General features: G+C 34.3%; 12 protein-coding genes, 2 long non-coding RNA genes and 3 pseudogenes across 35 annotated transcripts; 8 read left to right on the forward strand and 9 right to left on the reverse strand.

Annotated features, from left to right (window-relative positions):
• The first annotated feature begins 9,261 nt into the window (after positions 1-9,261).
• BT1 (BTB and TAZ domain protein 1) lies at positions 9,262-11,891 on the forward strand. Its single transcript, XM_048124167.2, has 5 exons — positions 9,262-9,472; positions 9,678-9,811; positions 10,140-10,443; positions 10,536-10,852; positions 11,293-11,891. Exons 1-5 carry the CDS (start codon positions 9,329-9,331, stop codon positions 11,471-11,473), a joined length of 1,080 nt encoding a protein of 359 aa, XP_047980124.2. The 5' UTR covers positions 9,262-9,328; the 3' UTR covers positions 11,474-11,891.
• Positions 11,892-15,378: 3,487 nt separating this feature from the next.
• Positions 15,379-18,062, reverse strand: LOC125202301 (transcription factor MYB52-like). The gene is made up of 3 exons (XM_048100680.2): positions 17,650-18,062; positions 16,234-16,659; positions 15,379-15,835 (listed from the first exon to the last, which is right to left on the reverse strand). Exons 1-3 carry the CDS (start codon positions 17,762-17,764, stop codon positions 15,615-15,617), a joined length of 762 nt encoding a protein of 253 aa, XP_047956637.2. The 5' UTR covers positions 17,765-18,062; the 3' UTR covers positions 15,379-15,614.
• A 6,287-nt stretch (positions 18,063-24,349) lies between these two features.
• LOC125215821 (DNA polymerase epsilon subunit B-like) lies at positions 24,350-27,981 on the reverse strand (annotated as a pseudogene). Its single transcript, XR_016135779.1, has 12 exons — positions 27,714-27,981; positions 27,421-27,605; positions 26,931-27,084; positions 26,704-26,836; positions 26,416-26,492; positions 26,132-26,236; positions 25,719-26,040; positions 25,548-25,633; positions 25,373-25,472; positions 25,025-25,076; positions 24,820-24,930; positions 24,350-24,719 (listed from the first exon to the last, which is right to left on the reverse strand). The product of XR_016135779.1 is annotated as a DNA polymerase epsilon subunit B-like (transcript).
• Positions 27,982-27,996: 15 nt separating this feature from the next.
• LOC125215737 (D-cysteine desulfhydrase 1, mitochondrial) lies at positions 27,997-31,934 on the reverse strand. 2 transcript variants are annotated; one of them, XM_089065617.1, is made up of 11 exons: positions 31,576-31,934; positions 31,442-31,507; positions 30,362-30,556; positions 30,163-30,273; positions 29,977-30,068; positions 29,731-29,823; positions 29,585-29,642; positions 29,295-29,408; positions 29,116-29,213; positions 28,672-28,861; positions 27,997-28,110 (listed from the first exon to the last, which is right to left on the reverse strand). In XM_089065617.1, exons 1-10 carry the CDS (start codon positions 31,681-31,683, stop codon positions 28,678-28,680), a joined length of 1,119 nt encoding a protein of 372 aa, XP_088921743.1. In that variant the 5' UTR covers positions 31,684-31,934; the 3' UTR covers positions 27,997-28,110; positions 28,672-28,677. The 2 variants fall into 2 exon arrangements, with proteins under 2 accessions (XP_088921743.1, XP_047973263.1); XM_048117306.2 differs by lacking the exon at positions 27,997-28,110 and having other exon boundaries at positions 28,453-28,861; positions 31,576-31,933.
• An 8,901-nt stretch (positions 31,935-40,835) lies between these two features.
• Positions 40,836-42,546, reverse strand: LOC125212996 (mitochondrial import inner membrane translocase subunit TIM14-2-like). Its single transcript, XM_048113325.2, has 4 exons — positions 42,391-42,546; positions 42,261-42,306; positions 41,394-41,563; positions 40,836-41,290 (listed from the first exon to the last, which is right to left on the reverse strand). Exons 2-4 carry the CDS (start codon positions 42,261-42,263, stop codon positions 41,134-41,136), a joined length of 330 nt encoding a protein of 109 aa, XP_047969282.1. The 5' UTR covers positions 42,264-42,306; positions 42,391-42,546; the 3' UTR covers positions 40,836-41,133.
• An 863-nt stretch (positions 42,547-43,409) lies between these two features.
• Positions 43,410-50,582, forward strand: LOC125200726 (receptor-like protein kinase FERONIA). Of its 4 annotated transcripts, none has more exons than XM_048098470.2 (13): positions 43,411-45,921; positions 46,015-46,265; positions 46,351-46,468; positions 46,641-46,884; positions 47,009-47,141; positions 47,249-47,335; positions 47,440-47,567; positions 47,767-47,835; positions 48,146-48,275; positions 48,649-48,757; positions 48,829-48,985; positions 49,087-49,182; positions 50,200-50,582. In XM_048098470.2, the coding sequence occupies exons 1-12, from the start codon at positions 43,452-43,454 to the stop codon at positions 49,178-49,180; spliced, it is 3,990 nt and encodes a 1,329-aa protein (XP_047954427.2). In that variant the 5' UTR covers positions 43,411-43,451; the 3' UTR covers positions 49,181-49,182; positions 50,200-50,582. The 4 variants fall into 4 exon arrangements, with proteins under 4 accessions (XP_047954428.2, XP_047954427.2, XP_047954425.2 ...); XM_048098468.2 differs by having other exon boundaries at positions 48,508-48,757; positions 50,200-50,578; XM_048098469.2 differs by lacking the exon at positions 50,200-50,582 and having other exon boundaries at positions 48,508-48,757; positions 49,087-49,384.
• A 3,451-nt stretch (positions 50,583-54,033) lies between these two features.
• Positions 54,034-58,205, forward strand: LOC125200728 (homeobox-leucine zipper protein HDG11-like). 3 transcript variants are annotated; one of them, XR_016134980.1, is made up of 11 exons: positions 54,034-54,488; positions 54,871-54,988; positions 55,090-55,278; positions 55,363-55,833; positions 55,920-56,021; positions 56,093-56,308; positions 56,389-56,566; positions 56,822-57,084; positions 57,232-57,321; positions 57,469-58,041; positions 58,074-58,205. XR_016134980.1 is itself a non-coding variant. In XM_048098474.2 (11 exons), the coding sequence occupies exons 2-11, from the start codon at positions 54,370-54,372 to the stop codon at positions 57,880-57,882; spliced, it is 2,160 nt and encodes a 719-aa protein (XP_047954431.1). In that variant the 5' UTR covers positions 54,034-54,228; positions 54,328-54,369; the 3' UTR covers positions 57,883-58,205. The 3 variants fall into 3 exon arrangements, 2 of the variants coding, with proteins under 2 accessions (XP_047954431.1, XP_047954429.1); XM_048098474.2 differs by having other exon boundaries at positions 54,034-54,228; positions 54,328-54,488; positions 57,469-58,205; XM_048098472.2 differs by having other exon boundaries at positions 57,469-58,205.
• Positions 58,206-62,645: 4,440 nt separating this feature from the next.
• LOC148932198 (uncharacterized) lies at positions 62,646-63,298 on the forward strand. Its single transcript, XR_016135090.1, has 2 exons — positions 62,646-62,773; positions 62,869-63,298. It is a non-coding gene; the product is annotated as an uncharacterized LOC148932198 (long non-coding RNA).
• A 3,561-nt stretch (positions 63,299-66,859) lies between these two features.
• Positions 66,860-69,919, forward strand: NAC057 (NAC domain containing protein 57). 2 transcript variants are annotated; one of them, XM_048100422.2, is made up of 3 exons: positions 66,860-67,093; positions 67,384-67,664; positions 69,326-69,919. In XM_048100422.2, exons 1-3 carry the CDS (start codon positions 66,937-66,939, stop codon positions 69,626-69,628), a joined length of 741 nt encoding a protein of 246 aa, XP_047956379.1. In that variant the 5' UTR covers positions 66,860-66,936; the 3' UTR covers positions 69,629-69,919. The 2 variants fall into 2 exon arrangements, with proteins under 2 accessions (XP_047956379.1, XP_047956380.1); XM_048100423.2 differs by having other exon boundaries at positions 67,384-67,661.
• LOC125202095 (uncharacterized) lies at positions 69,356-74,597 on the reverse strand. Of its 12 annotated transcripts, XR_007173035.2 has the most exons (8): positions 74,185-74,590; positions 73,234-73,536; positions 72,531-72,615; positions 72,161-72,233; positions 71,829-71,911; positions 70,307-70,348; positions 70,117-70,208; positions 69,356-69,492 (listed from the first exon to the last, which is right to left on the reverse strand). It is a non-coding gene; the product is annotated as an uncharacterized LOC125202095 (long non-coding RNA). The 12 variants fall into 12 exon arrangements; XR_016135826.1 differs by having other exon boundaries at positions 71,829-72,233; positions 74,185-74,597; XR_016135827.1 differs by having other exon boundaries at positions 71,829-72,236; positions 74,185-74,597.
• A 13,555-nt stretch (positions 74,598-88,152) lies between these two features.
• Positions 88,153-89,314, reverse strand: LOC148932199 (uncharacterized). The gene has a single exon (XM_089065903.1). It carries the CDS (start codon positions 89,312-89,314, stop codon positions 88,295-88,297), a length of 1,020 nt encoding a protein of 339 aa, XP_088922029.1. The 3' UTR covers positions 88,153-88,294.
• A 759-nt stretch (positions 89,315-90,073) lies between these two features.
• Positions 90,074-96,937, forward strand: LOC125219538 (protein argonaute 1). Its single transcript, XM_048121549.2, has 22 exons — positions 90,074-90,226; positions 91,140-91,855; positions 91,952-92,160; positions 92,273-92,422; positions 92,512-92,645; positions 92,765-92,874; positions 93,058-93,164; positions 93,343-93,481; positions 93,558-93,674; positions 93,877-93,984; positions 94,075-94,146; positions 94,464-94,586; positions 94,660-94,828; positions 94,968-95,227; positions 95,316-95,458; positions 95,573-95,635; positions 95,724-95,787; positions 95,879-96,014; positions 96,102-96,175; positions 96,263-96,357; positions 96,438-96,469; positions 96,559-96,937. Exons 2-22 carry the CDS (start codon positions 91,151-91,153, stop codon positions 96,771-96,773), a joined length of 3,225 nt encoding a protein of 1,074 aa, XP_047977506.1. The 5' UTR covers positions 90,074-90,226; positions 91,140-91,150; the 3' UTR covers positions 96,774-96,937.
• Positions 96,938-99,243: 2,306 nt separating this feature from the next.
• LOC125201755 (putative WD repeat-containing protein C17D11.16) lies at positions 99,244-103,473 on the reverse strand. Its single transcript, XM_048099993.2, has 16 exons — positions 103,264-103,473; positions 102,876-103,060; positions 102,669-102,739; positions 102,485-102,580; positions 102,263-102,386; positions 101,959-102,017; positions 101,817-101,882; positions 101,394-101,464; positions 101,206-101,302; positions 100,928-101,002; positions 100,715-100,813; positions 100,446-100,589; positions 100,326-100,355; positions 100,170-100,229; positions 99,930-100,007; positions 99,244-99,752 (listed from the first exon to the last, which is right to left on the reverse strand). The coding sequence occupies exons 1-16, from the start codon at positions 103,380-103,382 to the stop codon at positions 99,666-99,668; spliced, it is 1,461 nt and encodes a 486-aa protein (XP_047955950.1). The 5' UTR covers positions 103,383-103,473; the 3' UTR covers positions 99,244-99,665.
• A 3,509-nt stretch (positions 103,474-106,982) lies between these two features.
• LOC125205197 (pectin acetylesterase 8-like) lies at positions 106,983-110,175 on the forward strand (annotated as a pseudogene). The gene is made up of 14 exons (XR_016135446.1): positions 106,983-107,188; positions 107,292-107,369; positions 107,647-107,791; positions 107,881-107,963; positions 108,114-108,246; positions 108,392-108,471; positions 108,559-108,648; positions 108,743-108,867; positions 108,956-109,019; positions 109,136-109,189; positions 109,283-109,360; positions 109,470-109,581; positions 109,706-109,842; positions 109,959-110,175. The product of XR_016135446.1 is annotated as a pectin acetylesterase 8-like (transcript).
• Positions 110,176-116,584: 6,409 nt separating this feature from the next.
• On the forward strand, positions 116,585-117,531 carry LOC125201054 (NDR1/HIN1-like protein 6 pseudogene; annotated as a pseudogene).
• Positions 117,532-117,575: 44 nt separating this feature from the next.
• On the reverse strand, positions 117,576-120,326 carry LOC125201053 (uncharacterized). The gene is made up of 4 exons (XM_048098941.2): positions 120,077-120,326; positions 119,175-120,000; positions 118,561-118,727; positions 117,576-118,296 (listed from the first exon to the last, which is right to left on the reverse strand). The coding sequence occupies exons 1-4, from the start codon at positions 120,286-120,288 to the stop codon at positions 118,089-118,091; spliced, it is 1,413 nt and encodes a 470-aa protein (XP_047954898.1). The 5' UTR covers positions 120,289-120,326; the 3' UTR covers positions 117,576-118,088.
• Positions 120,327-121,188: 862 nt separating this feature from the next.
• Positions 121,189-124,729, reverse strand: LOC125202470 (Endosomal targeting BRO1-like domain-containing protein). Of its 2 annotated transcripts, none has more exons than XM_048100870.2 (13): positions 124,708-124,729; positions 124,022-124,067; positions 123,607-123,909; positions 123,459-123,533; positions 123,327-123,385; positions 123,104-123,239; positions 122,749-122,845; positions 122,595-122,661; positions 122,136-122,234; positions 121,962-122,051; positions 121,738-121,892; positions 121,552-121,653; positions 121,189-121,475 (listed from the first exon to the last, which is right to left on the reverse strand). In XM_048100870.2, the coding sequence occupies exons 3-13, from the start codon at positions 123,857-123,859 to the stop codon at positions 121,361-121,363; spliced, it is 1,248 nt and encodes a 415-aa protein (XP_047956827.1). In that variant the 5' UTR covers positions 123,860-123,909; positions 124,022-124,067; positions 124,708-124,729; the 3' UTR covers positions 121,189-121,360. The 2 variants fall into 2 exon arrangements, with proteins under 2 accessions (XP_047956827.1, XP_047956826.1); XM_048100869.1 differs by lacking the exon at positions 124,708-124,729 and adding an exon at positions 124,432-124,701.
• Between the last annotated feature and the right edge of the window lie 6,820 nt (positions 124,730-131,549).

A 131,549-nucleotide genomic window follows, 5' to 3' on the forward strand; every position in this document is an offset into this window, starting at 1 on the left:
TTCCAAGAAAAAGTGTAATATAAATTCATTTGAATACATCAAGCCGAGGAACAAGGGACTCCACAGTTGGCGAGAAGCTGCTTGGCATTGTTGGGATCTTTAACATAGGGCTTCAATGCTGGATTGTTCCACAGAAGCATGATCCTTGCTTTCTTAGCTTACTACAACATTCCGTTGTCGGTTTTACTTTTCCCCGCTACTAAATGACGGGAAACAGGATTGCATCTCGTTGACGTCACAAGCCGCCGCTGTTTCGTCAACCTGCGCCGCCACCATAATCACCACCACGCACAATGCAGCTAACAAACCCTTCATTACTAGAACAAATATGCTTTTAATTTTATCAACTTTAATTTGTGTGTTTGAGTTAAGAACAAATACTACTCTATTTATAATAGTTTTTCAAGTTTATTTTAGAAGATAATTCTCTATAATAACTGAAAATCAATTTTTAACATTTTATAGTACGTGTTTATTAGAATTAAAATCATTTATTATACCTAATTTCAACTTTGCCTTGTGTAATCAAAATTTTAAAAGTGCAATCATTTTGTGACAAAATATCCCTATATTATAATGTTCTTATGTTTTATTCTATAATTATATTTTATATTTTTAACTAATATAGTAACATTAATTTAAGTAGGTTTATGACAACCATTTCGTATCATATTCAAATCTTGATACATATAAATACACTTTTTAAAATACTTACCAAGATTTACATATTTATCAATTTAATTGGAGAATTCTACTTGTTTTTTAGAAGATGATGCCGCACAACAGAGTTCACTACATATCAACAATATATGTCGTAGTCGTTAATTCACTCCGTTTGAATGAGTTATTAAGATTAAAAGAAAATTTCGAATCACATAATTTTTAGTTAATGAACTATGCACCACATGTGAGAAGGTCGCATGTGAATTTTGAGATATTTATATATGTTAGAACACAAACGTAATCTTTTGAAATTAATAATAGGAACTTTTTCCAATCATACTTATATTGGAACGACATGTTTTCGATGGCAAATAAGCATGAATGCTTTTACTCACCACCAAGATAAGCCAATGACAATAATGTTATCCTGTATCAACCTCGCAAATTTTCAAAAATCATTATTAAATTTTTAATAAAATAAGAGTGAACTACAAAAATGGTTCCTGGACTATGGGTTTATCTCGCACATAGTCCCTGGACTTTAAAAATATCGCCAGTAGTCCCTGGACTAAGGGTTTATCTCGAAATTGGTCCTTTTGGTTTTTTTTTGTACGAAAATACCCTTTGATATTATTTTGGAGGGTTTGGGCAATTTGGTCTTTTTCACTTTTAACATTTTAAATCTGATATTATTTTAGTTATGTACTAACTTTGATATTATTTCAAATTTATCATCATTTTCCCTTTTGTCATCCTTCACTTTGTTTCTTTATTTCAATATTAGATTTAATTTTACAAAATTTTAAATTTTAATTTTTAAATATCAATAAATTTTTTTAATTATAAAAATTATTAAATAGCAAAAATTAATAGTTATAATCAATATTTGATAGTGTATAGTACTATGTAATCAATAAGGTATGACAACGCCTTAGTTTTAATCAATATTTAATAGTAGCTTTAATCATAAATAGATTATATAACACAATTTATTCTGAAATAAATATGCATCTAATGTAAGACTAATATAATTTTCGTTTATTAATTTGAAAAAAATCAAAATTTACTATAAAATTTCAACAAAAATACTCCTATATAAAAATTTAAGTAGGATCAAATTTTTAGTCAACTTCATAATATTTAATTACAAGCAATTATAACAACCGAACAGAGGTTAAATAGAATAACTCTTATTTTTCCATCATGATTAATATTATTTTTCTGTACTTCTTCAATTCAATTGAATATTATATTAAATAATAAAAATTAATAATTTTAATCAATATTTATAGTGTCCATAAATTAATAGTTTTCATTAAAAAAATTTATTGATATTTAAAAATCTAAATATTAAATTTAATTTTATAAAATTAAATCTAATATTGAAATAAAAAGAAAACAAATTCAGTGAAGGATAACAAAATGGAAGAAGAATGATAATTTTGAAATAATATCAAAATTAGTACATAACTAAAATAATATCAGATTTAAAATGTTAAAAGTGTAAAAAGACCAAATTGCCCAAACCCCCCAAAATAATATCAAAGGGTATTTTCGTACCAAAAAAAGCCAAAAGGACCAATTTTGAGATAAACCCTTAGTCCAGGGACTACTGGCGATATTTTTAAAGTCCAGGGACTATGGGCGAGATAAACCCATAGTCCAGGGACCATTTTTGTAGTTCACTCATAAAATAAAAATATGGTTTTTTATAAATAAAACTCCACTTAATTAAATCGCTTTCAATTATAATTACTCAAAGGTGACATGTCAAGAAATTGTGTGCCACACAACGTAAATGTGAAAATGATATCGATAAAAAGCACAAAAACTGATAAGATGTCACTTTTTTAGATTTTAAAGCTCACAAAAAGAGAGAAATGAAATGGAAAGGCTTAAAAATATCTTAGCCATGGTTAATTGATGAGCATTGATAAGTATATGACAGATAAACAAATCGACAAAATTGTTAAATTATTAACATGTTAGCAATTCTGTTTTTGATATTTGTGGTTGGCCCAATCCAAAGTGTTATTGACACGTTTCCATAATTTATTTCATCTGTATATGATATTTAATGTCTTGACTTATATGAAAATCAATAAACTCAGTGCGAAATTGTGGATTTTTTGCATCACAAGTGTAAAAATCTTTTTCGACATATTTATGAGTAATTTAAATTTGGATGCATTCGTGTTATTTCAACGAGTCATTAATCATTAATGAAAATGATTATCGTCTAACTAATTAAAACTCATAGAAATATCTTGTACAGTGCATTGCTTAGAAGCTATAAGATCTTTTTTATTAATTTCTGATAATTACTTTCTTTGGAAGGGACTAGGGAGATACATTTAATTCTTTTTAGGGAGGGATACCAAATCACCAACTATTCTAATTAATAAGCATATATACTACCAGTTAATTGTTTTTATTGTAGGAGTAATAATTTATTAATTGTAAAAAATTTAAAATTTGATATCACATTCGAAAATTTTAAATAGTAGTATTGGGAGTCATATTAATGTTATTTAGTAGTATCACTCAAAAAAATAGTATATTTTAATTATTACGTATAATAATTAATGAAAATGATTTCGTCTAACTAATTAAAACTCATAGAAATATCTTGTACAGTGCATTGCTTAGAAGCTATAAGATCTTTTTATTAATTTCTGAGAATTATATTGAAAATATAATTTTACTTTCTTTGGAAGGGAGATACATTTTTAATCCTTTTTAGGGAGGGATACCAAATTACCAACTATTGTAATTACTAAGCATATAGGAGTAATAATTTATCAATAGCAAAAAAATTTAATTTGATATCACATAATCGAAAATTTTAAATAGTAGTATTGGGAGTCATATATTAATGTTATTTAGTTATCATTCAATAAAAATATATTTTAATTATTACGTATAATAACAAAGTCGTTTTGGTTATGATTAATGCCCAAATCTCCACCAATAAAATTCAGGTCCTATATTATGTATTTAATTATTTCGATTGAGATACATATAATAATTAATTAATCTACATATATAATTTATTCTTCACTCAAATACATCATAAATTGAAAGCATGATAGCAAATTTCAAAACTTTTTGCTGCAACTGATATTGATTTGTTTTCCTTCCCATTAATCTAATTCTTTGCATGTGGGTATGTATGATTTTACAGAGAGATACTCAGTGATTTAATTGACTTTAATTAAAATGTCAATCCACTATAAGTCTATAATAATGAACAGTATTCCTTAATTATTTGCTATGAGGGGATCTGTGATTAAAATATATACCGTTTCCTTTACTAATTTTTTTATTCTTAATTCAACCCTAATTTTCCGTGATCTCAATTCTCAAACATGAAATTTCTAATTTCAGATTCGTGCAATATATGGTCTGAAATCTGGAACAAGATACACCACTAATTTAATTTAATAAACTAATCTTATATTCTATAGTATAATGTTTCAGTATAAATTAAATAAAATCGATGCCACCTAACTGCATGTAACACGATTTTTGATTATATTGCTCAATTGAAGAGCTTCATCAATTAATATAACCTATCACCATCGATCAAATTGAAAGTCCAAAGAAACGTTATTCATGGACCAATTTTATACAATTTTTTAACTTTATCTACGAATGTCAAATATTATCACACACACTTGTAAATATGTAAACCAATCAGGTGTCTATAAAAAAAAAAAAAAAAATGAAAATGTTGTTCCAAACAAATAGAAGCTTCGCGGCGAACCACCGTAGGCAATTACGTCAGCATGCTGCTAAATTTTAAAAATGGCAAATAATGTTTAATACTATTAAGATTAAAATTATTTAAATTTTAATGGTATGGAGCAATCCAAAGTCGGTTTTGTGGTATGATCTATCTTTATAGTATTCGAATTGAAATTCATAGTCGGTTATGAATTTAAATTTAATCCATACTTTCGGTTATATTTTAAGTTGAATATGACGATTGACCAATTAGCTAGTTAATCAATCCAAGAAATCCTTGACCGTGCATTCATTTTAATATTTTAATTTTCCAAATTTTGATAAATCCATAGAAGTCTCATATAGTTATGTTATGTGTGGTGATTGTTTGCTTAGTAGGATACATGCACGCACGAATAGTCCAATACTATTCGATGACTCTTCTTTTATTATTTGTCATATTTCAATAAAATTCACATACACATATATGCATGTAAATTATAATAATATGTACTGTATTCAAATTAAGAAAAAAAAAATACAAATTGTTATAGTAATGTGAATTCATAGTATGAAATAGGATGTAAATTATAATAATATGTAGTACTATATTCAAAGTAAAAAAAATATAAATTGTTATAGTAATGTGAATTCATAGTATAAAATACTCCCCCCGTCCCAGAAAGATTGTCCCATTTCCTTTTTCACACTCGTTTTGCAAAAATAATAATAAATAATTAAAGTAGAGAGAAATTAAAGTAAAAGAGAAAATAATGTCGAGAATAGTCTTACATACATTATTCTTTCTTTTATTTTACTCTCTTTCAACTTTACCTATTTATTATTATTTTTACAAAACGAGTGCAGAAAATAAACTGGGACAATCTTTCTGGGACGGAGGGAGTAGGTATTATTTTAAATATGACATGCTAACGGGGTATATCTCATAGTTTAAGATCGAAAATTCTTTTTTTTTAGTTCAATTCAAACTAATTTTTAATTACAACATTTTAATACGTATTGTGGCCAATTTCGTGGAAGCTATACAATTTTCATTGTTGAGATATAATAATTGCACGTGACTATTTTCTTTCGAGAATATCGACATAAATAACAATATATTCCACACGACACATTAATTCTGAATGTGGAATTAACTGTATATCTTTATATTAAAAAATTCGAACCAAAAAGTAAAAGCAATACTTTGTGGTGAAGCATAGGCTTGATTAGTGAAAGTTCTTATCTAGCTAGTAGTAGTACTAAAAGTGAATTAGTCAAAATTTGACAACAAGATTTTCAAGGTCTCCACTTAAATTGAGACCCACGTTTCGTTCTCTACCTATATACCAATATCACTAATACATGTATCAAAAATACTGAAATGTAAAATGCATATCACGTGAAAAAATTCAGAAAGGTTTATTTTATTTTTAAATTTACTATGAAGTAAACCATATCACACACATCTTCCAAAATTAAAATGGGTTAATAATATAAGTATTAGTATAAATTAAGGATTCCATCTATGTACTAGAACGTGGATGGCTTGGGAGGCTTAATTAAATAAACCTACCTATATATTATAAGGTCGAAATTGTAATCGAGAATAATATTCTGTTAGAAGCCAAAAACTTTAGATTTTAATGCTGTGATTAATTTGTAACTAACTAATTAATTTATTCGGTCAATGCATATGATTTGTTCAGGTGTTAAATGTGGAAGTCTTTATTGTCGGCTTAATTACAATCACAAAATGATGGCCAAATTAGAATTGCACTCATACATACAACGAACAATTAGACTTCTGCACGTAAAATATATTCAAGATTTCACCAAATACTGTCTATTGTATTTGATCAATTGATATATCCCATAAACGTAAGTATTCGACATGCTATGTCTAGCATATTCAAACTTGCATATTAAACTATTGATTTGTTCTAAATTTCGCAAACAATTAACATGCGAACGCTGACACAGTTTAATAACTTACTTACATTGTAGTATTAGACGTCAATCAAAACAACGTACTGTATTATTTTATTATGTTGAATTAGATATTATAGTAAGAAAAAATGAGATGTGATGGAGAAAAAGAGGAACGAGAATTAAGCGAGAAATAAGATGCAAGAGACTACAACAAAATAAAATTATTTTATTTAATTTTTTATATAATACGACATTGTTTCACTGCCTATAATGTAATGTCATTGTTGTTGACGTTCGCTAGTAACGCGTAAGTTTATTCTTAATTCATGTTAGCACTTAAATTTTGATTGGTCGTAAAATCAAAACAAATCAAAAAATTAGTACTAATTTACATGCAAAATTTAAAGCCCGTTTACAAAATAAAAAATGACCGAATATTTAGCAATTTATAGAGAATACCTATATCTATATGAACTCATGTGTCTATTCTTTCATCATATAAAATATTCTAGATTTATCTACTTTTTAACCATAAAAAATATATTCGAGTGCGATGTGTAGTTTAACGTTACTCTATAGTACATTGAAGATGACTAATAATAAACCAATCAAACTCTTTGTCTACACACAATGTTATGATACGTTCTTGGGGACCAATCAATCACTCACCACTTGAAAACATAGACTTAACAATACATGTATCCCTTAATCCACACCAATCTACAAATCAAAACCACACCCCCTACATAGAGTTGAGTAATTAAAAGAGCCATATATATATATATATATATATATATATATGAGTATAAATTAGATTTTATTTTGAACAATGAAGATTTACTGATTTTACTTTTGTGACTTGATTATGTTGTGTTGTTGTCCTTTTCCCGTGATTGTTTTTGGTTGACGTGGGGTTCTGGGAAGTCCTTCTGCTGTTATTTGGTGTTTTCTTCTTCTTTTGCATAGATAGTTAAAATATTCTATGTTGTTGTAGCTTGTCTAGTTTGTTATTGTTATACTGTTGCACCATTGATTCGCCATAAACATATAACTTATATCATTTTTTTACATCCCTCTACATTACTTCAACAACAATGACATAAATTTTCTAGTAGAATCTATATTTACAAATTTTAATTACGAAAATTTTAAAATAGAGCATTTTTACATGATCTTGATCCGACATTAGACATATTTGCACACCAAACCCTCTCTCAAAGTAACAAAACATGAACCAAACACCCCATCACTACTAATCAAGTGTACTTGACTTCTCAAACACCTCATAATAACATTCATAACCTATGGTAACCATTAACAAAACATTCCAATTAGTAATGACCCAAATTCAATTTACTACTCCCCACTTGACCCCAATCGTCCACGGCAACAATTTTGGGACTTTTCACAAGTGGGAAATGGCCTTTTTCTGCCACGTGGCCCTAGAGCTCCAACATGTACTAAATATTTTGATTTTTATGCTAAAAGTAATGAGACAGGTTGGAAAAGTGAGCTGTTGAAAGGGATTACATTGACACGTGTATTTAAATATGGGTCAAGGCCAATTTATATTAGGCGCTTCTCAACTCAAAAGGCCGTTTATTCATATTTGACCCCTTCCCCATTTCCACTCTTATCCACAATCCAATTTTTTGGCTTATAAAAAAATCTACTATGGTTTAATTAGTTCAATTTGGAACTTCTCAAGGGTGCTTTTGGCATTTCAAGTCAAAATTTTGGAACCCACTATGACTTATATTAGCATTATGTTAATAATACATCCTAATCCTATCTTGTAGTTAGAGATCTAGCAAAGTTGATTAGGTTTGTTTTATAGCTAATCAAGATTTTTAATAGAGTTATTGATGTTTCTAAAGGGACATTCAAGAGATGCCTACTTTTGTGGAGTATGTTATATAAAAAATAATTTTGATATTTATGACTTTAAAAGAAGAAAATTAGTATATGGTACTCCATTATTTGTGATTGACTTTTGGTCTATCTCACATCTTTCAAATTCTGCAAATTAATTATTAATTTTACTATAATTACGCAAGAGAAAATCCAAATCATGAATGCCCAAATTTGTGAATACTCGAATGCGGTTTGGTATTTTGAATCTAAATCTTGCTTATACACATCGGTAAATTGTGAAGCGTGATATGAGTCGAAGTTGCAAATTGAGAAAAACTCCTAAAATTGGTTTAAATGATTGAAATGCTATCATTTCAGCTCTATTGGATGATAATATTTTAAAGAATTGATGTTTTGTCCACGTCAGAATATTCCGCTTCCACACCAATTTCACCAAAAAATGTCTCATACAACACAACAGTGACTTGTAATAGTAGTAACTTTTGGTCGTAGTAGTAGCTCATTTGGTATACTCTGGTAACTTTTTTGAGGTGTAATATGGTAGCTTTGATTGGGATATAATATGTTAAAGTAGCCAATGAATAAATGTTTGAAATCAAATTAACGAGCGTGACTAATGTTTGACTTGAATAAGCTTGCCATGGCAATTAATTAATCAAACAAAATCAAAACGATTTCGAAATTCGAGGAAGCATCAAGAATTACCATTTCAAGTGGTAAACAATAACCAATTATAAGTTCTAACAAACATTTCACACTTTCATAGCCTCACAATTTGGCTTAAAAATTAGTAGTATTGTATAAGAATTTTAAAGCCAATTATTCCAAGATAGTAGTAGCAAACCAGTATCCAATCAAACAATAAATAAGTTAATTTTATTTAATTAAATGTGATCTAAAAGCATTGAAATAGTCTTTGACCAAATAACCTACCAACACGAAAGTCGCCCGACCCGACAAACATTTTCCATTTTACCCATTTAGGCGTAACCGGGTCCGGGTTACCGGGTCAAGCTTTGGAGTCGCCTATAAATAGGATTCTCCCATTTCTCCTCCTCACAAATCACAATCTCTCCCAATATTTTTCATTTCACACACGCAAAAAGCGACCTCAAAAACCATTTAATTAATCATGGTGCAGCTGAAGAAGAAACTTTCCGGCAAAATGAGACTCAAATACACTCCTCCCTACGCCGGCGCCGGCGACATGCCTGAACCGGATATGTTCGTCCTCACCTCCGCCGGTCAGCGAATTCCGGCGCACTCTAAGATTTTGGTAAATTCACTCTCTGATCTTCAATTTTATTTCGATTCATCAGCTTAATTCATTTCTATTTATTTGTTTTGTGTGTTTTGACTGTTTTCCACTTCACCTGAATTCGATTTGAATTCCAGAGCTTTCAATTTTAACACAAATCTCTGTTTTTTGATCGGAATTGTTAAATTGTGGCATTTTTTTTAATAATTGGGATAATTTGCAGGCATCGGCATCGGCAGTGCTGGAGAGCATAATCGAGAGGCCGGAGAAGCACCGGAGCAGTGAACGGAAAATCACGATCTCCGGCGTACCGTATGACGCCGTCCATGTCTTCCTCCAGTTTCTCTATTTCAATAAGTAAGTTTGTTGTTCTAATCAACAAATGTATTTTTTCCAGTTTTTTATTCAAAAAGCTATTCCAGCTCTCAAGCAATAAAATTTTTTAAATTGGACCAATTAAAGTAGCACAAAAAATAACTTTCACATCCGCCGTCCATTTCACAACCTACTCGACACGTGGCTTATTTTCCGCGTTCTCAGTTGGTGGATCGTAGATATTTTATTGATTCGAGTTACTGTTTTGGTAGGCGCGGCGAATTACAGAGTTTTCCAACATCACAGGAACTTGTAATTCTGTCAAAACTGTATTTACTAAATTGCCCTTCCGGTTTGGTGTTTTTTTCAGGTGCAGCGATGAGCATATGGAGAGCTACGGAATCCACCTCTTAGCCTTGTCGCATGTCTACTCTGTGCAGCAGCTGAAGCAGATATGCACAAGAGGTTTAGCTAAGCGATTGAGCGTGGAAAACGTGGTTGATGTGCTTCAGCTTGCAAGATTGTGCAACGCGCCGGATCTCTACCTCAAGTGTATGAGATTGGTGTCTGATAAATATAAAGCTGTCGAGGAGACCGAGGCGTGGAGGTTCTTGCAAGAGCATGATCCCTATCTCGAGCTCGAGATTTTACAATTCATCGATGAAACTGAATCGGTATACACCTTAACTTAAACCTTGAGCTTCTTTTATGTTGTGTGTTTTGGATTCTTGATTTGATATTGATGGAATATTGTTGATTGGTGTAGAGGAAGAAGAAAACGAGGAGGCATAGGGAGGAGCAGAGCTTGTATATGCAACTGAGCGAAGCAATGGACTGTCTCGAGCATATATGTTCGGAGGGATGCACGAGCGTTGGCCCGTGTGACATGGACCCGAATGAGCATAAGGGCCCGTGCAGCAAGTTCTCGACCTGCCAAGGGATTCAGCTTCTGATCAAGCATTTTGGTGCTTGCAAGAAGAGGGTTAATGGAGGGTGTTCGCGTTGTTCCAGGATGTGGCAGCTATTCAAGCTGCACTCTTCGATTTGTGATCAGCCGGATGAATGCAGAGTCCCCCTCTGCAGGTAATGAGAAGCATTTCTTGGTCTTTCAATCTTTACTTAATTGCTTGATTTAGCTAAGCGCCTAAGCATTGGGGAATTCACTTGGATTAGCCAGATAGAAAGAGTCTAGTTTTTTAGCATATATAGATTACTTTATTTGGTGAGATATGCTAATTTGCTCTACATTCTCTATGAAAAGGGAAATGAATCAAGCTGTCATTGTTGGGTTATATACCTTTTTTTGATGAATCTGCCAGATATGTTCACTGATTTTGGACCATGAATATGCCTTGCTAGATCTGATTTTGTTATTGGTTGTCAAATATATGATACTACTATAATTTAGGTGTAGGCTATGATAACTTTAGTGGGGTTGGGATGAAATATAAGTAGGAACAAACACTTCAATTTAAATACAGCTGGTCCTACAATCAACTAAAGTTTGGTATGCTCTGTCACAGACATTTCAAGTTAAAGATTCAACAAGACAGACGAGGGAACGACCCCCGGTGGAGGCTGCTTGTGAAGAAGGTGATCTCAGCCCGAACCATCTCTTCTCTGTCCCTACCAAAGAGGAAAAGAGAGGACGAGCCCCGGATCGTGTTGCAGCCTCACGGGTCGAGGAGGAGCATCAGAGTGTAAATCAAAATCTCAGATCACAGCAACCATGAAACATGTGTGTGTTTCTTGGTTTATACTTTGCCATGTAAATTTGTGGTTGAAGTTGAGTTTGTAAAAATATGGTGGTGATGGTTGTGTGTTGTCACATACTAGCATCCTTTTGTTAGGCTTAGGGAAGGGGGATCGTCGAGTTTCGATCCGTAGACTTCTCCGTTAAAAGATAGGAGGTCGCATCCCTGAATGTATGTCACGCGATAGAAATCTCGTTCCCCCCCTTTTTTTTTGTGTTGGTTGGTAGCAAATAAGTAGGAAAGGCCAACTAGTAGTAGTCTTGTTTTTTGGTAGTGGATGGATTGGTTTGTCAATATATCTTTGTTAAGTTATGAATTTTGTATTTGCAATTGGCTTTGATTCTTTAGTTTTGGATTGGATTATTTTATTTGATGCTTATCCACATTATTAGTACTTACTATATAATATTACTCTCAATTTAGTTCTTTAGATAATTGTTGATCGTTGAAATTAGTTGGATTGCTTTAAGATTTGAGATGAAGTTTTGGTGTGGATGACTGAAAAATTGGTTTTGGAATCGGAATTATTCCTGAAATAAATATTCGATGGTTTGAGTTCACGTTACAAACGTTACGCTCATTGAAATTTGAATATGCAAAATATTAGTAGTACTTGAGAAGGACTTGAGGAATAAAATAATTGGGAGAAGGTAGAAAGTACATATTTTGAATAGGGTACCTGAAATTTCAATGCTGACCTAGTTCAATTCACGAGTAAATATTTGTATTAACATTTATTTTTGCAGAGTATTCATAACTGATAATGCGGATTTCTGATTTATCTATTAAAAATAGGGGAAGTAAATGGTGTGACCAATTAATCTTGAAGATAATGGAATAAGTCATATTTAAATCAATAAATTTCAACACATGATTTTCCAAATGGCGAAGCACGATCGCCCCCAAGAAAGTCGAAACGTTATCCCAAACTGAAATAAAAGTATATTTATAATCCGAAATTCAATATTTTTTATATCAAAAGTCTATTATTCCACAACCCATCATCCAATATCCATTGAATTGAAGTATAGGGAGGAAAGGAAGGAAAAGACAATAACGACAACATTGATGCAGACACAATGCTGATTGCTACGACGTTTATGAATTATTTGCTGCACTATTTTATAGTACCATATAATTTTCAAAAACTATAGTTCTATTACTCTATTAGATTGAGCAATTCTTTTGGTAGCAAAAAAGAAGTCTAATGAATATAAAAAATATCTAATTTAACAAGCCAAAATAGTAGTATATGATGTAACTGAGTGATTTGCTAACGGTGGAGAATTATTTCTTGAAAAATTGACCTGATAGCCATGTCTACTTTTTCCCTTGACTAATTAGTGGGGTTGTATTAGACTCTAGAGACTTCTAAAAGCTATATATGATTCAATCCAAAATATTTATGGGGCGCTATTAGTTAAATGTATGTATTTTATTTAAGTACTATATAATAAAAATATTAAACGCTTAAGCGCAAGATTATTCATATATATATGGAGCATCATTATCATCTAATTTGAGACTTGATTTATTCAGCAATTTAATAAAGCCTAATTTATAATTATTTTATTTAAGAATAGTAATTAGATTTCAAATATCATATCAATATTAATTGATTTGATTTAAGCTTCACGATGACTTGACACCATTAATTATGTTTGTTCCCGAATAAAATAATATCTTATAATATCATCATTACAATTAGAATTAGTTCCATTTTCCAGATTTTATGGGGGGTAGGACTGCCTCACAAATTTGATATTTTTAATTTAATTTTTTGATATTTTTATGTTCATCAAAATACTAATCTAATACTCCTTGAATTTATTTACTTTACACACTCGTTACTCTTTAATACTACTATGTGTCCATGATCCTAACGAAGCTATTTAATTAAAAGGTGCCGACTAAATTTATTAAATTGAATTATTTAATTACGAGATTACTCCCTCCATCAATTAGACTATTCTAAAAGGATGATTTATCGTCGTGATAAATGATGGGATCTTGTTTCAACTCAACTCGACAATTTAAGTTTTTTTCCCTGCTAATTGTCTTCACAATATATAGAAAAAAAATATGTGGTTTTCCACTACTAAAAGGCATGACAATTTTGATTTCGAACATTAAAAGTGTCGAAAATCTTTCAACTTTGGTCCCCGATTTGCAATATTTCTCTTTTTAATTAGTTTGAATAGAATCTTGATCACTAGAAATTGGAGGTGGATGTCACAATTCTTGGTTCGTTTCATTATTTGATTCATTTGGACAAGAATCGTGTTGAGATCAAGCACGTTGTTTGTCCATATAAAATGGGAGCATTTATTTGGACTAAAGGAATCTTGCTTTCCTCTATTGCTAGACATAATTTATTTTCTTTGCCTCCTCTAAAATTTCAACTTTGTCACGTTTTTTTAATTTAGGGCACAAAAAGTGCATATAGTGGCATGCCAAGAGGGACATACCAACATGAGCATGGGGTTAATAATTATGGACTATGTGTGTGTGTGTTATTTTGTATATTTATTTATTTATTGTGAGTGTGAATGACAAATATGACATATATATTGAACATGAAATCATTATTATGGTCAAGCATATCTAAGCTTCAAATAAGAAAGGGCACACTTTATAATTATGGGTACAATATAACCCACTTTTTTGCTTTACTTACCTAAGATTTTGATCCATTTAATAATCAATAAATTTCGTTAGTGCAGTTGCTATTGAATTGGGTGGGATCGCTGTCTCACAATTATAGGCTGCAAATTGAATACTTCTATAATTTTTTCTATTTTCTAATCTTCTAAAGCACAATTATCAATGGTAAAATCTGTAAGTAAAATCAATTTAAATTTATCCGCCGGAGAACTGTACCATATTAGAAATGAGTTACTCACCTCTTAAAAAGCCTTTTTTAGAAAGATGTTGTGCTAATTCACATCGCGCGATCTTATTTTGTTAACTTTCATGAACAAAATCATATTGTAAGTATAAAATAGGAATATATAATTATAAAAAAACATTATGATAAATTATGAAAAAGATAATCATATGCTTAAAAATATTTTTTATTGAGCATCATATATATGTATGTCTTCACTCGAATTAAATTGTATATTCTCTTCCCTACCACGGTATACACTTTCGGCGTTCGTGCACAATATTTGTTGTATGTGTGGTAAGGGAATTTGATGTACACTTTATTTTCACTTTAGATTTGCTCTTTTCATCATCATCAATCTTCCTTTTCCTATGCATATAATGATGTTTGGAATATATAATAAAATATTGGTAGTTACATCAAATACTTTTAGGAGATGCTACTTTTTAAATTAATTTTATTTATTTATTATATTATCTCAATATTTTTATATCTCTCGATCTTATAATAAAGATGTGAATAATACACGCCTATTGTACTAAAACTATCAATTGCTCCATAAATTAAAAGAAAACCTAATCAACCAATTTCCTCACACGGGCCGGGCTCAGAAAGATTTTCCTCTAGAAAATTATATATGGGCCTGCATAAATGTGGATTTTAAGGCCCATTAACCCTAATTAAGAAAATAATACAGTAAAATGAAAAGGAGTTTATTTCAATACTATTTGTTACTCCTTATACTGAATACTCCAAAATCATATTAAAAGTGGATTATGTAAATAATAAAGTACCACAATTGGATCAAGTTTAGAGGCTTTTTAAATAAAATATAGTAGTACAATTTTCTCTCTATATGCATTAAAGAAGAGTGTGTTTGCTTACAAGGATGTAAACGAAAACAATAACAATTATGTAAACGACATTGTTCAGACATTACAATATTGAGTTTTAGTTTAAGAAATTAATACTACATGTGTATACTTTGCCTTTCTCATTAACACAATAAATCATGCAAATTACATACTGAATTTTTCATTCACATGCATTAAAAACACTTCAATTTGTTAATGCACACATACATCCAAAGATTCTATTTTGATATATGGATCATAGAAATTAAGCTACTTTTGCAAAGTATGATCCACCTAATTAAACCCCTTATATAGAAAGTTCATGTTCTTAAGCTGCTTCTCTCTACGAATCAAGAAGAGTTTCCCACCGATAAGAAATCAATAAATGGTGGAGAAGAAGAGGCTTCGTTTTGTTGGAACGAAGCCTCTCTCTGATCAACTTCTTCTTCTTCTTCTTCTTTGTCATTGTCGTCGTCTTGCTTCTCTTTCCTTGCATAGTCTATAACCTCACTTCTATTTGAGTCTGTATTGATTTGGAGAAAGTTGTAGAACTCCACTCCTTTGCTTCTTTCTGCTTTGATCAAGAACTGGATGAATTAGTGACTATGATATTAAAACACATGCAATTGTAATTAATTAATTAGTAAAGGATACCATTTAATGAAGTTAGAAAATAAATGGAAGATTCATATTCAATTTCATGCTTATGCAAATGTAAATAGAAAAAATTGTTCAAAGAATTTATTAATTACTGTATATATGTACTACATCATACACAGATTTCAATGTACCTACAACGAATATTAGAATAAATTTTAGAAATGGGTGTCTAATTTCTTAATTTTGGGACGAATTGAACAACAATAACTATTTTGCATGAGTATATATGATGTAGTAATTAAAAATGGTCAACTTATATTTCTTTAAAAAAAAGTCTAAGAATATGTTGTAATTGAGTAAATAAATTACCTTCATCACTCTTCATTCTAGTAATTGGTGTGTCACAAAATTGAGGTTGATTCCACCCTACAATCTGCATATTATATCTCTCTTGAAAATTCTCCATTAGAGGGCTAAAGCTCAAATTTTTGCCTCTGCAAATTGATAAAATGTTGCCATTATCAATCTTTGATGTAGACAACGATTCTCGCTCGCTTCTCAAAGCTCGCTTCTCGTAGATTTTCGATCTCTCCCTGCATTTTCTAGCCATGATTACATGCCAGTGATTTTTCACGGCGTTATCAGTGCGCCCTGGGAAAACCCGGGCTATTATGGCCCACCGGTTTCCGTGAATCCGGTGGCAGGCGAGGAGGCGCTCCTCCTCCTCCTCCGTGAAGGGGCTGCGGTTGATTCTTGGATCCAATTGATTGAACCATCTCAGCCTACAACTCTTCCCTGATATAGATGTATCACCAAAATATTTAGTGTATGTTGTGTTAGTAATATTTAAGAATTTAATTTGCATGCTATATTGAAGATTATGTAACATATCTCGACATGAAAATTATGAATTTAATTTGCATGGTGTATTAAAGACTATATATGTAACATGTATGGTGTTATTTAGGATGTAATTTTAGAGAAAAAATGTTCAATAAGAACTGTTTCAAATAAGCAGGTGAGAAACGTTTATGTTAAATGTGTAAAATATACGTTAAATGCAATATTTTTACATTCTCATGATCATAATCCATGCAATTATATGTGTAGAAATATAAATGTGGGTGAGTTTGAATTTTTAATTGAACCATAACATAGTTAGAAGTTTGGAGATCCATGTACGGGTTAATCATCGAATCTATCTTGGACTGGTATTTGTTTTATCAATTTTATCACAATCTTTTAATTTTATAAAAGTATCTGTAATATGTAATAACTATATCAATAATATCTGATAAATTTTCTACTTTATTATCATATATAACTCACTTTTAAAAACTCGAATCAATTTCTAATGTCTGAATTTTGATCCAATGGTGGAATAAATTGTAGTATACGATAATATTAATATTTTATTTTATTTTTATAAAAAATACTTTAAAACTAATTGATAAGATGTAAATAGAAATGTTAATTTGAAAAATATAGGATAAAATTAATACAATTACTAAAATTGGTGGGATAAAATTGATAAAATTATTAAAAATCAGTATAGATTAGATTACTAACCCTCCAATGTATTGATTTGTATTTACGTTTATGGAGTATACAGGTTTGAATCTGTAATTAGATTTACATACTAAGAGTAATCTTATAAGTAATTTTTTTGTACGGAAGCTCAATTAGGGAGAATAACATAACTAGAAAAAAAAAAATTTATTTTTTTTTCATCAATATTATCAAACCCTAGCTAGAACTGTGCATGAGAGAGAGAGAGAGATGTACCTGATCTACCATGGAGCTTCTCAGCTATGGCGTTCCAATTATGAGGTCCATATCTTTCAACTAATTCCCGCAGCTTCTCGTCCTCTGCCGGCCTCCAATGGCCTCTACTGCACATCTCTCTTTGATGACGAAAAACAACAGATATATACACACACGCACGAGGAAGAAAAACTCTTTTTGAAGCCCTAACTGAATATTCTCTTCCCCTTCCTTTGCAAACTCAACAATCAAAACTCAAAAAAGAGGGTTTTGAAAGAAAATGAAGAACATGTATATAAGTAGGGTTTGTGTGGAGAGAAAAGATGATGATGATTGATGAACAGGAAAGATGATAAATGGGAATGAAAAGAGAATATATAGATAGAGAAGTAATGGAAAGGGGGTTAGATAAACAAGTGTTTTCCGTTAGAGAGTGGGAGGGATTTGGACAGACCAGCACCACCAGTTGATGCAACATCTAGGCTAACAAACCCACTTAATTACACAAACAATATTCTTGAGAGAGAGAGAGAGAATCATGATTTACTATACGATATTTATTATGTATCGGTCAAATTCTCGTCTGTCTCGCAACTTTCAAATTCAGTTTGAATTTGTTCGTGTTTATCCTATGACGATTTTTTTATGAAATTGTATCTGATATGACAGCTGAAAAATCCTACTTACGTGGACGTCGCTACCGATGAGTTAAACGATGCACTTAGTTTATTTTTATAGAAAATAGTGTCGTTAGGTGAAAACCACTAAAAATATATTACATGTAGTTTGGATTTGTTCGCATTTATCCCATGATGGTTTTTTTTTTTCTTTTTGTGAAATTGCATTTGATATGGACGTCTATGTTGCCGAGTTAAACAATAGTGTAAATCTAAAGAAAACAATGTCGTTAGATTGAAAACCACTAGCAATATATTACATGTAGGTGATCACTATGTTCTTTTGCGATTGATGATTGCAAATAAATCCAAACTTCATAGTTTTCCAACTTATTTAGAAAGTTACAGGACAAACCAGAATTTCACCAAATTTCATGATTTTTTAAGCCCCTTTGCACAATAAATAAATACTCGTATAAATATATGGGTGTATTCTCTCTCTAAATATGTACTATCTGATGAGAGAGAAAGGAAGGGAATGGGGTTGCTTGGTGGGGTAAATGTCGCTCTCCTTTCAACATCCATCTTTTCTAAAAATTCTAACCTACATGTACCCACCAAAGCAGTTTGTCTTTCCCTTCTAACTGTGCATGCAACACTATTCAAGTATAATATATTATATACATATTATTTAAGAAATAAACACTATAAGATGTTACACACTTGTCAAATTTTATTTGATCATAGATTTCAAACCTATACGAAAAAAGGCACGCTTGTACCTAAATAAGGGAGTGGAAGTTTGTGTTAATGAATTTAATTTGATGATATCAATATTGACTAGCAATGAAATGTTTGGTATTGTTGTTAGAGCTTAATTAGTGAAGACGTATGTATAAGGTTTTAGGTCTTGACCAGCTTTCCTAAACCTAACTAAAAGTTTGCCCAAATTAATTGGTTCTGCAATTGTAATCTCGTGATGAATTTGTTTGTAACTTCTAATGTATAACATGCATTTAATTAAACGAAATAAATTTAGTTAATTTAATTATGTAATTGAACTACTAATATATAACATGCAATTAATTAAACACTCTTCTTATTGCGTTCATGCATCGTAATATTTCCAATTTATATTTAATCTGTTTATTGGTAATTTGAAATTTCAATTATGCATATTTATATTATAATTGCTTCAATAATAGATAAACTTCTATTAAGTAATCAATATTCAGGTCACCAGTCCATTCAGTTATTTTTAAGGGCAGTATGTGTTACATCCCTTGAAATATATATTGTATATTAATTAATTTTAATTATGTTTATATATGTAGCCACACGTTTGTTATGTGTAAAATGATTTAATAAAATTCAAATTAATTGATGTTTGTCTGATCTTCATTTCAATACCCAACTATTGAATTGGACATGCTTTCATATACCTAATTTATATCAACATGAATGATTTATCCATTATATAGCTTAATAGTAGCTAGTGTGTCTCGTAGTGTTTAAAAATATGTATATATAGGGTTTGCATATATAAATAAAATATCAGATAAATATATTTTGATGAGATGAGTCCCCACATTAATTTCATACATATATATGTTCCTTTCTTATTTTAACTTTGGCCAAATTTCGTTACTACCTTTTGGATTTAATCATTGGGCATATGATATCGGAGGATAAGGAAATTGTCGCATGTTTTCTTTCATTTTACGTTTTAAATTTAACAAATTGACTAATAACTACTTAATAATTTTAGAAATTAGTTATAAAGTAATGCACATATGCCAAACCAAATTCCCAACAAAATAACAATAATCAACAAGTTCGTCCAATGAAATCTCGTCCACCCTAACTGATTGAATTAGACACAATTTACAATCCTACATATAGAAAGAACATCTATACAAAATAAATATACAACATTAATTATCTAACAACCATTTTGTGTTTTGTATGATACTTATATATAATTGCAAAAGAACTACTTTTAATATTTGTATTTTTCAGAGCCTCCAATTAATCATACATATGGTTAACATACTATTCAGTTGATATCTCCACATCATAGATAACAATGTTAGGGCAGTAGTAGTATATTGGAATCAAACCTTTAGTTCAAATTAACTTTCAAACTAAGGTAAACTTGTTATTTATTTTCTATATTTTCACTTAAGCTACATACACATTGCACCTATAAAAAAAACTTACAATGCAATAAACAATTAGGGCTTGCTTTCCTTACTACAAAAAGACAAGTTGATAATTATTTAGGGTTGATAGGTAGCATTTTATGTCCCAAACTTTTTGTCAAACTTAAGTTTTCTAATTAACAATGTTTTTATTAATTTAAATGAAAGTATTTTTTTCCTTTTCTATTTTCTTAATCTAATCAAACAACATCGTTTTGAGAATCACCTTTTACGTACGAAACAAAATTCATGATTTAATATTTCAAACCCTGTGAAATTTTTCTGAATTTGACTAAATTTCATGATTTAAATGACTATTATATTTATACCTAGTTGAATGTGTAGCAAATGTCATTTAATTAAAAAGATTAAATTATAGATATAAAGATTATTTTTTAATGAGTGTGTGGGTGTGTGATAACTAATTTTCCTCTGTAGTTGAATTGTCATACCAATACATAACTGTAAGGGAAACTAAACTTAGTTCTCAACATCCTAAAACTGCCGAAATAGAAACGTTTTCCTGTGGGAAAGTAAGACTTGTTTTTGACTGTTGGCCTACCTTTCTTCTTCCCCCTATTATCATATTTTATTCTTATTTGATTTATCCTTAATTAAGAAATTAATGGATTTTTCTTGTTAAAGTATTCAACTGTAAACGGATCACGAGCCCACCATTTGTACAATCAGATCTCACTATTTCTATTATTTATATATCATCTAAAAATGGGCTGACTTTGAATATATATACATACACATACATCATGTGAACACAATTCATTTATGAACACTATCCTTGTTTAACTAATTTTATATGTATAATTAATTTTAATACCTACAAAATTTTAATACCTTCAACATTGTTATTAACCTTATTAATTTTACAAACTACATAAAATTAAAATCTCAGTTGTTATTTTATCTATTTAATTGAAACTATTAAAAAAATAAACAAATCCGCTTTGATTTATAAATAATTTGTAAATTTAATGACATTAAAATAAATTTATGAACTGAAAAAATAGCACTTGCATAAACTAAGATACCTAAGATAACATTTATTATGTGTATATTCACCAATTGATGAGAAACACATTATGTCTAAGAAAATGTCTTTACCTATTCACAATACTATCAAAAGAAATTTATCACAAGCCTCATCATACAAGTTTCAAGGAGAGCATCTTAGATCATTAATATTCACACAATATATAATGTATATGCAATCTACATATAAATTTACACATTGATGACATCATGCAATATGGTTTAATTTGGAGAAATACCTAAAAGTCAAGCAATATAATAAATTCCTTATGAATTTATGCAAGAAATGCTACAAAATTTTCAGCAATCACTTGAATAACTAAAACATTCATTCCACACAGATTATTGGTATGACTAAATTGAAACCATTTCTTAAGTGAAAGACTCAGTAGATAGTTTACCAGCTTTACCTACTACATTTCAGCAGATAAGTAAATTATTATAATGCCAAGCAGTAAATAATAGTCACACAAACAATCCACCTCTCAAAAATTAACTTCCTAAATGATCCAGATTTTCAAAGTCTAGAGGTTCAGCCAAATTGACAATGAATCAAACCAAAACTCTTATCCATGTAAAACACTTCAGTTCGAATCATATAAGGTTTCGTATTAGTCTACATCCTGGATGGAATACTGTCTGCTTCTTTGCTAGACTTAACCTCTAAATCTCACCTGATTTGACTCATTAGTGCCCAAAGTTGGCAATAAGTGGTTCCTGAGTAAAGAAGTTATCAGAACTTCCCAACTGCAGCACCACATGAAAGCTAACATACGAATGTTCCAACGAGAACTCAAAATCTAGGTTTTCCTAATTAACAGTTGAGGAGCTCAGCTACCTGTCCAATGGCATATTACTGCAGTTACTAACAGCAGATTATAAGTTCCCTATTTCGGTCAAGCTTGTTCTGGTAATAATATCACCTTAATTATAGTCTAAACATACTTACAAATCAGTGAACTAATTAATTAAGATGTAATCTGGAGGTGTCTTTTGAGTGCAACTTACTTTTTGGAACTAATTGATAGTAGGTGAAGACAAGGATGTAAGATGTCCTTGTTGACATATTGATACTTTCCATTAATAATCTAGCCTTGATGGAATATAATACCTTTGCACTAGTACTCGAACACAATTCAAATGTTTCTGAATTTGGTTGAGAACATGATATTTTCTCTGAATCCCTAACTACTCTTTTTCTAGTAATTATACCAAAGAAAAACTCTAATGCATTTTAAACTGTTCTTTATTGACTAGCAACTTTTAATTAATAAGGGTATGTATAAATCACTGAGAACTGAACTGCAGGTGAGAAGTGTCAAATGGAAAAGCAAGACCGCAGACATAAATGATGTGTTTTTGATTCGACTGTTATTCAGACAAACATTGCCGTGTGCAAAACGTCTTTGACATACTACACATAAGACATACGACAATGAGTTGGAGGAATGCATAGAAAGCCACAACTTTCGGCTCAAGTGTTGAATATCTCTACTACCATATAACTCCATGATGATTGATACAGTTTGTCGCATATAAAATGACTTTATTATATTGATCACCACAACAACTTTAGCAGATTGGAAAAACAGGTAGAAACACATGAATCTTCAATATCACTCAAAGAAAAGAAGGCCACTAACAGAAAGAAAGGTCTGTTTTCCAATCAAAAGGCTCCATACCAGGGTTTGAAGCGGCACGATTCATGACACGTACGATTCCACCAACATACCAGAAAGTCCAGTGCTCAGCAAATCCTGATCTCAGCTTTCATCACAGTCAATAATCAAATGATGGCACAAGCAGAACATATACGAAATGATGCGACTACTCCACTTATATATACTTTTCAAGAGCACGAGGTAAATAAAAGTATTCTGTAGTACAAATAGCTTGAAAAAATGCAACTAATTAGTTGAAATATCAACATGCAGCAATCCACTTTCATCTTTTCGATTTCAAGTACACACCTTATGTGGCCTTCCCCATATAAGCATCATAGAAAAATTCAAAATTCTCAACTTTGAACCCCTTTTGGATCTTGGTTCTGTTTAAATCAGAAAAATTCAACTACCAACCAGACACTATGCAGTCATACTTTATATCAAACTTTTGGATGTTCATGTTCAAAAATGTGGCAGTATTATCCTCATTGTTGATATTAATGACATAGAGTCACTTGTTGGTTCCTTCAAATTCAGAAAATATAGGAATAAACTTAGTCCAGTGGGGGATCTGAATCTGAAGTTCTTGTGAAAATATTACAATATTTGTAGCATAATTTATTCAGTTATGTCAGCTTTAGAGTGTACACTGCACTGACTACTATGCAAGTGTTTTTTTTTATCATATAGCACAATCATCTCCGTATGATGCCGATTCTAATCCTTTTCAGCTCTGGTGCCATAAGCAAGACTCTTGTCTTATGTTAATGTAACCCACATGGGATATTTGTATTCAAATGTATAAGTAAGATAATAGAGTATGAAAGTGAATTTTCAGTAGACAAACTGAGAGTGTGAGATTAAAATTTTCTTTAGTATTACTAGTAATATCTATTCCAAAAATTAGCTTATAAGAGACAGAAGTTAAAAATTTGAACATATTTAGAGATAAATCCAGTAATCTCGTGCCATAAGCATAAGGGCCTTTTTTAATGTACAAAACCGGTGCCAAGGTTCAACATCATCTATCTAATATGATACTATGAAAAAAATTCAGTAATCTACCATGATACTATATTGGAAGTTATAGGAAGAAGTCCACCCCCAATACATTACCTATAAATCTGGTTTCAGAACTCTGGCAATCAGATATTTGAAAATCACTAGCTAATAGTTATGAGGTTATTCAAAGTTGGGTAAAAACCATTCATATTGAATCATATACTAAAAGTTACAGAAAATCATATAAATGAGGTTGCTAACTTATAATGACAATACCATATCTGCAGCAAGTTTTAAGGAAAAGACTGATTTTGTAGCTGCATATACATACACTCAACCCTTACAAATGTGATAATTAAATTTCCAAAGAGCCATGTCCCAGTTAAATAGGAACATTAAGTTCTCAGAACAATTTGTGCATTTGACTCTGGAATACATACGTACACAGCTGATAGTTCAACCTGAGAGCAAGGTCGATATGCCACGAAAGTTAAGTCATTTGAGAATGAACCAGGGTTAAAGCATGTAATTCCAGTGTACTTGAATCCTTCTGCTCACTTCTGTCCCCCAAGACAATATGCATTAATTGAAAAATTGAAAGCTTTGTACCAATTTATATGAACTTGACCTCAGAAGTTAATAAATAAAGAAGGAGATTACTGTTTGTGGAGTTGGATACAAATGAAGACTGTGATCAAAGGTCCAACTGATGGGCTGTATGCTCAAGGGCAGAGGGCAAAGATGGCTTTGATGCACTATGGTAGCAACAAGCTGCAGAAAAGAATTGTGTCCAAGTTGCTTTAAAGGTGATTCTTATCGACAAACACAGGAAATGTTGTGTACTTGTGTAGAATACTAGACTCACGTGCTCAAATGGGTCACTTGTTTCTTCAGTTAATGGAGGCATCAAACATGATCTGCACATTTTGTAAAGAATATCTTCACATAGAAATACAATTTCTAGTGTGTAAAATTTGATTCTGCTTTCAACCAAAAGGAAGAGAAATTTTTCTCAGTTCCCAGCAAAAAATTAACACCAGTGATCAAAGAGATATGAAACTACAGCCATTAATAGAAGTCATAATGCAAGCAGCTCAACCTTACTAAAATGTGTAAATGCGGTGATCATAGGAAAAACAGCTACCAGAGTTCAGATAGAATGTATTCAAGCATAGTCAAGCAGGAAACAGTTTCAGCAAGTATTAAGAAATACCTGCAAGGATTACTCATAAATACAGCATTTGGAATGTGATTTTGAAACTCCTCGATTATGTATTATGGCAATGAGCATCTGGGCAGAGCATTTGAAGGTCCTAAAAAACAACAGTATTTTATCATTTATGCATGTTACATATGCATCTGGCGAATTTGAAAAGTTATAGTATTACCTATATCAGGAATGAAAAGAAATCTGCTATGTTCTTTTAAACGTTGATGGTCTGCAATCATTTTTCCTAGCCTCCCAAAGTTTGATCTGCAGGGAAAATCTTGTCCACTATCACACTGCTTCTGTTAACCATGATTGATAACGAGAATAAATACAATACAGGTGTTCTCACCTGATGCTCGAGTAAGAATTAAAAGACAGGTTACATGGATGAGAGGAGAAGTTTCCCATGAAAACGAACAGAGATGGAACCACATTCTCATTCACATAACCACTGAGAATGATCTCAAGTTTTTCCATAGTCTTCTCTAAGTATGGAAGATGAGCAATTAGTAAATCACATTGACAAGTTAAAACAAAATTGGATTTAACTTATCACTTAGCAAGGAAGATGAGGTTAGAAGGATGATTGCCTCCTCATGGTCTACCCAAATATCAGAGAGTGTCACAAACATATCATTAACTGCCCCTCTTTAAACTTCGGCAAGTCTAACCTGAGGCAAATGTCAGGGAAACACAACCAATTAATATTTTCTAAACTGGGGAAGTATCTAATTTGTCACTGTCAGCGGTGATTTTCAATACCGTTTCCTCTTTTGCAAGTGATCCACCACCAAAAAAATCAATTCCTGCTAGCATTGCAAGCAACTTTTCTCGGTCCTCTAATGGAGGAAATCCAAAGGTTTTCACCTGCAAGTCATTTACGCCAAACTGTTCACTTGTTCAAACTAAAAGTGATATATAAGGGTTGCTGATGCATATATTGGCAGTCCAAGGATCAGCTTAGAAAGCACAGTTGATGCATTCCATAATAAGCATTACTTGTTCAATCAAAGGTCTTCGCACCATCAAATATTATGAACACGAACCTGAAAGATACCATCCAAGAGCATCTTGCCTTCTGCTAAGACAATCGTGTTCTCAACGAAAAAACCTGTAGTGATTCTGTAATTTCATGTTAAAGAAACTGCATATAGAGCTTTGTAATGTTTAAGAGACAACCCAATCATATCACATGTCATGATAAGACTTCTAAACGGCAACACTTTAGTGAACAGTATTTTCTCATTAACATTGACTACACTGAGATGGTTTCAGAATTAGGCTATTCGCGAACATATTAGCAAAAGGCACTGAGAGGACCATATAAAAGGATATTGCGTTAGACATATCAACATCCACAGCGGTAGTTAAGCCTTCCAAGTAGAAATGGCCATCCTCCAACTGAGATATAAGTCACATGACCCATCTCTTTCCAGTCTGACCAACCAGAGATTGAATTGGAGATATCTGAAATGAATAATAAGTGTCAACAGAATTACAGAAAAATCATCCCAGATTCTGAAATTATGTTTCACGAAGGGCTGTGTAACAAAAGGGTTACCTGGCAGCTGCTGTAATCAGACATATCGCTATCAAATACAGGTCTAACAAAATGAGGATCACGGGAGAGCCTTTGAGACAACAAGAGAAACCTATCTCTGTACAACATGACCTTTGCAGAAGCATCACCATATATAGGGAGCTTCCCTGAGAACCTACACAAGTAATAAATTTACGATTAAAATATGTTCACACATTTACACAAACTCCTTCATTTGAAAGTCGACCAGTTCTATCTTTAGCATGAAACAGTTAACACTTTACAAGAAACTTCATGAACCAAATATCACCAGTATACATCTCTCCCATATTACTAAGCTTCTACGTAATCTGTGCAAATTTAACACAAAAGCAGCACTCGACCATAAATTACGCATTAAATTTGAACATTAAAGATGATTTTAATTCACTCCGTCGGCAAAATACATTAGAAATTCAAAATTAAAACTAATGCAATAAAAATAGGTTGATCAAAACACATAGTAACATACTTGTGAAACAAATTCTTAATCGCATCGTATCGAAAGGGGAGATCAAACGCCATCAATTATTCTCAAAGCAGACGCAGCCGATCCATGCCCGCTAGTCGTCGTACACTCCTCAAGCGCAGCCTCAGCTTCGAGCAAAAGAGACACCACTCTCTGCACCGGCTCCTTATCAAGTATCGAGGATTTCACTGTAACAGAAGAAACAACACATTCAATTAAATCAAATCTCGACGCTTATAACCAAAAATCAACACCAAAAAGGAAATGCTCGAGATAGAAATTCAGCCGGCCATTACAGGTGACGTGATGCAGCTCGTCTAGGAGGAGATCGAGCGCTTCGTCTTCGGTTTCGGGAAATTGGCTGATGAATCCAAGGATTTCCGTTAGGGCTTCGATTTTGAGTTTGTAGCCCCTCATACTTAACCTTCTTCTTCACTTTATTTCTCATCTTAGAGCTCGTTGTTGGCTCTCCTGCGCCGGTGCTTCGGCTCTCTGTGATGCAGATATGAATTGTGAGTGTGTGTGTGAGAGAGAGAGAGGTTTTCGCGGCAGAGGAAAAATGAAGGAGATTATGTTTACCGTTTATGGCTGTAATGGCGGGAAGTGGAGTTGTGGCCCGGCCCGCTCAGTTGTTGGGCTTTTGATCCGGTTTGTAAATGACCCGGCCCAAATTGATATTTACATCATTATCAGCTAATTTTTAATGTAAAAAAGAGATCGTTAAGACTCATTCGTATTTACATATATAAAAAGTATTTTCCTCCCCAAGAAGAAGAATATATATGAGATACTTAATTTCTTATATTTTCTTCTTGTCAACTAATTGTGATGAGGAATTCATTTCTTATCATCTAATAATCGGACTATTCTGGTAATGGTGATTAACTTTTTCCAAATTAGTAGCATAACAATAGTCTATAATTGCATATTCCTAATTATATTGTCTTTGTACTAAATATACTAAAAATCGTTAATTTCTCTCAATTTGAAAGGTGGATTAAATCATCGATGATTTAAATTTGTAAATATGATGCCTTTTCAAAAAAAAAAGTGTGCATTATAAATTTTTTCCATTACTATTACAATTAGGCATCACGAGATCGTCAAAGTTTATTGTTTATCACTGGAACAGATGCAATCAGACAAATTACTACAGCAGAAGAGGTAAGAACTAAGAATCATGACTCCACCTATTCTTGAGTTGAAGTTTACATGTTCACATAGGCCTAAAGAAGTACTATCTAGACACCTTACCGGTGCCTACTTGGTGAGGGATGGACGCCAGATGTCCATCCTACGCCAGTTTCCTACCAGTGGCACTATCTGCTCGGTCTTCTCGTATAGTCCCAAGAGACCTCCGGTGTGTACGAAGAGGACCTTTCTTCCTTCCCACTTCCTGGGATTCTCGGCCATGTCTCTCATCATCCCGTATGCAGCTTTTCCGCTGCATATATCACAAGACACATGATGTTACCGGGGAATATTAGCGGGAAGTTTACGTCTCTCGAGGAATTTAATCAAAAGGAGTGGTTCAAATGAGTCCTAAAGAATATGAACCATTTTCAACCATTCGAAGATTTATCACTCTGCTGAATGAATTCTTGGTCTAGGAGTGTGTGTATTTACAGTATTTTATACGATACATCCGTTTTGTCATATGATCGAAAAGGAGGAGACAGGTGACAAACATGGTCGTACCTGTAGACAGAGTCGAGAACAACACCGGTGGCTTTGGCAATTTCTTTCATGAAAGTTAGCTCTTCTGCAGTATTAATGGCATAGCCAAGTCCTTTAGCCTGTGGAAAGTTCAATTAAGTACTAGCAGAAATTAGAGTTTTGAACAAAAATGGCAATCCAAGTGTTGAGGAAGAAGTCACATTTTGTATGTTGACAATGTCACGTGAGCTAACAACAGCTTGAAGTCCTTTGGTTAGGCCTTCAACATGGTCATAGAAGTAGTCGGGATCATCGCTTACACAATAGGCATGTACCTGCATTTTACGTATTCTATAATAGATGGTCATTTTCAAAAATAAAAGAGAATAGGACATCACAACACAACACCAAATTTTCGGTCACAACTCCAAAGTTTTCATCAATCAAGTAAGCATTTCAAATTTCAGTCAAAACTCCACCTTTTAAATTTAGGGTGAACAAGATTACGTACTTTAGTGGCCGAGCCACTCAGCCATGTCCCGAGTGCTAAGCCAGCAATCGTGCCTCCACTGTAAATCAATGACACATGTGCAGGTCTCAGTAGTTACTTTCATACGATTAGAAAACAACTAGAGATGTCATAACTCGGGTTTAGACCTTCCACATGCTACGACTATGTCATCAAATGTTATTCCACCGCTCCCTTTTCCAAGCTGTTGTTGGATCTCTCTAACTGCTTCGACATAGCCCCTGCAAAGGAAACTGTTATGTTAATTGCTTGCAACATTATCACTATCACAAATTCTCGTACGTCGTTGCTCTAGACCAATATAAATGAAAAGAAACAATAGGGAAATCAAGTAAAGGTAAAAATAAAAGAGTTTGCTTCCTGCAATATTTTACCAAGTTCCCAAGGAATTTGAACCACCCGCGGGAATTACATAAGGCTTTCTGCCTTCGCTCAACAGCTTTTCTTTCAGTATGTTGGTGAGAGCCTGATGGCAGCAACGAAAGAAAGAAACGTAAGACTTGAAGAAAATCCTTATGTCAAGAAAACAAAACAAACAATGAAGAATGTGATAGACATACTACACCCCCAATGCTAGCATACTCTTCCTTCGAAATAAGATCTACATGTGCTCCAACCAAACGTTCGACTAAGAGATTCCCAGTCAATCCAGGATCTTTGTCAACAAGCTTCTGCACAAAAAGTAACGGGGAAGAGAATCAACGTTGAAGACACACATTGCTCTCAGTAGCTGAAAAAGTGTGAACGTGTGATCAATACCTCAGAAGTGAACAGTATAAGATAACAGTCGAGATTCAAATACTTGGCAGCCACGGCAGTGGCTCGGCAGTGATTGCTCTGTATCCCTCCAATAGTAATAATGCAATCAGCACCCTGCGCCACCGCCTCAGCCAGCAAGAATTCGAGTTTCCTGACTTTGTTACCACTCAACTGCATTCCTGAAAGATCATCGCGCTATAAAAGAACAGCAATTTGCAAACATCAGAAAACAGATTATTAAATAATCCAATCTGGAATACTAGAAGTTTTAAAAAAAACAATCAACTAGGATAACAAGAATCGCAAACCACATCCGTCGCAGGGTCGACTACTTGTATAACATGCAAATCATATTAATTTAGTGATTAAGTTTGAAACTAATACATGTGTTTTCTCCCATTTTCATAAATTTAGCAGCAAGTGAACTATCGAAACTATGCTCCCCAATCTAGCAAAGTCAAGAGTTCCATAAAAAATTAAGTAGATATTCCAACAAACCACCAGAAACGGAAGCCGGGAAAGACAGCTGAAGCACAGTAAAATTAATTCTAATAGTTTAGAAGATCTTGCAATTTCCATGCTATCATCCCTCAAGATGCTAGAGCAAAATCCAATTCTCCAAAGGCGTAAACGACTATCATTCCCGCCCCCTTCAAACAGTGAAGGTTTAGCGGTGAAGTTGATCGGGTTTTTTAAACTAGTAGTATGTTTCTTTTAGTGAGTATAAGAGTATGTCTTCATTTCTTCTCTCGCTCGAGTTAGAAGTTCTTTCAGAAGGTCCACACTGATCAAATTGTTCGAAAATCACTACATATCTCTCTTCAGCCAGCAAAATCTAGACTTCACAAGCCTCCATTCTTTCTCTAGTGCTATCCCCTCATTGGGTGGCAGCTCAACTATAACCTTTCCTTCACAAAGTCACATTCTACTAAGGTAGAGCCACAGCATAAAGTGATCAAATCATTTAAAACCGTTAAATCCCTCAACACAGAATAACATTTCATCACTCCAACACACAATCAAACTACAATAACACAATAATTGACTCAATTATCATCAATACTCAAGAAATACGGTTACCTTGATATAAACCTCGGTGCCCTTGGGCAAATTAGGAAGGTTCCAGTGGTGAATTGGAGTGGGGAACTATGAAATCAATTACACATTCAATTGAGGCAACTAATTAAAATCAAATGCAGCAAAATCGAACTTACATGGCCGAGGGAGAAGATGTGGGAAGGAATTGGATTGAGGTGGGCAGCCCAAAAAGGCGACATGTATGGCTTCCTTGAAAGAAACTCGAAAGGGGGCTTGTCATCCATTGAAACCTCCGATTTGATCGATTGAATCGGATATAGCGATTTGGTGGGGAAGAGGGCTCCATTTTAAGGAGGTGAATTTGGTCTTGTTGTTGAGTGTTGACGGAGATGATAGATGATGATGGATGGACCACAGACAGCGGCGCTGCATTGATCATGCTTGGACTTTGGTTTAGTAGCTTTGTAGCTTCCTATCATCCTATGTGTGTGCGCAATTTCTTGTTGGCGTGTGTGAGAGAAGCTTTTCTTCTGCAAGCTCTCTCCCTGCGACTGTATGTGCATGCAATTTAATAAGCAAATTTGGAGAAAAGTATTAAAAAGAGAATAAAGTTGAAGAAAAAATAAAAGGATAAACAGTACTTTTTAATTTTAAGATATAATAATAAATTTTTGTTTTAACAAATCAAAAAGAATAATGGATCGTCTCCGTTCAGATAAAATATGCCATATCAGGTATAAGGGTCCTATTCTGATGCTTATAGCATCCTAATTCAAGGTATAAGAAGGTTCCTATTCTAATGCTTATAGCACCCTAATTCAAAATCAAGACTAAATCTCCATCATTGGATTTAAAAATAAGTGGATGAGATTAAAGCTCACAAATCTCAATAAATAGTAGACAAAATATCAATAAAATGGTAATATCATCATTATGTTATCATATGATTATTTTCGTGGGTGTTTTTTTATATCAACATTGTGTATTACAAATATCAACAATATGACATTAGAATATCAATACAAGGACAAGAAAATATAACACATTTTTATTGAGATTGGACATGCATAATATTGAGATTTTGCCTACAATATATGGAGATTTTTTGTTGCATTTGTTGATAAAAGTTGCTTATCAACATGTATGAAAATTGAAATATAATTTATCAAATTTCATCACCCGAACATCGTCGGAACATATGCAATTGAGATCTCGTTGGAATCCTTATTAAATTATCTTTAATTTGATATATTTTTTGCAAAAAAATAATTTAAATTAAGAGAGTTACGTAAATTTAAAGATTTGAGATAATTTTGAGGAGAGAGAAAGTAGTTAGTTATAATTACTAGATATTAGGATTTGACATTAATACCTTTTTTATTTAATTAATAATTAGTTAAATTTAAAATATATTACACTTGGCATTATATTAACCACACAATCTTCTAATTTAATGGTTGAAAATTGGTCTGGAATTGATAATTAATTAGCAATTGATTACATCCCTCATCCCTTAGGTATAATATGTAGAATTTATTTATAGTAACAATATTGTGTAAATTTATTTGTCGTATATTTTATTCATTTTTGGTAATTGTTGCACAAATTTTTTTTAATTTTATAATTGTAATAGTGAAACGTTTTGAAATTCATGTTAAAATTAGAACGATCGAAATTCATACTTATATTACTGTCTTTTATATATTGTCAATTGGCTCAGTTTTTTAAATTATCAAGTGGTGCAGTATACAAAATTTCGTTTATTTTATGATTATAAAATAGTGAAACGTTTTGAAATTCATGCTTAAATTAGAAGATGACACTGTTTTTTTTATGTATGTATCACCTTGTGTCAAGAGGCTCAGTGTTTAAATTGTCAATTAATTATAAAATAAAATTCGGTTTTAATTTTGCAACAAATTGACAAAAAAACACTCGCCAGTTTGCCACATTTTGAAATTCATGTTAAAATGGAATGAGTGGAAGTGTTTGCATATTACTTCCTCCGTCCCGCTTTAGTTGTCTCATTGACTTTTCTGCTCTCTTTCTGGAAAAATGATAAAAAAAATAGTTAAAGAGGAGAAATGGTAAATTAAGTGAAAGAATAACATAGAGAAGAGTCTTATCTATGTTATTGTTTCTCTTATTTTACCATTTCTACACTTTAACTATTTTTTATCATTTTTACAAAAAGAGTGTAGAAAAGTTAATGAGACCACTAAAGAAGGTATAATCAAATGCAAACTCTAAATATTGTACAAACTCCAAACTATGATCTGGACAGTTAGAAAATATCAACAGATAGACAAAATAGTAGCAACAAAAAATGTCAACACAATGTCAACGATTAATGTTGTGTTAATATTGTATTGACACTGTATTGACATTTTCTGGTGCTACTATTTTGTAGTCTGTTGATATTTTTTAACTGTCCAGATCATAATTTGGAGTTTATACAATATATGAATTTGCATTTTATCAATATCCTTTAATATTTATATTGATATATTTTTTGTCACGCCCGTATTTTCTAAGGATAGAAAACACGGTTGATGGCGACTAGGGGATGATTAAAGAAGCGGGGAAGAAAGGGGGAAACACACATCTTTGACCAAAATAATTTAAATAATTGAAATAACTTAGAAAACAACATAGTATCAATTCAACAAAGTACCAATTCTAAGAAATAAAGACTAGAAAGTAGACAATTTTGAAAAGAGTTAGGTTCTCAATACTAAAACAATTTTAAAGAAAAGACACCTAGCGGAAGCGTTCAAGACACGGAAAATGCCGAGTATGAAGACATGACACGTCCAACAATATTAAGCCAAACATAAATAATCCATGAATTCTGCTCAACATCCTCCACGCCTGTCGTCGCTCAATCTGCACATTAAGAAAACAAATATGCAGGGCTGAGTACTTGATGCACTCAGTGGACACATGCCAAATCAGTTTGTCAAGCCATAACGAGTGATCTTGGGGGTTTTAATTGAAAAGAACCCAAGTCACTAAAATCATCTTTACATAAATTTCGGTTGCAACCATTTTCCATCCACATCACCATCACCATATCTGAACATACATGACAAGGAACGTGGCCACGAACCAAGTCACTAGACCGGCCAACTCCAAAGAGATAGCGCACGATCTACTGGGTGTACACTAGTCCGAGCAGGGTTTGCGGCCCTACTGGGACCCGAATTCGATTAAACATACATGGCATAGCCACTTCAGATAGGTTCATTCAAACACAGAACATGGCAAGACAAACAATTTTCACCTCCTTTCACATAAAAATAGTATTTAGGACATAGTCCTTATTTAAAACGAAAGCTCACTTCACAAGCTTACTCCTCAATCACCTCTTATTCCAACCGCAACCAACGTGCACAAGCTCACCCTTTTTGAAATAACAAGATATGCAAAATTCAGACTTTGCAAAATAAATTAATTTAACAATACATGCATCCTAAGTGTGTGTGGTCAAATTATTCATTCATCCTCTCCATCAAGAACTTTCATATAATCAATCAAACAAAACAACATCACTAAAATTATACTCTCATCCGTCGGCTTTAATCTCATGTACAAGGGACACTCACGAATTTAAATCACATAGCCCAAAATTAAACTCTTTCCTTAGGTAAAATCGTCGAGAACTAATCTGCCTAGAACAAAATCCATCTACTGCTTCAAGCATATAACTAAACTAAAGTAGTCCACTTAAACTTTAGTATTTAATTTAACAATAAAGTAGCAAATTAACTAAGGTAAAATAATATTTACATACTCCCTCATCCTTACACGTATATGCTTCCCATTCCACCACATTGCAAAACAAAGTAAAGGAAATAAAATAGGTATTGTATGTATACTGCCCAGCCACCACGTATATATACAACAAGAAAGAACAATTTAAAATAATATACCAAAGTATACTCCCACCCTCACGTCAACTCTTTATTACAAAATAACAAGAAATCTTATTATATAAAAGAATTTAATAAAGTATACTCCCTAATCCAATACACGTGTATATATATATATATATAGAGTAGTGATATAGGGCAAGTGCCCATTAAGCACGTAACTAGAGAACAAATCACAACCATAAGATCAAGAAAATCAAGGGCTAGTATTTACACGTGTGATTTTCAAATTTGAAGTTCACTCTATCACAGATTTACTTCACTATAACAAGGCGGGGGTATAATGGTCATTTCGCAGACAAAATTAGGGTTAAACTCTAATTAGTCTCTCATTTGTGAAAATCATCTCTCCCGCTCGATTCTCTCTTCTGTTCTCTTCACTTCTTTTCATTCTCTCATGGTCGATTCATTCTCACTCAACGTCAACGTCGTTGCCGTTGCCTCATTCCGTTATCGTCAACATTCCTACCGATTTAGAACTCAATGTTCCGCCGTTTCAACATCGAACAAATGTAATCAAAACATAAAGATTTCTCGAAATGTAAGATATCATTCCTACAGATTTAGAACTCATTTTACATTAATATTTCTTCATCTGATTTAGATTTAATTTTATTTTGTAGCTTTAAGCATCAAAACATGAATACAATTGGAGAATCCAGCTGTATACTCAAAATCGCCGATCGTGATTCATTCCTATTTATTGCTTTGATTTTCTTCATTTCAGTGTAGTTTATTCTGCTTAAAGTGAAGTATATGATACATGCCCTATAGTGTTTTGGTTTTTGTGATTTCAGTGAAATGTATAGAGTTTAAAGTGAACTGTTAAATGATAAAAGTGAACTGATATATTGCTCTGTTTTTTCAGTTCAGTGAAGTTAAATGTGCTTAAAGTGAAGTATTCCATGGTTAGAGTGAAGTGTTTATGATCCATGCTTATATTGCTCTGTTTTTTCATTTCACTGAAGTAAAACATGCTTAGAGTGAAGTATTCCATGGTTAGAGTGAAGTGTTTGTGATCCATGCTTATATTGCTCTGTTTTTTTTCATTTCAGTGAAGTAAAACATGCTTAGAGTGAAGTATTCCATGGTTAGAGTGAAGTGTTTGTGATCCATGCTTATAGTGCACTATTTTTTCATTTCAGTGAAGTTAAATGTGCTTAGAGTGAAGTATTTCATGGTTAGAGTGAAGTGTTTGTGATCCATGCTTATATTGCTCTGTTTTTTTTTTTCATTTCAGCGAAGTAAAACATGCTTAGAGTGAAGTATTCCATGGTTAGAGTGAAGTGTTTGTGATCCATGCTTATAGTGCGCTATTTTTTCATTTCAGTGAAGTTAAATGTGCTTAGAGTGAAGTATTCCATGGTTAGAGTGAAGTGTTTGTGATCCATGCTTATATTGCTCTGTTTTTCCATTTCAGTGAAGTAAAACATGCTTAGAGTGAAGTATTCCATGGTTAGAGTGAAGTGTTTGTGATCCATGCTTATAGTGCGCTATTTTTTCATTTCAGTGAAGTTAAATGTGCTTAGAGTGAAGTATTCCATGGTTAGAGTGAAGTGTTTGTGATCCATGCTTATATTGCTCTGTTTTTCCATTTCAGTGAAGTAAAACATGCTTAGAGTGAAGTATTCCATGGTTAGAGTGAAGTGTTTGTGATCCATGCTTATAGTGCACTATATTTTCATTTCAATGAAGTTAAATGTGCTTAGAGTGAAGTATTCCATAGTTAGAGTGAAATGTTTGTGATCCATGCTTGTATTGCTCTGTTTTTTTCATTTCAGTGAAGTAAAACATGCTTAGAGTGAAGTATTCCATGGTTAGAATGAAGTGTTTGTGATCCATGCTTATATTACTCGATTTTTTCATTTTAGTGAAGTAAAATGTGCTTAGAGTGAAGTGTTTGTGATACATGTTTATAGTGCACTAAATTTTCATTTTAGTGAAGTAAAATGTGCTTAGAGTGAAGTATTTCATTGTTAGAGTGAAGTATTTGTGATCCATGCTTATATTTTCTATAAATGACAGGACAACTATTAATCTTTTGAAAGCTGTTGATATACTTAAAGGAAGACGAAGAGAAAGATCTAGAGCAACGAAAGTAGAGGCCAAGATGATGATTGGAAGCTTGGCGTCTATGAAGGCGAAGATGTACCAATTTGATATATTCATAACATGTTTCATTTAGTTCACTGCGAACCGTATTCAGTTCATTTAAATTCAATATTATGTTTAGAGTGAACAGATTATGCTTAGAGTGAAGTAACAACTTGGAGATAGATGTGGAAAAATTATTGTAAACTTCAAGCGTTCATGCCCATTTGTATGAAAATGATATAGTTCATAATATTTGTCATTATGTTCAATATAAAGCTCATCCGTTTCAATTAAATTAAATATTATGTTGACTATTTACTTCACTGTAGAGCATATTTGTTTCACTATAAAGCATATTTGCTTCACTGTAATTCACTGTAAGGTTATTATACTTCACTATAAACATATAATAGTTCACTATATGCACAATATACTTCATTGTAGTGAAAAAATAGTAAACTATAAGGCATGTTCAATTTACATCACTATAAGCACAATACATTCCACTGAAAATGAATAAAATAGTAGAATATAAGACATGCACAATATACTTCACTTTATGCTAAATATACTTCACTGTATGAAAAAAAAACAGTACATCATTAGAACATTACACTTTATGCATAATATACTTCACTTTATGCTCAATATACTTCACTTTATGCAATATTAAAAATCATATTTATTTCACCAGAATGAAAAGACAGTACACCATAAGGTATGCTCAATACTTGACTATAAGCATTTAATAGTTTGCTCAATATACTTCACTTTATGGGCAATATACTTCACTCTATGAAAAAACAGTATACTATAACCAATATTCTTCACTCAAATATTAAAAATCATTCAAAAGTTAACTAAACATTCTACAAAGTGAACTATTTCTGCCAGATTCTCACTGCCTCTGTTTTATCTTCTCTTTCATCTTTTTGCAGTACCTCGAAGGATTCACGATGAAGGACGATCGATCAGGAACCGAATCTGGAAATAATGCTTGACGATCGATTAGAAATCGGGAAATCACGAACAGGATGAATAAATCTGGAATTGTGATGAATCTGAAATCTGGAATTGAATCATGTGAATTCACGACGAAGGACGATCGATAAGGAATCGAATCTGGAAGTCATGCTTGACGAACGATTAGAAATCTGGAAATCACGAACGAGATGAACAAATATGAAATCGTGATGAATCTGAAATCTGGAATCGAATCATGTGAATTCACGACGAAGGACGATCGATCAGGAATCGAACATGGAAATCATGCTTGACGAACAATTAGAAATCTGGAAATCACGAACGAGATGAACAAATCTGGAATCGTGATGAATCTGAAATCTGGAATCGAATCATGATGAACAAATCCAGAGGATTAACGATCAGGAATCGTGAATTTTGGAAGAAATCGTGAATCGCGAAGAGCTAAGAAAATCACGGAAATATGGTGATGGTGAAGAAATCGTAAGTTTGATTTAGTAATATTGAATTCCAAAAATGCCATTGGCTATATTTAAGCAATAGGATAACTTAAGCCATAGGATTAATTTGAAGTATTAAAATGTGTGGCTGGGATTTATTCTCTAGTTATGGTCTTAAAATTAGTTAAACATTGATCACTTCTCTCTCTCTCTCTCTATATATATATATATATATATATGTATATGTATATATATATACCCCTCAATACCACTTTGATTTAAAAATCACATATCCTCCCTCAAACAACTATATTCAATAAGAACAAAATTTAATACAGTACTATATTACTCCCTGCCACCAACACGTATCATATCTCTCAACTCTATCGCTGTTTCAGCAAAAACGCAGATTCTCTCTGTAACTCACCACTCACAACAAGCTCATTCTCATATTCTCGTTCAAGCAGAACCTAAATCCTGATTCCTATCTCCAATTTTAAGTATCAAAACAAAGCTACAGATCCCAAAGCAATGCACAATCTCATCCCCCTCTCTCACTAATCACTATTGTCGTTTCCGTTTGTCACTCCCGCCGCTGCCGTCCAACCTCTCCGTCGCCGAGCAGCGCCAGATAAGTCCCATCCCTTTTTCTCATTCTAAACTTTTACATTAATTTTTCTCATTTGTTCAATTCAAAAATTATTGGGCAGGCAAGAAATTTTCAGAATTTGACATCGAAGAGAAACAAAAGGCAGCTTCTAAAGCTTTAAAGATCGAACCTTTCACAAGGAGTATCATTCAACAAGTTGCAGACATTTTCAAAATAAATTATTCCAGATTCGGCCAGTGAACTAAAGTGTATGTATGAAAGTATGTCTTGGAATTGAATGCAGAGACTTTCAAAAATTATGGATATACCTTCCCGAAGAAGCAAAATTTGCAGAAGAGAAGGTATTGAAGAAAATCACAACTCTCTTGCTTTCTCCTTCAACTTTGAAATGAGGAGAACAAATTGGGATTTGCAGGCTGCTCGATTTTGTTCTTCCTTTCAACTGTGACAAGGCATAAATGGTGCTATGGATTTAATATCCAGAAAGTTGTAAACACTGGATTGAAGGGAAAGCTTATACCTTTGGAAAGAAGCAGAACTTGTAGCAATCAGGAGGAATTGAGATCACAGCACTCTCGATTTCAAGCTTTTTGATGGGAGGAAGAATATAACGGCAGATACAAAATGAAGCTGCGTTGTGGAGAAATGGAGAAGAATGGATTTTGGTTGGAGATTTTCAAGGGAGGTGGAGATATGGAAGAAACTGTTGGGTGATGGAATTGGGAGAAATATTTTGACCAAAAATTTGACTGCGGAGTAGAATAGTTAATTAATATTCTACTACTACGGAGTAGAATAAAATGCTAGAATAAGAGAGATAAAAGTGATATGCCCAAATATTTGATTTAGAGAATATTACTCCCTCCGTCCCGGCTAAGATGACACATTGCTTAGCCGGCACAAGATTTTAGGAGTTATTAGTTAAAGTGTTTAATTGGAGAGAGAGAAGGTGGGTGAAAGTATTAAAGTAGAGAGATAAAGAAAGATGAATATTTTAATAAGAGTGAGAAAAAATGGTTGAGTGTATTAATTGGAGAGAGAAAGTTACCAAAAAAGGAAATGTGTCATCTTAGTTGGGACAGACTAAAAAGGAAAACTTGTCATCTTAAGCGGGACGGAGGGAGTAATTAAATTGTGGTGTTTTCTTTTAAGTACTTTAGTGTTATTCCAAGTACATAGACGGACACAATTTTCCACCGATGACTCTCACGTCAAACTCATCGTTTATTTTCACCACATAATTAATCAATGACCAAAACAAGCATCCACTATTTCCATTCGCAACTAGTCAAAACAAAGACAGTATTTTAATCAAGGTCTATCACTCGCTCGTTCTCAAAACAAAATTCAACGTGAAAAGGTACTAAAAAGACGGGTGTTACAATTTTGGCAATTAAATTAAATTTCTTGCCACCACACACAAATTTCATCATGACGATCACTTTTCAATAAGTAATCACAGAAATATAGATCAAACAGCAAACAGAAAATACAACTTTCTTAGCTGCACAAATAACTCCTACACATTCTATCAATACAAACAAAAAAATAATATTTCGCATTAACATATTCTACTCCTCAGAAACATGTCCACATCACAAAATCAATGCCAATTATCAATCAGCACCAAAAAATGGTGTCACAGAGCATTTCTCCATGTTATTGCAGATTCCATCAGAATGCAGAATCAGACGCCTTTGATTTCTTCAACAAGATGTCTTTAGCTTCATTGATCTTTGAAGCAAGGTAATGGCTGCCCCCAGCATCAGGGTGGTTTGCTACCATCACTCTTCTATGAGCCTCTTTGATCTTTTCCAAGGCAACGTGCTCCCTGATCGGATCAAGCCGGATATCAGATATAAAGATCCCATCTTTCATTAAAGTAATGAAAACTCAACATGGCTCGAGCAAGCTAGAGAAGAAACAAATTTTACCTTACTCCAAGAATCAATGCGGCCTCTCGCCTGTTCATGGCTTGTTGAAACCCCCCATGGTAAAAATTACGGGCCCGTGGGTTGGATTTGAATGCTTGCCATGCCCTTAGCAAGTATCTAGCACCTAGAGCACTAGCTCCAACTGCAACCCCTGCTACTGCTACGGATGCCTGCAAACCGGGGGTGAGAGGATGAAAAAGACTTGATTTTGAAAAGTGAGTGTAGAAACGTAGAGAGAGAGAACCTTCTAAATTTGCCTAAATGTTGCAGTGTTTGCATCAAAAAACAAGTGAAGAAGACCAGATAAAGAAGTAAATAATCTGCAAAATTAGCCCAAATGTTGCAATGTTTGCATCGAACAAGAGCAACTTTTGCACTCAACAAGTAAAGAACTTTTTAAATTAGCCTAAATATTCCAATGTTTGCAGCAAAACAAGAGAAATTTCTGCACTAAACAGAACAAATGTGTTCATGATCATTCCTTAAGTTGAGAAATGCAACAACCTAGCTCAGCAAGGTGATTTTTTAAAATTGTTTTTAGTTTATAATTGGATTAAATCGAAACGTGGTCACACAAATGCTTCATTTTCGCTGAATACCAGAAACTTAAAATGCAGAAATCGAGCTCAGAAATGGGAAAATTTAATACAATAAGCATTCACCAATCACCACACCTTAACAAGGTGCATAAAATCTCAAAGAAATAGCCCAAAATCAAAATACGATTATCGAATTTATCAATTTCAAATTTTGAAACCCTAACCCCAATCTCAAACATTTCCTATCTTTACCAAAAATAATAACAAGAGAAACAAAGCAATAAGCTCGAATTCGCGGGAAAATTGCAGAAGATGCGCAGGGAATTACCATAATATAAAGAATGCGAAAATAGCCGCAACGAAACGATCCCGGCCTGAAAATGGAGAAATCAATTCATAAGAATCCATACAAACATTTAACAAAACACATTTGGAGGAATACACCGAAAGAGGCATACCAACGCGATCGAATTTTGAAATGAATGCAAGAGAATTCAATACAAATCCTTGGTTTTTAGGTTGATTTTCCAGCTCCGAGACGGAAAAGTGGAAAACGGAGTTTTATGCTAGGTGCTTTCTTGATGAAGAAGATAGATTCGGACTTGGTGTCGGTTTCGTGTGCCTTCTAGAACAAGTATAGGTTTGTTTTTTAAAATTTTACTAGTTAATTTACAAATATTTGATTTTTCCACTGATTTTTAAAAAAGCAAATATTTTTTGCTAAATTGAAGTAAAGATTGTGCTTGCTTACACATATATATGTAATGATAATATTTTTGTGAACTTGTTATTACTACTATTAGATAAATAGATTTGGGTGTCAAATATGAATTCGCAAGTTAGATATAAGGCGTTATTTAACTTAGTTAAGTGGACATTTTATCTATATTGATATTTTAGACATATGGCACAAATTCAATTTTACCATATAAAACCGGGAAAACATTAAATCTTTTTGTACCAATGCTAGAAATCAGAAATAGTCATGATAAGATTTTGACTTGTGGTACCAAAAGTACCCACTGCAACCCAAGTGCCAGGAGCAGTCATCCAACTACTTAAAAATTTGCAACAGTACAGTTAATACTAGAAACTTTAGAATGTTAAAATTTTAATGGGAATTAATAAAATATTAATGAGAATACGGAGATAGTATTGATGGATAATGCAATCTACATTAATAGGAATATAGTGTATAATAAAAAAATAATTAAAAAAGTAGAAATGGATTCGTTTCAGTTATTAGAAACTACTGTAATGTATTTGTGATCAATAATTATGAATCTGTACATTCACACGACACGATAAATAGTTGTATGTATATTTTAGTCGTTAGTCGCAGTATTAAATTTTAGTAATATGCTGAAAAGTGAAAACGACATTCTTATGAATTATTGAAAAAAGTCGAGTCAACTGCCATTTTCTACTCCACTTTTCTGAGTCGTTTTTTATTTATTTCCGAATTCCAACTACCTTCAATGAGTGAATGAAGCAAAAAATCAAAGAGCAAAGTTGAATCATGAAAAATCTGCATGCTGCTACTTCTACTGCAATTTTCCCGCCGTTTTGCTTCTACTTAGTCTTCTTCCTCCTTCTCAGCTCAGCCTCAGCCTCAGCCGCCATTGATGCTATCTCAGTTAACTGCGGCTCAAAGTCAAGCGGCGGCAATGTATGGCGCGGCGACATGCCGCCGCTGCTGCAATTGCAGGGGGAAAAGACCGTGTTCCTAAGCGCCGGCGCCGGTGATCATCCAATTCCTTACCGGACTGCGCGGCTCTCTCGCTCCAGATTCTCGTATAGGTTCAACGTGACTCAAGGTCAGAAAATTCTTCGGCTTCACTTCAATCCAGCGTTGTATAGGGGATTTAAACGGTTTAATGACTTGTTCGAAGTTGAAGCCGGGGGTTTTACCTTGCTCGGAAATTTCAGTGCTTCTCTCACTGCCGATGCTCTAGGTTTGAGTTATTTTGTGAAGGAATTTTGTGTGAACATTGATGCAGATCAACTGTTTGATGTAGTGTTCTATGCTGTGAATAGTGAATTTGTAGATACTTATGCTTTTATAAATGGCATTGAGATTATCTCGGTGCCTGCTGCCGTTTCTTACTTTGGAGGGAGATATGTAGGAGTTGAATTGGTAGGGAAGTCTGTGATCAATGTTGATAATAGTACTGTGCTTGAAATAGTCAGGAGAGTTAATCTGAAACAGGACTCTGTCTCATCGTCTAATGATGCACATGGCGTGTTTGGGGCGTGGGAGATGGCTTCTCGGAGGAAGGAAGCTAAGGTGAAGAGTGTTGAGTGGCGAACATTGGTGGATGTGGGATTTAGGTATTTGGTTAGGCTCCATTTTTCTGAGCTAGGGCTCGAGATGGCAGAGATGAGAGGTGTTACTTTCAAAATCTACATTAATGGTGTCATTGTAGATGCTGATATTGAGAGAAGTGAAGGGGATTATGATCATGAAGATTCCATCCCTTGGCATAGGGACTACATGGTGATGGTCAAAGGGCTCAAACGTGAGGGTAAGCGTGAGATCGTCATTTGTCTTCAATCCAATGGCAAGCTTATGCATGGACATGGAATCCTTGAAGGGTTTGAAGTTTTGAGGTTGAGTAACCCTGACAATAGTTTGGCCAGTCCAAATCCCTTCCCTTCGTCTTTCAGTTCATCAAATTGGATTATCCAGAGTTTTGATCAAGTTCTTGGTCACAGAAATACGATTTCCACTTTTGTGATTACATTACTGGCTTCTGTGAACACCATTGTACATGTATTGCGTCTAATATGGGAAGTCAGATATAGAGAGGAGAAAAACATGCCATCAGTTAAGGCTGGACGACTTTGTAGGCGGTTTTCACTTGCTGAACTCCAATCAGCCACAAGAAACTTCAGCGATGCACATCTCATTGGAAGGGGAGGATTTGGCAAAGTTTATATAGGCCGCATTGACAATGGGCAAGTGACAGTGGCCATAAAGCGATCAAATTCGAACCAAGGGCAAAGAGAATTTTTGACAGAGATTGAAACACTAACTGAGCTCAGACATGTTAATTTGGTGTCCCTGATTGGCTACTGCTATGACCGTAGAGAAATGATTCTCGTTTATGATTACATGGCCTATGGAACATTGAGTGACCACCTTTACAAACTTTCGAGGAAGGGTGTTGAGTGCTCGTCTCTAACGTGGAAAGAGCGCCTTACTATATGCATAGGAGCTGGTCGAGGACTGGACTATCTTCACACTGGCCACTCACTCATACATCGGGATGTTAAGGCTTCAAATATTCTCCTTGATGAGAAATTTGTAGCCAAGGTGGCAGACTTTGGCTTGGCTAGGCACATGAATATGAGAACATCACATACTCATACTCATGTTAGCACAAAAGTTAAGGGTACATTTGGGTACTTAGACCCAAATTATTACACCACAGGTAAACTAACAATGAAAAGTGACACATTTTCTTTTGGGGTGGTTTTGCTGGAAGTACTTTGTGGAAGACCGGCTGTGGATGCAGGGGTCGGAGAGGATAAATTGCTGCTGACTAAGTGGGCTCGAGAAAATATTAGCAAGGGAAAATCTGACCAAATTGTAGCTCCAGATCTAATGGGTGAAATCTCAGAAGATAGCCTAAAGGCATTTATTGAGGTTGCTGAAAGATGCTTGCATGATGATCCAAGGGAAAGGCCAACAATGGCTCAAGTCGTGCTACAGCTTGAGTATGCTCTTAAGCAGCAGGATACCTCAAAATCCATGCCACAGAATGTTAATGATCCCCACTCATCCAACAAAGAAGCTAACTTGTCAATTAATGCTCAGCAGCTCGAGCAGAATGCACCCAGTCCCAAAGAGCAAACTAACAGAATCGGATTTGTTAATATTAAGCCTCCACCTATATATGAAAGAGAAGATTGGGGAAAATCCACGTCACAGAGACCATCACGACTTAGGCCATGGGATGCATTTTGGAGTAGAGTTAAACCATCTGGTATGCAGTTATGGAGATAGATAAAATGGACTACAACACTTCTTCTTCACATATTATATTAGTTCACAAACTTTACTACTATAACTCTTGTAGGCAATTATGAAGATCGTGCAACGGAAACAATGAAAAACTACAAACATTCTATGGATATGTTGCATAACAATGTTCCTGCCACTATCCCACTAGATGAATTAGCAGAGATTACTGATGATTTTGATGTCAAGTCTCTTATTGGTGAGGGATCGAGTGGAAAGGTATACCATGGAGTACTCAAAAGTGGACTGGCTGCTGCAATAAAAAAGCTCAATTCTAGCAATCAGGGAGACAAAGTACTTTTAGCACAGGTTTGATAGTAAAACTGTACTTATTGATATAGATACATGCATATGAGTTCTCTAAGAGTACATTTTTTAATATATGGTTATGCAGGTTTCCACAGTAAAGCACAAAAATGTGGTTGAGCTGCTTGGTTATTGTGTAGATGGTGGTTTGCGAGCCTTGGCTTATGAGTTTGCTCCAAATGGTTCCTTGCATGATATTCTCCATGGTGAGTTATGTTTGCCATAGTTTATTTGTGACTAATTTGAGAGTATTGAATATCCTCTCATAAGCTTCATTATGTTCACTCACATTAGCTTCTTTTTGCTACCGAATTCACGCATTTACAGAGGTTACACATATTTCTTTTCTTGAGCCCATTTATTTATTTGTCGATACAGGACGAAAAGGTATCAGGGGTTCAGGGCCGGGTCAAGCTCTGCCGTGGCCTCAGAGAGTTAAATTTTCTGTTGGAGCTGCAAAAGGGCTAGAGTACATCCATTTGAAGGGACAGATTCATGGGGATATCAAATCCAGCAGCGTTCTTATTTTCGATGACTATGGAGTTGCTAAGATCTCTGATTGTGATCTTTCAAATCAAGCTCCTGGCACTCGCCTTAATTCCTCTGGTTATCATGCTCCTGAGTAAGCTCTTTTCTTAGTCTTTTTCGTAGATCAAGTTAATTGGCTAGGGGTTTCAAATTCAATGTGTACATTTTTCACCGGGTTAGAGGTTCTTTTTCTTTTTTTCCTTTTATTGTGGTGGTAGATTCATTACTAGTGGCCAGCAAAGCTGGAGGAGTGATGTTTACAGCTTTGGCGTTGTACTTCTAGAACTTCTAACTGGACGTAAACCTGTTGGTAATACACAGACAGGTGGAGAGCCGGATCTTGTGACATGGGTATGCAATTTCATCATGATAATGTTTCCTTTGGTATATTTGTCGAGCAAATCTATTTAGTCTATTTTCCATCCAGCTAGTAGTTGATCCAACAGATTGTGAACCAGGCAATGAAAAATCTTATTGAAGACAAGGTAAAGGACTATGTTGATGTTAGAATGAAAGGAGACTACCCTTTTAAGGCAGTTTCTAAGGTGATTCACTTATATTTTCTACATAAATAGAATTTTATGTTTGTGATGGGTCAAACTGCAGATATGTCGTTGCTCCATAATTCTGATATTTTTCAATAAAACAGATGGCTTCACTTGCTATCTCGTGTGTGCAATATGAAGCCAGTTTCCGTCCAAATATGAGCGTTGTAGTAAAAGCTCTCCAACCTCTGCTGAATAGTGCATCAAATCCTACTGGTCAAGCATCAAATTTGTAAGACGCTTTCCTTAAATCAGATTAAACATCTTGCTATAGTCATCAAGCCCATTTAAATGACCCTGATAATAGAAAAGAGTGTCAAAGATCTTATGTTGTAATAGTATCTTTTAGTTCTTTTTATCTGTTAAACATACATGTTCTCAAGTTGTAAAAACTAACTTTGATTAATGGGTGAATGAAATTCTCTGCTCAGAAAGTTAGAAACGCGTCGTTATGTGGAGCAATGGATGAACCACTGTCGCTTTCCAGATGAACTAAGAAGGTTGTTCTTATCCTCTCGTGTCTTACTATCAACTCAAGTTTCATTTTCACTCGATAGTCGATACATGTTTCTATAAGCATTTATACATCATTGGGGGTGCTATATTTCATAAATGTGGTAGAACTTTTGACAGCATATAAGCTTATTTTTCATTCATCTAAAAGCATAACAACTTTTAGCAAGACTACAAGGATACTTTTCTCGATAGAAAAGCATAACTTGTTTTTGTCAAAGTTTTAATAGCTAAAATCACGAAGTTTGGTCAAATTTTGGTCAGCTCTTAATCCCCTTAGAAGTATGTTCCTTGCAGGCAAGTCCGAGAAGCCGAGCGTCTTAATTGGGCTGCCACCAGTATGTTCAATGAAGATTTGCTGATGGAGAAGTTACCAGAAAACCTTCAAAGGGATATACGTCATCATCTCCACGGATTTGTTAAGAACGTAAGTTCCACTGTTTCAGAATAATAAATTCAATAATCTGGTGATGAACAAGTGAAATTATGCCTCAGAAGAGCTCAATGATTCATTGACCAATATTATGAACTGATTCTGTCTGGTGTAAGAATAAGAATCAAAGTCTGAAGTCTGCACTGTCTTGATTAAGCTTGAGTTTGATTTTCTAGTACAAGGCTATCCTTGACCTATTGTTTCCTATGTATCCTGGTCATGGCAGCTCCACCTTTTACGGTTTTTGGATCAACGAGTAATAGATGCTATATGTGAAAGGCTAAGAACAAAAACATATGTGAGAGGGAACACAATACTTTATCCCGGTAGTCGTGTCAATAAGATTGTTTTCATAATTCAAGGAAAGATGGAGATCAGCTTTGTGGATGAATTTACTACTTGTCTCTTGTCGGAAGGGGATTGTTGTGGAGAAACACTCCTTCCTGGCTGCCTCGAAAACTCTTTAGTGAATACAGGTTCAACCCCTATTTTCATTCATTGATCAAACATTGTGGAGTCTGTCTCTCTATCTCACACACACATACAGGTGGAGGAGGCATGAGTGCTGGACCGACTTTAAGCGACAGTCTAGTTCGATGTTTGACAAATGTAGAAGCATTGGTATTGCAAGATGTGGATCTGGAACAAGTTGTCTGCCTTTTTGCTAGATTCATTGATGCCAGGCGCATCAAATGGGCTGCAAGGTGACCATTCTCTCACATACTTTCTGTTCTTCGCACCAATCGGATAATCAATCACACTATGATACTATGAGTTATGCAATAATGCACGTAACATGGTACAGATATATATCGCCTCACTGGAGAAAGCTCGCAGCTCGACGTATTCAAGCTTCCTGGAGACACGGAAAGAAACTACGAAGTAATCACTCTCCATGATGGTAAATCTTCTAACTCTGCATGCTCTTCTGTGTGCTCGTATATACTCCCTCCATCCGCCAATAAATGTTCCATTTTTCTTTTTTCGTAATGTCCCATTTCACTTTTACTATATTTGGTAAGTGGACATACATTCCACTAACTCATTTCACTCACATCTTGTTATAAAAACAATATATAAAAGTAGGTTCCACATTCTCCTAACTTTTCTACTCACTTTACTACATAAAGTCAAATAATTTCTTAAAACGCGTGCCAATCAAATATGGGACATTTAATCACGGACGGAGAGAGTATATTGTACATTGAAAACTGTCCTATAGGGACAATGAAGTGCAACTTAGTTGATAAGACGTTTTCGTTTCCCACCAACAAGTAGGTGTGGAGTGTGAGATCTTGTTAAATTTTCTTATATTTCTTTTAATATAAAAATTGTGGGGGAATATTTTGTTAGGGGTATCCATAGTACCATAGTGGAGGCTAGAAGCACAAATATATAACTTGAATAATGCTTATGTCTTGATTAAATATATGAAGGCTATGAATAGATATGCCCCTAGTAGATGCTAATGTTGACACACTAGTTATTGGGCTAGAAGAAGGCCCAAATAGAATGAAAGGTGGATCCACTTTGAAAAGGCCCAACTATAAAAATTCATAATAACTGACATTATACTTATTAAAATCATATTGTTATATTTTAAAATAACTACCCTTGATACAGATTTTTTATTGAAAATGGATAATAAGATTTTCGTTTTAGAAAGAATTAATATAATGTTATCTGGTGATCTAAGTTCATATACACACAACTACTACGTCAACGAGCCAGAATTGATCCTGTTTCGTAGAGTATTAGGCCAAGATTAGATTATTAATCTTGACCCAATATTGCTGTTTGGTAGCCTCCTCTTTTTAAACACATTGACCAGCGTTGGCCCGAGTTTCATGTTTGCTGCTACTTTCAATTCATTGCTCCTCTTATGTTTCCTTATCTCTTCATTTTGAGATTTTATCAGTAACTCGCGATAAAGAAGAAAGAGATTGTGATATTCTGATCGGTGATGAAGCGAGACAATATTGGTGGTAGGAGGAGAGCTCGGTGGCCCGTGTACATGGGCGGAACCATGTGGATGGGAGGTGGTGCTAAAACCCTTAATAAAATTATTTTTTAACTTTTTTCTTTTATAAATTTTTAAATTTATCTACATTTAATGTAAATTATTATGTAAAAGTCTTTAAAAATAATCTAAAAAATCCAAAAATATACTTTAACATAAAACTTATAAATTACAGTCTTTAATTATTAATATTTTTTTCTACGTCCGCTCCTGCCTGTATATCCCTTCCTCTCCCTCTCGGCGGCGGAGTGGTCAGGGGAAAATGGCCGTTGGTTTCTGGGCATAATAAACTGGTGGGAATTTGGGAAGGACAAAAATATAATTTTACACTAAATAATCCAGCCTATCAAAACTTTAGTAAAGTCTTGATTTTTATGTCAACTTTACTCTCGATTTATATCTAGATATGCTATCAAAATATTAGACCAATTTCATTTTCGTGTACCAATCTAGATATGTATTAATGCATGAAGTATTTTTCAAAGGGAAAAAGAATTGGGCCTGCCAAATTGCTGACAACTGAAAAATTAATTGATAATTAATTATCTTCTTTAATGCTGTCATATTAGCATATCAACAGTTGATCATTAGGCTTACTGTTCTTATCTTCAACCTTTATTTGTCAAACTATTAATTTTCTTTTCAAGAAAAAGACATTGCATGTCATTCAATTTACATTAATATGTCAATATTAATTAAAATAATTAAGAGTAAACCGATGTTTCAATGAGAATATTAAAGTAAAAATTGTACTAATATCAGTACTTTAATGGATTTAGACATTCAGTTAGTTGAAAAAAAAAGGTGAGAAATATAAATCCTTGATCACATTTCTTAAAATAATATAGGATCAATTAAATCCGTAAGTGATACTTTCAGTTAACAGACTTTCACTATTCGTAACATCCAGACTGCTCCACCTACATCCATAATAATATGTTATCCTCCCCTTTAAGATTATAGTGTTATAAGCCTATGATCGTATCACTACAAAAAAAAACGATTTTACCGATTGAAATTTTCGGTGGTAATTCCTAATTTCTCGTCGGTAGATAGTGTTAGCGACTGGTTACTGACTGAAATTATTTGTAGTAATTTAACATGTCGATTATTTTTTAAGCGACAGACTACGGTTATTCCATCAATAACACTATTTACCGTCGGTAAACCAACCTTTTTTTATATGGTATATTTAAATACAAAATTGAAATATTATGAAGAATTGAAAATAATGTGTGATAATACTGCACAAAACATCTTTTTCATCTTTTAAATGTACAAGGATGTGTGAAATAGCCTATGGTATAAATGGTTATTATGACTAAAACCCTAGCAAGTTTAAAAGCTTATAAAATCAGCAAATTAAATTGCAGTATGATTGTATTTGAAGATTACGTTCATTATGAAGCCAACATATTAACAAAGTGCATTCCTGCCTTTAATTTCATTAAAAAAACAAGGAAAAAATAAATCCGCATGGAGCTATTAATTTGCAATAATTTAATATCCAAATGATTATTTTTATAATTATTGTGTACGTACTTTTTTAAAAACCTATAACTTTAAGGCACCATATAAATTCTATACCTATATCAATATGACCATTTCGTAATGTTCTTTTTTTTTTTTTAATTCTCAAATGCTTCATTTATGTAATTGTTAATTACTAATATCATTATTTCATTAAACGCCACGAGGAGTTGTACGTAGAGCCAACACTGACTAAAGCTTTGACTATTTTCAAGAAATAATTCTTTTCTTATATTAATTGATTTCTAGTCAAATTCGATTATTTCCAATAACTTTTAAAATCAGTTGCATAAATTATGAATATTAACAATTTTCTCAATTTCATGACGAAACGTTTTGATTTCCACTTTGTGACATGTCGTTCATTTAAACGTGTAAATGTTTTAAATTGATGGCATAGTTGAATTATTTGGTAAATGAAAAATTGTAAAATTCACTGATGATTTTATCCTCGTAGACTTTTTTGGATGCCACATTAGATATGGTTTCATCCAAATTAAACCTTATGTATAAATTGAGAAACTTATTAAAATTCACGATTTTTACAGCCGGTTTTAAAAGCTACGGAATGAACCAAAATTCATCAATTTGCGTTTCTCACATTTTAAAAGTTACGAAATTAACCAGAATTCATCCATTTGCCTTTTTCACACTTTTTATTTTCTTGGTTGTATTTATTTTGGCATTCATTCTCGAGAAAGGTGTAAACTTTAATACCAATGCCAAAAAATCAGAGCAAGAAATGAAGGGCAAAACGGTCACTCCGCCGGCAAATTTCCGCAGGCGGCGGCGCCACCGGCATTAATATCTGTTAATGGTGAGTTATCATTTTCCATCCACCACTAACTACTAACGCTTGTCCTTTCTCTCTCTTAATGTTTTTCTGTGTGTTTTCAAAATCCAACCAAATCAAAACAAGAGAGAGAAATAGATATAGAGTATTACTTCAATTTCATGTACATAAATTTTTCGATATTCAATATTATCAAATTCATATGCAACACCTTAATTTCTTCTAAAGATGGATGCACACTTATGTAGCATAGTCTTCAAAATTTGAATATAGTCACTAAATTAAAATACTTATTGCAGGTATTATTCTCATAGTTTATTTACGTGCATATATTAATTGTAACACCATTACTAAACATGGTTTCAAACAAAATCACTGATACCACAAGATATAATAATATCAGTCAACAAAATACATACTACTATCATTGTTTATTTACATACATATATCATTCTTAACATGGATTTACACACATGGCATTGTTTACTCACATACATATATTAATTGTAACACATTAACATGGCCTCAACCAAAATCACTAATACCATAAAATAACATGGCCTCAACCAAAATCACTAATACCATAAAATACACTATACTACTAATTAACAAAATAACATTTCAAACCAATTCACACAAACCGACACACACACACATAATCAACAATATAACATTTCAAACCAATTTAAACAAACTGACACACATACATGCACATACAGGTAACTGATACCACAAAATAGATTCTAGTATAGTAATCAACAAAATAACATTTCGAACAAATTTACACACGCTGACACACATATATACACATATAATACAAGTAACTAATACTAGTAGTACCTTAAAATACACTACTATTCAACAAAATAACATTTCAAACCAATTTCTACACACACACACACACACACATAATACATGTAACTAGTAGTACCACAAAATACACTATACTAATCAACAAAATAACATTTCAAACTAATTTACACCCACTGACACACACACATACACACATATATATGTGTATATAGCTCATCTCTCCTATTTGAATTCATATTACAAGAATCCCATCCACCCCCAACCCCCACTCCCTCTTTATTGCAACCCTTTTTTCTCTCACCGTGTGATCAGAAAACCATTAATCCGTCGGTTACAACACCACACACACACACACACATTAATGTGTAACATATTGAGTGGGCAGTGTGTGTTGTGCGTGTACGTAGACATAGTGCAATAGTAGTAGTAGTTATTATTATGAATGATTTATGGGTTGGCTTTTCATCTCTCAATTCCATTCTTCTTCACTTCTCTTTGGCTCCCTTAATTACTCCACACCATCCTCTCCCACCCTCCAAGAATCCCTTCATTTCCACCCCACCTACACCCACCCCACCCTACATATACATACACACACACATGTGTGTATGTATATATCTTGTGTGGCGTTACACTTCCAAATAATGAAAACATGGCTTGTGCCTTGACAGATGCTGCAATAACTCCAAAATCCACTCCCTAAACTTCATATCATTTTCCATATCAAATCCCAGATATTCTTCTCTTTTCCTTCTCTCTCATTTCCCCATCTTCTTACCATAACTTTTTTGGTGGGTTTTCGCTTTTCTTGATTTAATTTGTTAGGGAAATAAATTGGCTATTGCTACAGTTGTATTATGGGAATATACTACTACTAGTATTTATTGCAGTGCTGCTGCTTTCATCTCTTCTTCTTCTTCGGAGCCTCACCCATGGAGTTCAGCAGCGGCGGCGGCGGCGGCTCCAGCGGCGGCGACCCTCATGACGCCTCCGAGAGGAGGAAGAAGCGCTACCATCGGCACACCGCCAACCAAATTCAGAGGCTTGAATCGTAAGATTTTCCCTTTTTCTCTCCCAAAAACTTCATCTTTTGCAACTCTATCACCATGCACTTGCATCACCACGATTGACAAACATCAAGAAACGATTTTTATTAAATGGGTATTTTAGCTGTTCGAGTATACCTATGAAAAAGCATCAAGCAACGATTTTTTTGAAATGGGTATTTTTGTTATTTGAATATGCCAAGGAAAAAGGCATCAAGAAACGATTTTTATGAAATGATATTTTAGTGGTTCGAGTATACTAGGAAAAACAATCAAGAAACTATTTTATTTTAATTGTTTTTCGAAATTGGTATTTTAAAGTTCGATTATACTTATGTTAAAAAGCATCAAGAAACGATTTTTTTGAAATGGGTATGTTTTTTTTAGGATGTTCAAAGAGTGTGCTCATCCAGATGAGAAGACAAGAAATCAGTTGAGCAGAGAATTAGGCCTTCATCCACGGCAGATCAAATTTTGGTTCCAAAATCGAAGGACTCAAATGAAGGTTCCCTCGAAAAATCAAAACCACAATCTCAAAGTTTCGATCTTGCTAAGATTACTACAACTTGGATTGGATGTTATCTTCTTTTTTTTTTCCTATTTCAGGCACAGCATGAAAGAGCAGACAACTGCACACTAAGAGCAGACAACGACAGAATCCGCTGCGAAAACATAGCAATGAGAGAAGCCCTCAGAAACGTCATCTGCCCCTCCTGCGGTGGCCCTCCTGTCACCGAGGATTCCTACTTCGACGAGCAAAAACTCCGAATGGAAAACGCCCAGTTGAAAGAAGAGGTTTTTTGCCACTCTCGAGATCTCAATCAATCACTTTCCGATCATAAAAATCTAATCTTTATCTTCATCTTCATCTTTTCTCAGCTTGACAGAGTTTCAAGCATTGCAGCCAAGTACATGGGCCGCCCCATTTCCCAACTGCCGCCGGTGCAGCCAATTCATGTCTCTTCATTGGATTTATCAATGGCCAGTTTTGGTGGACATGGGCATGGGATGCCTTGCCCTTCTCTTGATCTTGATCTCCTCCCCCGGAGCTCGTTGGGGCTAGCTCCATTCCCTCTGGCCAACATCTCCGATGCGGACAAGGCCCTCATGGCCGATGTAGCGGCCAGAGCCATGGATGAGCTGATCAGGCTGCTGCAGGACAATGAGATGATGCTTTGGATCAAGTCTGCACCGGATGGCGGTGAGCTCCTCAATCTCGAGAGCTACGAGAGAGCTTTTCCGAGGCCTAATAGCCACTTGAAGAACCCTGGTGTTAGAACAGAAGCTTCCAGAAGCTCAGGAGTTGTCACCATGAATGACCTGGCTTTGGTTGACATGTTTGTTAATTCTGTAAGTTGGCTGTGTGATTTCAGTTTTTTGTTATTAATTGATATCTGTATATTGATTTCTGTTTTGTTTGTGTGTTGGAATGGAAGAATAAATGGATGGAGCTGTTTCCTGCAATTGTGTCAAGGGAAAGGACTATTGAAGTGATATCTTCTGGGATGCTAGGAAGCCATAGTGGCTCATTACAATTGGTATTTACTTTACTATATATATATGTGTGTGTGTATGTTATTGCAAAGTCTAAAACACTGCATTGTGGCAGATGTATGGAGAGCTACAAGTGCTCTCAGCATTAGTCCCAACTCGAAAACTCTACTTCCTACGCTTTGTTCAGCAGATTGAAGCCGGATCATGGGCTATTGTCGACGTCTCTTACGATATCCCCAACCAAGAAAGCCAGTTCTCGTCTTCTTCGTGCAAGTCTCACAGGCTTCCTTCCGGATGCTTGATACAGAAAATGCCTAATGGCTACTCCAAGGTTTGCCCTCATCTCGAATTTTCTAGTGAAATTCTATCTTCGTGTGCATGTCTTCGGTTAATGACAGTGAGTTTTTTTAGGTCACTTGGATCGAGCACTGGGAAGTCGAGGATAAATCCCCGGTCCACAGGCTGTATAGAGACCTAATCTACAGTGGATTAGCCTTTGGTGCAGAGAGGTGGCTTTCAAATTTGCAGAGAATGTGTGAAAGAATTGCTTGCTTGATGGTGGCTGGAAATTCAAACCGTGAGCTTGGAGGTATTTCTAAGTCATATTTCTAATCATTTCATCCAAATTTACAATTTTTGTGTTGTTTATATGCTATGTGTATATGCTATCTTAGTGTAACATTTGTTGTGTGTTTTGGCAAAAGTGTGTACATGTTGACTAAGTGTAATTTTTTGTGTGTTTTGGAAAATTTGTGGTGTAAGTGTGAAAATTGTTGTGTTTTAGCAAAATTGTGTGGTGTATGTGTTGTCTAAGTGTAAGATTTGTTGTGATGTTTTTTGGCAGCCATTCCATCACCAGAAGGTACTAGAAGCATGATGAAGCTTGCTCAGAGAATGGTGAACAATTTGTGTGCAAGCATCAATCCCTCGAGTGGGCAGCAATTGACAACCCTAATCGGGTCAAACGAGCTCGAGGTCCGGGCAACGCTCCACAGCAGTGCCGACCAGGTGAACCGCATGGTGCTCAGCGCGGCCGCCACTATATGGCTCCCCGTCCCCCCTCACGCCGTCTTCAACTTCTTCAGGGACGAGCGCACCCGCCCTCAGGTACGTAATCTTCGTCTTAATTTAATCTAAATTAAGGGCGGACGCAGAAATTTGTTACAAGATAAAAAGGTTAAGTGTGAGTGTGTGTGTGTGTAATGTATTGAAATTGCACAATTATGTTCTTAATTTTTTGTGATTTTTGTGTAGTGGGATGTCCTCTCAAATCAAAATCCAGTTCAAGAAATTGCCCACATTGCTAATGGCTCTCATCCAGGCAACTGCATCTCTGTTCTTAGGGTAATTTTATTAGGCCTTAAATTAATTTCTAATTCTCATATAATATTGACTATATTTAGTTCTAGGAGTTAATTTATTGTAAATTTAGTAGCAGTATAGTTTTTATGAAAAAATTACGTTTTTAATTGATTATATTTGACCAAACAGGCCTTAAACACTAGCCAAAACAACATGTTGATACTCCAAGAGAGCTGCCTAGACTCATCAGGCTCACTAGTGGTCTACTGCCCCGTGGATCTCCCGTCGATCCACCTCGCGATGAGCGGTGAGGAGACATCGTTCATCCCCCTGCTTCCCTCAGGATTCACGATCTCCCCCGATGGCAGCAGTGGGCCTGACTCCTTCCCAGTGGGAGGTGGCGACGGGGCCTCCACTAGCTCCAACACGGACCCCGCTGCCAGGTCATTATCGTCCGGGTCCCTCGTGACGGTCGTCTTCCAAATCCTAGTCAGCAACACGCAGACAGCAAGGATCAGCCCCGAGACGGTCAACACGGTCAACAACCTCATAAGCAACACCGTCCATCAGATCAAAGCGGCCATGAATTGCTCCTCGTCTTAGATCCCCGACCGTTCGAATAAGCCCTGGACAGGGCTTATTCGAATGAGTGATCAGAATGTTTTTTTTTTTGCTACTTTTTTTGTCCCACTTCATTTTTTTTTTACTTTGAAAAAAAATAGGAGTCAAGAACGCACCGTTTCATGCTTTCCTTCAATTAGGGTTTGTTTGGAATTTTCCAAATCCAAGTTGAGGGAAAGTAGGTATGGTTCGGGTATTGACTTCTTCAAATTAGAATTTTCTTGAATTAGAGAAAAAAGGATTTGTGTAGTACTTAATTGAATTAAATTGCAATTGTTGAAATAGAGATGTGTTGCATGTGTGTATGGATGGATTTCTCATTTAATGAACAATGTGTTTCATGTGTGGTCCATGGGTGTAGGAATTAAGACAGCCATGAGTTTACAAGAGTGGGCGCAATAACATTGACAGAGTGTGTGTAGATATGTAGATATAAATGTGTATGTGTTGATAGACATAGATTTAGATGGATAGATTAGATGGGATAGGTTGATTGTTGCAATCAATATAACTAACTCCAACTCACCCCTTCATTAAAATGTGTGGCTTAAGAGTCGCATTTTGGAAGAGGGGGGAAGATCCTATCTTAGGTTTGGTGGTAGTACACTCCATGGATGGCGCTTTTAATGATTGATGGTGACACAATTTTTATTAAGCGTGTGTCTTGAGTCGATCGGTTGTGTTTGTTCGTTCATTCGTTTAGTCATAGTATGTCGAAAGTATTTACATGATTGAGCTTATAGATAAAAATGTTTCAAAAGTTTATAGGAGTAAGATTCAGTAATTCTTATAAAGAGTCTTATTAGGCTGATAAGTAGCTTTATTTACTAATTTTGTGAACTTTTCAACTTTGCATATAAAAATGTTAATATCATGACATTAGTATGTCAATATAAATCCAAGTTGACATGGTTGACATACTTATGTATTTGTGTAGACATATATATTTAAATGTCAATGCAAAGATGTAGGTATGTCAACTAAATTTATATTGACATACTAATGTCATCGTGTTGACATTTTTAATATGCAGCATTGACAAGTTGACAGATTAAGCTAGTTAATATTTAATCACATCTATTCTTCATAGATTATAAGTTGTGAAAGTGTTTGGAGTAAATCATAATCCAAGTAAATGAAACCGTGTTTAAAATCGATCACTACTTAAACCATGCCGTGTTTAAAATCGATCACTACTTAAACCATGTCGTCAGTACTAATGCATAATGATGTTTTATATTGATATAAAATACTAAATGTTGACAAATGTAAAGAAGATATGGTGCAAATGTTAGGAAATTGGGGATGCATATACTAGTCTAGCTATATACTATCCTATAGTCTATAAATTAGAATTTCGGAAAGTCTCCATTTACTCTAATCTAATACTACTGTATAATACTAGTATTAATTAGTCATGTTGAAATTTTCTAAGACTTGATTTTTCTTATATTCCATCTTAGTATTTAATCTACCTCCTTATGTAATAAGCATGCATTAAAATTAAATTATGTATGGTACTTGTGAATTGTGATATCGTTATTAAACTATAGTAACATCTACGACTCTCAACAAAATATACAACTATTTAGATCAGTCCCTTCATCTAGAGATAAATTTCACAAGTTACTACAACATTAAATGATCAGTAAGATGTAGAAGTTGAATCTATCTATCTTAATACATAAACCATCATTAATTAATCCATAAGATATAGAAGTAGAAGTTGAATCTATCTATCTTGCTACATAAACCAAAGAATCCAACACTCTTGGACCCACAAAACTATTTAAGAATGTAATTCTATTGGTATTTTTTTAATCCCCTTCCAAGCCCTCAAAGCAAGTATAATAATAATAAGGGTTTTTGGCTTTTTAAACCAAAACATTTCTCCGAATTCCGGTTTTTCCCATGAACTATGAGATTTGTTTTTAAAACCACGAACTTTCATTTCATTGGGTTTTTCCCTGGCGGGTCAACGGTGAAACTCTGGTTGTCTACGTGTTAATTTTAATTCTATTTGTCATTAACGGCCAAGTCGCCCACTGCCAGGACATCCGCAGCCGGCACGCCCAAAATAAGGACGCCCAAAAGCAACCTCCTCACCTACCTGAGATAGAACGAAGACGCCTGATTTCGAAGTGAGCGGATGAATGAAGATGCTGGAATTCAATTTTAGGGTTTAATTGGCTGGCTGAATTCGATTTTAGGTGAGTTGGGTAATGTTTAAATGTGATTGAGTCGTAAAACGACATCGTTTTAGCGTCCTATATCCGGCGTCCATGTCATTTTTTCGACAACTTCTCTACCAGAAATGTGTTATTCGGGCCGGGTTGGGAAAATCCTAACGAAATGAAAGTTCGTGGTTTTAAAAACAAATCTCATAGTTCATGAGAAAAACCGAAATTCGGGGAAAGGTTTTTGTTTAAAAAGCCAAAAACCCTAATAATAATAATAATGCTTATAGTAATAATAATAAAAAATAATTAAAAAAGGCCATTGCAATCTAGGCAAATTGCTAAAAAAAACATCAAATTTGGTTAAATTTGGATACGTTTAACAATTTTGTAAATTAGCTAGAAAATTACTATAAAGTTTGGTTTTGTCCTTAATTATCACGTGATGAGAATTTCTAGTCATCTATGTATTATTCATATTTCCAAACCAAATTATGTCATTTTCTATATGAATTGATAACGTTGTTTAATTCATCGGCGTTGATGTTCATTTATAATTTTTTGACTTTCATATAATTTTACCAAAAAAATTCTATAATCGGATAATATAAATTTCATAGCTTTTCTAACAATTTTCACTCATTTTATATTGGGATATTAATATTAATATTTTGTGTGTAGGGTAGAGGGAAGAGAAAGAGATTGTATGTGGACCTATGTCTAGGCCTACTCTCTTGCCTTTCGTATATAGCACGATTAATAGGCATATACTACTAATTTATAAAATTAATCTCTCAACGCAAATTTATACTAGGTGCTTAACTAATTAATGCTGCGTATTATGTACACATTAATATATGTAATAACATTTGACTATGACATAAAATACGTAGTAATTTTTAAAATACACAATAAAGTTTGTAATATATCTTTAAAAATATAATAGTAGGATATATATGGTGATTCTCCATTTACCGACTAAGTTTTCCTTCATTGTTAATTAGAAATATAGGGTTCAATGCACCACCTTTATGAGTTGTGAAAATGGCCTATCTCGAAATGTTCAATCAAATGTTTAATGTTTCCACATCAAATTTGTGTTTGAAATTGATATATATTTTCCTCTTTGGTGGAGATCATTTTCATTGTGACATAAACACCAAAAGGCACTCTTGTAGTTTGCCATATTAGTCCAAATTGTGTGATTTATCTAATTAAAATCGAGCTCTTGTCATTTTCCATGTATTTGTGGTATCTCTTACGCCCACATACACCAAATTATGTTGTGATTCAGAATGTTCGTCACAATTGAAAGTGGACACCACCACTATTGAGTGTGACAATCGTTAGGAATAAATTTATTATGCCTCGATCATTTTAAATAATTTATTTTAATTATTTAAAGCATGTTACATACTTATATTGAAATAAAGGTAGCCTGTCAAAAAAAAAAAATGGGTGGGGGGTTACCAAAACAATTGAAAGAATAGGAAATTCTAATCACACTTACAATTTTATTTTATCATTTATTGTTAAATATTACTCCCTCCGTCCACGAAAATTCGTCCCGGTTTGACCGGGCACGAATTTTAAGAAATGTAATGGAAAGTGAGTTGAAAAAGTTAGTGGATTGTGGGTCCTACTTTTAAAGTATTAGTTTTATAATAAAATGTGAGTAGGAATGAGTTAGTGGAATATGAGGTCCACTACCAAAAATGGTAAAAGTGAAATGGGACAAATTTTGGGGGACGGACGGAAATGGAAAACTGGGACAAATTTTCGTGGACGGAGGGAGTAATAATATTTGAACTTCTTGTAAAAGTGTAGACCATTTACTGACATTTATTATTGGTGATAGATATAGAATGATAAAAATAATACGGAGTAGTGCATTTTAATCTATCATCCTATTTTAATAAGTTTATTGAACATATCGAGCAAGCTCAAATTAACATAATACTATGAAATATATTTGTTCGAAAGTTCATACAGAACAATAAATGTCCGAACATTGCCTAATTGATAAGAGTAAAATTTCGTTGTGCTTCTTCATCCCACAATAACAATAAATAATGCCCTAAACTTTATTTCTACTAGATTAAATTCAAAAAAATAAATTTTATCCGTTTAATGTATTTGTCATATTCTAATACCACAAAATAAATGCCCTTATCTATCTATCTATACATATATAAAGGGGGAGTTTTGGGGGTAGTTATGGAAATGCCATTTTAGTTGAAAAATTATACGATTAAATAAAAAACATTGAAATTAAATGTTAAAACGTGTGATTAGGAATTAAATTGAAGACAATGACCATTGGAATTAAATTTAATTTAATTCAATAAAATCTAACAATATGTGTAGCAGTTAAACTTCTACACACATTTGGTCCAGATTCAAAAAATTTCCATTGAGAACGGTTATAAATTTCTATGCCATTTACTACTAATTTATTGGAATCACTAAGAGTCATTAGAGAAGAATGTAAAAGGGATTAGAATTCCAAAAGCTATTAAATTTTCTATAAATACCAATTATGTTAGCAAATGTGTTATTGGAGAATAAAGAAAATGAACATTACGCCTGAGAAGATTGAGTTACCGGAAATAACATATGAAGCATGGAGGAGTTGCTAGAGAAGAAGCATGGAGGAGGTGCCACGAGGGTGAGAAAGAGAGGCTATCAATTTTTATGTAGGTCAATTTTATAATTATCTTAGTGGGCTTAATATAAATTAGCCCAATTTATTTAATTTAATTTACATTTGATAGTTTTGTTCTTACTATAGGAAAAAGCTTCACACCATGTTCCGATTCTTCACCTTGATCAATGAGGAATAAGAGGGAAACAAGAAGATATGAACTGTGTGTGTAGAAGGAAATCGCTGCCGCTGTAGGCGGCCATAGTGTTTTCGGCAACGGAAAATATAAATAGAAGAGAGAATGCGGCGATAGCAATACAAAGAGAAGGAACACCGGAAAAATAGAGAAGATAGAGACTGGAGGCTATTTATGGTGGTCCTCTTATTTATTGGAATAGTGTCATGATTTCAGGATTTAATTCGAATAAGATCATTTTAAAATAATTAATGAATTTTACTAACTACAAGAAATGTTGGGTAATTTAAAGGGATAGATTTTAGGTGTATTTTCCATAGATTTATAACATTTCAAATTGATTTATTCTGTAATACCGTTTAAAAAAATTATTTTACATAACTCGCCCGGTATCTAATAGAGATAAATCATTTACATCTATTCTTATAATTATGGATTAATTGTACTCCACGTATGTTGCCCTATATTTCAAACTGATAAATCAATATATAGGAATATATCCCAGCATCGAGCCACTCTTAATTTAACTCGAATCTATAGTATACTTTTGTAGATAAATATTAGTTGTACATTATTTTTTTCAACAAGATCTTCAAACCACTCTAATTGAGCTCAAAATTTTGGAATATGTTTTCCAAATTTCATGGGTGATTCCTCTATTATTTAATTGTTTATTATGATAATTTTTTATCTCCTATGATTTAATATTGCAATATTATAGTTTAAGATTAATTGTTTCATAGTAATATTTATTATTGATCCATATTTTGATATTTCCTCCATACATGAAAAACAAGGCACATTTGCCATTTTGGTTGTCCACAAAATGCCATTATGATTAATTTAAATGCATATTATAACTTTTAATCACAATTAAGTTTACAAAGAAATGGAAGCCGATGGGGTTGCAACAAAGAAATAAAAAGCCAAAAGACTCAACCATCCCATACACTATAATAGTTGGTGGATTTGGATGAATGCAACCAAGATTTTTTTTTTACCATTCATATAACTCTATTGTAAAACATTTCTTGATATGAGCATATAAATAGATTTACAGCCAAGATAGATTCAGGTAAAAAAAACATCTACTATCAGTAAGGATTATCAAGTAAGCTGCCCAATGTAAGATATCAAATACATATCTAAAACCTCCAAAATATATTAAGTGATCAACAACGTAAAATTGAACGGGGATGGAGGGAGAATTTTATTGATATTTGGATTATTTGTTGGTCATGATGAGTGAAGTATATTTTAAAGTTAAGGGTTTAGGATTTAGGTTTCAAGGTTTGGGTTTTTAGTGTATAAGGTCACTATATTGCAATGAAATGAAGCTCGACTAGGAGTGCAATCTTAAATTATAGCTTTTGATAAACAATATCTTAAATCTCATTAGGAGAATTGGTGATTATACATTCTTTAGGTTTCTTTGTTTTGTGTGATGTAAATTTGCTTTATTTTTTAGTCTCACGGTCAGAGTCATTTTTCCATTTTACAAAAATAATGTACAGTATTTTTTTCCACGTATTTATATTTTAGCTGAATCCCAACATGATCACGATTAAATGTCAACACATATTTGTGTTGGCTTTTTAATAAACTGTGTTGACATTTAAATATCAATGTCAACATAATGTATTAAAATATCAACTTAAGTTTATGTTGACATTTCAGTATCATCGTGTTGACATTTTTAATAGATTGCATTGATGAGTTAGCAAGTTAGCAATTTAAGAAAAATATGCAACGGATCACACCCATGTGATCATATTTATTAAAAATATAGAAATGTACATAGATTTTTTTTTCAAACTTGCGATATCCATATTTTTTTTTTCTGTATTTATGTATAATTGTCAATATTATCATTATATAATAAAATTTTCTTATCTCAAATTTGTGACACAAATTATTATAAACTCATCATTTGTATATCACAACTTTATTTTTATAAAATTCACTACTTTAATCAAATGTATTATTTATATTTATTATTAAATACATTACTATATCCGTCCCCCAAATTTTGACACAGTTTACCATTTCAGTTCGTCCCTGAAAATTTGACACACTTCACTTTTACCATTTTTGGTAGTGGACCTCATATTCTACTAACTCATTTCTACTCACATTTTATTATAAAACTAATATTTTAAAAGTAGGACCCATATACCACCAACTTTTTCAACTCACTTTCCATTACATTTCTTAAAATCCGTGTCGGGTCAAAGTGTATCAAAATTTGGGGGACGGAGGTAGTATAATTTAAGACCCCATATAATTTTATTATTTCAAAAAAAAAAATCATATTTGAAGAGAATAAAGTGGACCGTGCATAGCACGGGTGTGATACTAGTAGATTATAACATGCCAATTGTGTAAATGTATAACCATATGGAATGAACAAAAAACATGCATGTTCTAATTAGCTAAAGAAATTCAATTGCATTTATACATACTAACATGAATTGAGAAATGGTACATGGACCCAAAAAAATTTGTGACACTAATTAGCCCAGTTAATTACATATAATTAATACTACTAATAATATGACCCCCAACATTCATGCCCTACATGGATATTAAATTGAGGGCCCAAATCCACGAAAAAAATCTACCAAGCCAACCTTCTAAACCAAGATTCATTAAAGTATCTCAAGCTACTAATTATTAGACCATGTGAAGATTTATTAATTAGTATATGCAATTTATTGATTTAATAATTTGCCATTTGGGTACACAAGCCAGGACAGTACACAATTATTATCCTATAAATGTTCTTAAATGTTTCACTATTATTATGACAAATTGACAATTCAAGACAACACATTTCTCAAAAGTGTATTTGTTTCTCTTATAAAAGCACACATTTGATATATTTTATTACAAAAATGCGGTTCAGTGATCTTATTTATTATCCAACATGGCTCGTCAATTCGATACATTCATATATACACATATGAGTTTATAAAAACATAATGTTATTTCAAGCGTTTTTTGTTTGATCATATATATATGTATACATATAGTTTGATTTTTATATAATAATAAAATTTATTGTCATTTTAAATGTATAAATTACATAAAAGTTAAAGCTTCATTTTATTATTTATTTTAAATTATAGAGAAAATGAATAAATGAGCGTTAATTTTTAATTAATCTCTAGAACTAATGGTACTAATAACAATTTCTTAAATACTAAAATCAAAATAAATAGTACTCCACATAAAATACTAACTATAATGAAGACTAAACGTGAACGATGTTAGCAGATAGTACGCACATTAAAATAATAAAATATATACTATAAATAGCTATAATGAAGACTAAACGAGAACAATGCTAGCGGATAGTACGCACATTAAATAATAAAATATATACTCCTACAACATAACATTTCTCATATGACATTCATTTGCTATAATAATAGAAGATGAAACATAGTATTCCAAAGTAGGCCTAATATTGAAGCAACTCATATATTATAATAATAGTAGTATACTAAACCACATTATACTCCATAGAAGATGAAACATACATCTCTCTCTCTCTCTCTCTTTGATATACTAAATGTGAAGTACTACTAGAAAAGCATGAAGCCAAATCAAAAGTTGTATGATCCAACACCATGAGCAACCTGGACCATGTCATATTGTCATGATATCTTGCTTTAAACCCTTCTTTCACGAGGGAAAGCCTTGGGCCCAGTGTCACTCACTTTCTCTCTACATATAAAATACAATATCACAAAAGGGCTCACTGAAAACAAGACAACAAACGTTGCTATTACAACATTTTTTATTTTTATAATTTTAATTAGCATGGGAGAACGGGCTTCCATGAAACGCTTCTTAGAATCTACTAAAGCGAAAAAGCGCCAAATCACTCAAAGACAAGATACTTTGAATCCACTTATATATATCACACCATCAACATTTAAGTCTTGGAGGAAGCGGTGGCTGAGACACGGAGGCGGAGAATCCACGTTCATCGAATCAACCATCGACTCATCATCATGGCCCCGGTCGGGTTGCCTCCAGGTTTCAGGTTCCATCCCACCGACGAAGAGCTTGTGAATTACTACCTCAAGAGGAAAATCCAGGGCCAGGAAATCGAGCTCGACATCATACCTGAGGTGGATCTTTACAAGTGTGAGCCCTGGGAGCTTGCAGGTATGTATAACGACCCAACTCGTACAATAAGATTATATTATAATTTCAAAAACATAGTTATAAAATCTACTATATATATTATCTTAACTTGTCATGTCAAGAAAAAATGTGCATGTTAGATCACATTTTATTAATATTATATTACATATATTACTCTATAATAAACAGTGTGGTTGGTAGGCAGATAACTCATAATCGAGGAGTTATCTGACCTAAAATGTGTTTATTTAATCATGGTTTGTTTTATCTATCTTCTCTATCAAACTGTTACGTCTCGCGTTTCATTTCAGAGAAATCTTTCTTGCCAAGCCGGGACCCCGAGTGGTACTTCTTCGGCCCTAGGGACAGGAAGTACCCTAACGGGTTCAGAACGAACCGGGCGACCCGGGCGGGCTACTGGAAGTCGACCGGGAAGGACAGGAGGGTGTCAAGCCAGAACCGGGCGGTCGGGATGAAGAAGACGCTGGTTTACTACAGAGGGAGGGCCCCACAAGGGATAAGGACTGATTGGGTGATGCATGAGTATAGACTCGATGACAAGGAGTGGGAGGATGTTTCTGGAATCCAGGTAGCTCGTATGGTTATACTGATTTTATTATGGATTATATTTTTCATAAAAAAAATTATGCTATTTTGAGATATTGTGATCATGAATAGTACTTACTAGTTATTGTGTGTGTGTGTGTGTGTGTTATGATAGTGATAAAGGGTCAAGTGTCTTTGTGTTTCTTTTTCTTTTCTTTATGTTTTGCCAAAGATAATTGTGTATAGTTGATGCATAGGGAGGTGTCATCATTTGACTCTGAAAGCACTAATTTCGAGGGTTATTTTGGTGCAAAAAGCATTTATCTCTCCATTTTTTTTGTTTTTTTCAATCGTGATCTCTTTTTAAACTCCTGCTAAAGGATGGATAAAAAAGCAAAGATAGGTTGAGCTTTAACATGTGCACTCAAGTATTCATGTAGAGAGAGAATTTGGAGAGAGAAAATGAAGAGAAATATCACAATAGTGTGTGTTGAACGTGAGTTGCATGGCATGCATGGAAGAGAGTTGCTTGTGTGACAAATAATCATCCATCTTTGTAGTTTCAATTTTGATGAATTAAATAAGATCTAGTTGTGTTGTCTAGTTAGATGAATTTGAGTGATATTTATCATAGAATTAGTTTTGACTTGTGAATCTTGAGTAACAAACACCCTAATAATATGATTATGACATGATCATTAATAAATTTCAATATAGTAGTATAATCTAAGGCCAGCCAAAAAGAAAAGGAAATTTGCTGACATGTTATTCTTTTCTTGCACAGGTCTTAGATCTCTTGAGTGACAAAGTCTAGCTTCACTTTGTCTTTCAATAATGAGACAAAAGTGCAATTCTTGAATTCGAATCACATTTCACCAATCATCACCCCTTCATTATATACACTATAAGTAATTTTTTATTTCCTCCTGTCACCTTATTTTTTTATAGCAATATACAATCCCAATCTTGAATCCCAGATTCTTTCCACAAAATCAAATCATTTTCTATTGTTTTTATATTATACGCCAAAATCCAAAAGTAGCATCCCTTCACTTTCATTTTTGTAAGAAGGTGTCGGCCTCTTTTCACTTTATTCCCTCAATAAGCCACATACATATAGTAGTATATATTATACTAATGTATATAGGAATTAATTATTGTACACACTTTTTTATTGCAAGAACGTGCTATAATAGTGTATGTGAAATTCATATAGTATATTATATTATGCAAAGTAAGAACAATACAATTCATATTAGTTCAGTGCAATTGTTTCCATATTCTACCTTTAAGAACATTTTTATTTGAACATTTCTCTATATATAATATTTATGTAATGTATATGGAGAAAGAGAAAGAGATCTCTTTCAAAAGACTGCCTGTTTAAAGTTGATAGCTGATAAAATGCACCTATGATCGCTTCATTTCTATAGGATGATGTGGAAGAAAGAACAGAAAGATTTCTTTGAACTTGCAACAATTAGATTGCTTTTTTTCCCATAATTTCTGCTTCTTTTATCACTTTAATTTGACAGTGTATCTCACTAAATCCAGCAGCCCCTATTATTGACTTAAAAAAACATCCATGACCCTCCCTTTTGTTGTCATCAGATCATTCATGTTCAAACTTTTCCCTCCCCTCATAACCTAAACATGAATTCAAGAATCTAGTTGTCTTCCAATCTAATCTCTTTTTTGGTTTCACAGGACTCCTACGCTTTATGTCGTGTGTTCAAGAAAAACGGGCTGTGCTCGGAGGTAGAGGAGCTAGGGCAGTCGAGTAGCATACCGTTGCTGGAACATTACATGCAGGGGGTCTCCAACGAGCACGAGACAATGTCGCCCGACTTCCCCTTGGCGTCATCCTCAATCGTCTGTATAGAGGAAGAGGACAAAGACGACAAAGATGAGTCATGGATGCAGTTCATTACAGATGATGTGTGGTGTTCGTCTAGTGCTACATATGGTGGCGAAGAATGGGTTTCACAAACTAATGGCACAAGGAATTAACGAAGGGGATTCGTTAATAATATCAAACCTTAAATTGAATCGTCTGATTTATATTTTTTTTTCCACCAAAATCTTCATGATTAAAAAAAAGATTTCAAGTTTCATCATGTGCATTACTCTGATCATCTCTAATTGTACTTAGAAATATTTTTTCCCTTCATTTCTTTTTTGGGTGGTGTATTATTCTCTGTACAACAGGCTATCTTGTGGCCATAGGGATTTGGTTTTCCCCATTTTACTAAGGTTTCCTCATTGGGTTTCACTAGTGTAATAAAAGGCTTATTTTCTACAGAGCAGTCGTAGGTAGTTAGTCGTTCCTCCAGTTTTTCTCAGACACAAATTCGTCACTCCTATTGCAAAAATATTATGTTCAAATTCCGCTGACCAAAAGGTCCTAAGCTACTGAAAAAACTCTTTAACGAAAATGGCATTTATACATGTGATCTAATCTAGGTAGGGGTCCATATATAAAAATACTACAACTTCACCTGTCGATTTTCATTCGAGCAGAGATTCGGTCACGCTAATCACATATAAAAGGTCTAAATCTTCAGTGCATATGGTTGAACATTTTACAGACCTGACAACAATGGAACATAGATAAGTTTGAAAAAGAGTATCAATTCGTACTTACTTACCATAGATTGGAATTCAAATTCAATTCAAGAGAAAATGTACCTTTCTTATCCGAGCATGATAGTAGATGTAAAGGGATTTCTTCTGCAATAATTGTAAGTAGGTGGAGCTAAGTAACATAAATATATAAAGTTAGTACAGACATGAACAGGTATAATAATGGCATGACAAAACTAGAAAAATTGTTGACCTGAGTTGAAATTTATATCTATAAGAACTGATGTTTTGTTATGAGTTAGAGTTCAAGATGGTATAGTAAAACAAAAGTCATACGAAATTATTTGATTAAATAGGGAACCCCCTCCCCTATTATTTTTACTCCATGTTTGGACAGAAAGCTTCATTTGGATCATAATAGCCAATTTCAGCCTAGTTGAGGGGGAGATCCTAGATTAAGTTGTTATGAGAAACCTTCCGTCTATGAAATCTGGCATTATCCATCACGAACCATCTGGCATTCTGGTATCCACCATCTCCATATTTCTGCTTAAAATTATATAATAGGCCAAAGCTTGAGTTCTATGGCTTACATTCTCCCAAGAATATTAGTTTGGAAAGCAGAAAATCGCCTGTGATATGGGTGTACTGTCCTCATCACCAACACTCCACTCCTTCTAGGCTAATTTTCAATCGGGAGTCATTCTCAAGTTCAAGAACTATGTATACAACAGCTCCAGTTCCTCTAAAGATAGTGAGCAATAATTGCAAGCTGGAAATTACTCTTTGTTTAAGGAAAAATCACCTTCAAACTAATATGTATAGCAAGCTACGTTTAGCACTGTCTCCCAACCCTAATATAACAACTCGGAATCATGCAATCCAATAAAACATTGACTTGCAGTACATGCAAAACTATAGCAATGGGTTCCCATATCACCATATTCCATCAAAGAATACCCATGGATACACTTTGTTTTAGTTTGCATAGTTAATCAGATATGTGTATTAACACTTAAATTTGACTTCGATAAAACTAGGTTAGAGATGTTCTTGTATGCGTTCAAGCAGTTCTTTCTCATTCAAGAGATAAATATTAGGCATTTGGAAATGTAGTATGCATAAGTTTGATTCTTCCGAATTAATTGAATAGGCCAACTACTCATCATTAAAACTTCTGCCAGGTTGTCTTAAATCCATATGAATTGATCCTTAAATCCATATGAATTGATCCTTAAATTTTAGATAAAGGTCAAACAGTTCATGACTTCAACGAATATGTTATAATTCAATCTTTCTACCATATTATCTACATCTTAGTTCCAGAGAAACACAAAAGAGCTCCATAACCAGAAAGATATTATGATTCAGTCTACTGAAGTTGTAACTTTTACATTTCTTTCTCTCTTGAAAATATAGACATTAATAGACTAAGCGTGCAATGATAAATAGTTAGTGGTAGGCCCAAAATATTTTTCTGCTTTTGTCCTTGTGTGTGTTTGTGTTGTGTGGGGATGACTACATAATACGACTCTTGCAGATGTAAAAAGGCAAGGTGATATGGAAAAGAAGTAAATGGAAGAGATATAGCTAGTCAATTAGAGAGTTCAAGTCAGTAACAACTGACCTCAGGTTCATTTTGAGGCTTTTAAAAGCTAAATATTTCCCAAGTTCACTCCATAGCTCATGGATGAAATCCGCATTGACAGCCTAAGGATAACGATCCATAAAATGTATGTAATGATATATCAGGATGAAATACCAAACATTCACTTGAAATATTAGCAAAACTTTTCAAAAGCCAAAGGTGTATATTTATCTGGAATATTGAAAGTTAACTTGTTATACAGCACAGATAGATGAAGTTGTTTATCAACCTCCTACTAACAGGAGCTTAAATCACATAGGGGCCGAATTCAGCATACCCAAATGCAGTAAAAGATCATCAAATTTACCAACCGATTTCCAAAAGCACCGCCACCAAGAGTTAGTTCATACGACAGCTCGAGAACCTCTATCTTTTTCTGTTTACCTGCTAAGATTGACATGCCTAGACTTAGTACTGAGCCAAGTTCTAATGAGAGCAACTGAAATCATATCAACCTTAAGCAAAGAGGTAAAGGGGGAAAAAAAATAAGAGGAAGGTGTGCAGAACAGAGCCTGAGTGATGTCTTGTGAGTACTAATATCAATACGAAACCGAATAGTTTTCAGCAGTTTTCAAATGCCAAATTTGACAGAATAGAGATTTTCTACTTGAAACATGCACCCTCCAACAATATAGTTAAGTTATAAAAACTCAAGTAACCGTAAAAGGTGAGGGCACCTACAATGGATAGATTCATTCTGTACTTGGTGAAAGCTGACATGACATTGTAGCGTGACTCACCATTTGAGAAATGAATATTTGGTCAGCTAGAGGAGAAAGAAAATATCTCAAAAAGGCATAATGGTGAAACATGCACCCTCCAACAAAATAGTCAAAATTATAAATCTAAATCTAAAGTAACCGTAAAAGGTGATGGCACCTACAATGAGATATATTCACTCTGTACTTGGTGAAAGTTGACATGACATTGCTCAGCGTGACTCACCATTTGAGAAATGAATACTAATATTTCGTAAGCTAGAGGAGAAATAAAAATCTCAGAAAACCATAATGCACTGCAGTGGTTATGCAAACAGATGAGAGAGAGAGAACGAAAAGCCAAACTCTGGCCCTTAGTGTAACCTAAAGGCTTGTAATAACTAACTAGTAACCACCCCTCGAATAAAATATCATGTTGAGCGGTGGGAATAAACATCTTTCGGAACCATGACCAATCCTTCAATTACTCAGGGAGAGGTGTTCATATTTCAATTCACAACCAACAACATGTGCATCATAATGATAGTTACAAGTTAAAATCCAATTAGATTTTCAAATAATGCTTTTCACTTCTGATCCAATAGTTCATTCATTTTTGTAAACATTTTAGGAATCTAATAATCTATATGCAAGTTGCAATTTAAAAAGTGTTAGGCACAACTGACCTGCTGAAACAAGGAGGTATTTAATGTAACATCAAATTCAAGATTCAAATCCTTATATCCACTGCTAAATGCATTACTATTCGGAAAGCGCCACCTCCACAGATAACCATCCTCACTCTCCGGAATTCAGCAATGGCACCATTGAAATCACTGTTACCGTCCCCACACAAGAGTTTCTCCTTGAAATAATCATAATCTAGCTCCACTCCTGTCCCTGTCCATCACTTTAGGTACATTCCCATTAGTTGATGTCCCCGAACCCAACATCCCGAGGCAGTCTTGTGATGATGCAGGACTACAAGCCTATACAACCAATCAAAAAAACACAATTACCAGAAATGTAGAAACATTGAATGGCTCTAAATAGAAAATGCATTATTGAAGTTGGTTTTGCATCCCTTTTCTTCTTTAAATGGTGGGAATCTAATCATAGTCCCACTATGCACTAGCTTACCACATTAGATCAAGACCAAAGGTGTACCAAACGTATCACCAAATTTCAAGAATTGTTTAATTTCACATCCAAAAGCAACCAATGAGCAAAACCCACTAAAAAGTTTTTATTGATCCACAATCCGTATCACAAAAACCACAATCATCACCCCTACATCAATAAATAATAATCTACTTGTCCATTTTCTACTGAATAAGTGCCTTTGTTTTTGTATAAATACATGAACTTCCACAATACTTTTTCTAATCCAAATACACGAACTCAGTGTTCTTCTGTTTTTTCCTGGACGAGAAATTCAAATTCGGATCAAATTATGATTGATCTTACACGTGACATACTACTATCTATGTAGTCCCGTGATATCAAATCAACACTATCATATATCAATTTCATTCGGAGGCAGATCATCAGCTCAACAATATTACAAACACCTTATGCGCATGAATTAAACAAGCAATTTCCTAACTGATATGCGTGTGAATTGAAAATCTCGGAACCTGATAGGAGAGCAGACGGTGTCGTTTAATGCAGCGCCGCCAATGCATCGTCGATTAATGCAGCGCCGCCATTGTAGCATTTGCTGCTCATCACTGTATATGTAGTCTCGTTTCAGAATTTTGTATAAATCATAAAATCAATGTCATTTTCGATTTTTTTTTAAAAAAAAATTAATTTTGATTAATATTTGTTTCAGAGTGTAAACGATTTTATACATCACATTATCAAATTCAATCTTATTTTTCCCATTTTGATCTTCCATAAAAATTAGTGGGTTATGATATTTTTGTTACATCTTGGACATGATACACATATATACACTTATGAATAATTTTGTTTACACAACAGAGAAATGATTTTAGTCATACTAAAACATTGAGTAAAAACTTAAATCATTGCAATCATGTTTTAAGCTGTTTATCCAATGATTCTCCATTGAAACATCAAACAAAAATAGTGCACGAGCATAAATATTCGATAATGAGCTGCAATTATAGTGTGTCGATGCAATTATTGTGTCTCACGGTTAATTCAAATTATTGTGTCATTTTATTTTATTATTTTTGCGTAACACAATCGTCTTTTTTATTTGTTGAATTCCTAACACTTTTAAATCCTAAACTATAGATATACTTCATTAAAAATTACGAAAATATTTGATTAAATCAAATTATGTAGTAGTACTAATTTATATCGACTAACATAGAGGTCCCCACGGTTCAAGAACCACCGGTTTCCAGTTCGGAATCGGCGGTTCAGATTCGAAAAAATTGCGAACCTGAACCGGCCCGCCATAGCTTCCGGCGATTCCGGTTCTTGAACCGGACAACCCGGTTCAACGCACGGTTCAAGACCGGCGGTTTCCAGCCGATTTCGAGCGGTTCCGGGGCCGGTTCCGGTTTTAGACTGCTGGTTCACTATTTTGATTTTTTTTACTTTTTTTTCAAATTTATTCATTTATAGTACTAATTACAAATTACACCTTGTCATCTTGTACTATTGAATAAATAAAACGAGAATGACAATTAACAAATGGAGTAGAAGTGGACATTGGAATTTTATTGATACAAATTTGAACGATATGTCGATATTACAAATACAAATGTTGAAAATTTAAATGTACAAGTACAAGTTACAATTTATCTATGGACTTATTAGTTATATACAAATTGAAATTACAAAAGACTTGAAGACTTAAACAATAATAATTAATAAATTAATGATGAATGTAAATATACATGATTATATAACTATTTAAATAAAAAAACTTAAAGTAAAGAACAATAAATGTAAATAGATAGTATATATATATATACATATATACTTCTAGTCGGCGAAGGAGATGTTTCTAGATAACTAAATTGAGGATACTTTTAGCAATTCAACCTTAATTGTTGAGTTTAATTCAACCATCAACAATCATAACAATCATGGTAGAATTGTCAAAAGTCTCCCGGGTTTAGTCTTATAGAGAAGTCTTCTTCACCGATTAGAGTATATACAAATACAATTATACAATTGTATTTGAATATTTTAAAGTTGAAACAATTGAAAAAAAAAAAAGAAATAAAGGAAAAGGACTTGAGCCCAACTTAAATTTAAAATTTAAGTTGGGTTGCCTACGTATCCTTAATGCTCAATTACATTATGGAATCAAAGTCCACGTAGTTGTCTTACCTTACTTACCTATTCGGCAACGGTTGACCTCCCACTCCACCTCATTCTTGTTGTTGTTGTTCTTTTTCTTCGTCGGGGTAGTAGTCTTGGTCGGTTTGTACTTGGGTGTTCCAATCTAACTCTTGGTCTCTAATGTCAGCCGAACACCAATCGTCAAGTAACATGGTGGCTTTCATATTATGGCCGGATAGTCTACTTCTTCTATCATCCAAGACGTTGCCTCCAATACTAAAAGCGGACTTGACGGCGACAGTGGAAGCCAGAATTGAAAAAATCTCTTTGGCCATTGATGCAAGTATGGGAAAATCTTTCTCATGTGTTCCCCACCAATCGAGGACGTCGATTTGATTGGGAGCGGGACCTTCATCTTCATTCAAAGAAAAGCGTGAGTCAAAATATAAATCTAACTCACTTACCGTCCTTGCCGACGAACTGCCGCTGGTGGTGTAACCGTATAGGTCGGCCAATTGGGATTGTGCGTCGAAGTCATCAACTTGAAAGAACCCAAAACTCTGTGGTTGTTGAGGGGTAGGTCGTTGTCTCACTTGGTGGGTACTGTTGTACTTGGCTTCGTATTCGGTAAAGAGAGTTCGCAACTCAAACTCAAATGCATGGTTGATGACGGAGAGATTGGGGAGGTTTATTTGGAATGTTCCAGACAAATTTATGTTGTAGTTCTCATTGGTGAGCCATTTGTCAATCATATAATATAAAACACACATCAACTCAGGATTTGAGGCAAAAATTTTCATAACCGTCTTAAAACCAAGTGATATATACATGCAATGCTCTAAAACACGAACAGATGTGCAATAATAAACACTCGATAACTCCACAGTCGCATTTTTGAAACCTCTGAACAATTTAAACAAACTCATGCTTTGATTCCAACATGCTTGCGATAGATATAAATCAGGAACGGGATAAGTCCTAAAAAAGTCAATCAAAAAATCTATATGCTCCAAAGTAGAGTTCAAACAATCATATGTGGAGTTCCATCTAGTAGACACGTCAATTGAAAAATTTGTGTACCATATTTTCTTTTGATGACAATATTCCTTCCAAGCCTTACCAATCTGAGGCTTCCAATGGATCAAATTTACGGCAGTTCTAATAGGATCAACATGCTTTTGCCACAAAGAAAGAACATCTCGTACACATAAATTTAAAATATGACAAATTCATCTTTGATAGAAAATACTTACCATTTATAATCGGGGCACAAGCCGCAATTAAGTCGGCAATACTTGCAGTGTTAGCGGTTGCATTATTAAAACCAACAGAAAAGACCTTATTGCACAATTTATATTCATTCAAAACTTGAATAATTAAAGCAGCAATTGCGGTGTGGTGTGTGGTGTAGGAAATTATCTAAAACCAATCAAACGCTTGTGCAACGTCCAACTATTGTCCAAAAAATGACACGTAATGCCCATATAAGAATTTCATTGATAAGCATCAGTCCACACATAAGAGCAAATGTTTACTTTGTGACCCAAGGTGGACAAAATACGTGTTACTGTTTATTAAAAAATTGTTTGTTGTTAGATCTTTGATGTGAAGTTGTGGGTATTCTTTTAGCAGTTACATTAAAAAGCGGTTTTCATAGTGACTTCATATTTTTTGTCATCAAAAAAATTGAAAGGCAAATGCTTCATTGCAGCCCATCTAACCATAGCATCTTGAGCGACTTTATGATCATATTTAAAAAGAGGCGTACATGTTGTTTGTTTCAGACACACCGATTGGGAAGTTTAGTTGGGTTTGGGATTTGGCAGTCCCATATTCGATCGGATGCTTTGCCTTTAAATGACGACGGAGAGTACTATAGCCCCCACCGGGACTAAAGGGGTAGAATTTTTCGCAATAGTTACAATATGCGGTAAATTCACTGGTCTCTTCTTGAGAGTTTGGATCGTTAGGGTTTGGAACTACTACCGGGACTTTTTTATAATGTTTAACAAAAATATCCGATTTCAACGCCTTCTTATTCTTACTCTTACCCCACCCGGTTTGAGTCTGAGGAGGAGGAGGAGGAAGAACTACTTCATCATTTTCACCAACTAGTACGGCACTCGTCGGAGGATATTGTTCAGATCTTCCACCTCCAGTTCCACCATCGTTGTCGTCGGATGATAAATTCACGCCGCCATAAGAGTGATAAGACTCGTAACCTTCGCCACCGGAATGGCTAAGTAGTATGGCACTCCTATGATCTTCTTCGGCCTACAAATATTATATACAAACGGTATAATTAATGTATAGTACCAAAAACAAGAATATATTTATATATTATATATAGTTGTGAATTTAAAAAGAATTTGTAAAATTAATATTCGAACAACTTACTTGCAAACGCAAAGCGGTTTGTCAGGAAACCTCATCCATAACCTCATGATGAGTAGGGCGCTTTGATTTCCGACGACCACTTTGATCTTGGTCTTGGGCAATTCCCTTGCCCCGATCACCACCACGACGAGATGAAGACATTTTATAAATTGAAAAGTAGAGAGTATACTAGTATACTAACTAGAGTAGTGAGGGACGTATATGATATTATGATAGACAATTGAAGTAAATTATAAGAACAATTTGCACAAATATTATAGTAAACAACTTGAGCAAATTAGAGAGAATGGAGATAGAGATGAGAGAATTTGTGAGATTGAGAAGACAAATCCTTGTTAACACAAGAATGGGGTGAGTAGAAGTGAAGGGGAGAGGGGGTATTTATAGGAGAAAAAATCAGATTTAATTAAATAAAAAAAATTGAATTTGAAATCGGTCGGTTTACGACCGGAACCGCCGGTTTTGTGACCATTTTCTGCAGGATAGGCCTGCACCTATACGCCTGCCACCTGAAAAAGGCGCCTGAACTCTGAAAAAGCCACTGGAACCGGTGGTTTCCGACGAAAACCTCCGGCTTTTGTCCCGGTTTCTGACCGGTTCCTGCACCCCTATACCCTACCCTATACCCTACTGGAACAACCAAACCGCCGGTTTTGAACCGCCGGTTACGATTCGTCGTGTTTTGAAGACCTGAACCAGCCCGTCGGAACCGGCGAACCTTGTCCCGGTTCCAGTTCATGGTTCCGAACAGCCAGTGACGATTCTGGGCCGATTCAGTTTGGGGACCTCTAGACTAACATATTTGACTCGGCTCGCGGGTGTCACTGTGATTTTTATTTTCATTTTTGAATTTGAAATTCATGATTTAAAAGATCTATTAGTACCACATTTTTAGTATTGCTACCAATAATTTTCCAAAGTACATATTAGCCTATTTTTTTACAATTTTTGTTCGTGTAATTAATTTTATATAATTGTTACACATATATTTATAATTACATGGAGTAGTACTCCATATAAGAGGCAAAATTAATAATGTACATTTCGATAATGCATAATACAAGAGTTCACAGTTTTTATTGGAATCAACAACCACATTAATATAATAATAATATAATAATAATAATAATAATAATAATAATAATAATAATAAATTAAAAGCCAACACTAATAATAAATCACAGACCCATTTTAAACAAAGGTAACATTCTTTTTAGTCCGCGAATTTTGCCTAGTTCTTAAACTTGTAAATATCTTTTGAAATCCGTCAACTTTGACTTAATATCATTTAAGCTACTAACTTTTTTATTATTTTGATTTTTTTGGGGACAAAAATACTCTCAAGACCATGAAGAACAATTTAGTCTATTTTTTCTCTCTTCTTCATTGAAATATTTAATTTTTCTGTATTTCTTCTTACCTCTTCAACAACCTAACTAATCTCAAAACTCTTGACATATATTTCGGGGAGTTTAACGCCGATTTCTAAACTTAAATCCTTGAACTACTTCGATATTTCGATCAATCCTTTTACAGGTAATTTTGCGGTTGATATTTCGCTGTTAGTTAGTCTGAGATTCTTGAACATCTCGTTAATAACATCTCGGATTTTCTGAACTCAAAATACGTCCATCAATTCAACAATTCATCTTTCAACCACGTCGGCAATCTCACCACCACCGTCCCCGACTTGCATATAAAACCCACTCGACGTCTTCACCGCCGCACAACTTGAAAATTCAAAAAATTAAAGAGTGGAAAATTAAATATTTTAATGAAGAGGATAAAATAAATAGACAAAATTGCTTTTCATGGGCTTAAGGATATTTATGATAAAAAAAAATTATAAAAGTAGCTCAAATTACATTAGGTCGAAGTTGACGGACTTCAAAAGATATTTTCAAAATTTACAGATAAAATATGATAGTTTGACAAAATTCGCAGACAAAAAAAATGTCCGTCTTTCAACAATATAGTACTAAAACGATGTAGAATGAGAATTGTGAGTTGCCCTAAATTTATACTCCCTTTTTATCAGCGTCCTAATTCTTGCCCCACACTTTCTTTTCTTTTTAGGAATATCAATCGAGTATGTTCGTCGAATTTAGATTAATCTTACTTAATTTGTAAGCTAATTAATCTATAATCAAAATTCACATCTAACCCTTAAGATTTAATGAATTATTAGGGTTACTCTACAAACTTCGAATAAATCCTAAAAAAATGTTGTAGTGTAATTTTTTAACCTAAATGCCCAACATGTTGTGGGCTCAATTGATTAGTCACATTTTGTAAAATTTCATAATATAGTTTCCTCGAGAAAGAATCATATGCATCCATATTCCTTTTGGTCATATAGTCACTCTTTTGTCCAAAAAATACTAGAGTGCTACCACATATCAATACAAAGAAACTTCTAGAGAAAATAAAAAATGAAAAAACCAATAGACTCCAAAATGAAAGGAACAAATCCACAAAATCCATTAATAGATTTGGTGTTTCCAATTATTACCCTCATCGATACAATATCGATACAACCGGTAAAGAAATAATTATATTGCTATTGTTTATTATTCGTGAATAGTGATATTATAGTTTTTATTTAGTGACTACATAGTTGTATAGTGAAAACGACATTTTATAATAATACTCCAATGGCAATATGCCTTTGATGATTTCTTATAAATAAATATTGTAAAATACAATTTAATTGGTAAGATGTTTTTTATTAGTTAATAAGTCTGTCTTATTGTGGATGTATAGACTATAGTTGTCTCTCAAGATAAAAGGTAAATAATTATTGTAATTTATGGCTATTTAATACTGCTAGACGACTGTTTAAATAATCAATTAATATTCATTTAAAGATAAACAATAAAACGATCTACTGTATATTATGTATGTACGGTTAATCAATATATATTATTGCAAAATTCAGTAATAAAAAGTTTACCAAGCATAATACAATTCATGCATTTTAACTGTTAAAGTGTTCGTCTATATTAATCAATTCACTATTGAGCATTTTAAACTAGTTAGATGTACCATTCATAATTTATTCAATATGTGTAATTATTACTTCAAAATTATTTTTGTTAGCATCTGACTATATATTCATTTTGCAATCATTCATTTGATTGTATTAGTATGTAATTATATGATAGTGATACGAATATTATATTAGAGCACTCCCAATGGTTTGGGGATAAACTCCCTTATTTCTCCCTAACTCCTGCCACATCAGCGCCATATCAGCACCAAAATTTATCCCCAGTTTTTAGCCAACTTTTAGCCAACCTCTGCAATGGTTTCTCCCTTATTTCTCCCTTATTTCTCCCTAACTCAACATTTCATTTTTACATCATCACTAATTTAATTGTTTTATTTTTATATATAATAAAGCTAGCTTATTTAATTTATAAGATAAAACAAATAATAGTAATAAAGTTCGTTGTATTAAACACGGGTACACATTACAACGAAGAAAATTAAAAAAAAAAAAGTACACGAATGGAAAAAAAAAATCAAAAAAAAAAATTCAAAGAAAAAAAAATTCAAGGGCGGTGGGCGCGGTTTCTATTTGCCCACAATTCTTCGATGATATCGTGTTGTAGTGCTTGATGGGCCTCCTTCTGGTGTATATCCATGAACGCCTGGAACCGTTCATGTTCGTTGTGCGGTACACCCTGGCGGGCGGACTCGGTTGAGACACCGTGACTCGATGATGCAACACTTGGGTCGTTGGTGACGTCGAGGACGCCTTCGTGTTCATCATCGATGATCATGTTATGCATGATGATGCACGCATACATGATATCGGCAATATCCCCCTGGTAGAAAAAGCGCGTCGGGCCCTTTACCAGTGCAAATCGCGATTGGAGCACCCCAAATGCCCTCTCCACATCCTTGCGCGCAGACTCTTGCGCTCGGGCAAAATACCTTCTTCTATCTCCGAGTGGGCATCTGATCGTCTTCAGAAACACGGGCCATTGCGGATAGATGCCGTCAGCCAGGTAGTACCCCATGTTATCCACATTGCCATTGGCCGTGAATTCGATGGAGGGGCCTAACCCGTTGATCCGCTCGTTGAAAAGGGGCGAGGAATTGAGAACATTTAGGTCGTTGTTCGACCCGGCTATACCAAAATAAGCATGCCAAATCCAAAGCCGTTGGTCGGCAACGGCTTCAAGAATGATGGTGGGATGCGTACCTTTGTAGCCGGTAGTGAACTGGCCTCGCCACGCGGTTGGGCAGTTTTTCCACTGCCAGTGCATACAATCGATGCTACCGAGCATCCCCGGAAAGCCGTGGGTCCTCCAGTGCCAATCCAGTAGGAACTGGCAGTCAGCTGCGTCCGGCGAGCGAAGGTAGTGCTCCCCAAATATCTCTCGCACGCCCTGACAGAAATTCTTCAGGCACTCGTTGCCAGTCGTCTCGCCGCATTGCAGATACTCATCGAACATGTCGGCGGACCCTCCGTATGCCAACTGCCGGATGGCAACAGTGCATTTCTGTAGGGGCGATAGTCCGGGCTTCCCTGCTGCGTCTCGCTGGAGCCGGAACTCGGGGTAACGCGCGGACAACGCATTAACAATGCGCAGGAAGAGGGAGCGGCGCATTCTGAACCGGCGACGAAATACATCTGCCGGATAACGTGGTTCCTCCGCGAAATAATCGGCGAACAGCCGATCGTGCGCACCAGTGTGGTTGCGAGGGATGTATCGGCGCCGCCGGCGGATTAGCCGTTGGGGGGGTGGCTGCTGCATTCGAGCGATCTCGCTTTGTATGTAGCGGGAGATATAGTTGTTGATTGGGTTGTTGGCGAAACCCGCTACATCCCATCCGGTGGGAGCGGGAGGTACCTCTTCTTCGGAAGAAGAATGTGATATTTCCTCGTCGGACTGAGCACGAGACGATGAATCAGAACTCATTTAATAAAGATGGAGAGAAAAAAGATTGAAAATTTGTGTGAATGAAGTTTGTGGGTGATGAATGGAGGAAGAGGATGAAATATTTATAGGGGTGGAAATTAGAATATGACCGTTGAGGAAAAAATAAAAAATAAAAAATTGATCATCGCCGAAAAATCGCCGAACAGCTCCCCACAGTGGCCGGCGATGATCCGGCGATAACCCGGCGTTAAAACGCCGCTTGGCGTAAAATCGGTAGGAATTTCGCCGAAAAATCGCCGAACTCCTCCCAATGGCCGGCGATAAGTCGGCGATATCCGGCGAAAAATAGCCGGATTTTCGCCGTCGCCATTGGGAGTGCACGAGGAAGAGTTATTTTCATATTTGATTTGATATGATATCTATTTTTAGCCCTATATATTGTGAAGTAGTATCTCATAAAAAACTAGTAAATAAAGAAATAAAATTATTATTTTCCTAAATGCTCTCTTAAATATATTTGGTAAACTATATATCACCCAACGTTATTTCTCCCACTCTGTCGCGGTTCTTTCTCCCTCTCTCTGTAATTCACGTGTGTTTTCGAATGTTATTTGTATGATTGTATCAATATATTTACGCTACTATCAAATAATTGACACGAGCAATCCAATAGTTGTAGGTGATAACTATGATATTCTACTGGATGCGACATAAATAAACAAAGTACTACTAATATTGGATATCTATGCATATTTGCGAAGGGCTATATTACTAGTTGATCATGAATAAATCTAATATACTTAATTCTTAATTGGTTGAAAGATTTATTGAATCCAACCTTCAATTATCCCAATCAAATTTCCAAACAATACTATAACACACTATATCGGTATAAAAAGAATCCGATGTGCAGCGTATTGATCCAGTAATAGAGTGGTTAACTAACTTTATTAACTTAAATGAAATTTTATATTAAAAGAGTTCACACGAGTTGAAAAGCCACACAGATTTATAGCAATGTACATACAACTTATACTAGAATATTGATGGTCGAATTTTTGCGCTAGATATTTTAAAGCAAAAATTAGACATTTGAATATATCTGAACTACTATCCCAAATTGAGATATTTTTAATAAAACGCTAAAACTGGAAAATAAAATTAATTGCATATTTCGACATTTAGTTATTTACGATTGTTCTTCAATAACGTCATCAACACCTTTATATGCCATCACCAACCCATACCAAAATTGGAATGTAGTGCGGAATCTGCGGTGCAGTTTGATTCCAACACACTATTGTGGGTTTTAGGCGGTATTGAATGATTTGAAATTTGAATGAAATGCTAGCGCGACAATTGCTAATAATAAGTTATTATATGATTTGAGATTTGAAGTTTAAAAATAAGCCACATAGATTTGTCATAATTTACATTTAGTTTACACCAAAATATTGATGGTCAGATTTATTTGCTAGATACTATAATGTAAAAATTATACCGCTGGATACGCCTGTACACCTACCCCGAGGTTGAGATATTTTAATAGAGTGCTAAAACAAGAAAATAAAATTAATTACATGTTTTGAAATTTACTTATTTATTATTATTATTCAATGACGTCATAAACCCCTTTACAGGCTATCGCCAACGCATACCAATATTGGAATGGAGTGCGGAATCAGCGGTGCGGTTTGATTCCAACTCATTATTGTGGGTTTAGGCGGTGTTGTATAATTTGAAATTTGAAATTTGAATGAAATGTTAGCATGACACTTGCTAAAAATAAGTAATAGTATGATTTGGGATTTGAAGTTTAAAAATAAGCCGAACAGATTTGCCATAATTTATATTCAGTTTACACCTAATTATTGATGATCGAATTTATTTGCTAGATACTATAATGTAAAAATTATACCGTTGGATACGTCTGTACACCTACCCCGAGGTTGAGATATTTTAATAGAATGTTAAAACAAGAAAATAAAATTAATTACATGCTTTGAAATTTACTTCTTTACTATTATTATTCAATGACGTCATAAACACCTTTACAGGCCATCGCCAGCGCATACCAAAAGTGGAATGAAGTGCGAAATCAACGGTGCGGTTCAATTCCAGCGCATTACTGTGGGTTTAGACGGTATTGTATAATTTGAAATTTGAATAAAATGTTAGCATGACAGTTCATATTTGTCATAATGTACATTCAATTTACACCAAAACATTGATGGTTGGATCTTTTTGCTAGATATTTTATAGCAAAAGTTATGGATACGTTTTTATAACACAACTATCTTGAAGTTGAGATATTTGTAATAAAATTTACTTGTTTATTATTCTTCAATAATGTCATAAACAAATTTACAGCCATTGCTAGCGCATACTAAAATTGGACTATACAGCAAAATTGGCGATGCAATTCGGTTCTAGCATGTTAACGGAAATTTTAGACGACATTGCATAATTTGAAATTTGAATGAAATACTAGCACAGCACGACCACTTTTAAAAGTAAGTTACATGATTAGAAGTTTTAAATCTGGCTGGTTGGTTTTAAGCCTAAGCAAATTGAAACTAAGACTATGTTTATCAGCAACCACCCAACCCAACCCAACCAGCCACTTTTTCAATATTTAATTTATTTCTATCTCCTCCACATCATCTTCCACATCATCAATATTTATCCAACCCAACCACCCACATTTTCATGGTTTATCAATGACCACCCCAACCACCCAACCACACTATTATATATTTATTTTTATATTATTTTTTAATAATATTATTAATACATGAAATACTTATTATTGTAAATTTATAGAAAAACGTAATAAATGACAAACTAAAAATTATAAAAACAAACAAAAAAAAATATACATTACAATAATTGAAATATAAAATTTAAAATACATAATTGGTGCTCATACATAAGATGAAAACTAGACATTCAATTGCAATTGCCGAATTTTGCCCATATATGCTCAACCAAATCGTCTCGCAGAGCTTTGTGAGCTTCTCTGTTTTGAAGTTGGGCTTTGTTTTTCATGTAAGAAGCTAGACTCGCAATTCTATTCGTAGAATATATGAAATCATTATTCGCATCTCCATCTCCATTCTCATGACTACTTTGTCCAAGTCGATCTTGAATAAATTCTGCTGGATCACAATAGTTCGAATATGTGCTTCTTTCGTCTTCCACTATCATATTGTGCAAGATTATGCAAGCAATCATTATCTTCCCCATAATATCACGATCCCAAATAAGACATGGACATTTGATAAAAGCAAAACGAGCTTGCAAAACACCAAAAGCTCGTTCAACATCTTTTCGCGCAGACTCTTGATGTCGAGCAAACAACTTGTGCCTCATCGTTTGTGGACCTGGTATAGATTTGACAAACGCCGCCCATTGAGGATATATGCCATCAGTGAGATAATATCCCATATTTTTTTCCTGGCCATTTACTATGTAATTGACCTTCGGTGCTCGACCTTCCAAAATATCATCAAAAACAGGAGATTGATCAAGCACATTAATATCATTTCTCGAACCTGGAGTTCCAAAAAAAGCATGCCATATCCACAAATCTTGAGATGCTACTGCTTCCAAGATGATTGTCGGATTCCCGCTTCTTCCGGCATATTGTCCAGCCCATGCAGTGGGACAATTCTTCCATTCCCAATGCATGCAGTCAATACTACCCAACATGCCTGGAAACCCACGTTGTTCTCCAATATGCAGAAGTCTTGCCAAGTCTTCTTCGGTGGGCTTTCGCAAGTACTCATCGCCGAAGTTAGAGATTACACCTTCAACGAACTTGATGAGAGATTTGCGAATGAGTTGTGCGCTCATTCTCAAATATTCGTCGTGCAAGTCGGCCGCCGCCCCGTAGGCCAACATCCTCATCGCTGCTGTACATTTCTGAATTGCAGACATACCAAGTCGACCGGTAGCATCACGCTTCTGCACAAAAAAGTTGTCGGTGTCGATGAGCTTGTTCATTATTTTTTCGAACAAAGGTTTTCGCATGCGATACCTTGTTCGAAAAATATCTGGAGGATAGATTGGATCTTCAGCAAAGTACTGCTCGAAAATAATATCATGACCCTCTTCGCGTTTCCTTTCAATGTATCTCCTTTTAGCTCTAGCCGTCTGGGTTGTAGGTTGTGAAGGCAAGGTTGTTGGCCAAATAGCTATATCCTCGATTAGTTGATCGAGTTGCTGATTTTGTTCAACAATTTTTTCTTCCCATTCATTGTCTTCAAGAAGATTGAAAGCTTCAAAATTAGAACTTGATGACATTTTTTAGGGAGAGTTGGCTCAATAATCGTGAGAGGATTTGTGTATAATTTTCTTGAAGCATATAAGTAAATATATAGAAGTAATTTGTTGAGCATAGGATTCCACTACTATCATTTGTGATCACATGGGTTGTCCTTGGATTCCACCACCACTTGTGATAGAAAATGACTTGTCATGTAATCATACTTTGATTTTCGTGATCACATGGGTTGTCATTGGATTCCACCCCCACTTGATAGAAAATGACTTGTCATATAGTCACACTTTGATTTTCGTGATCACATGGGTTATCATTGGATTCCACCACCACTTGTGATAGAAAATGCCTTGTCATGTAGCCATACTTTGATTTTCGTGATCACATGGGATGTCATTAGATTCCACCACCATTTGTGATAGAAAATGCCTTGTCATGTAGCCATACTTTGATTTTCGTGATCACATGGGTTATCATTGGATTCCACCACCACTTGTGATAGAAAATGCCTTGTCATGTAGCCATACTTTGATTTTCGTGATCACATGGGATGTCATTAGATTCCACCACCATTTGTGATAGAAAATGCCTTGTCATGTAGCCATACTTTGATTTTCGTGATCACATGGGTTGTCATTGGATTCCACCCCCACTTGATAGAAAATGACTTGTCATATAGTCACACTTTGATTTTCGTGATCACATGGGATGTCATTGGATTCCACCCCCACTTGTAATGTCATGTAGTCATACTTTGATTGAAGGGCTTATCACATAAACTGGAAATTACATAAGCAACATAAATTAAAGATTACATACTAAGCAACAGAAATTGAAGATTACACACTAAGCAACAGAAGTTGAAATTTGCATAATAAGAAACATACATTGAAAACAGATAAACTACGATCAATTCCCAAATAATTCTGCTATTAGATTGCGTTTCAACGTTTCTTCTTCTGGAGTTAAGTCCCTCCTAGCCATCAGCGGAGTAAGGATAGCTGCCTTGATGTTCCGTTCCTGAATATCACTAGCTGCTTTGATCTTCCGTTCTTGAATATCACATTCCCTTTCACGTGTAACTCTCATTTCACGCAGTGCTGCAGTGAAATCATTAGGGATTGTATATGAAGACGTTGCAACTTCTTTGCCTCTTCTTTTAGCCTTACTCTTAGCTTGATCTCTTCCGGTAGGACGCTGCAATGTTGAAGAACGACTCTCAGGAATGGAGTCAATTTGAGGTCCTCCTTCCTCACTAGTCCTCGACCTTTTTGAGCTCCCACGACTTTCTTCAAGACTATCTTCATCTGGCTGGAAACGCGTTGAACCAGTACTATTCAATTTCAATTCCCACTTAGGATTGTATCTCATCACCTCCTCAAACACCTTATGGTGAGTAAATTTTCTCTTACCATACAGTTGTTGAGCGGCTTTCTCAATGTCCTCTTTAGATTGGCCACTTGTAGCTCGATCATGTGCTTTTTTGTATGCAGCAATCCACTTTGTGACATTTGTGTTGAGTCGTTTGTAGCGTTGTCTCAATGACTCTAAACTTCTTTGTTGGCCCATTCCTGGATTTTCTTTTCTTGCTTCCTCATATTGATCAAGAACCTTTTGCCATAGATGGGCATTAGTTTGGTTGGTGCCAACAATTGCATCCCTGCTCACGAAACAATAAGCAGACATTAATGACATGTCTTCTTGCTCACTCCAATCATGTGGAGTGTTTGAAGCACTCAAGTTGGTTGGTGATATGACTTGGCTTGAATGTTGGTTTTGAAATGAATTTTGGAATTGATCAGAATTTGGAAAATCATCAAAACTAGGGAAATAATCTTGAGAAGGATTAAAATTTTGGGAAGGGTTGTAGTTTTGGGAAGGATAGAAATTTGGGGAATCGGAGAATATATTATTCTCATCATCATCCATAGTTAGCAACAAAGTAAGCTTAAAAATATGAAATTTTATCAAACAAGAAGATTATAGGAGGAGGAAAGAGATATTTTTTTTTGTGTGCAAACTATAGCAAATGTGGTCTCTATTTATAGAGGAAGAAAAATTATGAATTTTGATATAATTTTTATAATTTTATAATATTTTATATTAAAGATATATTAATTTAAAAGTATATATATATCAACCAATGAGATTGTGCCATTTGGCACAATCTCATTGGATGATGGAATGGAGACCGCCTGGTTGGTGTTTGGGTGGAGAGAGACCGTGGTCTACTTGAGATTGAGACAATATTATTGATTTTTTATTTTTTTTTTAAAGGTGGGGTGAGGTGGCGGTCGACCCACCCCACCGATAAACATAGTCTAAGAGTTAGCAAATTAAAGTAGCAAAAACTTAATGGCCTATAATCGAATTTATATTTTGGGGCTGAGGTTGAGAAATTAATACGATAATCATTTGGGGTCACAAATGATATCACTTTCCACGCTGTCGTTCCCACCAGTCACCATCTCCAGATCCTCCACGTCGGATGCCACATCATCTGCTGAAAAGCAGTCAACGCCATTCTCATTACACGTCATCATGTCACTGAGCTCCAGTCCAAAAAAACGGATATCTAGGGACTGAGTCGTCATTTCCTATGAGACCAAGCGAGTGGCAATTACGTAATTCCGTCAAACGCTAGCGCCAATTTCCAACCAGCAACCCCACACCTTATTTGCCTTTTTTATCCCTTACTTTTTCTCCACCCTCTCTCTCTCTAATCGTACACACACCCACCCACCCTCTCTCTATATATATACAGTTGTAGTTGCCCTGTGCCTGCTTCGTCGCTGTTTGTGAGAGCTGAAGCTGTTTCCGTGCCGTTTTGTAAGTCTAAAGGTGAGTGTAGCAGAAGATTTTTGTGTTTGTCGATGAAAAAGCCTGCTGCAAATTTTGCTAGGGTTTTGATTCCGTCGTTTGGTGTTGTTTTTGGTGGATCTAGTTGGATCTGGGGTTTTACTCCGTCTGTGTGCAGTTGCTGCTGCTTCACCGTGTGTCTCTCTTTGCTGTGTTATTTCTAGGGTTTATTCCGCCATTGATGATCTGATTTCGTTCGATTTTCGAATGTTCTAGTTGTTTTTGGCGTGTTTTCTCTTTCTAGAAGAAAATTTTAGATCATTCGAAATTCCGTGCAGCAAATTTTGTTTTAAACGACTTTTTAGGGTTCTTCCGGTGTCAGTTTTTCACTGTTTTCCTAAGTTTTTAATTGTGGTGAAGCTTATTTGTTTTCCTGTTTGAGGTATAGCTCGCTTTTGAATTCTCCACTTAGGCCTAGGTCTCTGAACTTTTAGCAGAGTACCACCCGTATGTATAGTGTTTGTCATTCTCAATCGTATTATATGGCTCTGTAAGCTAAAGCAAAGCCTGTGCATGCTGGATTTCGATTGTATTTTTGGTGACTTTCGTGATGATCGTTGCTTTCAGGAATAGTTCGAACTTGTATTGCTAGAAGTTTTGAACTATGTTATGTTGTGTTTTACGCAGTCTCTTTATGTTTTGCATAACTGGAATTTTACACGCTGCTAACTAGTTGGAACTGCTCACTTTCTGTTTTCAACTTGGTGAAATTTTTGTGATGCAAACAAGATAATTTTAAAGATAATCTGGTAGTGTTCTTATGTGGATTATCTAAGGGGGACGTTGGCGGGTGTTTTCCTTCAAGTATTTACTTATATCATGATTATTTTTACTCGTGTTAGATTCTGGTTGTGGTTGATATAAACTTATAATTGTGATGCTTTAATTTATACAGTTGTTTCTACTATGGCAAGAAAGAGGCGAACCGAACTTCCTGGCGGTGAGAGCTCGGAGTCTCAAGAAGGTGCAGGGCGTGGTGGTGCTCAGAACCCACCTGCTCAACAACAACCACAGCCACAGCTACAACAGACACAACAGCAAGGGGGATATCAAGGTGGGGGAAGAGGCTGGGCACCCCAACGTGGGGCCTACGGTGGCCGTGGCGGTGGCAGAACAGCTCCTCAGCAGTATTATGGTGGACCTCCTGACTATCAGCAGGGTCAGGGCCGTGGTGGACAGCAGTATGGTGGTGGTCAGCAACATGGCCGAGGAGGTGCGTCCCGCCGAGGTGCATTTGTAGGTGGCCGAGAGGCGCCTTCTGCTGGTGGTCCATCTCGTCCACCAGCGCCCGAGCTGCACCAAGCTACTCAATCACCACATCAAGCTGTGATGACTAAGCCTGCTTCTTATGGGAGGCCTGTTGAGACATTTCCAGGGGCAAGCTCCTCTACACAGGCACCTGATCCTCCGCAAGTTTCGGAAGTAACTGAACAGATCCAGGATCTCTCTATCCAGCAAGAGGTGGCTCCCGGACGAGATATGCAACCAGCTTCAAGCAAATCTCTGAGATTTCCGATGAGACCTGGCAAAGGTAACTATGGGACAAGGTGTGTGGTGAAAGCCAATCATTTCTTTGCGGAGCTTCCAGACAAGGATTTGCATCAATATGACGTGAGTTGTTCACATGAAATTAATTAATTTCTCTGTGATTTAAGCTCTCTTCCATTACTTTATCAACTGACCCATTCTTCTTTCATTTTGTGAAAGGTCTCAATAACTCCTGAAGTTACATCCCGTGGAGTTAATCGTGCTGTGATGAAGCAGTTAGTTACCTCATATCAGGAATCACATCTGGGTCGTAGGCTTCCTGCCTATGATGGAAGAAAGAGCCTGTATACTGCTGGACCATTACCTTTTGTTTCTAAAGAATTCAAAATAACACTTCTGGATGAAGAAGATGCTCCCGGTGGCGCCAGGTTTTTGTCTCCCTTCTTTTAGACACTCTTTAACATTTTGCCATCTCGTATTTTAGCAGGTGTTAGATTTTTTGGTTCGAACATAACTGTCATTATATTCTGAGAATTGTAGGCGAGAACGAGAATTCAAGGTGGTCATCAAGTTTGCTGCGCGAGCTGACTTGCACCATCTAGGAATGTTTTTACAGGGTAGACAAGCTGATGCACCGCAAGAGGCTCTTCAAGTTTTGGACATTGTTCTTCGTGAACTTCCTACTAGTTCGTATGTTTTTTTTTTCTCATCTGCTATCTTTTCATTTTCAGTTCCTTACTTCTTTATACATCCCCTGTGCTGATTGTTCTTTGCTTTAGGTATACCCCGGTTGGACGTTCTTTCTATGACCCTAGGTTAGGCCAAAGACAACCTCTGGGTGAAGGACTTGAAAGTTGGCGTGGATTTTACCAGAGCATTCGTCCTACTCAGATGGGCCTATCACTGAACATCGGTTAGAATTCTTGATCTGATGTAGACTTTGTTATTCTATTAAATATACTTGTTTATGCTAGTAGTAGGAGTGTAATATTTACATTGATTCTTATCCTTACGATTTACTGTTCTTGACAGATATGTCATCCACTGCATTTATCGAGCCACTCCCAGTTATTGATTTTGTTGCGCAGCTTCTGAATAGGGACGTATCAGCTAGACCATTGTCTGATGCTGACCGTGTGAAGGTTGGTTTTGAATCTTCAGTTTTACTGGATATATTCTTTTGCTACTTGGATATTGCTTAAATAAATGATAGCTTGGGTATGACCATATGATTTTCCAGTATGTGTTTGGATATTATACTTCAATGATGAGTTCCATCGTCCACAATTATACCTTTAGTGCCTTAATAAAAATTATTTTGACAGATCAAGAAAGCCCTTAGAGGAGTAAAGGTGGAGGTTACTCATCGTGGAAACATGCGAAGGAAATACCGTATCTCTGGTTTGACATCACAGGCAACACGTGAGCTAACGTGAGGATCAAATTCCTTTTGTTATTATAATATTATTATATGCTCTATTTCTTTTCACTTTTTTAAGATTGCTGTGCATTGAGTTCATTACATACATGTTTGTTCTTTATACTACTACTAGTATTTAGTGGAGATGGTTTGATTTTTGTTAAATCTAAGCTAAATCTGGTGGTGTCAGATTTCCGGTGGATGAAAGGGGTACAATGAAATCTGTGGTGGAATACTTCCAAGAGACCTACGGATTCGTCATTCAGCACACGCAATGGCCTTGTCTCCAAGTAGGAAATACCCAGAGGCCAAACTACTTGCCCATGGAGGTCTGTCTTTTCTTTGACTCACTATTATTTTTCATGAAATATAAAAGAATGTTGAATTTATAGTTTTGTCATATAGGTATGCAAGATAGTTCAGGGCCAGAGATACTCCAAGAGGTTAAATGAGAGACAGATCACTGCACTACTTAAAGTGACATGCCAGCGTCCTCAGGATAGAGAAAAGGACATTCTTCAGGTTGGTTATGTCATTTATCTCTGTTGCTTTAGTTATTTTTTTATTGCTGATGCAAAATAATCTTGTTTTTTTTACAGAAAAGCACTTAGTTTAGGACACTTGACTCATCAGTTTCTGTTTTGTGTTCATTGTTCTGTGTGATGCTATGGATCTAAGCAAATGACCTTTTTCTCATTCTCTCTTACGTTTGCCATTTGTACAGACTGTTAAACACAACGCCTATGCTAATGACCCTTATGCAAAAGAGTTTGGAATCAACATTAGTAACACGTTGGCACAGGTTGAGGCTCGTGTCCTACCTGCACCCTGGGTAATGAAAATATTTTATTTTTGGACTTTTTAATAGATATCCTTTTTATTTCATGATGAAGACTTTTAATGTTATGTGATCCTGTTACAGCTCAAATATCATGATTCTGGTAGGGAGAAGGACTGTCTTCCTCAAGTTGGGCAGTGGAATATGATGAATAAGGTAAATTGCTTCATTCTTAATTTTTACTATTTGGGTTTTTCAATGGGAAAAAGTATTACTATCATCTTCATTTTAGAATCAAGGCATCATGTAAGAATAAAGTACAAATGGTTTAACTTTCCTTTAGTTCATGTGGTTGATGTTTCACTATTTGCTGCCCGCTTGGCATGCCTAAAGTACATTGGGCATTGTGGTGGGTGGGTTCACGTTGGGTGTTCCTGCTGGGACATTGTTTAATATATATTCATGGCATTTTGAATTAATAAGGCCCTTGTTATAATTGGATTTAACAATTGCAATTGATTGCCAACCTGCAGAGGATGGTTAATGGCGGTGTTGTTAGCAATTGGATCTGCATCAACTTTGCCCGAAATGTTCAAGACAGTGTGGCACATAGCTTCTGTCATGAGCTTGCGCAGATGTGCACCACTTCTGGCATGGTAGAGACAGTTTTTAATATACCCTGTTCCCTCCGCTGTTAACCTGTTTCTAATTTTATTTATTTTCTTGTAGGCATTTAATCCTCAACCTGTCCTACCTGTCTTGAGTGGTCGCCCTGATCAGGTGGAAAGAGTTTTGAAAGCTAGGTTTCATGATGTGATGACTAAACTGCAGCCACACAATAAGAAGGAGCTTGACTTACTAATTGTTATATTACCCGACAATAATGGCTCTCTATACGGTACTGTATAATTAATTCCTCAAATATGTGAAAATCTTATCAATGGAAACTATATATTTAGATTTTTAAGGAATTATCTTAGGTTTCTACTGTTCATGCAATATGTAGACCTGATAATTTGATATCTTATTTCTTTTAGGTGATCTAAAGCGTATATGTGAGACAGATCTGGGTATTGTCTCTCAATGTTGTCTACAGAAGCATGTTTACAGGATGAGCAAACAATATCTTGCCAATGTTTCTCTTAAGATAAATGTCAAAGTTGGTGGTAGGAACACTGTTCTGGTTGATGCAATTTCCAGGCGTATACCGCTTGTGAGCGACGCCCCTACAATTATTTTTGGTGCGGATGTTACACATCCACATCCCGGCGAGGATTCTAGCCCATCAATTGCTGCTGTAAGTTCTTTTTCTTTATGGATAGATGTATTGTATCCTTTGTGCATGCTTTTATTTATAGCTGTATACTTTCTTGACATTGTTTCAGGTTGTGGCTTCTCAAGATTGGCCTGAGGTCACAAAATATGCTGGCTTGGTTTGTGCACAAGCCCATAGGCAGGAGCTAATTCAGGACCTGTACAAAACTTGGCACGACCCACAAAGAGGGACTATGCACGGTGGCATGATAAAGTATGTTAATGATTTAGTTTTCAAACTGTTTTTTCATTATATTTTGATAAGCTGTCTATTATACAGTATATGCAAACAACTATATGTCTAAGATGTCATACTTCTGTAAATCAGGGAACTGCTTATTTCATTCCGCAAAGCAACAGGCCAGAAACCTCAGCGTATAATCTTCTATAGGTAATACCTTCATCCAAATTTTACTTTTTAGGTGCGATTTTCTGCTGCTGCTTCCTCCTCGACATCTCATAGATTAATTCATGTGTAGGGATGGAGTAAGTGAGGGACAGTTCTATCAAGTTCTGCTTTACGAACTTGATGCCATACGTAAGGTAATGATTCCTACTTTGGTTTTGTCATTTGGAATAGATCTACACTTTGATAATTAATACAAATTCTGTAATGATGTTCATACTCATTCAGGCATGCGCGTCTCTGGAGCCAAACTATCAGCCTACTGTTACCTTTGTGGTGGTTCAAAAACGTCATCACACTCGTCTCTTTGCTAATAACCATCACGACAAGCATTCAGTTGACAGAAGTGGCAATATTTTGCCTGGTACAGTTTTTATGTGATTCGTTGCTATTTTTTTTCTTTTATTTGGTGGCTGGAGTCCCCTGATATATTTTGTTATGAATATTGTAGGTACTGTTGTTGATTCCAAGATCTGCCATCCCACTGAATTCGACTTCTACCTTTGCAGTCATGCTGGGATTCAGGTTCCGTCATATGCCTTGTCTTAAATTTCTATATCTTGTAGTATTATTATTCTGTGCTCTTACATTTGCAATTCTATGAAATCACAGGGAACGAGCCGTCCTGCCCACTACCATGTCTTGTGGGATGAGAATAAGTTTTCAGCCGATGCTCTACAGTCTCTTACTAATAACCTTTGCTACACGTGAGTTTCTTCGTTAATTGCTTGTGAGGTTTTTTCTCGTATTATTTATCTGGTTTAACTTTTGATTTCATGATCTGCAGATATGCAAGATGTACTAGATCTGTTTCAATCGGTATGTGTTTGATGTCAATGCTTTATTTTCTTGATTCCAATTTGTTACTCTTATCTTTACTTAATAATTTGAATATTGGCTTTTGTCAGTACCTCCTGCATACTATGCCCATTTGGCTGCTTTCCGTGCTCGTTTCTACATGGAGCCTGAAACGTCGGACAGTGGTTCTATGACGAGTAGTGCAGTTACCGGTCGTGGTGGAGGTGCCGGGGCAAGGGCTACTAGGGTTCCCGGGGCAAATGCTGCTGTGAGGCCCCTTCCACAGCTCAGGGAGAATGTTAAAAGAGTTATGTTCTATTGTTGAGCGATTACTTTGGCTCAATACCTATCTTATTTTTATTTTGGTGAGTTATGTTTTTATGATATACTTATACCTTTGTTGGGTGTGGATGACTGCTACTGTTTCGGTTACATTTGTGGTTGTGTTATTGCAATATTCGAATATTTGACATTTGAGTTTTTGATTAAGTTGTGATTTACGTTTTTTTTACTATTGTTATTAGTGCATGCCTTAACATACAAAAACAAAAATATTTTAAGATCATTTTTTTCTTTGATGGCTACTCTATTTTTGGAATTAATTCTCTCTGAATATAAAATTGCATCTAAGGATTTATTCTCCCTAAACCCAATTAAATTAAGTCATTTGTTTATTTAATAATAAACAAAATATCTAATTACTATTACTTTATATTTTATCACATGTTTTACACTTTATTCATTTCTCCTACTTTATTGTCTTTTGCTTTTCAATATAATTTATTAACTTCCATATCCAAATGTTATGTCTAAACTTAGTTGGAACGTAAAGTCTTATAGTATGCAACCGGTTCAATAAAAAATTTCTACTCACTCCGTTCCTATAAATAGAAATTTTTGAATTGATATAGGTTTTAATAAAAAATTAGTAAAGTGATAGAGATGGAAAGAAAAGTGTAATAATGAAAAATAGATCTTACCTCTTTAGAGAGAGAGAAATTTTCAAATTACAAAATTTTTATAGATGACAAATAAAAAAAAAGAAATAATTTTTATTTTTAAGAGACAAGAAATATTATTGAATGTTAAAATCTAATTTTCCTATATTTGTAGATCCAGGTGAGGAATAAATATTGTACAAGGCGTAGTTTTTCCCTTTTCTTTTACTTTTCTAAATTTATTTATTTATTGTGTAGTAATTGTTGATTTTTAGTTTGGTGGATGCGCTGTTGGTGCTACTTCATACTCATAATTTGCGATGAAGGATACTTAAATTACAATATGACCCCTAACTTTTAGTACATCATTTCGACTTAAATTACGAAACTACTTTAATATATGGATGTGACCCCCAACATTTCCAATTTTTGTTAATTGTAATTACCAAACTACCCCAAAAAGGGGTTATTACAATGTGACACCCTTGGACCAATCTTAAATGTCAAATATCTTTAATTTATATAGGAGTATATTTGATGTTACATTGAAATTAAGAAGGATTTATCAATTCTTTTATTTTTGGAATATTGGTCCCTAAATCATGAACTTTACCTAAAATTTAAAATTTTCGATGAATTCTAAAATTAGTTTAAAATATCATAAATTTTGCACTTTGTTTGGTATTTCTCATGGCATGTCAATCATCATATTACTAACTTACGAGTTTTTTTTTTTTTTTTTTTTTTAATCATGCTTGACATAATTAAATCAATGTTGTTTTCTACGTGACCTTTTATCCTAGTACTTGTTATAAACTTAAAAAAGTGGTTTAAAATACTATAAAACGTATCATGATTGCCCGCATAAAATAAGATTTTGATGAAAATATCTTATTTGGGGAAGTTTTGGAAATACCAAACAAAGTGCAAAGTTTATGATATTTTAGACTAATTTTAAAGTTCGTGGCAACTGCCAAATTTTGGCAAAGTTTATGGTTTAAGACTGATATCCCTTTATTTTTCATTTCTCAATTTATAACATTAATTGATTGAAGTGTCAGTTATTAATTTCCATTCACAACTCAGTTCATGTAATTTCTAGTTCTCGTTTGACATAATTTATACATTTATTTGTGGTTTTTACAATTTTTATTGCTTTGAATTTATTAAATTTCACTACAAGAAGTTATTCTTTTACTCCATTTGTTTCATAAAAATATCTATATCTAGAACAACATAGATTATAATATTAATGCACAATTAGTAAAATAAGAGAGAGAAAAAGAGACAAAAATAATTAAAATATTACTCCATCCGTCCCACATTTTGAGTCACTTAATGGCTCGGGTTTTAAGAAAGAGTTGAAGTGTGTAATAAATGAAGTGAGATGATAGAGTGTGTATTAAATGAAGTGAGATGATGAAGTTGATTGAAGGTGGGTCCCTTTTGACTTTTGATTTTTGTTTTGATTTATTTTAATGTAGATAATGACATTTTTATGTAATTTTGATGAAGAATGAGGTAAAATTGTATAACCAAATATGGAAAATTCTAAAAGTGACTCTTAAACTGGGACGAACTTTTATTGCAAAAAGCGACTCTTAATCTGGGACGGAGAGAGTATTAGTGAATAATGAGCTTAACCCATTAACGAAAAAAGGTTAACAAAATTAAGAGCTATGAGATGGACCAAAATTGAAAATGACCAATTTTATAGGAAGGAGCAAGTATTGTATTAAATAATAATAATGCTGATAGTCCGAGTGATCATTGAATAAACTAGTAAAAATTGTTACGGTTGGAATGAAAGGAATTTCAGTGAAAGAAAGAGAACTATTTAACTTAAGTGTATGAATATATAAGTAAAAAACCATTAATTTGAATATATATCAATCTAAAAAACATAAATAAAGAAGAGATGGAATATCCTAACTCCATCTCTCTTTTGTGCATAATCCAAGAAACATGAGTTTAGTAGTCATTTTTCCAAGATATTACACAGATAATCATTCTCAAGCAATCTTTGTCAAACAGTTCAACCAACACCATCCTAAACAACTAACAAAACTTCATGCTATGCGAACTATTTTCTAGCAGTAGGAGATCTCAAAAAACGGTGCACCTGTGTGTCGTAAGAGCATTTTATGCCGTTGCGAGTTAGAAGCTCACACATTTCCCTAGCCTTGCAAAATTTCACCCTGCGTTTCTAATCACATCAACCCTCAATCTGCACATAAATCATCACATTTGTTGATATCGATCAAGTTCCAATTTATGTTTCAAGAGCTCGGAGGGGGAGGCTTGGATCGGGCCGCATATTTCCCATATCTTCTAGAAACCTCAGCATCAGATAATATATCCCACATCTGCAACAAGAGATGAAAACAATTGTTTAGTCGTTGAAAAACAATTGCCACGAAAATCTACCACTAGATCACTGGATATAAATTGTTCAGTCATTAAAAACATGAAAGGAGTAAAAACGAGTACTCCTAAACAAGAAAAAATAATACGCGCACGGATTTTTAAAACAAATCACCAACCTGCAATTTTCCCTTAGAACCTCCAACGGCCAGTGTAAAAGGACAATCTACAGAGAATGAAATGGAAAACACGGCACCCTGAAACAGCATTCAAGGAAAACCGATGGTCAATCTAACTCGTATAAGTGTGACACGTATATTTGTAAGCAGAAGGAACCAATCAATAGAAGAAAACCTCAGCTTCATATACGACAAATTAACATGCATATTAACGAACACAATTCAAGGAAATTAGCATACAGCTTTCGGATTGTTGGAAGCAATACATGACGGCTCGCTTGACAAATCCCAGAGCTTAACCTGAGGAGACAGGTCCAAGCAGATGAATCATTTGAATCTCTATAGCAAACACACTATAGAGTGGAGACAAATAAATTGATAGAAATAGGAGAATACCATCTTATCCATTGAGCCAGTAGCAAGAAGCTGTATGAACACAACCCCCGAATTCAGTTCAGAAATATTGTATAGTGATTAACATCTAAAGTATTCTATGATGAAGATAAAATCACATACATTTGGAACTAAGCTATTATATGTGATTGCACAAACTGCTTTGTCATGCGCATGGAGAGTGAAACGTGGCTTGGGCTGAGATGACGGATCAGAGCTAGCATTACGGATATCAAAGCCAGAAACCATGCCATTTTCCAGACTGACCTGAAAAAAACAATTGAACGAGAAATTTCATGCTCAGGGATTTCCATTCTGAAAAAAAAACTGAATAGGCTATACGCATCTACAGCCATAAAATAGTTGAAATTGGAGAAAGCTAAATCACAAACCACAAATGAGTACTCTGTGTGTGGATCCCATGCCACACTCTCAACATCAGCAGCTACAGACCACTTAAATCCACTATGTTCAGGTTGCCGGCCATCTTTCTGCAATGCATAATAAAGCTCATCGATATAGATATAATACTCCTACAATTAACATAAACTGAGAGTAACAAATTAAGAAGTTATCTTGAACTTTAGAAAGACAAGCCTGCCTACCATAACCACAGTGTGATCAAAAGATCCACTGAGAAGAACTTGCGGTGCAAAATGATTCCACGCAACTGATTGAACCTGTGAAAAATCGCATCACATCATTGAACACAAACTGCAAAAAAGAAATTTCTGCTGGAATATCAGATCATCATATGTTCGGTAAGCCTATAGGTGTAATTCGGTTGATTTTCCTCAACTAAATAATTAACAGGTGAACTGATACAAAATTTAACACAGCTACAATAAATTTTGTTACGAAGAACACAATAATTCAGCCTTGCCTTGTCTGTATGGTGATCCAAAGTCAGGTTACAAGTTTCAGTTGCCACATCCCAGATTTTAACCAATTTGTCTGCACTTGCACTTGCAAGAATATTCCTGAATAAACCCACAGCATAAGAAAATAAACCGCTACATTCCGATTTCTCTGGTGCATGATATGTAAAACAATATAAAACTTCCCACATACCTATACTCCTTGTTCCAAGCAAGTCCAAGAACTGAATCTGTGTGGCTGCCATCCTTATATTTAATAGATTTCTAATAAAAAGACAGAGAGAAGGAGCAAGTTATATGGCACGTCGTCAGGCTACCAGGAAAAATAATCATCAACATATCCCTTGGTTTTACTCTTTCAAGTTAAACAAGAGATACTCCTTGCCAAGTATAACAAAATGACCACTCGGGATAAAAAAAAACTATTCATGTCTTGACAACCTTAGTGTGATAGAAGGAACGAGTACTGGAATTTTCATTATTGCATACAAATACAGCAGGCGATAAAATGTATAACCTTTTTGGTGCCAGGAACATGCTGTATTTATAAAAATAGTAGTATGTGAAATATACAACACTTAAATCTGTATTAAGGTGCAACTGGAAAAAGAACAACCTTCTTTCCTTTTTTCTTCTTTTCCGCAACGCCACCTAATGTAGCAGATGGCTGGACTTCATCCATCTAACAGAATCAAATTTGGAGGTTATTTTAACCAAAAACAACATTACCTCATAGACAAGGAGAAAAGACAACATACTATATCAAGGTCCCATATCTCAATAGCTGGTTCCATTGACCCAACCGCAATGAAGTTTCCTACAACAAGAAATATGACCAATATTTTTTATTTATCTGGGCGATGGCATGCATATAAGGAGAGAACCATTTAGAAATTCACTACGCGTGCTTCATCACTGAGTAAAAGATAAATATATCCAAACAGGTAAAGGGATATGAGCACTGGAATGACATCATGGTGTACATACATTACACAAGACTTCCATCATTAACAAAGAAACTGTAAGATGCCAACGGATAAAAAACACCTGCAATCTTATTACCTTTTTCTCCACCTTTGATGGGACAATCAAGCCAAGCTGTGCAAAGGGGAAACGCTGGAATGACAACATCATGGTGTACATACATGTTTGAATTAACATCTGAAGGGTCTTCCAATATCCAAACCTGTTTCAAATGTCATTCAAATAGTTAGTGACTGGATTATATTGAAATCAAAGAGCATCTAAATTTTTCATGAATTTTTCGACAAACAAACCACATGCCTCGAGATGGCTGACATCATCCTCATTCCTGGCACACACTATGATACCATCCTCTGGTTTTATGGTCATATCCTCTTCCTCTTCAGAGTCTTCATCCTGAATGCATTATAGAGATTCACCAATCAAACGGTTGCCAACATGTACAATAGCGCACAGCAATTTATATCATATAAAGGCAACTTACACCATCCTTCAAATAAGGGTCCATTTTGTTACTTGCATAGTATAAGTTGGAAGATCCAAACAGCTCAGCACCTGATGTCAATACAAACCCGAGGGATTCATTCAGTATCAAATAAACAATTAGGAAGATACATCATTTGACAATTGGCAAGAGATTGATATATCAATACAAAAACAGAGGAGTCATTCAGTATCAATCAAAACACACCATCATCTTCTTCATCATAATTATCCATGTCTAGCTCCTTCAGTGCTTCTGTCAAGCTGTCGGCCTCCGGGTTTCCAGTCTTGATAGCTTTTCCAAGTGCATTAGCAGCAGATAATGCATTAGAAAGATCATCATCTTGACCGAGCTCATCCTCACTCATATCCTCATCATATTCACTCCCTTCGCTGCAAAAATCAAACGAAACAAGAATTTACATACCACATGTAATAAAGCTTAAATTTTTATACTACTTGCTTCACTATGTCTTCAAACTATGCCCTTCCATGTATCAATTAAATGTTTTCCCCAAATTCAAAGTATTAATCATTCAATAAAGATAAAATAGCGATTTGGGGCTTAACCAAATAGAGGGAAGAGATGAACTAACCGAGTATCCAAAAGGCCACTCTTTACCATCTCTTCGATTTCTTCTTTGGAAGGAGGGTCTGCTGCGGTGGGTACTGAATTAGCGAATCCTTTCGGAACCCAGGAGATTGCAGCAATCATTGTTGATAGCGTTGGCCGGAGAAAAAGCGGCGACAGAAGATGAGAAGAAAAGCGGCGGTTCTGATTTAGGGATTCTTCCTGGTTTTGATTATATGTATTTCTTTTTAAACCTTAACTCATTTTATTTAATGTTGAATTATGTAAATTTGGGCTATTGATTTAATTTATTTAATAGTACTAGTAATGACCATAATCACAATTGAACAGATTAACGATGAAATCGAAAAGAGGGAGTATTAATAACTATTTAGTATGTTGTATTTTAATCTAGTACCATCTAGTATGTTGCATCTTAATCTCATAAACAGAATTATTTTAATCAAATAAATCGCCTATTTCTACACATTTAGTAATACAACTATTTATTGAAATCCTTATTTAACATAATATTACATCTTTTTGAAAGAAAAAAGGTTAATATCAACCAAGATTTAAAAAATAATTAATATCATTCATAGATAGCAGTTATTGGAAGCGAGTCAAATATTATTGGATAGAGAATGATATACGTAGATCTACTTATTTAGTTGGTGCATTTTTATTTGTCTGGTTCAATTCCCAATCAAATTGTTCCATCGGTTGATCGACGATTTGGAGCCATCAATAATAGAATCAAAGCTAGTACTCCCTCCGTTTCGCCATAGTTGAGTCATTTTTTCATTTCGAGAAGTTTCTTCATAGTTGAGTCATTTTTATATATGGTAACTTTTTTCTCTCTCTTACTTTACTCTATCTTACTTTACTCTCTCTATTTTATTCACTTTATACTTTATTCTCTCTACCTTTTCCTCTCTCTTATTTTTTATCTATTCATTTAACACATCCAATATTCATTTTTAAAACTCTGTGTCGAAAAGTTTCGCTTCAACTATGGTGAAACGGAGGTAGTATTGTTTAAGGTTTGGTACTGAATAACAGAAATTAATTGTGGATATATTAATCCTTAATCCCTCTGTCCTCTAAGATTGACAAAGTTGTTAATACGGGTTTTAGTCTGGAATTAGTATGGTGAAAGAGATATAGGAAAAAATAAGAAAAAGAGAAAAAAGTAGCGGAAATAATGTTAGTGAATTATGGAGTCTACATTATTATTGGTGTGTGTTTGTTCAAAACTTTTCTTTTTTAGACTTCATCAAATTTTGAGGGATGATCCAAAATAGAAAAAATAATTTTTTTTTGGGACTGGTGGAGTTTTTATCTTGCAAGAAAATTAGAAATTTGTTTGGGACTTATGTATAAGTGGGCTAAAATTGAACAAGTCTCATTGATAGATTATGAAAAAAAACACAAGTTGAAAATGGAAAATGTTAGGATTGAAGTTGAGGGCATGTATTCTTGCTTCAACATAAAGCAAGTAGCTAAAAACGGCCCGATTCTCACTTTTGTTGTCGAACAGCGACAGGAAGTTGAAGCAAACGAGAAGGGCGTCAGGCATTATGAAGTTTTTTACGAGACGGCACGGGTTGAAGTGCAATCAGTGGCGGACCTACACACATTGGGGGAGCGGCTTTAGCCCCTAATGAATTCATTTTTTTAATTATTTTCTACTATAAAGTTCTAAAATTTATTCATATTCTATACACATCATTATATAAAAGCCCCTATTAATAATCTTATTTACCTACAAATTTATTTTTAAGGTAGAATTTGAGAATTTAGCCCTTACTCCCAGAGACGAAGCCAGAAAATTTTCGTTGGGGGGCCCATATCTTAAATCTTTTTCGATGTTAGTGTCACCTAAGGATGCTACAATATAGGTGAAAGAGAGTTGTAAGAACTAAGAAATATAGTTTGAATGTGACAAAAATATTTGAGAATGCATCATAATAAATGCTAAATAATTAATCTACAGTAATATTTTTCAAGAATAAAATGATAGGAGTAGTTTTTAGTTAAATTTAATATTATGATATTATTACATATTTAATCTCATCAAAATCTAAAAATATTTATTTGAAAAATAATAATCTACATTTTCATTTTTTATTCGATAAGTCAATATGTAGAATATTTTATTCATCACATAATATAAATCTATAACATAGATTTTTGTAAATAATAGTACTATTTTGCAAAAAATAAAATTGCAAAACTAAAAAAAACCAAGTTTTACTATACAAATAAAAATATAGGATAAATTATTTCATTACATAATATAAATCCATTTCGTACACAAAATAATAGTACTAGTATTAAAAAGGAATATTTTGTAAAGAATTAAAAATTTTGAAATTGATAAACAAAAATATTGAATGAAACAGAAAAACAAATAATAATAGGCACATTATTAAATAGAAACGGGAAAGTGAGAGCCCTGATCGAACTCGCGACCTCAACTACAGAAGCCTGCATGCTCAACCAACTAAGCTAGCACAGAATTATACATTGAATGTCGGTAGTAATGGTATAACAATGTGAAATGTTGAGGGGCCCAGGGACCCCCAGGCCCCAATGTGCCTTCGTCGCTGCTTACTCCAGTTCATTTTTGCGTCCGCCACTGAGTGCAATGCATTTGTGGCCTTTTCAATTTCAAAGGTTATTGTGTCCTTAATCACAATAGTTTGTAGAAGAAATACCATCTCAAATTCTCAATACATAAACTATTACAAGGGCAAATTTCTCTTACAATGCCATTTTTTTCTATTTTTTTTTCTTTACCAGTTTTATTCATGACCTTTTTGTATGATTGATCTTCGTACATAATAATTGAGAGTACTAAGATCAATTTGCAAACGGTACATAATAAGTGAAATATGATCGATTAATTCGTAAAGGGGTACATAATATTAATAATTGATCCTTCAAATATGATTGATCTTAAAACTAGGAAATGCAAACCTTGTTCATTTGAATGATTATAGACAAAAATAGATGTTAGCTATCGTTTCAATAATTCTTCTCCGTCAGCATTCAACATCTTTGAATGATTAAATTCAGCTAAACTAAAACTAGGAAAAAGGTATGGGCTTTGTCATCAACCATCAATCTTTGAATAGATTGAACTAGAGCTAAACTAGGAAATATGTATGGGGTGAAGCATGTTCATTGTCAGCGTATCTTAAATAAATTCAACAAATTCTATACTAGGAAATGCAATTCAATGAATTGGTTATGCTACCTAACCAAACTTAACTATTCTTGAATATCTTACTTTCCTCTTTATTTTGCAATGCATCCTGATTTGGGGCTCAATCGGAAGATCATTATGATGCAAGAAATGAACTCTTTGCTGACTGAAGTTAGTGTAATGGACAAGAATTAGTATATATGCAATAGCTGATGTGTAGTATATAGGAGTATGTTTTTGTGGTGTGTTGTTTCCTAATCTTACTTGGATATATACTATTCCATTGTTAGTATCTCAATTTTACATAATAATTAATCAATCCGAAGATCAATATCTAATTAAATCTCCATTCAATCACTAATACTCTGTCCACAAAAAATATCTTTGAATAAGTTGAAGTAAAGCTAAACAAGGAAATAGGTATGGCCATCTTTGAAAAGTTAGAAGTAAAGCTAAACTAGGAAATAGGTATGGGTGAAGCATGGGCATTGTCCTGAATAAATTCCCCAAAATGAATTCAATGATTTAACCAAACATGACAAAAATAGACGTTGCCAGTTTCCCTCCATTTCAGAATATCTATAACTCCACCATTTGCCCTAACACTCTTCACTTCACTCCTCCCTCTCCTCTCTGATTGTGCTTTCATGATTTGATTTGAAGTTCTTCCTTCTAAAGCTTCATTTTTCTGGCGCAGATCTGCTTGTTCATTCCCACCACTTTTCATCTACTTCAACATGTAAGTTGATGAGCTGTGCTTCAACTCTATCTCTGAATTTTAATTATGATCGAATTCGAGCCCATTACAATGTGCTATTCATATGATTTTTCTCTCTCTACAGAAAATATCGCCTCTGTTTTTCGTTTCTCTCTGCATCTCAGAATAACTTCTTCAATCGTCAAGCATCTCCATAAATCAGGTAATTCTATTCCAAAATACATCATTATAAGGGATCCAATTGCAATTTTCAGCTACACTTCTACTGCATCTTTGGAGGTGAATTCTCTCCACAATTCAAAGTTGCACATTTGATTATTTCCTTCAAATTCAACTTCTAGAGTATTATTATTTTCATCACTACAGTTAAATTGTTTCCTTCTAATAATAAACCTGCTTATTTCTGCAAATTTTACTACTATTAACTTAACAGTTCTCCCTATCAGATAGTTTAACTAAGTTCTTTTTTTTCATGAAAGATGGGTAGCATTAACCACAACCAACTCACGCTCTCCATATGGTTACTTTATGTGCTCGTCTTCATCGTATCTCAAGTGGACGCTCAAAACGCTCCCCAACAACTGAATGTGACATTCATTACGGATGCCATAACAAAAGGGGCTGGTAAAAGTTCTACTACTTTCCAAGAATTTATTTATTACTACTCCTATTTCTCTAGATATGATTTAATGATAAACAATTTAATTGGATAGTCTGCTTGGATGGATCCCCTGGAGCCTACTATTTTATCAAGGGATTCGGAGATGGAATCAACAGTTGGATGATTTTTCTACCGGTCAGCCCTCAAACTAATACTAGTATATAAGAGAGTATCCCTAAATATTTCATCTTAATCTTTTTTTTTTTTTTCCTACATATATGTGTATGCTATGATATTTTAGTTGTGTTATTTGATTAGTTTAAAGATTTACATTTTTCATATTAGGGAGGAGCATGGTGTGGTACAAAGGGAGGATGCCTCTATAGAAGCAACACAAATTTCGGGTCCACCAAAAATCTTCCTCCTTTATATTTACCTTTGGTTGCTTGCCAAAGTCCCAACAAAACAATAAATCCAGGTAATAAGAAATCACATCTATATATGAATTAAATAGTTGAGTTCACATGAATGAATTCTATGTTTGTACGTGGTTGAGTTATTATAAAATTTTATCTCTGTTTGTAACAATAAATTTCATAATAATTGGTTGATTTTTGTTTCAGATTTTTATAACTGGAATATTGTTTTGATCCAATACTGTGATGGGGCATTATTTATGGCAGATGTTGAAGCCGTTAATCCGGTATGTCTATGACAATTTAATTATCTTTGTTTCATAAGATCAAATAGTCAAAAACTTGTTATAATTACAATTCTTATTTATTTTTAGGAAACAAATCTCCATCTAAGAGGCCGGAGAATCTTCACATCTGTAATTGAAGAGCTCATAAGTACTCAAGGAATGAGTAGTGCTGAAAATGTATGATTTATTCTAACCTGATTACTATTATTACTCAATATTAATTAGTCATTTAATCATAGCATAACAAGTGTGTTGGTGATTTTGTTGACAGGCTTTACTCATAGGAAACTCGGCAGGTGGGTTGGCGACGATCCTAAATTGTGATCTTTTCCATTCTTTCCTACCCGGTGCCTGTCGTGTAAAATGCATTTCAGATTCTGGCTTCTTTATTCGAGCGTAAGATTCAAATGAAAATTTAATAAGAACTTCCATTAAAGTTTGTTATTGAACACTTAACTATATATTTTTGTGTTTGAACCAATAGGGAACATCTCAGTGGAGCTCAGGACAATGCCACAGACTACTTTCGCAAAGTAGTTTTATTTCATGTAAGGATTTTTGTGTATTTTATAATAATTACTATAATTCTAAAAATTAGTACTTTCCATGTTATAGTTTCATCTCACATTAACATGATCGACTTAACATCAATTCTTTTCTTCAGGAATTAGCCCAATTTCTACCGGAGTCATGCACACAAAGACTTGCTCCAGAATTGGTTAAATGGATATACATACACTTATATAAAGTTGATTCTGTCATTATTATATTTCAAACATGACTAATTAATTGTTTTCTTTTAAAATCTCAGTGTTTTTTCCCGGAAAATGTGGTCAATGATATCCGGACGCCATTGTTTTTGCTAAACTCGGATTTTGACAGATATCAAGTAAGTTCTGTTTACATTTATATTATTCTTCCTATGTCCTACAGTTAAGCTTCTTTGGGTTAATTCCTTTTCAAAATAATAATTATATTTTATTTGTGTAATTTTTCAGATAACGACATACATAGCACCGAATTCGCCTAACGAAGTGGGTTGAAATAATTGCACTACAGAATTTAGCAAGCTTTCAAGTTGCACAGAAAATCAACAACATATCATAATGGGTAATCCAAATTCATAATAATTATTGTTATTACTATTTCTATTTCCAATTAAAACTACTAATAGTTCATAAATTTTATTTTTCGATTGATTTTGTCCTCCATAATCCTTTGAATTTAATCATAGATTTTCATACCACGTTTCTGGAAACATTGGAGAAACTAAATGATAATCCATCAAGAGGATTATTCATCACATCATGCTATGAGCATGATTTTATTTACAAACAGTATTGGCAAGGAACACCCACTTTGCAAAATAAGGTAAGTTTTATGATTTTATTTGCCTTTTATGTCTCAAATAGTGGACTCATTTTAATTTATATCATGAAATAAATTATTCCATTTTTATGATAATTTTTGTTTTTTTTTTATTACAGACAATTCAACAAGCTGTGGGTGATTGGTATTTCGATAGAAGTAGTGTTGTACTCGTTGACACTCAAAATTTATATCCAATTAATTGCAATGTAACAGTTTGAATCCATTTCATGCACAACACTAAAATGCATTAATTTGTAAATTCTGTCGGTTATTTTATGTTATGCTAAATTATCTGACTTTCATCATATAACTCTTAAATGCATTGATTTGTAAGTTTCGTCGGTTAAATTATGTTGTGATAACTTATCTATCTTTCGTCAGATGACTCTATATAAACTTCATAAACAAAAAAAATGAAGAGGCTATAAACCAATTAAAATATGACTCCCCAATTCAAGCCAATATTTCTGATCTTAGGTTTTTATATATTAAGTGTTGTCACTGTAGGAGGTTATGATCCCACAGGCCCAGAATGTTATAAAAATTTGGCACAAGAATGTTTTGGTCCATTTTACCGTGAAATGTGCGAAGATGCAAATGCTTCTATAGACATTTCGGATAAATGTTGCGGCTACTTTATCTTCACACTTAACTATGACTGCTTCTTTAACGTCCTTGTTAAACAAGTTGTGGATAGGCACCTTTGCGACGATAAGCTAGGTGCTGGCAGGGGTACAATCATTTGGGACAAGTGTTATAGCGGCCCAATGCTGTAATATGTACACTACATATATATATATATATATATATATAGCGGCTGTTGAAAATAAAAATACATATGATGTTATAATATCACATCTTCTAATTCTAGTATATAATTGTCAACTTACTTTTATCGAGGTTATTTAGTAATTTTGTAGTATGAGTTTAAGCAATGCTATAAACAACATACCAAACACAATCAAAATAATCTCAACAATTTCACAGATAATATTATCATAGGTTTACTTATCTAAGTTGAGGCGCATTGACTTCAATCCAGTTTATATACTAGTATGTTTCGAAAAATCCTAGTACCTGTATTTCAAACCAGTTCATGGAGATAATGATTTAATTCAAATATGTAGCTGCAGAAACTGATATTGGAACACTATACTATTGTTATTGAGCTTAGCACAATTTTTAACGAACAATCTGATGTTTAAAAAAATATAGATGAGGTTAGAGTTTATTAATGCAACCAATAGAGTGATCAAAGTTACTAGTTGAAGCCATTTTGAGTTCATCACATGATTATGTTGGAAAATGTGGTCAATGATATCCGGACACCATTGTTTTTGCTAAACTCGGATTTTGAGAAATATCAAGTAAGTTCTATTTACATTTATATTATTCTTCCTATGTCCTACAGTTAAGCTTCTTTTTGTTAATTCTTTTTCAAAATAATAATTATATTTTATTTGTGTAATTTTTCAGATAACGACATACATAGCACCGAATTCGCCTAACGAAGTGGGCTGGAATAATTGCACGAGCAAGCTTTCAAGTTGCACAGAAAATCAACTAAGTATCATAATGGGTAATCTAAACTCATTATTATTATTGTTATTATTATTTCAATTTCCAATTAAAACTACTAATAGTTCATAAATTTTATTTTTTGATTGATTTTATCCTCCATAATCCTTTGAATTTAATCACAGATTTTCAGACCTCGTTTCTGGAAACATTGGGGAAACTAGATGATAATCCATCAAGAGGATTATCCATCACTTCTTCCTATATCCATGATTTTATTTACCGTCCAACCAATTGGCAAAGAATACCGACTTTGCAAAATATATAAGACAAGTTTTATAATTTTATTTGCACTTATATCACAAACAATGAATTCACATTTTGATATATATTACGAATTAAATTATTCAACTTTTATGATATCTTTTGTTTTTTATTACAGACAGTTCAACAAGCCTTGGGTGATTGGTATTTCGAAAGGAGTAGTGTTCGCCTTATCGACACTCAAAATTTACATCCAATTAACTGCCCGATGTAGTATAAATCCATTAAGTTTATCTATTTTATCATTGTAAGTATATTTAAATTTATGTTTAAGAAAAATGTTATCTATCAAGTTAATATGTTATATGGGTGTAATTCAACTTATTTTATCAATATCAGTATTATTTTAGCATATCTTCTGCAATCAAGTCATTGAGCATTTTATAAACTCCTATTCAAGTTTTCTTTGCGATTCTTTCTTAAGTCGAACTGCAGTCTGCATAGGAATTGGATTTTGTATTTAATAGGAGATTTGTTTAGCTAATAAATTTCACTTGGTTGATATTTTGTATTGAATCTGTTAAAGATAATAAATTTCACTTACTTCTCATTAGTAATAACAGCAATAGATGCATTAATTTGTAAGTTTCGTCGGTTAAATTATGTTATGATAAATCATCTAACTTCCATCATGTACTAACTCTACACAATACTTAAATGCATTAATTTGTAAATGTCGCCGGTTATTATGTTGTGATAAATTATCTATTTTCATCAAATAACACTATATAAGCAACAAGATGGAGAGGCTTAAAACTAAGTAAAACATGACTCCTCAATCCAAGACAATTATTTTGATCCTAGGTTTTCATATATTAAGTATTCTCACTGAAGGATTGGATTATCAAGATCCAGAATGTTATAAGGTTTTGCCTCCGGATTGTTTGGATACATTTAACCATGAAATGTGCGAAGATGCAACTGCTTCAGTAGACATTTCGGATAAATGTTGCGGCTTTTTTATCTTCACACTTAACGCTGGTTGCTACTTTTACCAACTTGTTAAACAAGTTGTGGATAAGCACCTTTGCGACGATAAGCAAGCTGCTGTCAGGGGTGAAATCATTTGGGACAAGTGCTATGGCTCCCCAATGCTGTAATATGTACACTACATATAGCGGTTGTTGAAAATAAAAATACATATGATGTTACAATATCACATCTTCTAATTATGCTACTCCATATAATTGTCAACTTACTTTTATCAAGGTTATTTAGTAATTTTGTATGAGTTTAAGCAATGCTATAAACAACATACCAAACACAATCAAAATAATCACAATTTCACAGATAATATTATAGGTTTACTTATATAAGTAACCATGGATACCAAACCAAATACACACTAAGTTGAGGTGCATTGAATTCAATCCAGTTTATATAGTATGTTTCGAAAAATCCTAGTACCTGTATTTCAAACCAGTTCATGGAAATAATGATTCAATTCAAATATGTAGCTGTAGAAACTGATATTGGAACACTATACTATTGTTATTCACCTCAGCACAATTTTTGACGAATAATCTGAAAATGTATGATTTGTTCTAACCTAATTACATTATTACACTATTAATTGTCATTTAATCATATGGCATAACTGGTGTGTTGGTGATTTTGTTGACATGCTTTACTGATAGGAAACTCGACAAGTGGGTTGGCAACGATCCTAAATTGTGATCGTTTCCATTCTTTCCTACCCGGTGCGTGTCGTCTAAAATGCATTTCAGATTCTATCTTCTTTATTTGATCGTAAGATTCAAATGAAAATTTAATAAGAACTTTAACTATATATTTTTGTGTTTGAACCAATAGGGAACATCTCCGTGGAGCTTAGGACAATGCCATAGACTACTTTCGCAAAGTAGTTTTATTTCATGTAAGGATTTTTGTGTATTTTATAATAATTACTATAATTCTAAAAATTAGTACTTTCCATGTTATAGTTTCATCTCACATTAACAGGATCGACTTAACATCATTTCTTTTCTTCAGGAATTAGCCCAATTTCTACAGGAGTCATGCACACAAAGACTTGCTCCAGAATTGGTTAAATGGATATATATACACTTCTATAAAGTTGATTCTGTCATTATTATATTTGAAATATGACTAATTAATTGTTTTCTTTTAAAATCTCAGTGTTTTTTCTCGGAAAATGTGGTCAATGATATCCGGACGCCATTGTTTTTGCTAAACTCGGATTTTGAGAAATATCAAGTAAGTTCTGTTTACATTTATATTATTCTTCCTATGTCCTAAGTTAAGCTTCTTTTGGTTAATTCTTTTTCAAAATAATAATTATATTTTATTTGTGTAATTTTTCAAATAACGACATACATAGCACCAAATTCGCCTAACGAAGTGGGCTGGAATAATTGCACGGGCATGCTTTCAAGTTGCACTGAAAATCAACTAAGTATCATAATGGGTAATCTAAACTCATTATTATTATTGTTATTATTATTTCAATTTCCAATTAAAACTACTAATAGTTCATAAATTTTATTTTTCGATTGATTTTGTCCTCCATAATCCTTTGAATTTAATCACAGATTTTCAGACCACGTTTCTGGAAACATTGGAGAAACTAGATGATAATCCATCAAGAGGATTATTCATCACATCGTGCTATGAGCATGATTTCATTTACAAACAGTATTGGCAAGGAACACTCACTTTGCAAAGTAAGGCAAGTTTTATGATTTTATTTGCCTTTCATGTCTCAAATAGTGGACTCATATTTTAATTTATATCATGAAATAAATTATTCCACTTTTATGATATTTTTGTTTTTTTATCACAGACAATTCAACAAAGCTATGGGTGATTGGTATTTCGAAAGAAGCAGTGTTGTATTCGTAGACACTTAAAATTTATCTCCAATTAACTGCAGTGTAGTTTGAATCCATATCATGCAGAATCAGTAAGAATCAGTTGGAAAAGGAATTTCTTCTGCCTATGGTGCAAGAATGAACTCATTGCTTACTGAAGTTAGTGTAATGGACAAGAATTATATTATATGTGCAGTATCTCTTGCCCAACAAAATACCAAGGGGTCAACTTATTTTATCCATATCAAAATTATTTTAGCATATCTTCTGTAATCATGTCATGGAGCTTAATATAAGCTTATTCTTGAGTTTTCTTTCTCAAGTCGAAAGGATTTAGATTTTGTATTAATAGGAGATTTGCTTAGCTAATAAATTTAACTTGGTTCCCCATTAGTCATAGGTCTCACAACAGCCGTAGAAGCATTAATTAATTTAGATTTTGCGTTTTATTGCGAATAAATCTCACTTGGTTCTCAGTAGTCATAACATCCATAGATGCATTGATTTGGAAGTTTCTTCAATTAAATTATGTTGTGATAAATTATCTTTTACTTAAATGCATTAATTTATAAATTCTGTCGGTTATTTTATGTTATGACTTTCATCATATAACTCTAAACACTTAAATGCATTGATTTGTAAGTTTCGTCGGTTAAATTATGTTGCGGTAACTTATCTATCTTTCGTCAGATGACTCCATATAAACTTCATAAACAAAAAAATGGAGAGGCCATAAACCAATTAAAACATGACTCCCCAATTCAAGCCAATATTTTTGATCCTAGGTTTTTATATATTAAGTGTTCTTATTGAAGGTTATGATGCCGTAAGTCCGGAATACTGTTTTAAGTATTTGCCACAAGAATGTTTTGGTCCATTTTCCAATGAAATGTGCGAAGATGATGATTCAGTAGACATTTCGGAATACTGTTGCAGCTTCTTAGCATTTAACTATAACTGCTTCTTTGACGTCTTCGTTAAAAAAGTTGTGGATATGCACCGTTGCGACGATAATCATGGCAGGGGTGAAATCATTTGGTACAAGTGCTATAGCTACACAATACTGTAATATGTACACTACATATATATAGTGGCTGCTGTTGAAAATAAAAACACATATGATGTTATAATATGACATCTTCTAATTCTACTATATAATTGTCAACTTACTTTTATCAAGGTTATTTAGTAATTTTGTAGTATGAGTTTAAGCAATGCTATAAACAACATACCAAACACAATCAAAATAATCTCAACAATTTCACAGATAATATTATCATAGGTTTACTTATGTAAGTAACCATGGATACCAAACCAAATACACACTAAGTTGAGGCGCATTGACTTCAATCCAGTTTATATGGTATGTTTCGAAAAATCGTAGTACCTGTATTTCAAACCAGTTCATGGAGATAATGATTCAATTCAAATATGTAGCTGCAGAAACTGATATTGGAACACTATACCATATAAACTGATATTGGAACACTATACCAACAGAGTGATCAAAGTTACTAGTTGAAGCCATTTTGAGCTCATCACATGATTATGTTGGAACAGCAAAACAGGTTAGGCTACTTTTGTATTTGATGGCTTCACTTGAATGCCATCTAACTCTTAAATAAACACTATTGGCTTGTTTTATTTAGCTGTCTGGTTTCTAAACCATCAATAGATTCAATACATTATTACATGGAAATGGTGTAGCCTGATGATGACTTGTACAGATTGTTTGATCAACTGTATTTGCAGACTAGGAAAAAACATGTGTTAGAGCTTTTACAAATTACGAAGTTGTTAATTTTTTCATACAAGCGCACAAATACAATTGGACTGACTTGCAACATCTTCTCTCTTATGCTTAATTTAAGCTTAATTCAACAAGTCATGCTTAGCTCCCCTCCAATGAAAAATAAAATAAATAACAAAATGTCATGCTTAGCTGACCTAACTCATGCACTTACTACCTTATATTGTCTGGTAAGAAAGCTGACCTATTTTCCTACCCATAGTCACACATACACATATATATACACCACAAAATCTTGATGACACATTATACCAATACATAATTTAGTTCAACATAACAAGTTAGAGCAGAGCACCTCCAATGGCAGAACACCATAAGAAGATATATCCAGATGTTGAAATAGCGATGCCTACTCGGCCTCGGGCCTCGCTAGGACTAGAAAATGGAGATCCATCATCAATTCCGATGGTGCCACCAGGCAAGCCCAAGCCCAAGCCGGACCCTAAACCCGATCCAGACCCTAAACCCGACCCCAAACCCAAACGTTGTTGCTGCAAATGCCTTTGCTGGACGGTTGGCCTCCTGACGCTCCTGCTATTCATCGTTGGAGCCACTGCAGGCATTATTTACCTTGTGTTTCAGCCCAAGCTTCCCAAATATTCAGTCGACAACCTCAGGGTATCGGATCTGACACTCAATTTCGACATGACCCTTTCTGCAAGGTTCAATGTTAGGATCACCGCTGACAACCCCAACAAGAAGATTGGAATCTACTACGAGAAGGGTAGCCGTCTGAGCGTATGGTACAAAGACACCAACCTCTGCCAAGGAACCATCCCCAAATTCTACCAGGGGCATCAAAACAAGACGGTGTTGAATGTCGCCTTAACAGGGAGGAATCAGTATGGGACAACTCTGCTGAATGCATTGCAAGAGCAGCAGCAGACAGGCAGGGTCCCTCTCGATCTTAATATAAATGTGCCTGTCAGCATCAAACTTGGAGCCCTCAAGCTCAGGAAGGTCAGGATATTGGGGACCTGCAAGTTGATCGTTGATAGTCTTACTACTAATAGTTTAATCAGCATTAAAGCTAGTAGCTGTCATTTTGGACTCAAACTCTGAATAATTTCTTCTTCTTTTGGTCGCCGCCGCACCCCTCTTCCAATGTTCTCGGAAGATATTTTGTTACTCTCTTTACTTTCAGCTTTCACGTTCTTTGTAGATCTGCCTTCCTTTTTTTGTATTTACCTTTCATTGATTATGTTAGTATTAGAAGAACAGCCTACACAAATAAATAATATCAAACAATCTTGAAAAACATAAATAATTTACTGCATTGTCAAAAGATTGTAAGAGAACTACATTCACCAATCTGGAATAACTGCTAATAATACAATTCTAATATGATAACCCCGGAGCTGTAATTTGATATCCTGTTGGTGGAGTTCTTGCTTGGCCCATATTTGCAAAACATCAGCCATGTAGATGCGGACATGAGGCGTTTCAGCTAAAGGGCCAAACAATGGTGAACTCTTTCACCTACTCTCAAATGGTTCCCCTTGAACTCCTGCCTAAGATCTTGCGTACTCTGTCTATAACCAGGAAGAATTAGTCAACTGCACTCCTCCTGCTTAAAGTAATCAGACATCTTTACTTTACTTTCAATTTCAACTGCCTCCTTGGATGTCCGGGTGCTTCTCAGGCAAGTATGACATTATTGTGTGGATGTGGTATGGACGGTAGTTCTACTGCGTATACATGTCAAGAATTGATTGGATAGTAGACAAACTCTTCCACAAAGTGGAAATATCCATGGCAGCATTTTAGTCCCCAATTAGTGCCCGTGGTCTGTGCTCTACTATGGAAAGAGACATTCCTGTCTGTAAGACAGCCCTGACAAAAGCCATATTTGCTGTTACAGTTTGTGCACACCAATAATCACCAGTGCCAAAAACCACTTTGTTTTTCAAAGCCAGTTTTCTGGTTGTTGGAAGGCTCATCAGTCGTGTTGATGGACAGTCAGGCACTACCCTGGTATAGTCACTTATTTATTAAGGAAAAAGATATTCACAAATCTCTAAAAACAAGCACCAGAGAAACAAAAGAGTAAAAAAAAAAGCAATCACACACATTGCAGTTTCCAATTTCACTTTTCAAGACAGATCAAATATAGTTACTCAGCAAGTAAAGAGTCAAGATAATAATTCCATCTTCATAGGTGAACTTGAATATAAGGCCAGATAACAAATTATCGTAGTGATACAAGCACACATAACTTGGTTCCTAAGAACTTACTTGAGAAATTTCAGAAAGAATTCAGCTCTTAGTTTCTCATTAGGTCCCCCGCACATTGCAATGAGCTCTTGGAACTCCAGCCGAACACTTTCACAGATAATTCCTCGTTTTCCTGATATTAAGCCAGACAACTCTCTGTGGATTGGATTCTGATTTTCAGAATCAACCTGGAATTGCATAAATCAAGGTCAACAAATCGAAAAAAGGAAACCATGGGAAATAAATGCAGCATGCAGATGAGAGTTAAAGTTGAAGCAGAACAATAGTTAAGTTTACTATGACAGTATGATTCCTTGCTTCTTCTCACATTTCAAGCAATATGAGTGATAGGATATGAGCATATCGAAGTCTCCCTTGTGAAACATTCATCTCATGAGCAATTGCAGGATTTGCATTTACATAAAACTTGATGCTTGAATCCTGATTTTATGTGTTAACCTAGAGACGCACTGGCAGAATATATAGTCAGGCTGCATCCTAGAGATTAAATTGACGTTACATGATCAAAATCGCGAATGCATTAAATACGGCTCATAAAAATGTACTTTTCTATATCAACTTGCCAGTGAACACCAAAAAACAGCAATGCACTCTTATTAGTCTCGTATTACCACCTGGGTGATCACAAAGTCATAGTTGCCTTTAAAACGATCTCTCAGTTGACGCTCTGGAGTAGCCAAAAGCTTCTCTGTCCTTCCATTACTAATTCCTGAGGCAATGGCAACCATTGCTGTAGTATCAAAATTAACCAACTTGGCTTCAACATCCCTCCATGACTGATTCATTAATCCAACTTGAAGCTCCACTTCATCATCCAAAGAGCAGCACCAGCACTTCATTCCAGTAACAAGAGAACTTAAAGACAAGCCTGGATCAAAACCAGAGTGCTCGCAGCACTTGTTACACGAAACAGGACCACCAATCCTATTCTCACTGATATCTTTCGCCCTTACAATTCCATCTTCCCCGATTTGTATTCTCACAGCACAAGCATCAGGAAACAATCTACCAAGCACCACATCAGTCCACTCCTCCTCCAATTCCAACTCATGATAGCTAAGTGGCTCCAGTTTCACATCCAAAGCCTTAAATTCACATCTAAGCTTCTGGTAAACATCATCACCAAGGCCATTAGAAAAGAATAGCACAACCGATGATGGTCGGAGCGTTACAGGGGAGTGGCGTGCAGCATCGACAACTAGCTGAATCTTTTTCCTCAATCCCTTGTCCTTCTCAGAAGATCCGCCATTCCAGGAGATGCACCTAGGGTTTCTGCCGGAGACAATGAACCACACGGGATTCCCGTTCAGTGAGCAAACTACATCAACATAAACGCTAGACGATTTCGAAAATTCAATCGGCTTGCAGACGCGCGATACTCCGGTGACCGAGGGCTGCCGGAGCACATGTACCACCGCCTCTAAGTGGCCGATATTCAGACTGCCATATCAAATTAATCATATAAGCTAACTGTAGAACGAAATTGAGAACCGATTATCAATGGAGGGGGATGTACCTGAGAGGAGGAGAATTGAGATCAGACGCCGCGGCGGCGGAAATACGGTGGAGAAAAGTGAGCTCTGAGTTGATTAAACGGCATAGTGTGGTCTTTGAGGAGGGAGAGAGCTTAGTCCTTGGTATGTGCTGGAGTTGATCGATGAGGGAATCGCACCTTCTCTTGGCATCTTCCTCCGGCGAGGCGGCGGCGGCGCGTGCTTTCTCCTCCATCTTCTCGACGCTCAATTTTCGCTATTTCGGTCAGTACAATTTATATTCCGAATATTTTTAAATTTTAATGTATTTTCTTCTCTTTTTTTTTTGGTAATTTAAAACTATTTTATGGTTTGTTTAATTTGTTAAGTAGTTTAAATATAAGTACTACTTGCGCATAAAACATAATTATTTAAAGAGTAAAGAGTAGTAGTATAAAATTTGATCAATCGATTCTGCCATTTTTTAAAAAGTCATAAATTTTAGATTTTTTTTCAATTGATTCATGCAAAAAAGAATTGCTTGTAACGTAGTACTTCCTCCGTCCACGAATAAGAGTCCATTTCTATTCGGCACGGGTTTTAAGAAATGTTAAGGTTAGTGGGTGGAAGAAAGTTAGTGGAATATGGGTCACACTTCTATATATATATTTTAACTTTTAAATGATACGTGAGTGGAATGAGTTGGTAGAATGTGAGGTCTCTTTATCATTTAAGGTAATTATGAATCGAGACTCTTATTCGTGGACGGACCAAAATGGAAAAACGAGACTCTTATTCGTGGACGGAGGGAGTATAATTTTTGTGGTGTTGTAACTTGTAATAGATACAATTTCATCAAAACTATTTGTTCGTTGAACAATTGCGACTTACATAATTTTTTAAATAATTTATCCCAGTTTTAAAGTATATGTTGATCCCAATTTTTTTTATTATTATTGAGTTGCTATTGAATCACCTTCTTCGATTACATAAGTCAATATTCACGAACTTAGATGATCATACACCTACATTATTTACAACTTAAACAATATATTATCCATGAGATGTAAAATCAATAAACTTGTTTAAGATCCTCTCAATAACAAAATTAAAAGCAATGAAAATAGACTGATCAGAACTTATAAAGAGGCATTGGTGAAATTCGAACTTATCAAGCTGGAATTGAGCATATAAAATGGTTGAAATTATTATGCTACCGTAGCATACTTGCACACATTGAGATCTACACTAAAATGTGAATTTTACAGAGCAAAACACCACATAATTCATAAATTGTGACAACCATTTTGGTCATGCCATCATCATCATCATCTACTCTTTTGTGCTTGTTGATTCCACGAAAGATCCACCTCGGGAAGCTGGTACTCGTCCGGTTTGAGGGCCAGAGTGAAATCCGGCAGCGTTGGTGCTGTCTCCATTATCCTACAACAAAACACCATCGTCATTCAATCATCCTCATTGATGAGTAAAGACGAGATGAGGGGGGCGGCCAACTTACTTGTCGTGGGAGTAAAGATCCTTGTTGATTCTCACTTTGCTACAAGTATCCTTTGGAATCTTTTCAGACAGAAACTTCATTGTTCCCCACAGAGGAGGATTCCTACACAGATTCATACACTTATACAAAATAAAATAAAAAGAAATGAAAATGAATGAATTTGAGCAAATGGAATGATGATTCTACCTAGATAGGGGTGTTGATGAGTGAAAAGCTTCACATGCTTTGTTGCTCTCTTTGAGGCACTCATCTGCTGCTTGCAGAGCTGCTACAGCCATTCCGTGAGACTTCTCAGTGTTCCCCTCGTCCAGAATCAGGCCGTGGTAGTAGTATGCTGCAGCCTGCACCCGAACGACCATCAATCACTATAACACTTATCCAAACGAATCCCCATTCATTCGTTAACATACCTTTGCTTCGAGGTATTTCCACTTCACGAATAGCCTGTGCTTCTCTCCCCACCCGTTCGCCAATGCAAGGTTCATTATGTTATCTTGCGCCTGCCATCACAGAAATCCCCATTACCTATGTGCCCAAAAGTAACGAGCCACTTACAATGCGGAAGAGGGAGTAACGGACGATACCTGTTGCCAGTATTTCACCATCTCGCAGGCAAGTCTTCGTTTCACAGCCAGTGTTGCTTTAGTGCTGTCGATGGCGAGTCCCAGCTGAATATCAACACCCTATTCAACGCACGAATTAGCTCCCACAAAAACAGATAAAGCTTCATCGACTATAGCTTTTCACAGACGGGGCAACACAGACAGTGATTTCTGGGATATGTCACCTAGGCATTGTTATTAATCATCAAACATTATTAACTCCGAAGCCGCGTGCCATCCAAAAGTCCATGCTCAGTTATTATCAATCTAATGAAGTCACAACAAGTCGATTAATTTGTTTAAAACCGGCGAAAATTTTCAGGTTTTATGCTCGAGAATCATATACTATTCAGGCAACACAACCTCAGATGAACCTCAAGATGGAAGATCCATCTAAGCATTGGCCACAAGGCAGCAAACGAAACGAGATGAAGCCAATACCTGTCCAAGTGCTTGAAGGCAGAGTGCTCGTAGGACTCCTTCAGCAAGGTCGACCGGAAGATTTCTCCTTGAGAACATAATGGCAAACAAGGATTTAATCGAGCAATTCTTGGATACAATCCAGAGTAATAATTAAAAGCGTGCACGATGATACCTTAGTTCGTCGGGCAACTGTGGGAGAACATGCCGGACAGCACAGTCAAGGTAACCAGCTGCCTTCAAGAAAACATCAACAGAAGATCGACGACTCTCTGTTGGAAAAGGACCACATTACAGAAGAACGAAAAAAGCTTTACACAAAGCACACAACTCTCATAGTACTGCTTCTTAAACAATATTTGTAAGGCATAGTATGATCATAACATATATGTCGGTATATGAATCATACAACGATAATCGAACATTACATCAGTTTTTCATTGAAATGGTTTGAACATCACTTCACCTACAATGCAAGTATGCAACAGCAAGCATTTCTAGATATGTTTATAAGCCCAAAAGTTGCATACCTTCTGTTAGCTTGGGCTGATAACCATCGACTGACGTTCTTGGAAGGAGCAACAGATTAGCTTGAGATAACGACAGCGTTGCCATCAAGTGCAAAACAGATAATACTTCATACCAAGCGCTACACATTGCCGTTTCCTGGAGAAACAGACAAGGATAATGAGACGAACAGCTCAACAGAAAAAAAAAATTTAAAGAACGATGTCCGTGAGGTTTTAGTTTGACCTCCGCTTCGTCTTCTTGATTGATCCAAACGAACTCTACTTTGTGTTGCAAGGGACTCCCTGCACAATGCAAATGAGTCACGCTCACCATAGGAATGGCAAAACAAGTGAATTGGCAGAGCAAAAGGCTTACCATCTTTAACCAATCCCAGAAGCACAGGCAGATAATCTTCTAGAGCTTGAAGGAGATCACCCAGTGTCGAACCTCCTGCAAGAATCAGTCAGCTTATGCAACACCAACACGATATGACAACAAAACACGATACTAAGTTACTACTAACCATGTTGGGTTGCAGTTTTCCTTCTCGTTCTTGTAATCGTTGGAGCTTCTTGCCCGGCCATAACAACTATCCTCGTCCTAAGCGCAGATAGGCGCTCCACCAAGCTTTTAGACAGGTGATCGCCCAACGCCTCCGAGAAATTGGTGGGCTTAGGGATCCGTAAACCCGGAACAAACACAGCAACATCCCCAATGTTTGCTGGCCTCCTCCGGTTCCCGCCCGTGTCCTTTTGAGTCGATAGAAAACACCCCATTTCCTAAGATTTTATCGATCCGCCACCACAAACAACCAATCCAGGGAGTCCTATCCAACAATTTCAAGAATTTGCACAGATTCACATCATGAGTCAAGACAACCAAAACCAAGAAAAGCAGCTGACAAAGTGTGTATTACTAAGAGATGGAAATGTGCTTACAAATAATTCAGAAGCTATGTGTCTTGGCAGATCCCTCTAGAAAATTCTGCATTGAAAAAAAATGAACAAAATGAAAAGGGAAGTGATATCATCAATGTCACAAGAGCCTCATGAAAGTGCTAGCTTTTTCAATGTGACCAACCTTGATTAAAAATCTAATCTTTGATTTAGGTTTGGATTTAAGCAAAAACGTTTCTCACTTTCTGGTATTTGACTCACGAGAGAAGCATTTTGAGTAAAGCATAACCATAAGCCATAATTCAGGAAGCAAGCAATCAACACAAGCAAACTCATATTTATTCATAGTATTTGCCACAATTGAACCCAACAATCAGAAAGAATCCCACTTCAATCACAGCTGATTTCTAATTTCTAACCCCAAGATTCAATCTTTAGAGATAAAACCATACCTGAAGTGAAACAGAGCCCAGAAATTCCATCACACAAGAGAGAAGAGAAAAGGGAGGAAAAGATATGTGAAAAATTTCACTTTTTGGGATTGATTCTGCTGTGGGATTTGGTGGAAAGAGTTGAAACCATCAAGAAAAGTCGAATCGAATCAACCCCAATTGAAACTAGACTCTGATTGAATTGAATTTGTGTGCCGCATATATCAACATCAATTACTATGAGGTAGAAAGAGAATATATATATGTAAATACAGAGATAGAGAGAGAGAGACTTGCAAGTTTCAATGTGAAGCGTGGAGTGGAATTGTTGATAAGTAGTCGCAGCAAGCTAAGAGAGAGAGAGACTATTTTATAAAAAGAATTTGGAATGCAAACAACACAAAGATTTACTGAATATTTTTAGTTAAAAACTCAAAAAAGTAAACTGTAAAACACAAATGACAATGAGAAGAAGCTAAATTTGTGTTTCAATGGCGACGAGTGCTACCTTTTTTCGAAGGTCATAATCCATCTCTTTTCTGTAATTTTCAGACAAAAATCTTTTGTACCATGTGATTTATACTCCCTCCCTCCGACCCTATTAATTGTCCACTTTTACTCCCTCCGTCCCAAATTAAAAGTGAAATTTTTAGGACACGAGTTTTATGAAATTATGGGAGTGCCACTTTTACTCCCTCCATCCCAAATTAAAAGTGAAATTTTTAAGACACGAGTTTTATAAAATTATGAGAGTGAGTAATAATTGAAGTGGGATAGTGATTGCTAGAGTGTGTAATAATTGAAGTGAGCAGTGGAAAGTTGGACCTTTTATCTTTTTGTACGTTTATGATTTTATTTTATTTTTATGAAAATAATGATATTTGAGTTTAAATTTTATCAACAACGAGGCTAAATTTTGTGTCAAAAAATGGTAAATTCTAAATCATACTCTTAAACTGGGACGAACAAAAATGGCAAAATAGGACTCTTAAACTAGGACGGATGGAGTACCATTTTTCTCCGTCCTCCATTAATTATCCACTTTCATTTTTTCCTGAGCAAGTCATGCATTCCACTAACTTATTTCACTTATATTTTATTATAAAACTAATATATAAAAGTGAGATCCATATTCTATTAATTTTTTCAACTCACCTTTTCTTATACTCCCTCCGTCCCACTTTAGCAGTCCCATTGACTTTTCTGCCCTTATTTTGTAAAAATGATAAAAGTAGTTAAAGTGGAGAAATGGTAAAATAAGAGAGACAATAATTTAGATAAGACTCTTCTTTATATTATTCTCTCTCTTAATTTACATTTCTACTCTTTAATTATTTTTTTATCATTTTAATAAAAAGATGACAGAAAAGTTAATGAGATTATTAAAGTAAGACGGAGGGAGGAATTCTTAAAATTCAAATAATCAAAATGGATAATTAAGTAGGGAGGGAGGAGAGGAGTAGCTTTTTTCTCTCTCCTAGATCTTCTGAACGGCAAAACTACCTAACATGAATATTGTTATCATCTAATGTAATAAACTAATCTTTTTCCTCGAAAGTAGTAACTCTCTGATTATTGTCACTTGACCAAATCTATCTCGAACTTCTAATTTTCTGAATTTCTTTTTTAATTTAAATCAAGAAATCATTTTTTTAATTGAGGAAAATCAGAAGATATGCTTGAATATCCAAATACTATTAGATTGGCTCGAAACGACGAGGAAGGGGTGCTAGAAAAGTAGAAATTAAACACATTTCCTATTCCAAATTAAGGGTATTTATATCTCTATGTGCTCAACTTGAATGTGGTCCAGTTTTTATAGTAATTTAGGTTCTATGAATAGACTCAGTCACATACATTTTGCCTTTTGGCATTGAAACTTGGATCAAGTATTGGATTTTTGGATTTCTCCTTTCTTTATTATACTATATTAAAGAAACCCTTATTGAATAATAGTCATGATAATAAAAGTGAAATAAAACAACATACAATGTCGTATGAATCCAAACTGATAAAATGAGTAATGGACAAGGTAATTACTTAAGAAAGGCAAATGACCCACTCAAATATTCTCATATGAAGTTACAAATATAACAATAATATTTATTTATTTTATTATATGTGGAATTAGTAGTCAATGCATGAGATGAAAGATCTCAGGTTCAAATCTCAACCTTAAAAAAGTAGGAGCATGTTTATATATTTATAAAAAAAGTACTCCTCCTGTCCCGTTTCAAGTGAGACGCTTTTTAGGGCACATAATTTTTTAAAAGTGTTGTTTAGTGTTATTTAGTTGAAACACTCCAAAAAAAAATATATAAATAGCTTAAGGTTACGAATAGAGTACTTATTCAATTTATCAACTATATAACCCTCTTCAAATTTTCAAACTTTCTTCGTACTACAATTTTTTCACCTCCCAAACTAATTTTATGGCTCCACCCAAAAAAAAGGTAAAAAAACCAGCATATTTTTTAAAAAAAGAGATGAAATCAGCAATCTAGCAAAATATATAAATAATACCCACACCATATAAACACATAAATACTCCACATAAGATATGGTTTGGCAGTTAAATGCAATCTAGTCTACTCGAAATAAGTACTAGTTTATGACTTTATGGAAACACCGTTAGATGCTGTTTTGACTTGTTTGGTTTTATTAAAGCATAGAAAAATGTTAATTGTTTAAGTAAAGAATATTTGCAACAATCGTACTTTGGATTACTGTGGAATAATATAATTAAATCTGATTTTTATGTCTCCATGAATTCTAATTAATTAATATCCGCAATTAGGTGAATTGCGACAAACCACCTGTTTTATTATTAGTTTATTATACTATACAGCATATATAGGCAAGAATACAGTGGAAAATCATAATTTAGGGATGAATCACTATTACCAAAAACGACATTTGAACTACTACGAATTTTTTTTATAAATAGATGCAATTTGTTCCAATGCTACAAACCTTATGTTAACATGCGATATCATTTTTTTTAAGCATCACTCTCGTTTAATTGATGTTTAGCGTTACCCATATTATTTTTGTATGTATATTTGATTTTAATACATTAAACTTAAATTAATTATTTGAACTTGCAGAGAAAATTAAGAAATCCAACTTAGATTTTCAAGTAACTTTGAAGTGGTCCCTAAACATCAAACAATAATTATTTTCGAAATTATAATATCCTCGAAGGTTTACAAAGTTCCCTTTCTACATGAAATATGACCATAATATAAAAAATTATTAAAAGATAGGATGATAGCCCTTCCAGAAATTTAGAGTCAATTCTCGGTCGTCATTATTAATTGACTCCTCATGCCATAGTTTTGACCATATATATTAATAATCCATATAATTAAAAGTAACAATATTAATTTATTAATGGAACTATTTAGTGCTCTCTTGCAAACAATTTTGAAACCTTATTCTTCTAACTCTTTCCATTCCATTCATCTTAAATTATACTCCACTAGCATATAAATTGAATGTTTATTATATATAGCCCTAATACTTGTGTTGGGAAATAATGCATACACAATCACAAAATAACAATAATAATAATAATGATAATAACAACAACAATAATAATAATAATACAAGATTTCTTTACTCAATTTGTCCAGGGCAACACCAAATCGGGATTTTCACAATATAATTTTCATACACAGAAACAAGGAGAAACAATTACTTAAATACAATAGCAATATTCAAACCCTAGTCTATTAGGTTCTGTCGGAGCCAAAAAACGTAGACACTTAAAAAATTTGGATCATCATATTTATACTTGGTGTTCAGTTTTAGGCTTTAAAAATTTCGGTAGGAAATATGAATAAACAAAAATGATAGTAAGATACATTTTAGGACAATTTTTTGTCATATAACTCTAGAGTAGATGAATTATCTATTCTACTACCAAACTACTCCTAATAATTCATCTTTAAGGTTTCACTTCATGTTGTACCATATGTTAATTGTGATGATTAAGTGCACAAGCCATAACAAAAGTATTTCCACCTATAGTAGTCACATGTCTCAAAAAGTTATTAAATTGATAGAACAACGATTGGTTCAAAAATTTTGGCACGTATCTTGGAATTAGATATTTCATATGTACAAGCATCTACATACATTATATTCTCCATATAATAATAGCTTGCATTGCAATTATAAGAAAACAAATAAAAGAGCTCGCATGCACATAATCATAGGAATTGGCTCGTTTGAAAACTATTTTAAAATAAAAACTTCTCAAAAAAAAATAGAGCAAATTCATTTATGGAAAGTTCCAATAAATTAACCCTATACATCATTCCATTAACACTACTTCTCACTTACTTTTTCTCCTTCTCTCTTATTTTTTTCCCTTCTCTCTTAATTTACCAATTATGCATTAAAATCCGAGCCATATACCAATTGCTCTATTTTTTGTGGACGAGGGAGTAATAAATAGTTAAAGTGGAGAGAGACAAAAGTAAGAGAGAGAATAATGTAGAGAAAAGTCTTATCTACAATATTCTCTCTCTTACCTTACTTTTTATTCACTTTAACTATTTATATTTATTTTTTCGAGACAAGTGCAGAAAATGAAATGACTCTACTATTGTGAAACGGAGGGAGTACTATTCTTTCACAACTCAACTTCGCATTCGTACAATACTCCCCCCGTCCGCCAATAGGAGTCTCATTTCTTTCCGACACGGGTTTTAAGAAATGAAGAAAAAAGGCGGCTGGATCACCTAATTCTTTTCCTACACCATCTCTTGCTCCACTCCTCACAAACATAATGTAGAATTAAGTGATCTGGACTGGAAAAAAGGGTGGAAGAAAGTTAGTGGAATATGAGTCATACTTATTATATTAGTTTTAAATTATATGTGAGTGAAATGAGTTTGTTGAATGTAAGGCTCTTTATGATTTATAATAATTATGATCTAAAACTCTATTCACGGACGGATTAAAATTGAAAAATGGAACTCCTATTCACAAACATAAATGAGTAATATCTAACAATAAATACATAGATATTTTCATCAAAAATCGCACTCAAATATTAAATCACAAAACCACCTTGCAATGATGGGAATGAAATGAGAATCCAAAATAATTGACCTAATTATTGCCGTTAATACGAAGGCGAGTGGATTAGCTTGACACGTGTAGATATGTTTTGCCCTTGCAAATAAAGAGTTGACTTTTTTCTATGATTCAGCGCATACGTGTCCGACAAGGAGTGGTGCTCGGTGGCATCTTCCAAAAATAAGGCGGCAAAGGGGATGGCCGTTTTCAGACAAGGGCTACGTCACGTGCCGCCACCTGGCCACACGTTATAAATTATGCAGCCCCACCCAATGAGAAGCCGGAATAAGATATGGTGACGTCAGACTTTGGGGACACGTGGTGAGTGGAGGGAGTCCGGACGGCTAGCGCCGACCGTGGTCGGGTTAGATTAGGTGACCTCTATTTGCCAAAAGGGGGATGCATCATTTACTTTCTTCAAATCCATGTTGTCATAATTAATTAATTAATTAATTAAATATCTGGAATTAATTATGACAATTTGTATTGTCCACTATTCTAATCTTCTAACTAAGTTTTTGGAGGTCAACGATACTAATAATAACCAAAGACAATCAAATTATAAATAAGCAAGAAGAACAAAAAAAATTGGACGATTTTGCATGCATGTAATGTGTTTCATTCATTTCGTGGTTTAATATTTTTGCAGAAAACTTCAATAGATATATTTTCTTCGCCTTTTACACAGCCTTTATTACATATAAATGCGAATAAATAAATTATAACTGTATAAATATATTACAACAGTAGTATAAAAAAAATCACTTATTCTTAATGAAAATGTCAACTCGGCCATTTTAGACCAACTCAGCCTTTTATTGTTTTTCTCGTATAATCATATGAGATATGTTGGAAATATTCAGAAATGTCTGAAGGTGCTTCGTCGAGCAAGATTTTTTTTTCTAGCTACCATGATCTTTGATCTTTTAGCTATCGTAGCTGTAGATATTTTTATTTTTTCTAGTTTGCCATGAGTGACAACACTATCTAGATCCTTGCAACAGTTAATAAACAGTCATGCACTTTGAGAATGAAAGACATTTGAATTCCCACAATAGCATTTTCAATAGTTGATATTTTTTTACTTTAAAACTTCATCAATTTTAACTATGTCTAGCACATTTGAAGTGCTTTTAAATGTAGTAATAAATTTGTTTATCTTTTGTAAACAGTAAGTCAATTCGTTAGCATTAGCCACAACATATATAATATAATGTCTTGCATATAAATACTAGCGTATCTCCTTTACTTGATTGACGATCCTTTATTTCACTTTTCCTTCGTTTTCGGTTGTTTTTCCGGTTTCTTGCATTAATTCAATAACCTTTTTGATTCAAGTTAGTTTATCCAATAGAGAGTTTTTTATTTAACAATCATTTCTATCTAATTTTTTAATAATAAACAAAGCTTATTGTATAGTTAGTTGAACGAATTGGTCCAATCAAATCCTAGAAACGCGATCGATGTATCTTTGGCACGTAGTCTTTTTAAAAGTTAAACAAACGCTTTCTTTGATGAGAGATCGAAAGTCCAATTATTGCTATGCGATATTTAACGACTTCTCACTTTCTTTGATAATAAGTTTCCTATACTTTATTTTTATAAAAGTGTTTTTTTGGTTCCACTTTTTATATCTAACAATCAAGTGTATGAACTTTTAAACACTATCTTGCAAGATGACAATATTGGTTATCTAATCTACCCATTATAATTAGGATTCTATAATTTGGTTCACTGTAATATGCGATGATCAAAAGCTATGTTTTTTTCTCAACGCTTACATAGTTATCTAAGACATAAATAGGTTTGACAATAAGTTAGACTTATCATACTTTGTATGTAAGCATTTGGGCATATATTGCTATATACTAATTAGGCCCAGCTTTGTATTATTGTATATTAGAGGTTTTTAATTTATGAAGACTTAAGCTTGAATTTTGTGATATACAAGTTGTCAAGTTGAACTACAATTTATTCTAAAAGAAAGTCTTTAGAGCGCGAAAAGAAATTAAAACTTGTAATTTCATCAAAAGAAAGGAAATGGTAGTTTC

The sequence above is a fragment of the Salvia hispanica genome, chromosome 2 (genome assembly GCF_029641045.1).
Source record: "Salvia hispanica isolate PSC_SH4W2 chromosome 2, Shi_PSC_v1, whole genome shotgun sequence".
In the NCBI taxonomy this organism is placed as follows: Eukaryota; Viridiplantae; Streptophyta; class Magnoliopsida; order Lamiales; family Lamiaceae; genus Salvia; species Salvia hispanica.

What these genes read in the sequence shown, in the direction of transcription:
- BT1 (XM_048124167.2), top strand. Translation starts at nt 9,329, where the DNA reads ATGGTGCAGCTGAAGAAGAAACTTTCCGGCAAAATGAGACTCAAATAC. An exon ending in CAGTTTCTCTATTTCAATAA is followed by an intron (nt 9,812 to 10,139) that starts GTAAGTTTGTTG and finishes TGTTTTTTTCAG; the next exon opens with GTGCAGCGATGAGCATATGG. An exon ending in TCATCGATGAAACTGAATCG is followed by an intron (nt 10,444 to 10,535) that starts GTATACACCTTA and finishes TGATTGGTGTAG; the next exon opens with AGGAAGAAGAAAACGAGGAG.
- LOC125201755 (XM_048099993.2), bottom strand. Translation starts at nt 103,382, where the DNA reads ATGATTGCTGCAATCTCCTGGGTTCCGAAAGGATTCGCTAATTCAGTA. An exon ending in ACACAGAGTACTCATTTGTG is followed by an intron (nt 100,590 to 100,714) that starts GTTTGTGATTTA and finishes TGTTTTTTTCAG; the next exon opens with GTCAGTCTGGAAAATGGCAT. An exon ending in CTTCCAACAATCCGAAAGCT is followed by an intron (nt 100,008 to 100,169) that starts GTATGCTAATTT and finishes ATGCTGTTTCAG; the next exon opens with GGTGCCGTGTTTTCCATTTC.
- LOC125219538 (XM_048121549.2), top strand. Translation starts at nt 91,151, where the DNA reads ATGGCAAGAAAGAGGCGAACCGAACTTCCTGGCGGTGAGAGCTCGGAG. An exon ending in GAGAAAAGGACATTCTTCAG is followed by an intron (nt 93,675 to 93,876) that starts GTTGGTTATGTC and finishes CCATTTGTACAG; the next exon opens with ACTGTTAAACACAACGCCTA. An exon ending in AACTTGATGCCATACGTAAG is followed by an intron (nt 95,788 to 95,878) that starts GTAATGATTCCT and finishes ATACTCATTCAG; the next exon opens with GCATGCGCGTCTCTGGAGCC.
- LOC125202470 (XM_048100870.2), bottom strand. Translation starts at nt 123,859, where the DNA reads ATGGGGTGTTTTCTATCGACTCAAAAGGACACGGGCGGGAACCGGAGG. An exon ending in TCTGGGATTGGTTAAAGATG is followed by an intron (nt 123,386 to 123,458) that starts GTAAGCCTTTTG and finishes TGCATTGTGCAG; the next exon opens with GGAGTCCCTTGCAACACAAA. An exon ending in GGAAATACCTCGAAGCAAAG is followed by an intron (nt 121,893 to 121,961) that starts GTATGTTAACGA and finishes GTTCGGGTGCAG; the next exon opens with GCTGCAGCATACTACTACCA.
- LOC125201053 (XM_048098941.2), bottom strand. Translation starts at nt 120,288, where the DNA reads ATGGAGGAGAAAGCACGCGCCGCCGCCGCCTCGCCGGAGGAAGATGCC. An exon ending in CTCAATTCTCCTCCTCTCAG is followed by an intron (nt 120,001 to 120,076) that starts GTACATCCCCCT and finishes TTGATATGGCAG; the next exon opens with TCTGAATATCGGCCACTTAG. An exon ending in ATGACTTTGTGATCACCCAG is followed by an intron (nt 118,728 to 119,174) that starts GTGGTAATACGA and finishes ATGCAATTCCAG; the next exon opens with GTTGATTCTGAAAATCAGAA.
- LOC125215737 (XM_089065617.1), bottom strand. Translation starts at nt 31,683, where the DNA reads ATGGATGACAAGCCCCCTTTCGAGTTTCTTTCAAGGAAGCCATACATG. An exon ending in GCACCGAGGTTTATATCAAG is followed by an intron (nt 30,557 to 31,441) that starts GTAACCGTATTT and finishes GTTCTTTTATAG; the next exon opens with CGCGATGATCTTTCAGGAAT. An exon ending in TTATACTGTTCACTTCTGAG is followed by an intron (nt 30,274 to 30,361) that starts GTATTGATCACA and finishes CTTTTTGTGCAG; the next exon opens with AAGCTTGTTGACAAAGATCC.
- LOC125200726 (XM_048098468.2), top strand. Translation starts at nt 43,452, where the DNA reads ATGAAAAATCTGCATGCTGCTACTTCTACTGCAATTTTCCCGCCGTTT. An exon ending in CTTGCATGATATTCTCCATG is followed by an intron (nt 46,469 to 46,640) that starts GTGAGTTATGTT and finishes TTGTCGATACAG; the next exon opens with GACGAAAAGGTATCAGGGGT. An exon ending in TTTCCAGATGAACTAAGAAG is followed by an intron (nt 47,836 to 48,145) that starts GTTGTTCTTATC and finishes TGTTCCTTGCAG; the next exon opens with GCAAGTCCGAGAAGCCGAGC.
- NAC057 (XM_048100422.2), top strand. Translation starts at nt 66,937, where the DNA reads ATGGCCCCGGTCGGGTTGCCTCCAGGTTTCAGGTTCCATCCCACCGAC. An exon ending in TGAGCCCTGGGAGCTTGCAG is followed by an intron (nt 67,094 to 67,383) that starts GTATGTATAACG and finishes GTTTCATTTCAG; the next exon opens with AGAAATCTTTCTTGCCAAGC. An exon ending in ATGTTTCTGGAATCCAGGTA is followed by an intron (nt 67,665 to 69,325) that starts GCTCGTATGGTT and finishes TTGGTTTCACAG; the next exon opens with GACTCCTACGCTTTATGTCG.
- LOC125200728 (XM_048098472.2), top strand. Translation starts at nt 54,370, where the DNA reads ATGGAGTTCAGCAGCGGCGGCGGCGGCGGCTCCAGCGGCGGCGACCCT. An exon ending in ATCGAAGGACTCAAATGAAG is followed by an intron (nt 54,989 to 55,089) that starts GTTCCCTCGAAA and finishes TTCCTATTTCAG; the next exon opens with GCACAGCATGAAAGAGCAGA. An exon ending in TGCCTAATGGCTACTCCAAG is followed by an intron (nt 56,309 to 56,388) that starts GTTTGCCCTCAT and finishes GAGTTTTTTTAG; the next exon opens with GTCACTTGGATCGAGCACTG.
- LOC125202301 (XM_048100680.2), bottom strand. Translation starts at nt 17,764, where the DNA reads ATGTGCAGTAGAGGCCATTGGAGGCCGGCAGAGGACGAGAAGCTGCGG. An exon ending in GAAGCTCCATGGTAGATCAG is followed by an intron (nt 16,660 to 17,649) that starts GTACATCTCTCT and finishes CATCTATATCAG; the next exon opens with GGAAGAGTTGTAGGCTGAGA. An exon ending in TAGAATGAAGAGTGATGAAG is followed by an intron (nt 15,836 to 16,233) that starts GTAATTTATTTA and finishes TGATCAAAGCAG; the next exon opens with AAAGAAGCAAAGGAGTGGAG.
- LOC148932199 (XM_089065903.1), bottom strand. Translation starts at nt 89,314, where the DNA reads ATGGATGATGATGAGAATAATATATTCTCCGATTCCCCAAATTTCTAT.
- LOC125212996 (XM_048113325.2), bottom strand. An exon ending in GCATTGATTCTTGGAGTAAG is followed by an intron (nt 41,291 to 41,393) that starts GTAAAATTTGTT and finishes TGATCCGATCAG; the next exon opens with GGAGCACGTTGCCTTGGAAA.